This window comes from Myotis daubentonii, chromosome 9, assembly GCF_963259705.1.
Source record: "Myotis daubentonii chromosome 9, mMyoDau2.1, whole genome shotgun sequence".
NCBI classification, from domain to species: Eukaryota; Metazoa; Chordata; class Mammalia; order Chiroptera; family Vespertilionidae; genus Myotis; species Myotis daubentonii.
Genome location: NC_081848.1, coordinates 56,331,847 through 56,473,585, shown reverse-complemented (window position 1 = coordinate 56,473,585; position 141,739 = coordinate 56,331,847). Strand labels below are relative to the sequence as shown.

Genomic DNA, 141,739 nt, shown 5'->3' with positions numbered 1-141,739 from the left:
TTCCCTGTGTGAACACGAGTAACAGGGCTGTCGAGGAGTCTCTGAGAAGCCATACCCTCCCTTGAGATCTCCAGGTTAGGAGGGGAGGACAGAGCCCCCAGGAGCCAAAGGGGCCATCTGAGGCCAGGATGGAGACAGGAGGCTGAGCCAGTTAGGGGAACCAGGGCTACAGGCAGGACCAGAAAGGAACTGAGTACCAGGAAGTGCCAGGACCAGTAGCCAGGACCAGAGTGGTCACCCAGAGGTCCCCTCTCATGTGTGCTGCCACCAGTCACCCCTCCAGCCCCTGAGCAGGGATCCTAGAATGTGCCAAGCATCCCTCCGGCCTGGGCCAGGTGAGCCTGTATATAGGGTCCGTGTGCAATAGGGAGGGACGTCTTCTATTTTTTGCTGCCCCTTCCCCATCGCTGTCCCGGGCAGGGGGAGAAGGTATTTTTCAGACATAGCACAGGCACCACAAGTAAAAGTTGTGAAGTTGCCAAAAAAATAAAAAGAGCAGGCCGGCCGGCCAAACACCCCCTCTCTTCCCACCACCCTCTGCCCCCCTGGCCAGCCCTGCCCTTGATCAACCTGCCCCACCACAATAGGCCCACAGCCCCTCCCCGTGGCTGTCCACCCCTGATTGCACCCCCTCAACCCCAAGAGGGGGCAGGGATGGGCAGCCAACCTCCTGCAGCCTCTCCCCAGGCTGGCCCCAACCCTTATACCCCCACCCCAATAGGGGACAGGGCCAGCCAGCCAATCTCCTGCAGCCCCTCCCCTTGCCCAGCCCCACCCCAGGTTGCCCCCACCCCAATCAGGTGCAGGGCTGGTTGGCCAACCACCATGGCTCCTCCCCAGGCCACTGGCTCCGATCGCCATCCCCCACCCCAGCCCACCGACCACAGCCCCTCCCCATGGCCAGCCCCACCCCCAATCGGCCCCCCAACCCCAATCAGGCTGGCGAGGAGTGGCAGTTGGGAGCAATCAGGCTGGTTTCAGGGGGTAGTTGGGGGCAGACAGGCTGGGGGGGGGCAGGCCGACAGTTGGGGGAGATCAAGCTGGCAGACAGAGTGGTTAGGGGCAATCAGATAGGCAGGCAGGTGAGTGGTTAGGAACCAGCGGTCCCGAATTGTGAGAGGGATGTCCGACTGCTGGTACAGGATCAGGCCTAAACCAGCAGTCTGACATCCCCCAAGGAGTCCCAGATTGGAGAGGGTGCAGGCCAGGCTGAGGGAACCCCTCCCCCCCCCCCAGTGCACGAATTTCGTGCACCGGGCCTCTAGTCCTAGCTAATAAAGTGGGAATATGCATCCTCAGGGTCCCGGCTGGGGTGCTGCGAGGGCCCCGGCAGGTTCTGAGATGATTGAGACACAGGAAGACATCTACGTGGACTCCACTGAAACTGACCAGGGGGTACAGGAGCAGGTGCGTTTCTATGACACCCGCAGGCTCGGGATGAGGAGGAGCTGCTGCGGCACTGCTTCTCCTGCACCGACGGCTACGTCCTGGTCTACAGCACAGACAGCCGGGAGTCCTTTCAGCATGTGGAGCTGCTCAAGAAGGAAATCGACAAATCCAAGGACAAGAAGGAGGTCACCATCGTGGTCTTTGGCAATAAATGAGACCTGCAGGAGCAGCGGCGTGTGGACCCAGACGTGGCTCAGCATTGGGCCAAGTCGGAGAAGGTGAAGCTGTGGGAGGTGTCTGTGGCTGACCACCACTCCCTCCTGGAGCCCTTCGTCTACCTGGCCAGCAAGATGACCCAGCCCCAGAGCAAGTCCGCCTTCCCCCTCAGAGGTAAGAACAAGGGCAATGGCTCCTTGGATGGCTGAAGAGCTGCCATCCCTTCTTCACCTCCCCAACCCCAGGCCAGCTTCTGGGGCTTTGGAAGATGGGTTGAAGGGAAAGGAAAGTCCCACTAGGGCAGGCAGCTGGGCTGTTCCGGGCTCGGGCCACTTTGGCTCCCTCCAAACTCCGGGAAGTGCAAATAATCTAGGTTAGTGCCCCCAATCTCTCCCTCCACCCCAGCTTCCATCCTATCTGCCCCTCTGTGACCTGGGGCAGATGTGGGTCAGGGTCCCTCCCCCCTGCCCTGGTTGGGAAGCAGAGCTGCCCCACAGAAGTGCCACGTCTAGGGTCTGGTTCTGATCATGGGTCCCATACCTCTGGGCTTCTGCCACACACACACAAACACTTATGGCACCAGCCTGAATTCCAGGGGAAGGGCGTCCAGGTATCGTGTATGCGTGTGCATCCTGGTGTTAGGGGTGCCTCCTCACCCAGCACCCTGACCTTGTTCCCATCTGTACCGTGGCTGGAAGAAGCCAGCCTCCTAGGAAGTGTGATTTTCTACTTGACCTCCTGCCCTAATTGTTTCACTTCCTCTTCCTGCTTCATTGGTTGAGGTGGAATGGTATGATGACTGGGCTGATTCACCAAGGGGCTTTGTTACCCAGCAAGGCTTTTTCTTTCTGGGCTTTCGTTTCCTTATCTGTACAGTGACAGGAGTTACTTAGATGGCCTTCCAGATCCTTTCCAGCCCTATGACTTTATAATGCTCCTGGCTTCGGGCTAGCTCACTGTCCCTTTGTTTCTTCTCCCTCCTCAAGGTGCTATGCCTACCTTACCGGCCCTGGAGGCTGGGACTCTGCTCTCCGACAACCGCCAGGGGGCAGGAGTGCACTATCTACTCTAGTTGCCAGAATGGCTGCTTAGTGCCCACTGGGGAACTTCACACCCCTGGGGGCTGGTCTTCACTCCTTCCTGTGGTTGTTTTCAGCTATTAGCTGGACTTTATTTATAAATTACCTGTTATAAGTTAGTATGCTGCCATGGTGAAGGCTGGACAAGGTGCTCCTCTAGCCCTTCTTACCTCATGCCTCAGCAGAACAAGGCAAACAGTAGTAACTTCTCAGGAGCAGACAGATCTGTTGGGGCTCAGAAGGATGGTTACACTCTCAACATGCTGTAAGGTGAGCTCATGACCCACAACTTCCTGGGCCCGCTTCGTGCTTCTCTCTGGGCTTCTGATGGGCACCGCTACCATAGGTGAGCCCTATAGCCGGGCCACCTCCAGTGCATGCCCCTTCCCAAAACAGGGAGGTGAGCAAGGGCAGGCGGTCCCAGGCTGGGCAAGTCAAGTTAGGGCATATACAGGCTCAGGCTTAAAGTTCATTTATTGATGCATTGGACACAATAAAACCACAACTGTTATAAAAATAAAAATAAAAGTGGGAATATGCTAATTGACTCTCACGCCATCACAAAGATGGTGGCACCCACAGCCAATAAGGAGGGAATATGCTAATTGACTGTCCTGCCCTCAAAGATGGCGGTGCCCACTGCCACAAGATGGCTGGCAGAGGAGGGCAGTTGTGGGTGATCAGGCCAGTAGGGGAGGGAAGTTAGGGGTAACCGGACCAGCAGGGGAGGCCAGTCAGGGGCGAGCAGGCCAGCAAGGGAGGGCAGTTAGGAGTGACCAGGCCAGCAGGGGAGGGCAGTTTGGGGGGACCAGGCCAGTGGGGAGGGCAATTGGGGGGGGGGGACAAGGCCAGCAGGGGAGGACAGTGTAGGGCAACCATGCTGGCAGGGGAGGGCAATTTGGAATGACTGGGCCAGTGGGGGAGGGCAGTTGGGGACCACAGGGCCGGCAGGGGAGGGCAGTTGGAGGAGACCAGGCTGGCAGGTGAGGGCAATTGGGGGCGATAGGGCCGGCCGGGTAGTGGTAAGGAGATGATCAGGCAGGCAAGCAGAAGTGGTTAGGAGCAATCAGGCAGGCAGGCAGCCAACGGTTGGGAGTCAGCAGTCCCGGATTGTGAGAGGGATGTCCAACTGCTGGCAGTCAGACATCCCCTGAGGGGTCCCAGATTGGAGAGGGTGCAGGCTGGGCTGAGGGACACCGCCTCCCCCCCACCCCCCAGTGCACGAACTTCATGCACCAGGCCTCTAGTTGTTTCTAAAAGTACAAAGGTTGTTTAGAAAATGGTGACCAGTGTGCAAATAAGTTTCATTCCCTGTGACACCCCAAATATATGATCACTAGATGCCCGGTGCACAAATTTGTGCATGGGTGGCATCACCTCGGCCTGGCTGATGATCAAGGCCAGCCATAGGAGGTTGGCTATGGGAGTTCACTGACCACCAGGTGGCAGCTCCTGTATTGAAAGTCTGCCCCCTGGTGGTCAGTGTGCATCATAGCAACCTGCAGACCGGTCATTGGGTCGTTTAGGCTTTTCTATATATAGACTAGAGACCCAGTGCACAACATTTGTGCACTTGGGGCGGGGGGATGGGGGTTCCCTCAGCCCAGCCTGTGCCCTCTCGCAGTCTGGGACACCTCGGGAGATAATGACCTGCTGGCTTAGGCCTGCTCCTGGGTGGCAGAGGGCAGGCCCAATCCCTAGGTGCAGCCCCTGGTCTGGCTCAGAGCAGGGCCGATTGGGTGGTTGGGGTACCGCCCCCTGTCACACTCAAGGCAGGGTCGATGGGGAGGTTGCGGCGCCACCCCCTGTCATGCACAGAGCAGGGCCCATCAGGGGGTTGGGGCTCCATACCCTGTCACGCACAGAGCAGGGTCAATCAGGGGGTTGGGGTGCTGGCCCCTGTCATGCACAGAGCAGGGTCAATCAGGGGGTTGGGGGGCTGCTCTCTGTCACGCACCGAGCAGGGGCCATCAGGGGGCTTGGGGCTCTGTACCCTGTCACGCACAGAGCAGGGTCAATCAGGGGGTTGGGGAGCTCCCCCCGTCACGCACAGAGCAGGGAAGATAGGGGAGTTGGGGCACCGCCCCTGCCACACACAGCGCAGGGCGGATCAGAGGTTTGGGGCGCTGCCACTCTCACACTCAGGGCAGGGCCGATGGGGAGGTTATGGCTCTACCCCATCACACACAGAGCAGGGGCCATGGGGGGAATTGGGGCACTGCCCTCTATCACCCACAGAACAGGGCCCATCAGGGGTTTGGGGCACCGCCACTCTCACACTCAAGGCAGGGCCGGTGGGGAGGTTATGGCTCTACCCCATCGCACACAGAGCAGGGCCCATGGGGGTGGGGTTGCGCCGCACTCTGTCACACACAGAACAGGGCCGATCAGAGGGTTGGGGCACCGCATCCTGTCACACACAGAGCCACAGGGCAATCTGGGGGTTGGGGAGCTCCCCCATATCAGGCACAGAGCAGGGCTGATCAGGGGGTTGGGGCGCCTTCCCCTGTCAGGAACAGAGCAGGGCAGATAGGGAGGTTGTGGCCCCGCCCCCTGTCATACACAGCGCCGCAGGGCGATCAGGGGTTTGGGCGCTGCCCCCTGTCACGCTGATCCCGGTGCCTGGAGACCTCGCGGCTCCGCTGATCCTGGTGCTGGGAGGCATATTACCCTTTTACTATATAGGATAGAGGCCTGGTGCACGGGTGGGGGCCGGCTGGTTTGCCCTGAAGGGTGTCCTGGATCAGGGTGGGGGTCCCCACTGGGGTGCCTGGCCAGCCTGGGTGAGGAGATGATGGCTGTTTGCAGCTGGTCACACACCCTTCAGGGTGGGGGTCCCCACTGGGGTGCCTGGCCAGCCTGGGTGAGGGGCTGAGGGCTGTTTTCAGGCTGGCAGGTGACTGAAGCTCCCAACTGCTCCTTTTTTTCTTTTTTATTCTGGGCCAGCTTTAGCTCTGGCTCCAGCTCTGAGGCCTCTGCTGCTAAAAGCAGGTATCTGGTTTGTTTGGGTTCTACAATTGAAACACTGTATCAACTCCAGCTCTGAGATCCTGGCTGGCTGAAAGCAGGTTTCTGGGGTTTTGTTTAGCTTCTATATTTGTTAACAATGTTTCAAACTGCAAGCTCAGAAGCCGGCAAGGCAGGCGGGGAACGTTGGAGTCCTCCATCACTGAAGCAAGCAAGCCTCATGTTCGCTTCAAGCTGCCTGGCTGCTGGCCACCATCTTGGCTGGCAGTTAATTTGCATATCGCCCTGATTAGCCAATGGCAAGGGTAGCGGATGTATGGCTAATTACCATGTTTCTCTTTTATTAGATAGGATAGTTGCTAGATCTCTCTTAACACATTGTATGTGGGAAACGTATTTATACATTTTACGTTGACTGGTAGTAGTGCGGCGCAGGACACGTATTAATACATTTTTTACAGACGCGGTAGAATGCGGGTAACATATAAATACGTAAACTAAAGTTATCATAATTTTACTGAACGTTGCCATTTGCACAAAAAATTAGCAAAAATGGCCCGCGCCACCTGTTAGCGCACGATAAAAACTACCCGCAAACAATGTGTTAAAAAGGATCAGCCCAGCCCGTGTAGCTCTGTGTTTGGGTGTTGACCTATAAACCAGGAGGACACAGTTCAATTCCTGGTCTGGGCACATGCTCGGGTTGGAGTCTCAGTCCTCTATGGAGGCCATGCAGGAAGCAGCCAATCAATGATTCTCTCTCATCACTGATGTTTCTATTTCTCTCTCCCTCTCCTCTCCTCTCTCTGAAATCAATAAAAAAAAAAAAAATTTAATGGATCATTGGATGAAGTGCAGTGAGTAATGAGCCATGTCTCTTGTGGCCTTGAAGTGTCAGAAGTTGGCATAAGTTTTGCAAAGTGAGTTAGAGTCAACTCTACAATACTGTCAAGTCCAGACATCACCAGCAAGGCCACCCAAGCAGGACAAGCCAAAGAGGAAAGTCCTGCTCTCCTGACACTGACTCTAGGATATGTTCAACCCTACAGGGTCTGAAACCACATCTAGAAACAACAGGAGTTGGAACAAGGACAAGGGTTGGGGCAAGTGGGAAGCGAGAAACAAAAGAATGCACCCTCTTCTGGACGACAGTCTTTTTGCCTGCAAAGGGCCCCATGGGAGCAGGAGAGATGGTTCATCCTTCAATTAAACTCAATGTTTTATGCCTCATATAAAACTTCAACTCTAATTGTTTACAGCTTTGATATGGATGATGGCATAAGAGTTGGTAACCAGTTATCAGAAATCTCATATTTAAATTCTGCATGATATCTCCTACCTCTTTTGAAATGTAGTATCTATAGTATCTTGATATTTAGATATGAGCTGTTTTCACATCCTGTTATACATGTGCGAAAATAATGTGTATCAACTTCAGAAACTCTGAAGAGATCAGTGAGTGAAAGTTAGGCCTTTAGCTACAACTTCAAAATTTTATGTATTCATTTTTAAAGAGATATTGGAAGCAAATATGATAAAATTTAAAATATACTTAAATTTAATGGTGGTTGTGTGAATGCTTATTATATTATCTCATGGATTACATGCCTAGTTCACAATCTTCTTTCCAGCATAAACCTTGTTCTCATTCTTGGTAACCCCAATATGCATGTAGGTAGCAAATCCAACAAACTTCTCAATCTGATTAATTTTAGACCAACAAGTTGCAAAATTACTGCAGAGAGTTCCTGTCTGCCCATCACCCAGCCTCTGCCAATGGTGACATCTTACACAAATACAGAACATTTTCAAAACCAAGAAATTGACCTGGGTAGGATACAATTATTCGTACTACACATCTTACTCAGATCTCACCCAGTTTCACATGCACACATTTTTATTGTGCATAATTCTAGGACATTTTATCACACGTATAGATTCATGTAATGACAGCCACATTCAAGATTTGGAACTGTTTCTTTGTCACAAAAGAATCCTCTTGGGCAACTCTTTGTAGACACACCCAACCTGTGCCCCTTCCAAACTCTTGGCAACCACTGATCTCTTCTCCATCTCTATAATTTTGTCATTTCAAAAATGTTGTATAAATGGAATCATACAGTATTCAGCCTTTGAGTTTGACTTTTTTCATTCAGCACAATGACTTCAAGATCCATCCAAGTTGTTGCACGAATCAATAATTGTTCACTTTTAAAATTGCTGTGTCGTATTCTTTAGTATGGATGCATTACATTTTGTTTTACTATTCACAAGTGAAAGGACATTTGATTTGTTTCCAGTTTGATTATTATAAATAAAATTGCTATGAAATTCTGTATAGAGGTTTTCATGTGAACATAAGTTTACCATTCTCTAAAATAAATGCCAGGAATAATTACTGTTTTATATGGTGAGTATATGTACAAATTTGTAAGAAAATGCATAGTTTTTCGGCATGGTCATACCATTTTACTTTCCAACCAGCAATCTATGAGAGATCCAGTTTTCCTAAAGCTTTGTCAATATCTGAATGAATGGGTATTTTTTCATTTTAGCCATGCTAAGGAGTGTGTAATAGAATCTCATCGTGGTTTTAATTTTGTATTTCCCTAATGGCTAGGGGTACAAAACATATTTCATATATTTATTTGCCTTCCATGTATTTCCTTTGGTGAAGTGGCTATTCAAGTCTTTTGCCCTGGTTGAGTCCAACTCTCCATTAACTCCATACCTGTTTCCAGGGAGCTGAGTGTAACCAGAGAGCAACACAAAACCAATGGTTTCACTTTCAATCTATGCCTACAAACTACAAGTATCCACTTAGCTCTGCTGAGTCATCATGTACCTTTTCCATAACTACCCTCTCAATTTCCAAGGGAAACACTTCACTCCACCTCTCTCCTGAAACCCCCTCCTCACTCTTTTATCACTCTCAGATGCTGCCCTCCTGAGAATGTCCCCATCTCCCTACACCAAATCTGTCAGCCAAACTGCCTCTGTGCTCACTTCGCTGCCTTTCCTCTCAGGCCAGGGAAGAGCTCTGCATACTCCTACCCTAAACCATCCTTTCCACCTGCAGACAGGTTCCCACCCCTCTCCTCCACAGACACACTTATACAATTACTAGAGGCCCAGTGCATGAAATTCATGCAAGGGGAGGGAGGATGTCCCTCAGCCCGGCCTGCACCCTCTCCAATCTGGGACCCCTTGGGTGATGTCTTCTGCCAGTTTAGGCCCAATCCTTGTGTGATCGGGACTAAACCAGCAGTCAGACATCCCTCTCACAATCTGGGACTGATGGCTCCTAACCGTTTGTCTGCCTGCCTACCTGATCACCTCCTAACCCAGGGGTGGGCAAACTTTTTGACTTGAGGGCCACAATGGGTTCTTAAACTGGACCAGAGGGCCGGAACAAAAGCATGGATGGAGTGTTTGTGTGAACTAATATAAATTCAAAGTAAACGTCATTACATAAAAGGGTACGGTCTTTTTTTTTTTTTTTTAGTTTTATTCATTTCAAATGGGCTGGATCCAGCCCGCGGGCCGTAGTTTGCCCACGGCTCTCCTAACCACTCCCCTGCTGGCCCAATCGCCCCCAACTACCCTCCCCTGCTGACCCGATTGCCCCCAATTGCCCTCCCTTCCAGCCTGATTGCCCTCAACTGCCCTCCCCTGCCAGCCTGATGGCCCCCAACTGCCCTCCCCTGCTGACCTGGTCACCAACAACTGCCAAAAGTTTTAGTCTTTTATATTTCTGTGAGTAAAATATAACTCTATGTAATTTTAATTCTCATCTCTGTTATTATTACTTTGGTTTCTCTCCATATGTTTAAGAGCCATTTTTATTTTGAGAAGTTGTGAATTTATGACCTATAATCATTTTCTTATTGGCTTGTTAGATTTTGAATTATCATTTTACAGAAACTTTTACAAATAGAGGAATTAGTAATTTTTCTTTTATATGAGTTACCAATATTTCCCCAACTCATTTTTCATCTTTTGATTGTGATGGTTCATGCCATACCAAAAAAATTCTGTATGTTCTCATCCTTATTAATCTTTTCTTTAATGCTTTCTGAATTTTGTGCTACACTTTGAAAGCCTTTCCCAACACTGAGGGGAAAAAAAAACTTTCCTATGGTTTCTCCAGGTACTAATATAGTTTCATTATTTATTTTTAAGTATTTGGATTATATATGGATTTATCCTAATATCAGATGCCAAGTCAACTTTATTTATTTTACTTTGTAATATATTTCTATTGATTTCAGAGATAAAGGGAGAAAGAGAGAGATAGAAACATCAATGATGAGAGAGAATCATTGATTGGCTGCCTCCTGCATGCCCCACACTGAGGATCAAGCCCACAACCTGGGAATGTGCCCTGACTGAGAATCAAACATGACCTCCTGGTTCATAGGACAATGATCAAGCACTGAGCCACTCGGGCCAGGCCAACTTTAGTTTATTTTAGATGGCCACCAGTGATCCCAATTCCATTCACCAAATAGTTCACGTCACACCCACTACTTTAATATATTTTTTTTTGTCATATAATAAATTCTCATATGCATTTGGGTCTAATTCTGAGACTTTTGTTTCATTGATCAGTTTCCCTACATATGGTTTTCTGGATCCATCTCCTCCTCAACTTCTAATAAACAAACACCCCTTCAAACTTCTTCTCTTTTCAGTCTGAAGCTCAGTCAGACCTTTGAGGATAAGGTCCAAAAGGCTTGCTCCAGTTTATGGTTGTTAACACTGACATTCCATTGCCTGAAATAATGCTTAGGACACATGCCTAGGTCTATATTAGTTTGCTATGGCTGCCATAAAAAAGTACCACAGGCTGGGTGGCTTAAAAAACAGAAATTTATTTTCTCACAATTCTGAAGGCTAAAATTGGGAGGTTTGTCGGGTTCTGAGGCCTCTCTTCTTGGTTTATAGATGGCATCTTCTCTTTGTGTCCTCACATGTATCTGTGTCCTGACTTTCCCTTTTTATAAGGATGCCAGTCATGTTAGATAATTGCTTACTACAGTAAACTCATTTGAACTTAATTATCTCTCTAAAGACCCTAACTCCAACTAACCAGATAGCTTGAAATAGGACTTCAGCATATAAACTTTGGGGGACACAATTCAGTCTATAATTTTACAGAAGAGCAAAGAAATACAAGCACGCTTCCTAGAAAAAGGGAGGGACCCCATTTATTAACACTAGTGAACTCCGGGAATAACTTCCAAATCAGAGTGAAGTAACACGCAGAGGCTTCACTTTTTATAACCTTCTGGGGTCTTTGTCTTGAGGGAACTGGTCTTGCAAGGTGTGTCAGGCCATAAAAACTGTGAACAGCCAAAACCGGTTTGGCTCAGTGGATAGAGCCTCGGCCTGCGGACTGAAAGGTCCCAGGTTCGATTCCGGTCAAGGGCATATACCTTGTTTGCGGGCATATCCCCAGTAGGAGATGTGCAGGAGGCAGCTGATCGATGTTTCTCTCTCATCGATGTTTCTAAGTCTCAATCTCTCTCCCTTCCTCTCTGTAAAAAATCAATAAAATATATTTAAACAAACAAAAAACACAAAAAAACTGTGAACAATGCACTGCCCTGAGGTGGGGGGGAAGGTCATTATCGCTGGCCCCAGGACAGGTCATCAACACCTGGGGGCCTTCCTGTCAGCCCATGAAAGGGGGCGGAACCATATCTGCAAGACAAAGACCCCAGAAGGTTATAAAAAGGGAAGCTTCTGTGTGTTACTTCACACTGATTTGGAAATTATTCCCGGAGTCCACTAGTGTTAATAAACGGGGTCCCTCCCTTTCTCTAGGAAGCATGCTTGGTATTTCTTTGCTCTTCTGTAACATAATAAGATCTTTATTAAATACTAGAGGCCTGATGCACAAAATTCATGCAAGAGTAGGCCTTCCTTCTCCCAGCTGCCAGCACCAGCTCCCCTTCCAGCACTCAGACCCAGGCTTCCCTCAAAGCCCCAGCTTCAACCAGAAGGTCATCCAGAAGGGTGTCCAGTCTAATTAGCATATTATGCTTTTATTATTATAGATTTGCTGAATGAACCCATTAAAGAACTTTTCTGAGTATTTGAAATAGTTTCTAATCCAAATGACATTTTAAAAAATAACAAGTAACTCACCCTGGCCAGTGTGGCTCAGTTAGTTGGAGCATTGTCCCATATGCCAAAAGGTCTTGGGTTCAATTCTAGGTCAGGCCTCAACCTAGGTTGAGGGTTTGATCCCCAGTTGGGGTGTGTCCGAGAGGCAACCAATTGATGTTTCTCACATCGATGTTTCTCTGTCTCCCTTCATCTCTCTAAAAAAATCAATAAGCATAACTTCAGATGAGGATTTTAAAAGAGTACACGAGTAACTTAATTTGACTGTAGCATAGGCACATGAAAGGAAAACATAAGAGATAAGAGTTAAATTTTTAATATTTACACCAAATAAAAATATATTTTAAAGTTAGATAAAGTAGAAGAGGGAAGAAGAATGTTATGTGTGCTGAACTCCTTATGTTTAAAAGGGATGCCAATTGATCTACTTCTTAATGTTCATAAATTTAAAAAAATAACTTTAAGTTTATGGTTCAGAGCTAATAATAAAGGAAGTAAGAACAGGTTGAACTTCGAAGAATAGGATTCAGGGAGCCTGTCACCTTGTATATACTTCTCTATCATTTGGAGGGAAATTATACACAAGAATGCATATTGCTGTGATAATTAAAAAAAAAAAAAAAAAAAAAAAAACAAGAGAAGAGAGAAAACCAAGATGGCGGCATAGGTTAATGCCGGAGATTGCTGCCTCAAACAACCAATTCAAGGGTACACCTAAAAGACGGAATGGACATCATCCAGAACCACAGGAAGGCTGGCTGAGGGGAAATTCTACAACTAGAAGGAAAGAGAATATCATACCCATACTCAGAGGAGGCGCAGTGCTGAAGTGAAATACTCAGGTGCGGAGTGCATGCGGAACGGGCTGGAGGAGGAGGGCGCGGTTGTTGTTTTCAATCTGGAGGGAGTTTCAGACTCTGAGCTCCAGATCCGGGCGAGTCTCTAGGGACCCAGATTCAAACGGGAGAAGTGGGACTGTCTGGCTTCGGTCGGAATTCGAAGGCAGCTTTCTTTCCGAGGTTTGCAGCGGTTGCTGGGACTCTGTGAGGCAGAGCCCCTAGGGATGGAACTGAGAGCAGCCATAACTGCTTGCTCTGCCCGCCCTGTAGATCCCCGGGGACCCGCCCCGCCCAAGCCCTGCCCAGAGCCATTTGCCGGATAGCCTCAGGCAAACGCTAGATTAGCACCGCCCTAGAGATCCAGCACAGAAGCTCTCCCACTGCAGACACAGCTGACTCTCATAGCCACTTAGCCTGGAGGTCAAATCACCCCCGGTATTGCTGACCGACATCAAGGCTTAACTACAACAAGACTTCGAACAAAGACCACTAGGGGGTGCGCCAAGAAAAGATTAAAAAATGCGGAGACAAAGAAACAGGACGCAAATGTCAGAAATGGAAGATATAGAGCTCAAAACCACACTTTTAAGGTCTCTCAAGAACTGTCTAGAAGCTGCCAATAAACTTAGTAAGGCCCTCGAAAAGACTGGTGAGACCGCCGATAAATGTAGTGAGATCCTCAAGAAATCTAATGAGACCCTTGATATTGTGATAAAGAAACAACTAGAAATTAAGCATACACTGACTGAAATAAAGAATATTGTACAGACACCCAACAGCAGACCAGAGGAGCGTAAGAATCAAGTCAAAGATTCGAAATGCGAAGAAGCAAAAAACACCCAACTGGAAAAGCAAAATGAAAAAAGAATCCGAAAATACGAAGATAGTGTAAGGAGCCTCTGGGACAGCTTCAAGCGTACCAACATCAGAATTATAGGGGTGCCAGAAGATGAGAGAGACCAAGATATTGAAAACCTATTTGAAGAAATAATGACAGAGAACTTCCCCTACCTGGTGAAAGAAATAGACTTACAGGTCCAGGAAGCGCAGAGAACCCCATACAAAAGGAATCTAAAGAGGACCACACCAAGACACATCATAATTAAAATGCCAAGAGCAAAAGACAAAGAGAAAATCCTAAAAGCAGCAAGAGAAAGAAACTCAGTTACCTACAAGGGAGTACCCATACAACTGTCAGCTGATTTCTCAACAGAAACTTTGCAGGCCAGAAGGGAGTGGCAAGAAATATTCAAAGTGATGAATACCAAGAACCTACAACCAAGATTACTTTATCCAGCAAAGCTATCATTCAGAACTGAAGGTCAGATAAAGAGCTTCACAGATAAGGAAAAGCTAAAGGAGTTCATCACCACCAAACCAGTATTATATGAAATGCTGAACGGTATCCTTTAAGAAGAGGAAGAGGAAGAAAAAGGTAAAGATACAAATTATGAACAACAAACATGCATCTATCAACAAGTGAATCTAAGAATCAAGTGACCAAATAATCTGGTGATCATAATAGAATCAGGGACATAGAAAGGGAATGGACTGACTATTCTTGGGGGGGAAAGGGGTGTGGGAGATGCGGGAAGAGACTGGACAAAGATTGTGCACCTATGGATGAGGACAGTGGGTGGGGAGTGAGGGCGGAGGGTGGGGCGGGAACTGGGAGGAGGGGAGTTATGGGGGGGAAAAAGAGGAACAAATGTAATAATCTGAACAATAAAGATTTAATTTAAAAAAAAAAAAAAACAAGAAAAGTGGGTTTTGGCCATGGTGCACTTTCAATCGCTCTACGATATACTTTATTCTTTAGTTTTAAAGCCTCACAATGCAAACTCACATTGTTTGACATTGCTCCCCAGGCTCAGTCTTCAATTATAGGTTCCACAACAGCGATTACCAGGAGGATGACCGGATGGGGTAGGATGGGAGTGGCTGACATGTGAGTGGACATGGGGCAAATGATAAGAAACATCTCAGTAACTAATCATGCTCAAACAGCTCTGGTCTCTGACTTGCCCACAGTCCTTGCAAAGGAAATTGCAAGGTCTGTCCAATATCTTGATAAACCTTGCTTAGTCACCAGCTTTCAATCCAGCTCCTTCACACATCTCCTGATTTAGAGGACAGAGACGTGTCTCTGGCATCACTCAATCCCAGAAAGACTCTCCCCTTCAGCACAGGTCAGCTCTCCACCTCAGGCCAGAAGAATGGAAGAAAGGTAAGAATATATACCCAGAACTGACTTATGTCCAAAGCCAGTTATGGTTTTTGCTCTAAGTTCCCATCCCCATGGTTCCCAGGCTCTACATGCAGGGGTCCTGGTGCCTCCTTCAGGGAAAAGCAGGAGACATGAAGCTCTCCTCTAGTGTCTTTGGGTGCAACAACTCTGACTGTTGGAGATGCAAATGGGTCAACCAGAACCTTTCTCTCTTCTGATCCATCTCCCCATAGGCTCCCCTTCATTCCAACCATTCAAATCTGGTGTCATGGAGAGAACTCTGCCTCAAATATTAATTTATGGAGCAAAGTAAAATGTGAGCATTGCTTCCCAAGTTGGAACTGTTGTTAACCCAGATTTCACTTTTTTCCTTTTTTCCCTCTTCTCTTGTGGATATGGCAGAGTACCAGGAGTAAAAGCCCAAACTGGGGTAAATGGGGAGTGTTCCATGAGGGACTATTGAGCAGGTTTAAAGGAAGGTGACAATGCATGGTGAAGCACCCTTAGGTAAGCAATAGAGGGGCACTGTTTCCACCCCAAGGCTTAAAGGGACCCGGGAAAGAGCAAGGGCACAGATAGAGCAGAGCCATAATCATAGCAGCAGCAATAGGAAGGACCACCAGCCAGGAGGGGGAGCAGGCCCAGGCCAACACACTGCCCAGAGGGAGAGAGCCAGGAGATGAAAAGGCCAAACCTCTTTTTCCCTGCCCTCTAGTCTTCTGGTAGCTCCATTTAACCAGAAATCAGAAGGACAGGATCTCACTGATGAGATACCGTTACCAGGAAAACCCCTGGGTGGGCTCAGGCTGCCTGTCACTGTCCAATAACGAAAGCAGGGTTGAATTATATAAGGTGTATATTGAGAAGGCTAGCCAACCAAGAAGACAGGGTGCTTACAAGCATTCAAATCCTGTCTTACAGCAAGGTGCAGGGGACAGGATTATAAAGGGGAAAGGACCAGGGTGAGGCTGGGAATGGAATGCGGTTACGTGCATCCCTGGAGGTCTGCAGACATCAGCTATTGTCCTTTAGTCATCAGGAGATGAGATGGTGTTGATGAGCTGACATACTGAGCCACTTTGAGCCCAGTTCACGCAGCCATCCTCACACCTGCCCTAGCAAGAGATCACATTCCCTTCGTGTCCCTAAAGCATGGTCTTTCTCCTTGGTGGATGGGCCCGTTAGTCATGAGGGTGGACTGTGGTCATCTCTGCTCTTCCTAACTTTGTGCAGCTGAGGGGGAAACTCCAGCTCAGGACAGAACTAATACGTGGGTCCAGAGCCTCTCCTGGTCTCTCAGATTCTATCCCAGACATTGATCTCCTACTTCAGAACATTCTGGGGACATGACATCGCCTCCGGACAGTGAGTGGGAGCTGTGATGGGCGGGCATGGTGGGACTCCAGAATATCCCCATGTCAGCAGCAGGTTTGTGTAATGCAGTAGAGCAAGCCCAGGCTCTAGAGTCAGAGGGAGAACTGGGTTTGAATCCAGGTCCAGGACTCCAAGGCTGTGTGTCCTTCCATAAGTGTCTTAACCTCTGGACCCTCTGTAACACGGGACAGCAATAGCTCACAGCATGATGGCTCTGAGAATCATTGATAGTACCAGTGCCCAAGTCTTGTTTTCTTCCAGGGTCACCACTGCAGGGTTTGAGAGCACAAATATGACTGTCACAGCCTGGGGAACCCAGCTCACACCAACCAATGGAAGTGACCAGGCTCTTTCTAAATGTAACAAAGCCACCCTGACCCCAGCTGTGCTGGTCTTCACCGTGGCCCTGGTTGGACTGGCAGGGAATGGGGTGGTGCTCTGGCTGCTGGGCTTCCGCATGCGCAGGAACGCCTTCTCCGTCTACATCCTCAACCTGGCGGCGGCCGACTTCCTCTTCCTCTGCTGCCGGATTATATATTCCCTGTGGACATTCATCAGTAACTTCCATTCCAGGTGCATTTCCATCCCCTACATTTTCATCACTGTGTCAAACTTTGCCTACATCTCAGGCCTGAGCTTTCTCAGCGCCATCAGCACGGAGCGCTGCCTGTCTGTCCTGTGGCCATTCTGGTACCGCTCCCGCCGCCCCAGACACCTGTCACCCGTCACGTGTGCCCTGCTGTGGTCCCTGTCCCTGCTGCTGAGCATCCTGGAAGGGAACTACTGTGGCTTCCTGCTGAGGAAACGTGACCAAACTTGGTGCCAGGCGTTTGATTTCATCATAGCCGCGTGGCTGATTTTGTTGTTTGCGCTTCTCTCTGGGTCCAGCCTGGCCCTGCTGACCAGACTGTGTGGCTCCCAGCAGGTGCCCCTGACCAGGCTCTACGTGGTCATCCTGCTCACAGTGCTGGTCTTCCTCGTCTTCGGCCTACCCTATGGCTTCAAGTGGTTTCTGTGTTACTGGACTCAGACACTTTGCCGTAAAACGTTTTCCTATTTTCTTAGAAGGACTTGGCTCGTCCTGTCTAGTCTTAACAGCAGCGCCAACCCCATCATTTACTTTTTTGTCGGCTCCTTCAGGCAGCAGAGGCAGCTGCGGCAGACCCTCAAGTTGGTCCTGCAGAGGGCTTTGGAGGACATCACGGAGGTGAAGAAAAGTAGCAGAAGCCTTCCTCGGGAAACCAGGGACATTTCAGGGAGCAGTTTCACACAGTGATTCTCTACCAAGCAGGGTTCCATCAGAGAAGCAGTACTTATTATAGAGCTTTATATATTAACTAGAGGCCCAGTGCACGAAATTCGTGCATGGGGGGCGGGGCCCTCAGTCCCTCAGCCCAGCCTGCACCCTCTTGCAATCCGGGACCGCTTGCTCCTAACTGCTCGTCTGCCTGCCTGCCTGATCACCCCTAACCACTCTACCTGCTTGCCTGCCTGATCAGCCCTAACCACTCGCCTGCCTGCCTGATCACCCCTAACCAGTCTGCCTGCCTGCCTGATTGCCCCTTACCACTCACCTGCCTGCCAGATTGCCCCTAACCACCTCTGCCTCGGCCCCTGCCACTGCGCCTTTGTCCGGAAGGACATCCGGAATGACATCCAGAAGGTCCTTAGGCTGTCTGGTCTAATTAGCATATTATACTTTTATTATTATTGATAGTGTAAAATATAAACAGGGTGTCCCCAAAAATGTATACACACTTTAACAACTGATAGCTCAAATTTGAAAATGAAATGTATTTTAAGAAATGCTGCCTTTATAATTATTCAAAGCAGGTATATACATTGTGTATATAGTGATATATAGTATATAGATAATATATACATACACATGTATATGGTTAAACTGTCTCTATAAGGCTACTGTCTGTCTGATTCTAGAGCTTGAAGTATGCAGGGCGAACTAGAACCCAGGAGCCTGAGCAAAAACCCATGATAGCCGACCAGCATTCACATCAGTCTCTCCCAGTGCCCGCATTTTGATGATGTGAGAGTTCTGCAGGAGAAATTGGCTCCCTTCATCATGGAACTGAACACACACCTGGCCCGGGGTCAGAGACACTGAAGGCAGTTCCAAGGGAAGGTGAAACAGCTGCAGACTCAGCTGCTGCTGCCTCACACCAATGCGATGAGCGTGCATGAGCACCCTGGGGCCCTTGCACTGATCTTCCATGCATAGAAACAGTATGGCTGCTGCTTTATTTCCAATCACCAAATCTTCTGCAAATTGTCTCTTGATGCCTACCCTAACCGGAAACATACATGGAAGGAAAAAGAATTCTGGAAAACATAGTTAAGCCTAGCCAAGTTGTCACTTTCAAATCCATCACAGTCTACCCCTTGGCACCCATAAACACCCTATCAAACCATAATAAACTCAAAATAAAGCTAATAAAGGAAAGCCAACCTTCCTTTTAACATGATATACCTATTTCAGCCAGATGTGAAGTATACCAACCTTTCCCCTGAAAGAAGGTACATCTTTTCTTGTACTTCGGAACATTTGTGTATCTTTTTTTTTTTTTTTGAAGTGCCTGTTCAAGTCTGCTACCCACTTTTACTGGGTTGTCTATCTTTTTACATTGATTTGTTGGAGTCCTTTATATATTTTATATTAAATTCCTTTGTCAGATTTATGTGTTGCACATATTTTTTTTCCAAGTCTGGGATTTGCTTATTCATTTTTAAAGTATCTTTTGATAGGCAGAAGTTTTTGGTTCTTATGAAATCTAATTTATTAGTTTTCTTTTCTTTTATAATTAGTGCCTTATGCATTTTAAGAAATCTTTGCCTACTGCGAAGGAAACAAAGGTATTCTCCAATGTTTTCTTCTAACAGTATTATGACTTTTGCTCTTTATAAAAAAGTAAAATTACTTTTAGACGTATGAGACATTTCAAATCTCATTCATTTTTGTGCAGAGTGTGAGGTAGGGGTCAAGATTTATTTTTCCCCCCATACAGTTATCCAGTTGTTCGGCACATTGTTGAAAAGACATTTCCTCCTACTCCCCACCCCCATTAAATCATTTAGTCCTTGTGTCAGAAACTATGCTTATAAGCATGGGAATATTTCTGGACATTCTGATCTCTTCCATAAGTCTATTCCAGAAGTCAGCCTGTGGGCCAAATCCCACTAACTGCCTGCTTTTGTAAATAAAGTTTCATTGGAACATAGTCATGCCTGTTTGTTTATATTTTGTCTGTGACTGCTTTCATGCTACAACAGCAGGGTTGACGAGCTATAGTTTTGTGTTAAGTTTTAAAATCAGGTAGTGTATATCTTCTAACTTTGTTCTTCTTCTTCGGGATTTTTTAAGCTACCTCAGTCTTTTGCATTTGTATATAAATTTTAGAATAAACTTCTCAAACTGCTATAAAATTCCTGATGAGCCCTGGCAGGTGTGGCTCAATTGGTTGAGTGTTGTCCCGTGCACCAGGAGGTCACAGTTCAATTTCCAGTCTGGGCAAAGCCTGGGTTTCAGGCTCGATCTCCAGGAATGGGGGGTATGCAGGAAGCAGCTAATCAATGTTTCGCTCTGAAATTGGTATTTTTTTCTCTCTCTCCCTCTCCCCTCCTCTCTCTTTAAAAATCAATTTTTAAAAATCCTGATGAGCTCAGCCCTCATGGCTCAGTAGTTGAGCATCAACCTATGAACCAGAAGGTTCAATTCCTGGTCAGGGCACATGCTTGGGTTTTGGGCTCAATCCCCAGTGTGGGGCGTGGAGGAGGCAGCCAATCAATGATTCTCTCTCATCATTGATGTTTCTATCTCTTTCTCCCTCTCCCTTCTTCTCTGAAATCAATAAATATATATAGCCCTAACTGGTTTGGCTCAGTTGATAGAGCATTGGCCTGCGGACTGAAAGGTCCCAGGTTCGATTCCGGTCAAGGGCATGTACCTTGGCTGCGGGCACATCCCCAGTGGGGGGTGTGCAGAAGGCAGCCAATCGATGTTTCTCTCTCATCGATGTTTCTAACTCTCTATCCCTCTCCCTTCCTCTCTGTAAAAAATCAATAAAATATTTTTTTTTAAAAAATTTTTTAAGTATATATTTTTTAAATAGTAACGAAATTTTTACTGTGATTGTGTTGACTCTATTAATTAATTGGAGATAATAGACATCTTAGAATAAAGAGTCTTTGAATTCATAAACATTGTATATCTAGCTATGTATTTCAGTCTTCCTAAATTGTTCTCAGCAACTTTTTGTAGTTTCCATTTTCTAAGTCTTGCACACCTTTTGCCAAATTAGTATTTTATGTTTTCTGATGCTATTGTACACAATTCTTTTTTTTTTTTTTTTACTTTGCTTTCGGATTGTTCATTGCTAGAATATAGACATACAATTGAAAGCAAGATGGCTAGAGAGGAGGCTCCTGACTTCCCCTCCTCCCACAGAGGATTAATTCCTCAGTGAGGAATCCAGAAACAAGTTGAGTGGCTCCTATAGACCAGGCACCGTAAGCCAGGCACAAGGCTTAAAATTAAGACCAAGATTTCTGCCCCCTGGGGGCCTACTTCACATGTTATCCCCTCGGTATACATACAGCCCACCTAAAGACAGGCTTTTCCAGAAACATAAATTTCATTGGCCACAGCATTTTTTGTTTTGTATGCTTTGTAAACATAGATTTACAAAATGACTTGTATCTGGAACATAAAAGAACTCACAACTATTTAATAACAAAAACACATGCATATATCCACAACACATGGGCTCCGAAAATAAGGTGGTGAAGGCCTGGGGGTGGCAGGTAGGGACAGGCTAAGAAGGGGCCAATAGGGGGAGGAAGGGGACATATGTAATACTTTCAACAACAACAAAAAAGATTTTTTAAAAAACTTTTAAAAAACATTTTTAAAAAATGACTAAAAGATTTTTTTAAAGTTTTTTTCAATCACAGTTGACATTCAATATTATATTGAAGGCCATAGCATTTTTTTAAAGAGCCCCCTCGAGCAGATAGGAATAGCTCTCATAGTCCTGATCTCTGGAGATAAACCATTCTCCCCTGATCTTCCCTAGGCTCCCTGTGAAAAAGAAACTTCTCTGCTACCTCCAGTTTAAAAAAAAAAAAAATTCTGTGGAAGATGCGCATTGGTCCTGCTCCGGTCACGTGACACCCTGGACCAATGGCTAGAGACAGGGTCTGAGGCATTGTCAAAATCATTTACTCACAAACCATTATTCCTTTTCAGGAAAGTGGACTCTGTCACCAGCAAACGGGAAAGGCTTGTAGTTCTAAACATGGACAATGAAGGACTTGTGAGCCAGCCAGTCACACATCCTAGCGTCAAACGATGTTTTTTTTTTTTTTTTTTTTTTTTTTAATTAAATCTTTATTGTTCAGATTATTACATTTGTTCCTTTTTTTCCCCCCCCATAACTCCCCTCCTCCCAGTTCCCGCCCCACCCTCCGCCCTCACTCCCCACCCACTGTCCTCATCCATAGGTGCACGATTTTTGTCCAGTCGCTTCCCACATCTCCCACACCCCTTTCCCCCCCAAGAATAGTCAGTCCATTCCCTTTCTATGTCCCTGATTCTATTATAATCAACAGTTCATTCTGTTCATCAGATTATTTATTCACTTGATTCTTAGATTCACTTGTTGATAGATGCATATTTGTTGTTCATAATTTGTATCTTTACCTTTTTCTTCCTCTTCCTCTTCTTAAAGGATACCTTTCAGCATTTCATATAATCCTGGTTTGGTGGTGATGAACTCCTTTAGCTTTTCCTTATCTGTGAAGCTCTTTATCTGACCTTCAATTCTGAATGATAGCTTTGCTGGATAAAGTAATCTTGGTTGTAGGTTCTTGGTATTCATCACTTTGAATATTTCTTGCCACTCCCTTCTGGCCTGCAAAGTTTCTGTTGAGAAATCAGCTGACAGTCGTATGGGTATTCCCTTGTAGGTAACTGAGTTTCTTTCTCTTGCTGTTTTTAAGATTCTCTCTTTATCTTTTGCTCTTGGCATTTTAATTATGATGTGTCTTGGTGTGGTCCTCTTTGGATTCCTTTTGTTTGGGGTTCTCCGCGCTTCTTGGACCTGTAAGTCCATTTCTTTCACCAGGTGGGGGAAGTTTTCTGTCATTATTTCTTCAAATAGGTTTTCAATATCTTGCTCTCTCTCATCTTCTGGCACCCCTATAATTCTGATGTTGGTATGCTTGAAGCTGTCCCAGAGGCTCCTTACACTATCCTCGCATTTTTGGATTCTTTTTTCATTTTGCTTTTCCGGTTGGATGTTTTTTGCTTCCTCGCATTTCAAATCACTGACTTGATTCTTGCGCTCCTCTGGTCTGCTGTCGGGCGTCTGTATAATATTCGTTATTTCAGTCTGTGTGTGCTTAATTTCTAGTTGGTTCCCCAATATAAGATCGAGGGTCTTATTAGTTTTCGTGTAGATCTCATTAAGTTTATCGGCAGCTTCTAAACAGTTCTTGAGAGACCTTAAAAGTGTGGTTCTGAACTCTATTTCTTCCATTGACAATTTTGTCCTGTTTCTTTGTCTCCGCATTTTGTTATGCTTCCTTGGTGCACCCCCTAGTGGTCTTTGTTCGCAGTCTTATAGATAAATCTTGATTGTTGTAGCTAATTCCAGGGAGGGTTTGACCTCCAGGCCAAGTGGCTATGAGAATCAGCTGTGTCAGCAGTGAGAGAACTTCTGTCCTCTAGGGAGGTGCTAATCTAGCCTTTGCCTGAGGCTATCCGGCAAATGCCTTTGCCTGAGGCTATCCGGCTAATGCCTCTGTGCAGGGCTTGGGCGGGGCGGATCGCACAGGATCAACAGGGTGGGCCGGAGAGAGCAGTTATGGCGGCTCTCAGTCCTGTCCCAAGGGGCTCTGCCTCTCTGAGTCCCAGCACCCGCTGCAAACCTCGGAGAGAAAGCTGCACTCGCTCTGACCGAAGCCAGACAGTCCCGCTTCTCCCGCTTGAGTCTGGGTCCCTAAAGACTCGCCCGGATCTGGTGCTCAGAGTCTGCGACTCCCTCCCGATTGAAAACAACAACCGTGCCCTCCGCCGCCAGCCCGCTCCTCGCACTCCGCACCTCAGAATTTGACTTCAGCACTGTGCCTCCTCTGAGTGTCCGTATGTGTTTCTCTTTCCTCCTAGTTGTAGGACTTCCACTCAGCCAGCGTTCCTGTGGTTCTGGGTGATGTCCCTTCCGTTTTTTGGTTTCACTTTTGAAGTAGTTGTTCAAAGCAGCAAACTCCGGCGTTAACCTATGCCGCCATCTTGGTTCTCCGAAACACTCCAAACGATGTTTTTATTCAGACCTGTGCTGCCCTGTCGCTGGTTATTCCGAGCCTGTCTGGCATTTGCACTGATGCCACATGGCCCATTCTGCTGGATGGACAGCCATTTCTGTCCAGTCAGCAGCTGCTTACCCGAGGGTGTCAATATTGGTTAAGCTCTCTGAGAGAGGTTGGCTACCAATAGCTACCATCTCTGCACAGAGGGTGAGGTCGATTGGGGCTCTATGGGTTGGGGATGCAGACGTGGGCAGCTTCAGAAAGGTGTGGCATTTGAAAGCAGAAGCTCTTACCTTTATATAGCCCTCCATTTACAAAGCTAGGTCCTAACAGCTATTTTTCTTATCTTTTGATACTCATAACAATCCTAGAAGGTGCCGAGGTTTAAGACAAATTTTTCGACCCAAAGAGAAGGCAACAGGGAAAGCAGACACCGTATAACTTCCAGAAAGGCACAAAAACTACTTAGAAAGCATTGAACAATGCGGAGGTTTGCCGGGGTCCAGCCCCAGCAGGTCCAGGGGTCCCCATAGGTGTGGACGGAGTCGGCGAAGAAGGAATGACACAGGGACAGCATTCAGTTGATCAGCAGCCTAGCCAGGATCTCCAGCCAAGTTCTGGTCTCGATCTCCAGAGAGGTTCTGCTTAGGATCTCCAGCCAGGTTCTGTCCAGGCTCTCCAGTCAGGTTCAGTGTCCAGGTTCCAGTCAGGTTCTCCTGCCAATCTCTGTAGTCAGGTTCAGTCCAGGATTCCTTGCCATGTTCTCCCGCTAGGCTCTGTCTCTAGGCTCCGAGGCCAGTCCCTCTCCAGGATCCTCTGGCATGCTCTCTCCAGCGAAGTTCTTCTGCCTCTAGAGAACGTTCTGTGTAGGTTCTGTGCCTAGGCTCTGTCTCTCTTGGTCCTGTCTTCCAAGCCCTGTGTTCTGAGTTCTGTGTTCTGAGTTCTGTCTCTCTGTCTGGTTCTGTGTTCTGAGTTCTGTGTGTTTCTGAATTCTGTCTCCTGTATTCTGTGTCTTGCTGTCTTCTGAATTCTGTTCTAAGCTCTGTCTCTTTCTGTCTTGTTACAACTGTATTTATACCAGTTGATTCAATCCTATCAATCTCTATTACAAAGGTTAGGGCGTTTCTTATCTCCATTCCAGGGAGTAAAGATTATGTAGCTTAAGCATGATTGTTCGTAGTTAAAGTGATTAATTACCCGCCTGGCACTTAGTTGAGGGGTTTTATTCCCTCCCTAACTTCAGGGGAAAATCCCTACTTGGGGATTCAACCTTTCTCGGAGAGGTGACCTTGGTTAAAAAACAGCGCCAAGAAGGTGAACAAACATATTAAGAACCGTATGCCATATATGCCAGGTCCCTTGAAACAGCAAGGATGGACCGGCTCCCGGCAGAGGTTTCCTCTCTAGTAAACACCAGTTGGTTGGTAAAGGCTGTGGGGTGCTGTCTTCAGAGGAATTCTCCAGCTCCAGCCGCACTCAGTGCAGCAACGTCCTGGGATCCGTTACCCAGGTATGTGGGCATTCTCAGAGCAGCAGCCTAAAAGGGAACGGGTGCAATAGCTCCCTCTTGTGGGCATTTTGAGAACAGCACTCTACTAAAGAATTCTGCGAGTCTGAAAAGAAAGCCTTGTCCCACAGCCTCCTTAAGCTCTCCTCCTGTTTTTAATTGTTGTTTTTCCTTTTTAGTTCTCTTATTGTGTGATTTTCTCCTACCCTGTCTTCTCTTTCACTGATCCGATCCTCAGCTTCCCCTAATCTGCTGTGTGTTCCTTCCAGTGTTTTGTTTATTAGTGCTATGTCATTCTTTATTTCCAACTGTTCTTTTTTCATAGTTACTATATCTTTTTTTCATGCTGTTAGGCTCTTTAACATCACTATTCTGAACTCTGTATCAGATAAATTTCTTATCTCCATTTCAATTCTCTCTTTTTCTGTAGACTTCTCTTGTTCTTTCATTTGGGAGTTATTGTTTGGTCTCTACATTGGAATCACACTATTTTACACTTATTTGTAATATGCTTGTTCTCATTATCAGTATATACAAATTCAATTTTTAGTTCCAATTTGCTAGTAATCATTAATTGTGACTTCTCTCTGGGTCTCAGATACTTCATTTCTAAAATGAAGATGTTAGAAAAGATTATCTCTAAGATGCCTTCTATCTCTGACAACTTATGAATATATGCAACTTCTGATGCCTACATCTGTTCCTCTCTCTTCCCTCCTCTCATCCACAGGCAACCCCAGGACCACTGTACCTTGCTTGGGGAATGAAGACCTTGAACCAGCCTCCCTCAGATTCCACTTTCATGATCTAGAACAGCTGCCAGGGATAGGGCTCCTATCTGTCAGGGTGACGTTGCAGGCCTCGGTTGCTTTCGTTCTGATATACAAATCTCCTTAGTGCGCCGAGGCCCTGACAAATCATCGTTATAATCTTTTGTCAAATGAGACCAGCATTATTTGGAATGCTGGTCTGATGTGAACCTCTGATTTAAAAAAAAAAAACACATTGTTTCACCCAGGCAAAACGTAAACTCATAAAACATGACTGTTTTGTTCATAACTTCTGCACCTTATCACTTAGGAAGTCCCTAAGGTAGTAGGTACTCAATAAGTATTTAATCATTTGAATAAGTGACTCTAACCTTATCTATACCCTTTCCTAGTGTTCCCAAGGACCCTTGAAACATCTGCTTCTACATCTCCAACCACTGAGGCCTGACTGATTGCCTCTTAAAATAACCAATTCCATTGTTGCACTGAGGGACAGGTGTAATTGGAGGATGGCAGTGTCAAACTCAATATAACCTCTACCCCAGTGGTTTTCAACTGGCGTGCTGCAGAATAGTGGGCCATGAGATGAAAAGGGTTGAAAATCACTGTTCTACCCCAATTGCTAAGTCAAGAATGAGAGGCAAGAGGTGAATATGCCAAACGGGCAAAAATAGGCTCTGAGAGTGAAAATACAAGCTTAGAGACAATAACCTTCCCCTCTGGAGTCTGTACAGGACATTTATGCACATCTCTTTTATCCCATCTTGAGGGTTAGGCAGAGGCAGGATTTAAATTCAATGAGTAGTATTTGTTGAATGGCTAGATTCTTCTGCAATTTTTACATATGTCAGCAGGGGGCGCACTTGTTGCTTAACTCGTCCCTTCAATCAGGCCTGTGGCCAACAGTCTGAGAGCCATTCTGGACTTAAACAATAAATCACCATAGACTTTTAGGTCCTGTCACTGGCCCTTCCTACTACAAAGGAACGATGCTAAAAGTAATATTGCCTGTCAAAGCAGATACCCAGGGCACATTATATCTACTGAGAAGAGTGAATAGAAAGAAATCCTTTACCCCTGATTAAATGCCAAAGACCTATGGGGAAACATTATACCTTCGAGGTAAAAGGGTTCCAGGGCCTTCCCCACGTGGAAGGAGCATCGTAGAGACTTTACCTGTCAGTGCTACCTTATTCTCTAAATCTCTGGCAGTCCCCTTTTGAAATATTAGGGCTAAAAGGAACTACATTTGAGAGCACCCAAGCATTCCCTCTACACTTTTATTTTACAGACTAGAGGCCTGGTGCACAAAAATTTGTGCACTGGGGGGGGGGGGGGCTCAGCCCGGCCTGTGCCCTCTCGCAGTCTGGGGCCCCTTGGGAGATAACGACCTGCTGGCTTAGGCCTGCTCCCGGGGGGCAGATGGCAGGCCTAATCACTAGGTGCAGCCCCTGGTCGGGCTCAGAGCAGGGCCGATTGGAGAGTTGGGGCGCCGCCCCCTGTCATGCACAGAGCAGGACGGATTGGGAGGTTGCGATGCCACCCTCAGTCACGCTCAGGGTAGGGCTGATTGGGGGGTTGGGGCACCGCCCCCTGTCACACTCAAGGCAGGGTCCATAGGGAGGTTGTGGCGCCACCCCCTGTCACACACAGAGCAGGGCTGATCAGGGGGTTGGGGCGCTGACCCCTGTCACGCACAGAGAAGGGCCCATCAGGGTGGTTGGGGCTCCGTACCCTGTCACACACAGAGCAGGGCCCATCAGGGGGTTGGTGAGCTCCCCCATGTCATGCACAGAGCAGGGCCCATCAGGGGGTTGGGGCACTGCCCTCTATCACCCACAGAGCAGGGCCGATCAGGGAGTTGGGGCGCCGCCACTGTCACACTCAGGGAAGGGCCGATGGGGAGGTTATGGCTCTACCCCATCACACACAGAGCAGGGCCCGTGGGGTGTGGGGGTTGGGGTGCCGCCTTCTATCACCCACAGAGCAGGGCCAATCAGGGGGTTGGGGCGCCGCCACTCTCACACTCAGGGCAGGGCTGATGGGGAGGTTATGGCTCTACCCCGTCACACACAGAGCAGGGCCCGTGGGGTGGGGGGGTTGGGGCGCCGCCTTCTATCACCCACAGAGCAAGGCCGATCAGGGGGTTGGGGCACCGCCACTCTCACACTCAGGGCAGGACCGATGGGGAGGTTATGGCTCTACCCTGTCACACAGAGAGTAGGGCCTGTGGGGTGGGGGGGTGGGGGCGCCACACCCTGTCACACACAGAGCCACAGGGCGATCAGGGGGTTGGGGAGCTCCCCCCTATCAGGCACAGAGCAGGGCCGATCAAGGGGTTGGGGAGCTCCCCCCTATCAGGCACAGAGCAGGGCCCATCAGGGGGTTGGGGAGCTCCCCCCTGTCACGCACAGAGCAGGGCGGATCAGGGGGTTGGGGCTCTGCCCTCTATCACCCACAGAGCAGGGCCAATCAGGGGGTTGGGGCGCCGCCACTGTCACACTCAGGGCAGGGCCGATGGGGAGGTTATGGCTCTACCCTGACACACAGAGAGTAGGGCCTGTGGGGTGGGGGGGTTGGGGCGCCACACCCTGTCACACACAGAGCCACAGGGCGATCAGGGGGTTGGGGAGCTCCCCCCTATCAGGCACAGAGCAGGGCCGATCAAGGGGTTGGGGAGCTCCCCCCTATCAGGCACAGAGCAGGGCCCATCAGGGGGTTGGGGAGCTCCCCCCTGTCACGCACAGAGCAGGGCGGATCAGGGGGTTGGGGCTCTGCCCTCTATCACCCACAGAGCAGGGCCAATCAGGGGGTTGGGGCGCCACCACTGTCACACTCAGGGCAGGGCCGATGGGGAGGTTATGGCTCTACCCCATCACACACAGAGCAGGGCCCGTGGGGTGGGGGGGTTGTGGCCCCACCCACTGTCACACACAGAGCCGCAGGGCGATCAGGGGGTTTGGGCGCTGCCCCCTGTCACGCTGATCCCAGTGCCGGGAGGCCTCGCAGCTCCGCTGATCCCGGTGCTGGGAGGCATATTACCCTTTTACTATATAGAATAGAGGCCTGGTGCATGGGTGGGGGCTGGCTAGTTTGCCCTGAAGGGTGTCCTGGATTCGGGTGGGGGTCCCCACTGGGTGCCTGGCCAGCCTGGGTGAGGGGATGATGGCTGTTTGCAGCTGGTCACACACCCTTCAGGGTGGGGGTCCCCACTGGGGTGCCTGTCCAGTCTGGGTGAGGGGCTGAGGGCTGTTTTCAGGCTGGGACTGAAGCTCCCAACCGCTCCTTTTTTCTTTTTTCTTTTTTTTATTCTCGGCCAGCTTTAGCTCTGAGGCTTGGCTCCAGCTCTGAGGCCTCAGCTGCTGAAAACAGGTATCTGGTTTGTTTCGGTTCTATAATCGAAACTCTGTATCAACTCCAGCTCTGAGATCCCGGCCCTCACTGAAAGAAGGTTTCTGAGGTTTTGTTTAGCTTCTATATTTGTTACAATGTTCAAACTGCAGGCTCAGAGGCCAGCAAGGCAGGCGGGGAACATTGGAGTCCTCCGTCACTGAAGCTAGCAAGCCTCATGTTCAGTTTAAGCTGCCTGGCTGCCGGCCGCCATCTTGGCTGGCAGTTAATTTGCATATCTTGCTGATTAGCCAATGGGAAGGGTAGCGGTCGTATGCCAATTACCATGTTTCTCTTTTATTAGATAGGATGGGGAAACTGAGGCCCAGAGGAAAATAAGTTATTTGCCCAAGGTCAAATGCCTATCTAGTGGCAGAGCCAGGATTACCACCCAGGAGGTTGTTTCCCTGAGAATAGATTGGCTGATGGGGGGCAGGCTTCAGAAATAACCCTTTGGATTCAGGACAACCTAAACTCTATTGGAGATTAACACTGGTCATTTTAAAAGGGGTTATTGACTATAATACCTCTGCTTGAGAGAGAGAAAGAGAGAGAGAGAGAGAGAGAGAGAGAGAGAGAGAGAGAGAGAGAGAGAGGAAGGAAGAAGAGTTTTCTTATGGCCTTGTCTCCAAGCAGCCTCTGTTGCTGCTCTGTCTTCCTAGCAACTGCAGCTATGCTGCATTGTTTGAAATAATCTCTCTCTCTTTTTTTTTTTTTTTCCAAAATCAAAAGATGAAGGATAAACTCCCAAAACAAAAGGCATTTTTCTTCCAAGGGCTCAGATAAATCATAATTTGAGGACAAAAGCGTCAAGGGTGAGCAATCCCTCAGAAACCATCTGCAGAACAATTAAGTCTTGTCAATAGCACAGCTCATTTCTGAAGTGCAGACTCCCAGAGCCTTGGGAGCCAGAACTAGAAAGGGCCTTGGAATCACTGTATTCAAATACCACACTTCACACATGAGGGATGTGTGATTCACAGAGGGGAAGGACAGTGTCAAAACTCAAATGCTTTCACAGGCCAGGGAAATGAAGCCAACTGGGTCAGATAAGAGGTACTTTAGATGTTACAGGAAATATGACTTGCCCCTTTCAGAAACACAACAGGGCAAGCATCTTGACAAATGTCAGCTAACACTTGCCCTTGGTAATGGGGTAAGAGTAGAGACTGTGGCAAACTGGATATGCCCTGCCTCAGGGGAGAAACTGCTACCAGCTCCACTGGCCTACCACCTAGCTACCCAGCTCCATATGCCTACTATCATGTAGGCATATGAGCCTGGAGTTGCCAGATCTCCTGTCATTTTAATATGGATTTGTACTTGAAATGTCCTAGTTGCTTTTTAACAGTGGCAACTAATTTGAATTGGTTGTAGGCCAACCAGAGCCCTTCTGGAGTCTGATTTCCGCCACAAGTATCTGGTGTGGGTATTGCGGGATGCACTAGGCTACACAGCTTCTCAGGGTCCTTTGAGAGCAGAAGGGCTGAGATTCCCGGTGCTTCTATGCTGCTGCCACTCTCTAGGATCCCACATCAAGTCCAGATCTGATCACTTTTCCCACCTAGAAACCCCTCGTAGCTTCTAAGTACATTAGAATAAAACCCAACTCCTCCACAACCTTCAAGGCCCGTGCGGTCTGGCTCCTGCCTCCCTCTCCCACCTCCTCTCTCACGGTGGCCTTCCTGCTGTGCCTAGAAGGGAAAGCTCTGCCTGGGAGTTCTCTCCCTACTCTGCATAGCTGGTTCCTTCTAGTAATGCAAGGCCCTGTTCAAATATTCTCTCCTCGGGAGGCCGTCTTGGAACACCTACTCAAAAGTGACCCTTCCACCTTCACTCATCACCCCACCCTCTTTCCTCTTTCTTCACTACACTTACCACTGCCTGAAATTACCCTTTCACCCATTGTTTTAACCTGGTTCATCGGCAGTGCATCCCCACTAGAATATAAGTTCCGTGAGAGCGGAGACGCTGTCTTGCTCGCTAACGTGTATCCAGCTCCTGGAACAACGGCTACCTCAGAGTAGGCCCTTGATAGAATATCTGGTGAATGGCTCCCCTTTGCAGGAGCCCAGAGCAGCAACCACGGGTGAGCCTAACTTCTGACTCCCGCTCCTCCCGAGACAAGTATTTTGATGTTTCTTCCTGGGACCAGCAGCCAGGTGCCCTTGGCCTTCACCTTGAGCTGGCAGGCTGGTGTCTGTGGCCCCCAGAGGCGTGGTCCCAATCTGTGGCGAGCCGCTACAGCAAGATCACATCACACCCCCCACCCGCATACAGCCCAGCTATTGGTCTCAGCTCACATTCTCCCCTGACACACCTTGCTACCATCCTTGGCTCTCCACTCTCAGCCTCGCAGCCAGGAAATACGACTCCGGAGATGAACTCTCAGGAATGCAAGGATGTCCTCTTCCTTTAAATCAATAGTCTCACAGGAAAACTCTGCTTTTTATTTTCCCACCTCCATCCCCATAGCATCTGCTCCAAATCCCAAATCCCTTGGGAATGGTACTTGGACACTTTTCCTAGGACCTGCCTGCCACCACCCCCCCACCCCCCTCAAAGGATTACCTTTGCCAATTTAGGTGTGGGGAGGATGTCCAGATTTCCTTGAGACCCCACCAAAATCAGCTTCATGAATCCCACTGATATATCTGCTGAAACAATGAAAATAAGGTCATTGGCCTCAGGGACCCTAAGGGCCCACCCTCAGGAAACCCTCTTGGAAGACTTGCTCTGAAAGCTAAGTGCTAGAGCTGCCTCAAATTCTTTATGGAAACAAGAAGGTGAAAGAGAAAGAAAAGGAGAAAAGAAGGGTGAAGGGAAAGAAAATATGAGCTAGTAAATAGAACACAACCTACCTTGTCACTTTAGACAGATTTCCTGCTTCTTCCTCTCTGAAATAATCACTGAAGTGTTCAACAAAAGCTTATTGAGCACCTGTTATAAGAAGAGTGGTCAGGGTGGGTGTCATTAAGAAAGTGATACTTGAGCCAAGCCTTGAAGGAGGTGAGGGCATTATTTCTATGAAACTGACCACCACCACCCCCTTTTTTTTCACATCCAATAAGATCAGAACCAAATCTGAGGCTCAGTCCTCTAGAGGCCCCTGTGGTCTGCAAATGTGTCGTCTATTGTCCCTTGGAGAGGCAAGACAAGACAGTGGTTAAGGACACGGGTCCCAACACCAAACTGGACTTAAATACTGGCTCTACCATTTGCTACTTACATGACTTTGGGCATCATATTTAACCTCTCTGAGCCTCAATTCCCTGTATCTCAAAATGAAAATAATAATAGCACCTCCCTTACAGGGCTCTTCTAAATGAAATAATGTCCATACATTCCTGTGCACACAAGAACTCAGTAAAAATCGGCTGTAATTATTAAGCCTTGGTCTTATCTCTCAAAGTTTACTTACATTTTCCTTGGTCCTGATTCTCTATCCTTACTGACATTTTAACACTGTTTTATGGTTTCTGCTCTTGTGGTAAACTCCCTTAAATCCTTTGTGGCTTGGGGAGGGTTATAAATAAGCAAGTAAATAAATAAAAATCTAGATAGAGGAACATTTTCACTAAAATAAAACATTTCATTACAATAGAGTGAATTGTGAGGCCAAAAGTAAAAGAACTAGACCCTCTTTTCTAACCATCCATCAGAAACCACCAGCAAGACACTCTCTGGTGACCAGATCATCTTTCTCTTTCCCAAACCCCTCTTCCTCCCTCTATCGAGAGAGGAAATGAGTCACACGAAATGACCCCATAAGCCTAAAGCCTCCCAACCTCACAACGATTTCATTGCTGTGGGTTTCAGAGAACACTCCTTCTTCCCCATCAGAGGGGAGAAAGGAGCTAGATGGGGTTGCTTTCCATGGTGATGGGATTAGAGAAAATGGTGCTGGTGCAGAATCTCATTACTGCCATTAACTAGTGAGCGCAGTGGCCATGGGGAAGTCCCTGGGCCTCTCTGGGCCCCAGTTTTCTTGTCAGTAATAATAGTACCTCCCTCCTGACGTGCCTGTACAGATGAAGGAAAACAACATGGATAGCATATTGGTAAAGCCCTCAATACACGCTAGACTTTCCTTCCTTACCTGCACCCCAGGGCAACACACAACGGACTATGGGAATAGGATACCCTTCAATGAGAGGGTGGACAGGGCAGGCCCTGAGAAGACTAGTTTAAGAATAGCCCTATATGCTGGGAACTCCCTACAAGAAGGGGAAAGATCTTTTTTGAGCTCCTCCTACCTTCTAGGTATATCATCACGCTTCTTCCTCCCCGTAACCCTTGGAGAGGAGCATGGTTATCCACATCTGACAGCTGGAACTGGGCTTGACCCCAGAGCACGTGGCTAGGAATGCTGGGGAGGCAGCTCTGGCCTTCTGAAGCTGCCTTTATGCAGGGCAAGCACCAGCCCCCACTACAGGACCTCGCAGCCACCACGGATAGAAGCCTGTGAGGCCCAAGCCCTCGGGGGACCACCGCTGTGACTCTAGGACTGAATTCAGAGGCTTCCTAAGCCCCTCCCCTCCCCTCCATCAGCCCCCAGGGCCTCCCCAGTTAAGGCTTCCCTGCTCTATAAGCTTTGGTATTCATTCGATAGGTCTGAATTTGAAACACACGCCCCTCACCTATCAACAGGAGGACCTTGGTAAGTCACCTATTCCTTCTTGTTCTGCTTCCGAAAATGAAAACATTCAATGCCTACCTCCCAAGGTTGCCATGAAGATTAAATAAAGCGCTACCTTGAAAACACACAAAACAGTGCTTGGCGCCTAGTAAGCCCTCGTTGTGGTAGCTGCTATTGTTACACTGACGCCGTCAGCCTTATGCTGGCTGAGCCACAGAGATGATGCTCTCAAGGGAAGAATGTGTCATTGAGCACTTGCTGACATGCCTACCCACACTTCCATACAGGCTGAATGAGCACCATGGCCTGGTTATCTGACATTTGATCCTTCTCCTCACCACGCAGGAAACTACCTGGGAATAACAAGATTTAGCTGGACTCTGTGCCCCTTCCAAGAAAAAAAAAACTAATCAAGGCCCAGGCCAGGGCCTCCCATTCACTGCCCTTGATCCACAAACACGTACTGCTGGTCCCTCCTCTGGGAGAGAGAAGACGCAACCCTATCCTAGGAGTTCACAGTGCACTTGGGGGAAAGGGCAAGAAACCGCTGTGACGGCAAACAAAACGGCATGAGGCCGTGTCCCTGGGAAGAAGAGGAAGGCTCCACGAGAAGGAGGTATTTGAACTGGGCCTTAAAAATTAGGTGAGACATGGCAGGGGGAGGCATTCCAGGCTGAAAGCATAGCATGAACAAAGGTTAGACATGCGGGGCTTGTTTAGAGAACAGAGGGGTCTGATGAGGCAGGAGGACTGAGAGGCCAGAGCACAGAGTGGAAAGCTGGTAGTGAAGGGCCAGTGAGCCTGAGGGGTAGGGAACACACAATAAAAATCATGATTGCAATGGAGAAAATGCAGTGGGGAGGGGCCCTGCAATTTAAAATAGGATGATCTAGCCAAAACCGGTTTGGCTCAGTGGATAGAGCGTCGGCCTGCGGACTGAAAGGTCCCAGGTTCGATTCCGGTCAAGGGATGTACCTGGGTTGCGGGCATATCCCCAGTAGGAGATGTGCAGGAGGCAGCTGATCGATGTTTCTAACTATCTCTCCCTTCCTCTCTGTAAAAAATCAATAAAATATATTTTTTTAAAAAAATAGGATGGCCGAACCGGTTTGGCTCAGTGGATAGAGCGTCGGCCTGCGGACTCAAGGGTCCCGGGTTCGATTCCGGTCAAGGGCATGTACCCTGGTTGCAGGCACATCCCCAGTGGGGGGCGTGCAGGAGGCAGCTGATCGATCTCTCTCATCGATGTTTCTAACTCTCTATCCCTCTCCCTTCTTCTCTGTGGAAAATCAATAAAATATATTTTTAAAAAAATAGGATGATCTCAGAAAGCCTCTTTGAAGTGACATATTTAAGAGATTACAGAGCAAGCCATGTGACTACCTGGGGTAAGTTTTCAGGCAGAGAAAATAGCAGTACAAAGGTCCTGAGGCCACAAAGTGGTTGCCATGTTGGTAATGCATTAAAAAGGCCAGTGTGCCCGACCAGCATGGCTCAGACCTAAGAATTCCTGGTCAGGGCACATGGCTGGGTTGTGGGCTAGATCCCCAGTGTGGAACTTGGGGATCAATGATTATCTCTCATCACTGATATTTCTCTCTCTCCCTGCCGGGAGCCGGTCCATCCTTGCTGTTTCAAGGGACCTGGCATATATGGCATACGATTCTTAATATGTTTGCTCACCTTCTTGGCGCTGTGTTTTAACCAAGGTCACCTCTCCGAGAAAGGTTGAATCCCCAGGTAGGGATTTTCCCCTGAAGTTAGGGAGGGAATAAAACCCCTCAACTAAGTGCCAGGCGGGTAATTAATCCCTTTAACTACGAACAATCATGCTTAAACTACATAATCTTTTCGCCCTGGAATGGAGATAAGAAACGCCCTAACCTTTGTAATAGAGATTGATAGGATTGAATCAACTGGTATAAATACAGTTGTATAAATAAAGACAGAAAGACTCAGAACTTAGAACAGAATCAAGAAGACAGAACCTACACGGAGCCTAGAGACAGAAGAACTTTGCTGGAGAGAGCATGCCGGAGGATCCTGGAGAGGGACTGGCCTCGGAGCCTAGAGACAGAGCCTAGCGGGAGAACATGGCAAGGGATCCTGGACTGAACCTGACTGCAGAGTTTGGCAAGAGAGCCTGACTAGAACCTGGCTACTGAACCTGGCTAGAGGAACCTGGCTATGATGATCACCCGAATGCTGCCTCCGTGTCATGCCTTCTTCGCCGACTCCGTCCACACCTTTGGGGACCCCTGGACCCGCTGGGGTTGGACCCCGGCATCTCCCTCTCCCTTTCTCTCTCTAAAATAAATAAAAACTTAAAAAAAAAAAGACCAGTATGACTGAGCTGTTAAGATTAGAAAGTTAAAAGGAAGCCAGCTCATGAGAGGCCTTGCAGGCCGTTAATAGGAGCTCGAGCTTTCACTTGTATGATTTCTAGTAAAGGAGCAATGTGATCTGACTTATGTTTTAAAAGGATGGCTCTGACTGCTGTCTAGAGAATCAATGGCAAGGGGCCAAGGGTGGAAGCAGGGAAACCAGTAAGGAGGCTGTTGTGGACAACCAGGCCAAAGAGGATGGTGGTTTTTCCTCGTGTAAAAACGGAGCTTAGAATCCCCGAACTGTGCAGCCCAACGCTTAAAATCCTATATAATAAAAGCGTAATATGCTAAGTGTCCTACCATTCATTTGACCATTTGACCAGTCACTATGACACGCACTAACCCCAAGGGGGCAGATGCTCCGATCAGTAGGTTAGCTTGCTGCTGGGGTCCGGTGATCAGGACTGGATGAGACAGGCCAGACATGCCCTGGAGCCCTCCCCCAGTTCCTCCCTGGCCCTGATCATGCACCAGTGGGTCCCTCAATCATGCACCAGTGGGTCCCTCGGCCTGGCCTGTGCCCTCTCGAAATCTGGGACCCTTTGGGGGATGCCAGAAAGCCAGTTTCAGCCCAATCCCCACAGGCAAGGCTGAGGGACCCCACCAGTGCATGAATCCATGCACTGGGACTCTAGTAAAAAATAAAAAACAAAAAACATTGACCCTAGCTGGTTTGGCTCAGTGAGTAGAGCGTCAGCCTGTGGACTGAAGGGCCGGGGTTCTATTCTGGTCAAAGGCATCTACTTTGATTGCAGGTTCCCCAGCCCTGGTCGGAGTGCATGCACAAGGCAACCAACCAATGTGTCTCTCTCACATTGATGTTTCTCTCTGTCTCCCCCCCCCCCTCCCCCCCCCCGTCCCTTCCACTCTCTCTAAAAACCAATGGAAAAATATCCTCCGGTGAGGATTAACAAATAAATAAATAAAAATAAAAAACATTGGAACCTCCGGCCAATGGGGTGCCAGCCTGGGGGATGTGGGATTATGGGCAACTCCTTGCCTGCCCCTGGTGTCCAGGAGAAAGTCAATGCAGGTGTGCGTCCCGCAGCCCGTCAGGAGGGCTAGAACTGGAAGAGGGATGTCCTGCTCCCCAGAGACTGCACAGGGAAGGGTGGGGAGGAGGGTGCCACCTCCCAGCCCTGGAGCGCGTCCTGGGCACCGGCACTGTGTGCGCTCTGGTCTGCAACCTCTCCGCCTGTGCAGGTGTGGGCATCCTGTGAGCATCTGGTGGGGAGCCCACAGCACCCCTCCCCCAGCTCTGATCCCTTTGTCTCACTTTCCCCTATTCCCATCTGTCTGCCGGTCCGTTCCCCACAGGTTTCGGCGCACACGACCCCGCCGGGGTTCCTCTGGCGGTCGCCTTAGCGGCGCAGCCCAGGCCTGGGGCTCCCGAGAGGAGAAAATCATGAATGAAATGGATGCAGTGCTCCGGTCTCCCCGCCCTCCCGGTCCAGGCAACCTCAGCGCGGGGGCGGTGCCTGCGGGGACTCCGAGCCCAGTCGGGGAGAGAGGAAGCCCGGAGATGCGGATCAGGGATTGAGGGTCCGCGACCCGGCCCCGCGCGGGCCCAGGGCGCAGCCGGGCTCCCCGCCCCCAGCCGCCAGCCCCGCCGGCCCTGCGCCATTCCGGGCGCGGCGCGAGCCCTCCCGCCGGCGGGGCGGGGCGGAGCCGGGCTGGGCTGGAGGGTGCCGAACCCACCCGGCGGCTGCGCCCGCGACTCCGCAGCTGAGGCGCATTGGTGGGGCGGTCCGGCCCAGGAGCGCGCACGGAGAGCGGGACGGAGCGCCGGGCGCACAGAAGGACGGCCGGACGCCCCCGCACACGCAGACGCACACAGCTCGGCGCGGCTCCCGTCACACACACGCACACACATACACACTCGCGCAGACACTTACAGGGACACACGCAGATACACGCACCCTCGCGCGCGAACCTCCGCCCGCCCGCTCGCCGGCGCCTGGAGCCCGCTCTGGCCGGTAAGTGTGGCGTTTCCGTCGGCGCCTTTGTGTGGGGAGCCGGAAGGCGGAGGGTGCGCGGTCCCTCCCGGAGCGGCCTCGCCACTGACACCTCCTCCAGCCCCCCGGGGACCAAAGCTGGCGCCCGCCCCCGCCACGCCCCCACGGGGCTCCCAGCGCCCCCGGACGGGGGTGGGGTCCCCACCCAGGGGAGGAGGGCGGGCGCTGGAGAGTCGCGAAGGAGCAGCAACCATTCCCCGCGGAGCTCGGACCCAATTCCATGGAGGGATCGGGATAGGGGTCCGGGTCCCAGCCTCTGCGGCCGAGGCCAGTGCGCGGCTCTGGGCTGCGTCGCCTCTCCAGGTCTGCAGCTCCAGGGGGAGACTGGACGTCGCCGCCAGCCCGTTTGCTTGGAAACCGCGGCTTCCTCGCCTCGCTTCGCGACCCCAAACCCCACAGCTTCACCCACCCACTCCCCACCCACCGCCCAAATAAAAGCCCAGTGCGTTCCCCACCCCCAGCATGCCCCCTTTTCCTGCAAAGCCTGCAGATGGCCTGCGTCTGAGCCAGGAGGGGCTACCTCACCAAGGATCATGTCAGGACCAGTTGAACCTTTGGAACTCATTTAACCCCCTCCTTTTACAGGTGGGGAAACTGAGGCCCGGTGAGATGGCTTGACCAAGGTCACCGGAGAGTTAGCGGCAAAGCCTGCATTAGAATCTAGGGTCCCGGGCTTTCATACTCCTTTCCCCAATATACAATTCGCTCCTGTTCCCATTGAAGACCCAGAACGCCAAAATTCATCTTGGTGTATCAGGAAAGTCTTTGTAATTCCTACCTCGCCCCCACTTGGAGCGTCATGTGCCATTCATTTGCTACCATCCTTACTGAAAAAAAAAAAAAAAAAGAGGTTAGCGTTTAATTTGCCTCATTCTGCCCAGAGGAGGGCTTTCTTATGCAAGCACTCCAGGTTTGGGATTTAGTTTGGGATAATGAATCAGTCCTGAACGGGAAATCAGATACCACGGTGTTCATCCTGGCTCTCCCAGGAGTCCCTGAGCCTGTGTCCTCGATTGGACCAGGTGATGTAGCATCCAAGGAGCCATCCCTCCCCCCACTTTGACCTGCCTGCGTGCCTTCCCAGTCACTCTTCCCTCCTCTGTAAAGGCTAGGTCTTTAATCCCACCAGCCTCTTCCATCATCGCTTTGTGGAGGTCCCCCAGTCCTTCATGTCGGGCCACCTCTTCCTTCTTGATGTTTGTTGGGTGTTGCTGACAAAGCAGCTAGGGAAGCTTGAGTTACAGGCTCTGGTGGCAGCTCAGAGCAAGGCTTCCTCAAGGGCAGCCGGGTGTCCCCAGAGCTGGCACAGAGAAGGTGCCCCAGGAGGTAAGGTGAAGGAGTGCAAGCTGGATGGTGACTGGATAGTCATTCACCTTTGAAGAGACTCCGTTGGATGGGATAGTTGACAAGGAGAGCAGTAATCAGTGTCTAGGGGCCTGAGGCTCTAGTCCAGTGGTTCTCAACCTTCCTAATGCTGCGACCCTTTAATACAGTTCCTCATGTTGTGGTGACCCCCAATTTCATTGTTACAAATTGAACATAATTAAAGCATAGTGATTAATCACAAAAACAATATGTAATTATATATGTGTTTTCTGATGGTCTTAGGCAACCCCTGTGAAAGGGTCATTCGACCCCCAAAGGAGTCGCGACCCACAGTTTGAGAACCGATGCTCTAGTCTCAAGAGCTTCCTTCTTGCGTGGGATAAACAGCCTGGCATGGGGCAGAGCCACAGTGACCAGGTGATGTGATGCCAGGATCCACCATTCACATTGCAGGCCACCTAATGGCAGTGTGCTTTGGAAGAACCATTTGCACAGACTTCTTAAGGAGTAGTGGCCCTTGGGTTTTCGCAGGGCAGTAGCTCCCACCCTGAGAGCGAAAAGATTGGGGTTCCAGGCCCAGACTTCCTTACTGGCCGGACATGGGTCTCAGTTCCTCCATCCAAAAAAATAAGATAATTGGATTGAAGAGTTTCAGGAGATCTTTCAGGTCTGAACTCTTGGGGGGTGGAAGGCACTTTTTTTTTTTAAATATATTTTATTGATTTTTTACAGAGAGGAAGGGAGAGGGATAGAGAGTTGGAAACATCGATGAGAGAGAAACATTGATCAGCTGCCTCCTGCACACCCCCCACTGGGGATGTGCCTGCAACCAAGGTACATGCCCTTGACCGGAATCGAACCTGGGACTTTTCAGTCCGCAGGCCAATGCTCTATCCACTGAGCCAAACCGGTTAGGGAGGGAGGCACTTATTGATTTAACAGCTATGGGCTGATTGGATATGTGTGCTAGAGGGAGGAAGGAATTAGAAGTGATGGCTTTGATCTTGAGTGATTTTGGTTGTCCTTTTCTATTACTCTGTGAGGGAATAAGATGAGATGAGATCATGTAAGTAGGGTACTTAGCATGGGGTATAAAATAAGCTCAGGAATTGGTAGCTTTAGGGCAGTGGTTCTCAACCTTCCTAATGCCGCAACCCTTTAATACAATTCCTCATGTTGTGGTGACCCCCAATTTCATGGTTACAAATTGAACATAATTAAAGCATAGTGATTAATCACAAAAACAATATGTAATTATATATGTGTTTTCCGATGGTCTTAGGCGACCCCTGTGAAAGGGTCGTTCGACCCCCAAAGGGGTCTCGACCCACAGGTTGAGAACCGCTGCTTTAGGGCCTCAGCATTATGGTTATACCCTCCCCTTCTTCCTTTTTCAGATTGCCTAAGGACGTGAGACTTTAGGGCCTCAAAGTCCCTCTTCCTCAAAACCCTCTCCCCACTGACCTATTCCTAGAGTTAGGGCTCATGCAACCTCCCTGGGAGAAATTGCACTTTTGTTTACCAGGTATTTCACACCTAAGTGTGATTGCACTTATTAATTTATATAGTGTCAACACTCTTCTTACACTCTCTCACTTATAACTTAATCCTCATAGCACGCACATGAGATCAATAGTGTTACTGCTGCCATTTTGTAGATGGGGAAGTTAAGACTCAGTTTAACTTATCTACAGGGGTGTCCTGTGAAAGCCTCTGAGCCAGAGAGCTGTGCCTCCTGCTCAGGTATCTGACTCCAGATTCTGAACTCTTTCTTCTCTGTCATGTTGCCTGTCCTTTTCCAAAACCTCCCCTAAAAAAAGAGATTGGAAAAAGTTGAGAAGATGGAGGGGTTTTATTCTTCCGGGAGATCAGGAATGACTTCTTGGAGATGCCAGGTAGCGTTTGAGCTGGGTCTAAATGATTTGTACAGTAGAAGAAAGGAGGGGAAATATCACTAGTGGAAACAGCATGAGCAGAGAATAGGCCGTGGGGGGCTCTAGGGCATGTGTAGAAACTGGAAAGTGGTTCATTCCAACTGGTGCAAAAAGGTTAAAAGAGGAGCAGTGAGAAGGAAGTCTAGGTATGAGGGTGGAGACAGTGTCTGGGGGCATTGAGTGCTGAGCTAAGGGGTTGGTCTTTAGTTTTTTAGTTTGGGAGAGACATGATCAGACCTGGCCATTAGGAAACCCACCCTGACTCCCCTGTGGAGAACAGATTGGAGGGAGAAAACCTGCTGGCAGGGAGCCAGGTAGGAAACATTGGGGTGTCCAGATGAGAGATAAGGAGGGTTGGGGACTGGGAGTGGTTGTAAGAATGAAGAGAAAAAGGAGTTGATGCAGGAGACTGCAGTGGCAGCTGGTTGGATATGTGTGCTAGAGGGAGGAAGGAATGAGAAGTGATGACCAGGCTTTGATCTGGAGTGGCTAAGGATGCCATTCACAGAAAGAGTCCAACGGGGAAGAGTGGGGAGGCTTAGGAGTGGAGGCCATGGATCTGATAGGGAACCATAAAGAATCCTCCTACAAGGCTGGCTGACCGAGCATCCCAAACTGTTAAGCGCTGGCTTGTTCATTCACTCTTCCATTGTCCAAATACATTTAAACATCTGTCACATGCCAGGTTGTCCTAGGCCAGTGATGGCGAACCTTTTGAGCTCGGCATGTCAGCATTTTGAAAAACCCTAACTTAACTCTGGTGCCTTGTCACATATAGAAATTTTTTGATATTTGCAACCATAATAAAACAAAGATGTATATTTTTGATATTTATTTTATATATTTAAATGCCATTTAACAAGGAAAAATCAACCAAAAAAAATGAGTTGGCGTGTCACCTCTGACACGTGTGTCATAGGTTCGCCATCACTGTCCTAGGCTCTAGGGACACATCGCTGAAAAAGGTGAACTTCCTGCCCAACCTCTACCAAGGTAGACGGAAAATGAAATATCAGCAAATATATAACATTTCAAGGGGGTGGGCAGTGCTCTGAAGAAAATTATGCAGGGTGAGGAGTGACTGGGGGACAAGAGTGGAGGAAGAGATTTGCCTTTAAATAGAATTGTCTTTAAGAAGGTGATATTTGGCCCTCGCTGGTTTGGCTCAGTGAATAGAGCGTGAGCCTGCGGACTGAAGGGTCCTAGGTTCTATTTCAGTCAAGGACACATGCCTGGGTTGTGGGCTTGATCCCCAGTAGGGGATGTGCAGGAGGCAGCCAATCAATGATTCTCTCTCACATTGATGTTTCTATCTCTCTTTCCCTCAACCTTCTCCTCTGGAATCAATAAAGATATGTTTTTTAAAAAAAAAAGAAGGTGATATTTGGACAAAGACCTGAATGAAGTGAGGAGGAGACCTGGGAGAAGAAAAGTATTCTAGGAAGAGGAGACCACAAAAGTGGGCTTTATCTTTCCCCTGCGGCAGGCAGCTCCTGGTACTCCCATGTCCCAGAGGAAGAAACAGAGGCTCAGAGAGGTCAGGCCCTGGCCTGGGGCTGTGGGAGGAGGAGGTAGCAGAGCATAAGATTTCAGCCAGTTCTCTTTGCCTCCACATCCATCTTTTTCCTGAGGATCATGGTTGCCTTAGGGTGCATGACCTCAGAATTGTCAGCCTGTCGTGTTTTGAGGGCTTCTGCCCTTGATTAAAAACCTCTGTTGACAGCCCACCCTAGGGCCTGGTTCCCAACAGTCCACTGGCACAAGGCAGTGGGAGAATCAACCATCCTCGGCCCAGGCTCTATCCTGTCTTCTCCATCAGGCACCTGAGCAGGACCAGAGTGATCACTCACCTGCTCTCATGCCAGTCCCTAGCCCTTCTGAATGCCTGTTAGCTCCTGTACAAACTGGAGTTATGATGTCTTCTTCACACAAGGGTCTAGTGAAATAGATTGGGAAGTACATGGCACATAGTAGGTGTACAGCTGAGATTTACTCAATCTGAATTGAGACCCTTTTCAACCTTGACTCCTGGTCCCATCTGGCTTTGCTTTCTTTCCCATTCCATTTGACTTCCTGGCTCACACTCTTCTCTCTCCTGACAGAGGAGCCGCAGACCAGCTAATGCAGCCTCTGCTAGGCCCTGCGTCTGAATCAGTTTACCTGATTCTTCCACCAAACCCTAAAGTGCCAGGATCTTCCCAGCTTAGCTGAGCCCGAGCACAGAAGGGTTAAATCAGAGGCTGAGGGAGGGGCCCTGACAAAGGACTAGACCCTGCAGTGGGGTATGGCAGGAGCTAGGGGCCTACCTAGCTGCAGGTGGGGGCAAACCTGGCTCTGAACTCCAGCTTCCTCTCTGTGAGTGCTACAAGCTCCATGAGATGTGGCTTTGTAAGCAGTGAAGCTCCCAGCAGATGTCAAAAAGAATCATTCTGGGTGATCTGTCGTTAGGCACAGGTGGCCCTGGCAGTCCAGGCTTGGCATCAGGGACACCTAGAGCTGAAACCTAAGGCCGGTGGGGACCAGAACACAAAATCATTTGTGATCAGGGTGGGTGTGTAGCCAGTACAGGCTAGGCTGGCATTCTAGTTCCAGTGGAGGGGGGCCTCCATCCTGGAAGACAGATGAGCAAGACAGAGACTGTGCCTGCCAGGGCAGAAGGCAGAAGGCCAGGTGCTAGGACTGGGCCAGCTTCAGAGCCAGACAAGCAACCGTGAAACTGAGTGTTGTTAAAATTCTTAGCAGCGATAATATCAGTTAACATATAGTATACTCTATACAAGGCATTCTTCTAAGATTGTCCTGTTCACTCATCTCAACAATATTATGAGTTAGGTGCTATTGCTGGTCCATTTTACAGATGAGAAGACTGAGGCACAGAGAAGTAAAGTATCTTGCTCAAGATCTGGCAGCCAGTGAGAGAGCCTTGATTCATGCCCGAGCAGCCCAATCCCAAAGCCTGTGCTTTGTGGTGATTTTAATGAGCTCTTTATACATGCTCCAACTCTAGCCTGCTTTTCGTTTATTTTTCCAAGAAATATGTCTTGAATATGTACCCAGTGCCACATAGAGTATTAAGCATGGGAAACAGGAAAGTTCATATAACAGTCTGTAAACCTAATGGTTTACATAAAGGCTGGGCCTAGCGTGGCGGTAAACTCCGTTTGAAGCCTGCTTCTTCCACTTACCAACTGTATGACCTTGAGCAAGTGACTCAGTCTCTTCATGTCCCGATCTCCATACGTGTAGGAGGGGCTGATAACTGGGTTTAGCTCATAGGGTTATAGTGAGAAATGAATGATGTCATGCACAGTGCTTGGCACGGTACCCAGCACACAGTAAGTACTCGGCAATAAGAGGCCGCAAGGATTGGAACCCACAGTGTGAGGCGGGGGTACAGGAATCAATAGATGATTACCAAACGCAGAGGTGGAAACAGAAAAGAGAGTACCCAGATCTTCCTGAGGGAGTCGGGGAGGGTTCCGCTGAGGAGGCGACATTTGAGCGGGGTGTTGGAAGGGTCTTTAAGAGTTTTCCAAGCAGAGGAGGGAAGAGGGGGCCTTTCCAGGGAAGACAGTGCATTCCAAGGCATTATTGGTAAGAGCGAGTGTCAAACTAAATGGAAATACCAGAACGCCCCCACAAGAGGTGTGATCTCGCCTTCACGTTTGTGATCGCCTGTTTTCTCCTTGTAAATTAAACTGTATGCCTGGGGAATAGAGGGGATGTAGACAGACGGGGCAGAATGGAGTGTTTTCAGTCTAGGAGAGCAGAGTTAAACCAGATGAACGTTGAACTCTGAAATCCTGCTCTTACTTTGGGCTCCTGTCCACCAAAGGGTAAGACTATCCACAGCACAGGTAAGGCCTGTTCTCATCATTACAGCTGAATAGGCCTCCATCAATGACTGGCGTGGGTGGGGTCTGCCCTCCACACTTGGTGGGGCAGCTTTTGCCTAGGCTCCATGGCCCAAGGCCTGGTTTCCCTGGTACCCGGAGCGCCCCCTGCTGGTTTCCTGCCGCTCCACCACCATCTGCCTCATTAAACCATGACAGCCCCAGAACTGAAGCTTGACCTTAAAGAAAGGTCAGCCTGTAGCACCTCTGTAGGCTGGGCCTCTCCGGCACACTTCCATCTTCCCTTTCCTTGGGTCTCTGCCACACTCACACCCCCGTCTCCTAACAGCAGAGCAGGATGGAGGAGAAGTCATCATTTATCCGGGCACATCCCAAGCAGAGAACACTCAGACCCTGTGTTTGGGATGCAGAACACTCCAAGTTTGCAGTCTGCTCAGACGTGGGGACAGATGGCTGGACAGTGGACAGCTGGGCAGAGAGGGTAGGCAGCTTGGCAGGATAGAAATAGCAGTGAACTAAGCATTGGGAGTCCTGGGCTCAGCGCCTATCTCTCCACAAGTTTTGCTGCACGTATCAGTCTGGGTCCTTTGGTTGCCAGCAACAAAAACTGATCTTGGGAACTTAGGCAGAAGAGCTACTTATCAGAAAGCGTTGGGGTATGACACAGAATGACAGGTGGCTGACCCCTGGTCTTGGGCCCTTCCTATGACAAGGAACAGACAGGGCGCCAGAAGAAGAGAGAGAACTCCTGAAACAAAAATCAGGATTTTGTTAACCACCTGGAAATAACTGTTCGCACACCATGTGACCTGAGGCAAGTCACTCTTGCCTCCGTTTCCCTACCTGGATGTTCTAAAACTGGCCTCTCTCCTGCATTCCTGTTTCCAGTGTGCTTTTCGCTGAGAAAGCTCCCTGCCCTGGTTCCAGGTGGCACCTTCCTCACCTTGGGAATGAATGATGAGAGAGTGAGGAGAGGAATGATGAGAGAATGATGAGAGAAGAGCTACCCTGCAGCTCTTCCCGATAAGGAGGGCAAGCCCTCTCCTTGCGCATGCGTGCTCTGGGACCTGGGGCTCATTTGCATGAGGTCGTCAGCCTGACCCCTTGTTCTGGAACCAGCATGTCCTCTGCCCCTGCACACTGACCATGCTGATGAGATCTGGATGGCATGTGGGCTTTTCCTGGCTGTCGTTGGGAAGCTCCTAGCTAGAGTCTGCCGTTCCAGAGTCCCCGAAGCCACCAACCCCAAGACCCTGCCATGCCCTCCATTTGACCGTTTGTACATCTACAGACTCAAGCCTTGTGCTGAACACCTGGGTGCAGAGGTGGCTGAGGGTGTTGGGATGCTCCTAGTCACTGGAAGCCCAGTGAGGAGGCAGGTGCATAAACAGCTGCCTATAGCAGCAGACAAAGTAAGAGGCAGAGGGAAGTGTAAGATGGGGAGGGGTGGGGGGGCCTAGATGAGAGAGCTTGATTCTTCCCAGAGATCAGGGAGTGCTTTGTGGAAGAGGTAATGTTGGGGATGAGTAAGACTGGGCAGGAGGGGGAAAGGAAATTCTAGGCTGAGGGAACAGCATAAACAAAAGCCTAGAGGTGGGAGTAGACAGGTCTGATTCAGGGAATGGGGGAGTCTGCTGGGGTCAGAGCTTCAGGAGGGTAGTAGGAGCTCTGTGTTGACAGAAAGGGGTGTCTAGAGGGCCCCAGCAGCTTTGGAGTGTATAGCCCAAGGTAGAGGGCTTGTTAGTCTGGGGTTGGGACAGGAGATTCCTGGGGGCTCAGCCTCCCATCTAAGAATCCTGGTTTCAGCACCCCAGCTCCTCCTCTGCCTCCCTCCCCAAACCTGTCAGCTGTCTCTCTGCCTAAGCAGTTATTACTCTGCCTAAGTCATGAGCACCCCTGGCATCCACTACAGGATGCCTCTTAACTGCACCCACTCACCCCACATCCCACCCCCAGGTAGAAGTGAAGTGCTCCCGCCTAACCGGTTTGGCTCAGTGGATAGAGCGTCGGCCTGCGGACTGAAGGGTCCCGGGTTTGATTCCGGTCAAGGGCATGTACCTTGGTTGCGGGCACCTCCCCAGTAGGGAGTGTGCAGGAGGCAGCTGAATCGATGTTTCTCTCTCTCCCTCTCCCTTCCTCTCTGTAAAAAATCAAAATATATTTTTTTTTAAAAAGTGAAGTGCTCCCAACCCATCTTGGATGGACCTCTGATAGAATACATCATCCAGCCACAGCAGTTACCTATTCTGTCTCCCCAACCAGCCCCGATCTCTGAGAAGATGGGGCAGGCTGGGCCAGGGGTCTGCAGCACCCAGCACGGTGGAGTCGCTGTGTAGTGCACATTACCTTCACACATGTGAATGCACTGATGATGTGATGATATTGAAGCTGCAAGGGACTTAGAGTCTGACCACTTGCTTTATAGATGAGACCTCAGGGACCCAGGGTGAGAGGGAATTGCCCCAAGTCATAAGCATGTTGAGGACAGAATTTCAGTGAGGCTTTTGATGCACAGAGGCACCGTTCACAAGAGCCCAGAGGAGGAAACAATCCTGATGCCCATCGCCTGATGAACGGAAAAATAAAATATAGTACATTCTTTCAGTCAAATAGTCAGCCAGAAAAGGAATGAAGTACTGTTACAATTGCATGAACCTTGAAAACATTATGCTGAGCAAAAGAAGCCAGACACAAAAGACCTACATACTTTATATGATTCCATTTATATGAAATAATCAGAATAGGCAAACATATGGAAATATGAAGCTTAGTGGTTGCCAGGGCCTGGGAGAGGGGAGAATAGGTAATAACTCTTTCATGGGTATGGGGTTTCCTTTCGGGGTGATGAAAACGTCTGGAACTGGATAATGGTGTTGGTTGAACAGCATTGTGAATGTATTAAGTGCCATTGAATTGTATACCTTGAAATGGTTAAAATGATGAATTTTATGTTATGTGAATTTTGCTACAATAAAAAAAAAGGAGTTAGTTGGGGCCAGAACAGATGCCCTAAGCTGGGGCTAATGTCCGTTTCTTAGAGCTGCTGGCTCCACTTCCTGTTACTAACCTCCCCGGCCCAGGCCATGGGTGGAGGAGCCTGTGGCACCTCTCCGTGTGGGGAGCCCCATGGTCGGGCGGGAGAGGGCTGCCCACCCCAGGAGGCAGGATTCCCGGCAGCCAGGCCTGCTTCTTGCTCGTGTTCTTCTGCTGAGGCTTAGCCCCCATCGCTTCCTCATCCCATTGACCAACCTACTTCCAGTTAGCACCAAATGTTCCATACATCTCGCGCCCCCGGGCCTGGCTCTTGCTATGTGCACTAGAAAATGGAGGTCTTTCCCTTGTGATCCCTCCTCCACCTGGAAACATCCTTTAGGAACCAGTTGCTATCTTCCCCTTGGAGAAGACGTCCTCCTCCCCCCGCCCCCCGCCCCCTCACCACAAGCTGAGCTGAGCTCTTCCCAAGGTGTCACATGCATGTATCAGTGAAAGCAGACGTGGGTACATCATGTTTGCACATGTGTCTCCCCAGGAGGACTGGGAGCTGTGGAGGGAGGGGCCGGGCATGTCCGTCACTGTATTCCCGGGACAGCTCTGGTGCCTGCTCATAGGAGATGCTCAGCAACTGCTTGTTAAATAAGGCAAATGGCCTTGGTTCCCTCCCAGACATTCTCCATCACTGAGGGAGGGACAGGCGAGGTGATGTCCCTTTGTCTCCAGGGTTTTCTGGTTCGAAGAGCAACAGTGGGTGGCCACTCCAGCAAGTCGCTGCCTGTTGTCACGGTTTTCTGCTCCTTTGCCCACTGATAGAAGTGGAGAAGGAGCTAGAAGGAGCCTGCAGCAATCTTCTGCAAGCAGCTATTTCTGCTCTTGGCGAGGAGAAGGGAGGGCAGTGCCCAGAGACTGGGCTTCTCCATGTAGCCTGAATGGACCATCTTCTCTGGGAATCTAATTAAAACCCTCCCCTGAACAGCCTAGACATGTGGGTTTGGGCTGAGGGTACCTGGAGTCCTTCGACTGCAGGTTCTTATTCCATTTTCCTCTACAGACTCGAGGTGCTACTCTTTCTGCTTTTCTGATTATGAAATTAGTCATTTTCTAGGAAGCTTATTTATAGAGTCCTCTGCACGCATGCAGCACCAAGCTATTCTGAACACAGCTTGGGGCCTGGGAGGCTTAAGGTGTAAAAGCGTCTGTGAGTCACCCTTGGGGCCCCTTCCAGAGGTATCTGGATCCCTTGGTTACTTTTCTGCACCCAGCTAGGGGGCAGCCCTCAGGGACTGTCCTTAGGCGGGGGTGTTCTTTAGGATAAAGAAAAAGCTCTTTCTCAGAACGGGGAGGTTAGGGATAAGCGGGTGGGTTTTTTGTGGTTGTTTTTTTTGTTTTTATCCTCACCAGAGGATATTTTTCCATTGATTTTTAGGGAGAGTGGAAGGGAGGGGGAGAGACACAGAGAGAGAAACATCCATGTGAGATTGGTTGCCTCTCACACACACCTTGACCAGGGCTGGGAATCAAACCTGCAATCAAGGTACGTGCCCTTGACCAGAATCAAACCTGGGACCCTTCAGTCCGAGGGCTGATGCGCTATCCACTGAGCCAAACTGGCTAGGGCAAGGATAGGCATTCTTTTTTTTTTTTTTAATATATTTTATTGATTTTTTACAGAGAAGAAGGGAGAGGGATAGAGAGCCAGAAACATCGATGAGAGAGAAACATCAATCAGCTGCCTCCTGCACACCCCCGACTGGGGATGTGCCCACAACGAAGGTACATGCCCTTGACCGGAATTGAACCCGGGACCCTTGAGTCCGCAGGCCGACGCTCTATCCACTGAGCCAAACCGGTTAGGGCAGGATAGGCATTCTTGATCCCAATTTCCATGGTTGCGATGTATGGCCTGGGACAAGTCAGACCTCATTTTGTGCCTCAGTTTCCTCCTCTGCACAGTCACTGCTCCAGATGTGTGACTCTGTGACCGCTCTTGACAACAGCTCTGGAGGAGGGTTCCAAGTGGCTTAACAAAGACCTGCAAGCCAGGAAGCTCAGATGGTAACCATGTTGGAGGTTCCTGGTGGTTTTTCAAGATGGTCAGGGCAACATTCATTTACTCAGCAGGTATTTAGTGAACACTTACTATGAGCCAGCCAATGTGTGAGACTTTGAAAATAAAACAGAAATGGTGGTTCCTACCCTGTTGTAACTTCTGGTCTAATGGTTGAGGTAGATGTTAATCAAATAATGGCATAAATCAAAGTGAAATTTCAAATTGTGTCAAGTGCTATGAGTATAAAGTACTGAGAAGTAGAGATGGGGGAGCTTTCTGGGTAGAGAGGAAAGCGTGTACAAACTCATCCTGCATAGAAGAGCCTGACCAGAGTGCAGAGGTCAGGAGGGAAAGGGTCCTGAAATAAGGCTGGAGGGATAAACACGGGTCAGACCATGCAAGGTCAGGTAAACTTTGTTAAAGGATCTTTGTCTTTGTTCCAAGTGCAGTATGATGCCATCCGAGTCATTTTTTAAGGAAGGTTATGTGATAAATGTTGAGTTTGGAAAGAGTCGATTCTAGCTCAAGCCTGCCCCATTCAGTTGTACAGGTTGTAGAATGCACAACCTTTGCAGCCATATGTGTGCATTGGAGCATATGGAGAATGTTTTGGAGGTCAGCCTGAGTGGATGCCAGAGACCAGTTAAAAGATTGCCTCAATGCCCAGCCTGCATGGCTCAGAGGTTGAGCATCAATCTATGAACCAGGAGGTCGTGGTTCGATTCCCAGTCAGGGTACATGCCTGGGTTGTGGGCTCGATCCCTAGTGTGGGGCGTGTGGGAGGTAGCCAATCAGTGACGCTCTCTCATCACTGATATTTCTATCTCTCGCTCCCTTCCTCTCTGAAATCAATTAAAAATAAAAATAAAAAGATTGCCTCGGCAATCTAAGCATGAGATGCTTGGCTGGGACCGAGATAGAGGTGGTGGAGAGGGAGAAAGGTGGAAAGACTCAGGAGACATTTAAAGGGCCCTCTCTGCAGCAGAGCTCGGCTCTGAGATTTGGGATTCTCAGAGACAGTGCCAATTGCAATGAGGAAAGAATGGAATATAATGCAATGCCCGCTGCAAGCACCTTCACCCAGCCTGTCTGCCCTTTATTATTTCAGCCCAGCCTCAGGGCTGGTCCGAGAGGCAGGATTGCAGGACTGGTGGGCAGAGAGGCAGCTGTCCTCTTGGGCTTCTTGAAAGTAGTATGCTAGTGGGGCTGTATTAAAGGTCCTTTGGGTTGCCAATCTCAGAACTCCAACCCCACGAGCTGAAGCTAAAATGTTGGACGTTATTGAAAGGATTCTGCGGCATCTCATGGCCTCGGTGGACATGTTGCCCAATCAAGACTCAGGATGGGCCGGAATGCAGCAGCTCCGAGGCCCTCGGCAACAGATGTTTCAGGCCTTTTCTCCAGGGCACTGCAGCTGCCGTGATTCAACCCCAGAACCCCAGGCTGCAGGCCCTCCGAGTGTGTTAGAAAAGTGCAGGCAAGAGCATCTGATTGGCCCAGCCTGGTTGGTGTGCCCAGCCCCGGATCAGCCACCCACTGCCAGGAGTCAGAGGCATGAAGGGCAGGCGGGGCCCACTGGAGCCCACACCTGCATTTCCAGCCATTCCCACAGTCGGGAGCCCCTGTGAGCTGTGCCATTGCCCTTAGATGATGCCTGTCTAATAGACACTTCCAGGGGTCTGTCTGATCCACAGCAATCTTTTTCCAGCTTATTGGGTAAAGGGGGAAAGCTAGACGCCAGTGTAATCCTGGAAGGTGCCCTCATGGTCTAGAAAGAGGGTGTTCTGATTTCAGAAAGAAATAGAATGTTTAGAATATGCAATATATATGTATGGCTACTTCTAGCTATTTCTGGAGAAGCATTTTGCATACCACTGTCCACTGCCTGAGGCACAGGGCACTTGCAGTCCTTGGGGAGCTGGGCACAGACGGTGTTACTCAGACCCCTCTATTTGCTCACCAGTGCTTTCAACTTTTAAACCCTCAGTAACTAAGCAGCAGAACAGCACAGCAGTGAGCATGAGCCTGGAGTCCGAGATTGTCATTTCATACCAGCTCCCACCCAAATGATGTGTGTAACCTTGGGCAAGTTCTTGAACTTCTCTGAGCCTGTTTAATGATTCCTAATTCATGAGGTCACAATGAAGACTCTGTGATAAAAATTTGTAAAGTGCTTTGCCCATGGTAAGCCCATCTTGAAATCGAGAGATGATGATAAGGAGGAGGAGGAGGAGGAGGAGGAGGAGGAGGAGGAGGAGGAGGAGGAGGAGGAGGATGGTCGTCATAGCGATGCTACTGTTGCCGATGTCACATGGAAGATACCTGCAGAATTCTTCTGGCTCTGCAGCCTGACCCTTCTGTTGGTCTTTTCCTAAGGTCCCCCTGATGGAGTGGGGTGGAGTTATTCAAAGGGACACAGTACAAGAAAGGAAGGCTTTTGATCTTTGCTCAGGGTTGTCTTGATGCCAGCCTCATCTCCCGTTTTTTCATCCTGCTGCAGGAAGGAGAGAGAGAACCACACTGCTGATGACTCCGAGGGAGGGGCCCTGGACATGTGCTGCAGTGAGAGGCTGCCGGGTGAGTCTTCCGAGCACCCAGATGCCCCCCAGAGTTCCAGATGGAGGGAGAGAGCCTCAGATGACACTGGGGCTGGAGTAAAGCCTGGTTAGCTGGGAGCCTGCTTGAGAGGAGTGACTCAGCTGGTCCATAGATCTTCATTTAAATGGGAATTTGTTTTTCATCATTTGGAGCTGCTCTGGCTCCCACGGAGGGAAGAGGGGGTGGCTGAGGGTGTGCTGGGAGGGTAGAGAGCTGGGGAGTCTAGGGCTGGCCAGTACATGACCACTGACCAGTAGTGTGCTGTGCAGATTTCAAGAGGTAAGATTAGGAAACGCAGCCTGACTGTGGCATGAACCCAGGGTGGGGTGGATAATGTGGAGAAACTACCTGGCAGCCCTGTTGAGAAGCCTGGTTGTGAATGTCAGATTATGCTGCTTGAGTCTGGTTGACCACACCTGGGGGGAGCCTGGCTGTCGGAACCACGGGCCATGTCACCACAGAAATATCACCAAGGCACTCCTGCCCATGGGCAGATGTCCCAGTTGTAGACAAAATGCCCAAGTCATGAAAAGTGAAAGGAATAAAGGGAAGGAATGTGGGGGAAGATTTTAGTGTTGCTTTTCTTTTTAGAAACTTTGTAGTGGTTATTTTTCTTCTTATAACAAATATCCATTGTAGAAATATTAGAAAATAAAGACAAGGGGGAGAAATAAAAGAAAAATTACCATTTTCATTTCTTTCCTTCCACACCTTTTTGTTTAAAAACAACAACAAAAACAAAAAACAGCCCTAGCTGGTTTGGCTCAGTGGATAGAGCGTCAGCCTGAGGACTGAAGGGTTCTGGGTTCGATTCCAGTCAAGGGCACATGCCTGGGTTGCAGGCTCGACCCCCCAGTAGGGGGCGTGCAGGAGGCAGCCAATCAATGATTCTCTCTCATCATTAATGTTTCTGTCTCTTTCTCCCTCTCCCTTCTTCTCTCTGAAATCAATAAAATATATCTTTTTTTAAAAACAGCCATTTGAATTCTAATATTGAAATCCCAAACCTGTAGTTTTTCAGAAATCTCATGATTGACGAGGCACCTTAGAGTGGAATCTTCAGTGACACTCTTTAAGATAGACATTTAAAACAACTAGGTCTGCCTCTAAAGCAATGACTCTTTAAGATAAGCAGTTATTTCTCTGACCAGTGGCTCTGTTGGTTGGAATGTCGTCCTGTACACCAAAAGGTGGCAGGTTCGATTCCTGGTCAGGGCACATACATAGGTTGCTGATTCGATCCCCCTTCAGGGTGCATACAGAAAACAACCAATTGATGTGTCTCTCATATCAATGTTTCTCTCTCTAAAAATCAATAAAAATATATCCTTGGGTGTCAGTTTTAAAAAAATAACATAGGCAGTTATTTTATTCACACCATGAGCCAGGGTCCCAGCTACTGCTGAAGGTCCTCAGGTGAGCAGAGCCCATGGTGCAATTCACACTTTATCCAGTAGGCGGTACCCTTGCTCTGAACACTTTGGACTGCCTGATATCAGGGATGGTCTAGGTCTAGGACAGGAGCCACTCCACAGTTGTTGTGGGGACTAGAAACAACTAACTTGAAGGAAACAGTTCTCCAGAGGGATGTGAGCGCTGTCTGTGACTCTGAGAGACTGCCTTGTGAAGGGGCAGCTGCTGCATTCTGTGTGCCTCTTAGGAAGACGGCATAAGCTAATACATAGAAACTAAAAAGAGGCCCGTTGGCCCAAAAGATGCAGAACCTTCTTTCTGACTCTAAAAGTGCCCAGTTATAGAACTTGTTAATTGAAGAGGAAGAAAAAGAGTGTTCCATCATTGGAGGCATTCAAGTATGATCTGGATAGACATTGGAGAGGAAATTTCCACAATGGGTGGGAGGTCAAGATGACATCAAAAGTCCCTTTCAACTACTCAACAGTTCTGTGATTCAGATATGAGTCATAGAATTCGGAGATGATTCTACAACCAGGGACGGCCCTACTGGCTAGGAAAAAAAAATCCATTTTGGAAAATAGGACATGATGTATATTTGTCCAGAGAGTAGCAATGGTGGGGAGGAAAGAGCATGGGTTTTGGCCTTTGAGTCTGGCTGTTTTGTTTACAGGCTGTGTGTTAATGGACAAGTCACTTAACCTTGCTGAGCTTCTAGTTCCTAATTTGTAAGTGGAAACAACTTATTAATAAATGGTTATTTATCTTCACAAAGATTAAATAAATAAAATCACACATGCACTTCACTTATTCAACAAACATTTATTGAGCAACTACTGTGTGTCAGGTATTATACTAGGTGCTAGTGATAATAGTGGTGAAAAAAGCAGACATAGTCTCTGCTCTGCTTTGAGTTGCTTCTGGAAAACAGGACGAAGCCACAGCAGAAGGGTCACAGTAATAAGCATATTTAATCCCACCCTTCTCTCCCATTCCCTCCTGAAAGCCAGCAACCAAGGTACAATGGAAGAGGAGCATTGGTTATCTCCACTGGAGCTGGCACATTGCCTTTCTTGTGCTATGTGCACTGTTCCAAATGCCTTTACAGGTATATGTCATGTAATCCCCTCCACTAACCTAGGGAGTCTGCATCATTTGCTATCCCCATCCTATAGATGAGAGGACCAAGGCCCAGGCAGGTTAGGGAATCTGTCCAGGTCACCTAGCAAGTGTTTGGTAGAGTGAGAATTCACTCCGGGCCATCTCTTCAGAGCTCATGCTCCTGGCCACGACCGCATTGCGCTTCCGTTGTCACCATCGAGCCACCATCATCTTCTGGAATCCTATAGGTTAAGGTAGGAAGAGACAAGGGGTGTCTGTCCCCAAGGAGAATTTTGGAGGAGATGATAGATGTCACTGTGCATAGCCCCTTCTCTGTCCTTTCTCTGGAAAACCCTGCCATCCAGAAGCCAGGCATGTTGTGTGCTCCCCTAGACCCCACAATGCCATCTTTATATGATATTGAAGTAACTTTTGCCTGTTTCCTCAATGGGACCATGAACTCCTTGAAGGCAAGTACCTCTCTATTTCATCCTCCATGTCTAACATTCATCCACTCATTTCTTCATTCCTTCACTAGCTAGTCATTGAGCATCTGCATGTAAACACCGAAAATTCAACAGTGCACCAAACTGAGAAAATGTCCAACCCCATAGAACAGTATTGTTTACTGGTGAACAGCAGGGACCCTTGACAGGTGTGGCCCCCACCACTTACCATGGGATGATCATAGGCAAGCTACTTAACATCTCTGTGCATCCCATTTACAAAATGGCAAGAATAATATTCACTGCCAGGTTGAGTTGTTTGAGGATTAAATGAAATAATAGAGAAATTAGAACAGTGTTTGGTACATAGCAAGTGCTACACAGGCATTTTTTATTAAGAGAAAGATAAATAAAATAAGAAAAATATATAGCATGGTAGGTATGTGCTATGGGAAAAATTAAGGCCAAGAAGCCAGGGATGGGAAAAGGACTGGAGGTTGGTTCTGGAACTTGGTAAGGAGTAGATTTCCACAAATGTTCATCAGCTGAAACCACTCACCTGAATTGCAACTTGGACATAAAGGGAGATGGCAGGCTAGAGCTAGACCAAGAGAATTGGGGTGCTGGCCCTTTAGAATGAGCCCATGGGCACTGCAAGCAATTGGATAATGATAGTGTAAAAACACAGTCCTCGAGTAATCTCTCCCTCTCCCAGCTGTCTTCCCTGCTGGGCGAAACCAGAAGCGAGGCAGAGTGGGGGCCAGCCATGCCTGATGACTCACTTATTCCTACACGCACTGCACTGCCAGGCTGGGGCAACATCGCCAACACTCCCAGCCACAGCCACCTAGACCTGAGCCGAGCAGGTCATGCAGTCCTCCCTGCTTGAAATTTTCATGTGAAAATATCCTCAGGCATCACCAACACCTCAGGCAACCCATAGCTGCCCCAGGGACAGGCATGCTTGCTCACAGGGCACTCCACGCATGTGCTCACACACTCATATGGGTTCTCACTTGTCACAGCCTCATGCTCACATGCTCACGTGCACACACCCACACACAGCCACCCAGGCACGCACCCGGTCTCTCTGTCTCACAGAGCCCTGTGGAAGCACACCCCCACCTTCAAGTTCACACCCCTGCCCGTCTTCCTCTTGCAAACTCGGGCTGTCTTAGCTCCATGGCTCCATCATGCATCCCCTTCCACCCGACATGCTTTTAGAGATGGACAGACTTGCTTGCTCTCGCCTTCCCTCTTTAGGTCTCTTTCTCTCCCACATCCGTGCCCCTTCTCATGCACCCATACAGACAAGCAGGCATGCTCCTTCCCTCCCGTTCTGTGCCCTGTTCCCAGGCCCTCCATTGCCCACTGTTCCTAGGTACTGTAGCAGGCACTGGGTGTGTACCTGGTTGCCTCCTCCACTCCGTGTACACGCACACGTTTATTTTTCTTCTCCCCTCATGCACACAGTCTTTTTCACATGGTCACCCTTCTTTTCTTCTTTTTCATTCCTCCTTGCTTGCTCACTTATTTGCTCACAGTCACCCAAACACATTTATACATTCCAACTCACACTCCCCCTCTTCCGCGCGTAGGTGTTCACATTCGCAAGAAACCAGGCAACCCTGCTGGTGCTGGGGCCTCCGCGCTTTCCCCAGCCGGCACCGTTGTGGGCCTAGCTTGGGACCAGCAGCTTCTTCAGGGATACGGCGCAGAGGAGGGAGGTAGATAGGCGACAATAGGAACTAGTGATGGCATGACGTCACCAAGTATTGCTCTGTGTCTCCAGTGGGCACATGGGCAGGCCTGCTCCTAACATTTGCAGGGACCTAAGCCAGGCTTCAAATGGGGCCCCAAGTGGTACATCACCCACTGCTCAGTTCTACACTGCAAGGGCCCCTGTGTGCATGCATGTGGGCATGTCAGTCTGTGTGTCTAAGCGTGATCTACACCCCGCCCCAAGAGCTGTTCCTTGGTCACCCCTCAAACCTAAAGATCCCGAAGCAGGAGGCCATGTCCACCCTCGGAAGGATGGTCCTGCACCCAAGCTGGTTTCGGGCCCCTTGGTTAAGGAGCTCTGGAGTCCCAGTAGCCAGAGCATGGCCTGGAGAGGGGAGCATGGGCACATCCCCTATGCCCCGTGGACTGCTCATCCATGGGGAGTGGCACAGCCAGAGAAGAGGGAGCTAGGGCCCGGTCTGAGGACACATGCTCTTGGGAACAGGGTGTTTCCACAGCCCTCCTGTATGTATGTCACTGCCATGATGTATGTCACTGCCACCCTGAGATTTTAGGATGTCATAATTAGCTGGCTGTACACAAGGTTGTGAGTAGACACTGAGGTTTGAATAGGCCATTCATTGCGCATTTGATAGGAGCCGCTGGCCTTTTGGGCCAGTGGCTCCAATACCCACTCCCTACCTAAGTCCCAGGGCCTTGAAATCTACCCTCCGCCAGCCTTAGGCTCTGTATCATCATCGGAATCAAGTGGGGGTCTTCCCCTCTGAGGGGAAGAAGGTGGTTTCAGCAAGATGCCACTGCCCATCACGGGAGCCTTTTATAAAGTAAGGAGGCGGCCTGTACTCAGGAAACCTCTGCTGTCCTAACCTGGCAGCAACTCCCGCTGGCCATCAGGGAGGGTAGGTCATAGCTTTCATGGCCGTACCACCACAGCACGGATCAGCTCTTAGGCCAGAAGCCAACAAGGACCAATTGAAAAGGCAGCCTGGCCCTTTTATCGACTTGACAACTTTTTATTGAGCAGCTACTCTGTGCCCTATGCTCTGCCAAGCACTGATGATACAATGAAGAGCAAGACAGACTGGGTCCCTGCTCTCAGAGAGGGTAGGACTCCATGGAAGGGCACAACAGCAACATAACCCTATGTTGGGGGGTCATGGAAGGCTTCCTGTGACTAGAAGGATGAGTAGGGTCCTGGTTCATGTTCTTGTTAACCATCTGTCAAAGCATTTCAAGGAACAAGTTAACCTCATAATGACCAGTCCCCGTTCTCAAAAAGCCCCCAGTCTGGTGCCTAGTACTGGTTTAAACTGTGCTTCTGCCCTCCACCCAGCCCAGGGTCACCCTCTGCTAACCTGAGCTACCCACCCAGGTAATCTTGGCGCCTCACACCAGGGTTGACCCTCAGCCACACCCAGCCTCTCACGCCTGCCTCTCCTCCGTGTGAATCCTGGTCCATTGTGGAAGCCCTCATGAACCGAGGAAAGAATAAAACTATTTGTATCAGTTATATTTTGCTACAATATTTTGTGTTCAGATACTTTTTCTATTCTTTCTTTTTTTAATAATGTTTTTGTTTTTTTTGGTTGCAGTTAACATACAATATTCTATTAGTCCCAGATGTACAACATGGTAATTAGACATTTCTGTAACTTCAGAAGTTACATGTGCAAGTGTTTTCCTTTGTAAATACTGTGTTCTGTTAGCTTCATTCTTCTCACTCAGCGGTGTTTCTGAGGCCCTTCATGGTGCCATATGTACTGACCCTTTGCTCCTCAGGGCTGCATAGCATTCCCCGGTGTGTTCCTAGACCAGTGGTGGCGAACCTCTGACACACGAACTCATTTTTTTGGTTGATTTTTCTTAATGATTAAATGGCATTTAAATATATAAAATAAGTATCAAAAATATAAGTCTTTGTTTTACTACGGTTGCAAATATCAAAAAATTTCTATAGGTGACACGGCACCAGAGTTAAGTTAGGGTTTTTCAAGGGGAAGCCATTGAATTAAACTAACACTCAAGATATTTTTTTACGGCAGCCCTGGGTCTTTAGTACTGGAAGGTCCCTTAAGGCCCCATTGTTGTCCCCAGTTCCGAAGGCCCGTGAGGTCTAGGAAGCCACTGAGCTGCCACTTTGCCAACAGTGTGAGGTTTTGGGTGGTAGAGGCCATCTGAGGGTGGCAGCCTCTGGAGGATTGGGGTTTGTTGGCACTACTCTCCTGGGAATCTCAGGTTGCTCTTGCTCACCTCCTATCACCTAGACCAGCCGTGGGCAAACTACAGCCCGCGGGCCGGATCCAGCCCATTTGAAATGAATAAAACTATTGGGAAAAAAAGACCGTACCCTTTTATGTAATGATGTTTACTTTGAATTTGTATTAGTTCACACAAACACTCCATCCATGCTTTTGTTCCGGCCCTCCGGTCCAGTTTAAGAACCCATTGTGGCCCTCGAGTCAAAAAGTTTGCCCACCCCTGACCTAGACACTCCTAGACCTCCGAGGGCACTTACCGGGCCCAGCCTTCTGCTGCCATCGGGCCTCAGCCCTTCAGATCCCCACAGTGAAAATTCCCATGTTGACCACATGGGTGAGAACTGAACCAGAGGGTTAAAGACCTATGTGCCAATCCTGGTTCTTACTCTGTGGACCTCCATTTTCTCATCTGTGAAATGGAAGGATGGAAGATGCCCTCCCATGCATTTGTGCTCAAGTCTGGAGCACTTGAGACTTCTGGTACCCCATCGCCCCAGGACTTTTCTGTGGGTTCTTTTAGTTCTCAGTGTTGGGGGGGGAGGATGCTGCACCCTCAGAGTTTCATTGACCCTTTCACCCTTGTACTTCTGGGCCTCCACTCCAGAGAGGCACAAAGAATTGGGCCTTTGTGTGCAACAACAAAGCTGTTTGGTTCTTTTTCAGATAGAACCATTTTATTATATCCCATCCAAAGAGTACTTGAGTTGTGTTTTGTTTTGTTTTGAAAGCTTGTTAGCATTCTGGTTTTAAATAACTGGCAGAAACAAAGCTGCCCCACTTCTGCCACCCCCAGTCCGTACCCACTCCATCCACGGCTCCGTTGCCAGCCAGCAGCCTCAAAGCCCCTACCCACGTGGGGACAGGGGTCCATTGTCCTCCTGCAGGGCCCACCTGGCAGATGAAAGGGAGGTCCTTACTGCTGCCTCTGCCTCATCTCTCTTTTTCCTTCCCCTCTTTCCCCCTCCTTTCTCAATGATTGAGCTTTCACGTGGGCCAGGCACCAGGTTAAGCTCTTTGCAGGCTTTACTTTATGGTATTCTCAGAATCCAAGAAGCAAATTGTATATCTCTTGTCTGGAGCAGCGGTCACCAACTGATGGTCCGCGGAGAGATTACGTCACTTACCCAAGGTCACATAGTAAATGGCAAAGGCAGGCCTCAAACCTACATCTGTGTGACTCCAAAGCTTTCCCTGTGAGCCACTAGCAAAAGTTACCTCCCTGCCCTGGCCAGTGACTCAGCTGGTTGGAGCATTGTCCCATACCCCAACCCCAAAAGGTTGCAGGTTTGATCCCAGGTCAGGGCATGTACTGGAGGCAACTGATCGATGTTTCTCTCTCACATTGATATCTCTCCTCCCCCTCCTCCTCCTTCTCCTCCTCCTTCTCTCTCTAAAAAATCAGTAAACATATCCTAGGGTGAGGATTAAACAAACAAAAAATCTGCCCAGCTGGTGTGTCTCAGTGATTGAGCATTAACCCATGAACCGGGAGGTCATGGTTCAATTCAAGGTCAGGGCACATTCCTGGGTTGTGGACTCAATACCCAGTAGGGGGTGTGCAGGAGGCAGCAATCAATGATTCTTTCTCATCATTGATGTTTCTATCTCTCCCTCTCCATCTCACTAAAATCAATAAAAATATATTTTAAAAGTAGATAAATAAAATAAAAATATACCTCCCTAGAAGCAAAGCTAGAGTTAGTGTGGGGACAGGAAGAGCTGCAATACAGCCTGGAGGCTCAGGTACTAGAGATATTTCCTATGACTTGAAAGTCTACCTACCGAGAGCATCCACACACAAGGCCCATTCTTGCCTCTTGACCTGCCCCGTCCCTATTACAGCCTCTCGTGTATCTGCAAAGAGCGTTCAGCCCTCCTGACCTTCCAGACTACGCATCCAACACGCTTGGTTCCCAGGCCTCCCCATCATCTTGGTCCCAGTCTAGCTTTTCTCTGCCCCCGCCTGCCAGGGTGTGATAGATGGACTGTCCCCTCTGCCCTGGAATGGCTGGAGCTCCTTCTCAGACTGACTTCCCCCAACAAGGAGGAGGAAGAAGTGGCAGGGGCCCAGCCTGGGGCAGACAGCGTGGAGTCTGACTAAGAGGCCAGATCCTAGCCCTGGCCCAGTAGCTCAGTTGGTTAGAGCATCAGCCCACTACACCAAGGTTTCGGGTTCAATACCCAGTCAGGGCACATACAAGAATCAACCAATGAATGTATAAATAAGTGGAACAAGAAATAGAGGTTTCTCTCTCTCTCCCTCCCTCCCTCTCTCCCTCTCTATCTCTCTCTCACTTTCTCTAAAATCAATAAAGAAAAAATAAAAGGTGATGTGGAGTAGAGAGCAGAAAACCTGAGTTAGTCATCTAGTGTGTTGGTTATCAGTATGGGCTCTGGAGACAGACTATCTGAGTTCTGGTCTTAGTTTACCCATTTAGTAGCTGACGTTGGCCAAGTGACTCGACTTCCCTGTGCCTCAGTTTCATCATCTGTAAAATGGGAGTAAGGGTAGCACCCACCCTCTAAGATTGTTGCAAAGACTAAATGTGTTAGTATATATAAAGCACTTAGAGCAGCGCCCAGCACATGGGAAGCACTCATTATGTGTTAGCTAATAGTGGTCACGGTAGCGGCCAACATCCTGGCTCTGCCATTGGTTGGCTGTTGACCTTGAGTAGCCAATTCCCACCTCTGGGCTCAGTTTTCCCATCTAAGAAATGAGCAGACTAGCCCAGATGCCCCTCAGGGCCTGTCAGGCTCTGACGTCTTTGTTTCTAGAAGCCCAGGCAGGACTGAGCGTGATGTTCTGTTGGTCCAGGCCCCCTGAGACCTTGTGGTCATGGCTGGGAGGTCACCCTGCCATGTTCGGGAAGGGAAGAAAAGCTGAATGGGACAAAACCGGCCACCCTGCTCATGTAAACAGGGACAGGCTGAGCCAGCCTTCCGTTCCGGTGTTCCGGTGGGCTAGCAGCTGGCAGCGCCAAGGATGAGTCACTGACAGCAGCAGCCACGGGCGTTCCATCTCAGGCGGTGCCAGCCCCGGGCACTCGGTAGCTGCAGAGTTTGATGGTGGGACTCAGGTGCTGGGTGACGGGAGGGGATCATAGTACTCCCACATGACCCAGGTCAATCTGAAGGCCATTTGCCTGCAGACTTTACCCAGGCTCCCTAGAGCTTTGGCCTGGGACCTGGAGCTCCTGTCTTCCAGGATCTCTTCCCTCCATACTGTGTGGCCTTTGAAGAGCCAAGAAGAGCTGGGGATCAGGCGCACAAGCTGTACCTGGTTTCGGGGTTCCCCCAGATACAAGGACTCCATCCCTCTCTCCCTCCCAGCCTCTCACCAGCTCCCAGGCTTTGCTGCAATGACCCTTTCCTAAGAAGCAGTGTGGCAAAATGGAAAGATCACTTGGTATCAGGAAGCCCTGGGTTCGACTTCAGGTCTGCACGGACTTGAGCAGCCGCTTAACCTGGCTGAGCCTCGATTCCCACGCCTGGAAAATCCCCTGCACCCCGTGCAGGCGTGAGGAGCTAGTGCGCGCGCGACCTTAAATCACTGTCAGCAAGCTGCCTCTGAGTCAGAGTTTCGTGCGTGGCAAAGCAGCTACCTCGCTGTGAACTATTGAAAAGCCAGCCCTTGACAGAAGCAGCCGCCTCTCACCAACAAAACGGGGCTGATGATGCGAATATCTACCTCACAGAGCTGCCGAGAGAAGCAAATGCAACTGCGTGTGCAGATGCGCTTTGGGAACTGCATAGAGCCTGCCCAGCGATGGCGTTGTCGTTCCCAAAACTGGATAGTGAGCAGGGGAAAGAGAAGCACTGACGTTGCCTCTGGGCGTGGGCCCAGGACCACAGTGATCTGTGCAGGCAGGGACTGTTTGAGCCTCTCCGAGTTCTTGGCAAAGTATATCATTGGTGCTCAGGAAATGTGTATTGGGCTCACACATGACTGAGCAGAGACTGAAATCAGCCCGGTGCGCCCCCTCCCCACTTACATGATTTTCCGTCACCGACCTCTGCTCCCCCTGGCTGAGATCAGGGGTGCTTAACCCGGGGTCCGTGAATCCCCTCCAGAACTGTACACAGAATATAGTGTGTTTGACAGTGAATCTTCCTGAGTAAAGAAGTGTCAGAGTTCTGCCCAGAAAAGCTTTTAGGGGAACCCTGCTCTGAAAGATGGGCATCTGCCAGGTGCTCAGTGAGCACCCGCCCGTCGGATTCATTTGGCTCCCAGGACTGCCAGGTACCCTGTGGATTAAAAAGGAACAGCCTCCATCTTTGTCTCTGAGAGGTGCATGCAGGGCCCCACCAGCCTGCAGTTTTCTTTCCTGCAAGTTAGTTAACCTGCCATCTTTCAGATGCAAAAGCACTGATCATACATCATCAGGGGCCTGTCTTCTGAGTGGCTGTTCTACAGCTGGCTGGGTCTCAGACAGCCATGCACGATCTCCCATGTCCTACCAAAGGCATTTGTTTGTGTGTGTTTTTCTTTTTTGAGATTTTTAAAAAATTTAAAGATAGTTGGTGTACAACCTTTATTGGTTCTATTAGTTTCAGGTGCATATAATATAGTGATTCAACATTTTTATACTTTACAATGTGATCACTCAACTTAATCTAGTAATTATCTGTCACTGTACATACTTATCACATTACTAGAGGCACGAATTCATGCACCAGTGGGGTCTCTTGGCCTGGCCTGCGGGATCAGGCCGAAACTGGCTCTCCAACATCCCCCAAGGGGTCCTGGGTTGCAAGAAGGTGCAGGCCAGGCCAAGGGACCCCACTGGTGCATGGTCAGGCCGGGGAGAGATGCAGGGGGTTGGCTAGCTGGGGAGGGACTGCGGGAGGGCTCCAGGGTGTGTCTGGCCTGTCTCACTCAGTCCCCATCGGCCGGACCTCAGCAGCAAGCTAACCTACCGGTTGGAGCATCTGCCCCCTGGTGGTCAGTGCACATCATAGTGAGCTGTTGAGCAACCTTAGCATATCATTAGCATAGTATGCTTTAATTGGTTGAACAGGCAACAGAACGACCAGACACTTAGCATATTAGGCTTTTATTATATAGGATTATTGATTATATTCCCCTTCCTCTTTTCATCTATCTCCCCAACCCCCTCACTTCTGGTAACCATCTGTTTGGTCTGTGTTTCTATCCATTTGTTTATTTTTTTAAAATATATTTTTATTGATTTCAGAGAGGAAGGGAAAAGGATAGAGAGGTAGAAACATCAATGGTGAGAGAGAATCATTGATCAGCTGCCTCCTGTACTCCCCCTACTGTGGGGATCGAGCCCGAAACCTGGGAATGTGCCCTTGACCAGAATCGAACCTGGGACCCTTCAGTCTGTAGGCCGACGCTCTATCCACTGAGGCAAACCAGCTAGTGCTGTGTTTCTATCCATTTAGATGTGACCAGTGGGAGTCAGGGCCCTGACACAGGGCATATTAACTAGGCCTCATGGTATCTAATCTCAGAACTGTGATCTCTTTTTTAAAATATTTTTTCTCACTAAAAATAAATATATGTGTATATATACACATACATGTGTATATACTCATACACACATTTATTTATTGAAGAAAATCTGGAATATATAAACAATGAAAAAATCACCTATAATTTCACCCTCTTCCAAAGAACTGTCGTCAGCACCTGGCTTCTGTTCTTCCCACTAACCGTGTGCATTATGGAGCACTTACTGTGTGCCAGGCATCGACTGTGCTGCAGGCTCTGCAGGCACCATCTCATGTCAGCCCTTGTCTTACGTCTGGTATACTCCACCTTTCTACATGCACCTTTACACTTTCTTAGTTTTAAGGCCAAGGGGATCATACTGTTTTGTAACCTTGCCTTCCTCACTGCAATAGCATTGAAATTTCTTTCTGTGTTATTAAATATTCATCTACAGGATCATTTATAACATCGGCATAATGTTTTATTGCAGGCGAGTTCCATGCTTCTCAGACTGGGGTGCATGTACCCCTGAGGGCAAAGCCACAGGATAAATGTAGCACAGTCTCCTGAAGCATAAATTGGATTCGAAGCTTTGGGAGGGGAAAAAACCACATTATTGCCCTAACTGGTTTGGCTCAGTGGATAGAGCGTTGGCCTACAGACTGAAAGGTCCCAGGTTCGATTTCGGCCAAGGGCATGTACGTTGGTTGCGGGCACATCCCTGGTGGGAGGTGTGCAGGAGGCAGCTGATCGATGTTTCTCACCAATGTTTCTAACTCTCTATCCCTCTCCCTTCCTCTCTGTGAAAAATCAATAAAATATATTTAAAAACACACATTATTTTAATATTAAAACAAGTGTGTGTCTACCATAGTGTAAAAGAGCAACCATGAATTTTAAAACAGAGCAGCCACGTTCAAAATTGTTTGAGCTTGTGTTTTCCCAAGACCCAGCCCCCTGTCCTCCGGGTGGCAGGAACATCTGAGAAGCGCAGAGTTCTAGTTCAAGCCCCTCGTTTTACTGATAAGGCACCCGAGGCTCAGGGAGAAGGAGGGAGCTTGTGTGCCCCTCCCAGCCTTCCATACTTGGCAGCATCCCTCCACTGCTTTTTCAGAGGGTGTGGGTGGAGACCTTGCCACTTGAGTAATAAAACCTCTGCGTATCTATAGTGGAAACTCTTGGCTTCCTGCATGATCCATCTCTTAGCAGTAGTTTTGTTTTTCTTTTCGCCTTGCCGGCCAGGATCTGAGCTGTGCACTCCTGTGGTTCGTAACTGTAGTCTCTGTGGGCAAAGGTGGAGGCCCTCCCTCAGCCCCCATGGACTCCAGCAGCACTCAGATATGTCACTTAATGCACTGTATGAATCCACTGCTCTGTTTTACCCAGGAGACTGGGAGGCCTGTGTAATCATTATCATCATCTGACATGTATCAAGCACCTTCTAGATGCTTCCAGATAAAACACCATGCTGCATGTTTTATCTGAAGTCTTCATAACACCTTTTCAAAGCAGGTATGATTGTCCCCATTTATCAGTAAGAAAACTGAGCCAAAGATGATTACTTGTGCATCATCATTCACTGATAAGTATTTACGGCAGGATTACATGCCAGGACTTGTGTTAAACGCTGTGGACAATCATGATGAACAAAACTGATACCACTCCTGCCTTTATGGAACTTACAGTGGGGGAGATGATATTCAACAAATACGTGTTCTTAAATATGTTTTTTTTAATTGATTTCAGAGAGAGGAAAGGAGAAGAGAGGGATAGAAACATCAATGATGAGAGAGAATCAGCCAGCAGCTGCCTCCCGCACAACCCCCACTGGCGATCAAGCATGCAACTTGGTCATGTGCCCTGACCGGGAATCGAGCCAGGACCTTCCGGGTCATGGGTCGATGCTCAACCACTGAGCCACAATGGCCGGCTCAACAAATAATTGTACAAACTGTAGTGAGTGTAATGTGGCCCAGAGCCTGTCCAGCTGCCTCAGTTTAAACCCACCTCAGCCACTTATCAGCTAGCCTCATCTTGGTCTTCTGTAAAAAGAGGATAATAGTAGTATCCACTTTGTAGGAGTACTATCAAGCAAGTAAATCAGCAAAGGTAGAGCCCTCAGAGCAGGGCCTTGCACATTCCAGGGGTATTGCTGCTGCTGGGACGAAGGAGAGGGTGCCCGGCGCACATGATAGGGCAGGGCCTACGTCTGGTGACACTGACTGAGTTCTACAAGAGGAATGGGAGTTAACTTGGCAAAGTGGGGGGATGACAGGGGGTAGCGGGGTGCAGGGTGTTGGACGTATGTTCCAGGCAGAGGGAATCGCCTGTGCCAAGCACCGAGGGTGGACTCACCTGAGGAAATGCACGGAGTGTGGCTGGAACACAGCAGGTAGGGAGCCTTACAGGTCAGCATCTGCAAAGGAGGCGCCTGTGGTGGAAATGCAGCTGTTTCCGGGTCCTGCGCTCTGCACGGCACCGTTGGTCCAGGCCACGGGAGAGGCTTAGTCAACGTCCCGTGAGCGAGCGAGCGAGCACAAGGACAGACAGCTACGTTGGCCTCACGTGGTCTTGCTGTGGGAGTTCCATTGTCCCCCAACCAGAAGAGGAGTCCGTTGTCCCATATACACAGCGGTGTGTGGACAGTTCCATCCCCACAGTCGAGCATTACACAGCCCTGTTGCTGGTCCCTCCCTTCTTGGCAGTAGACTGAAACGTGTGGGTTTGGATGGGGATCTTCCACATCCGGGACTCAGCAAGGTGGCTGCTGCTGCTGGAATCCCTGCACTGCAGTCAGGGCCCCAGATCTAAGCCAGTGGTATTCAGACTCTCTCAGGAGTGGAAGCCTGTGTGGAAATGATCTTAAAGGAAACCCAGAAGGTGGCACGGGGACAAGCAGAGCTTCCGCAGGCAGAGGGACTCTGCGCTTGGTAATACCTGGTGCACCTGAGTGAATACTAGGGCTCCACAAAGCACAGTTAGAAATCCAAGGGCTGAGCCCAACTCGCACTGTCCAGGTGTGGAAACTGAGGCCCAGAGACGGGGTGACCCTCCCAAGGTCACACAACCAGGGCCAGACCCAGAACTGAATTCCAGACATTGGATAATCAATTTTATTACACCCAGATTTTCCTACCCACCACCCTGCCCGCCCACACACCTCTTCAGTTCGGGGGCGGGGGGCCGGGGGAGGGGGGGTCTCGAGGTTGGGGAAGGGCTGTAGCTAGGATCTTGTCACGTGTCCAGCCTCCAGCCCCAAGCCCCAGTCGGAGCCCAGGGCACAGGGCACGGGAGTCAAAAATCCGGAAGGCAGGCGTGGGCGGGTTATTCACGTGCACAACCTGGTTGTGCTGTGTCTTTTCTCTCTCTCTCTCTCTCTCTCTCTCTCTCTCTCTCTCTCTCTCTCTCTCTCTCTTTAATTGAGTTTGAGGTGGTTGTTTTTTGTTTCCTTAAGAAATGGAAAAGAATGAAGCTGCATAAACACAAGGATGTTAACTCCCTGAAAAACCTCCTGCCATTTTAACTCTGTTACTGGAGAAATAAAAGAGAAATAATTTGTCCACCCACACTTAGCTGTTTCTGACGAAGGTAGGTGAATATTGCTTTGCTAATCGAGGGTGACTGCTGGAAGTGGAGCCACGCTGACTGATCCCGGATTGAGAGGAAGGCACGGCAGCCCCAGGAGGAGCGGCCCGTGGGCCCACGGGCCCCGAGTCAGCGGCCGGCTGTCCTCCTTCCACAGGTCTCCCCCAGCCAGTAGTGATGGAGGCCCTGGACCAGGCCGAAGAGCTCACGGACTCGCGGAGAGAAATGCCACCGCCACCCCCTCCTTCATCGCCCTCTGAGCCAGCTCAGAAGCCGCCACCTCCGGGCACCTGGAGCCACTCCCTCACGGTCAAGAGCAGCCTGTGCCTGTTGGCTGCCTCCCAGTTCCTGGTAAGGACATCACAGGCCCCAGGAGGGATTGGAGAGGGTGCGGGTTGAGGGACAGCCCTCCACCTCCTCCCCAAGCTGGCCACCTGGGGATGCCGAGAGGTGAGGGCCCTTCTTAGTGCCCCTCGGGGACTCCCAGCCCTCGGCTGGAGTTCTGAGCTACCGCCTCCATAGCCAAGCCCCTCACACCCTGCCCTCCCTCACCAGGAGCAGGAACAGCCTCCGCCCAAGCCTCTGGCCCTGCAGGGGTCTCTCTGAGGACTTCCTGTCTCGGCGGCCCCTGGGAAGGGCTATCCCTTGACTCCTGTAGTCAGCTCTTCCCCAGAGAGAGTCCCGGGCCTTCTTTGGCACGCAGGGCCTGGGCCCTTCCCTCAGCTGTGCAGGCTGGACCTTGGGGCCAGGCTGGCGTGGGAAGGGGCGCACAGAGCCCAGGCCCCTAACTCAGTGCACTTGTCCAGCTTGCCTGCGGCATGCTCTGGCTCAGCGGCTATGGCCCCAGCTGGTTGCAGAATGCCACACTCCTGGAACAGCTGGGACCCAGGGTGAGTAAGCTCCGGGACCTCCAGGGCAGGGGCAGCGGTGGGGGGCCTCCCTTCGCACCAAGCCCTGCGCGGGGCCGTCTCTGAGTTCCGAAGGCAGCCCCACCCCCTGGAGCTCTTCTCCCTGCTCCCCACCCAGATCTGATCTGAAGTTTTCAGAGCCTTGGTTCTGTCCCTGTTGAAACAGATGAGAACTCTGCCCCCTCCCCACCCCCCACCCCCCAACCACCCAACCACCTTGACCTGTCTGTCTGGTGTCCCCAGGCCTGGCTGGGCGTTGGGACCTGGGAAGTCCCCAGTCTGCTGCTGGTCTCTCTGTCTGTGCTCCTCGTTACCAGCCTGGTAAGGTGCCTCCTAACCCTGAGGCCTGATCCCCACCAGCCCCCGTTAGACATTCTGGGTCGGTCTGAGGGGTGGGCTGTTTGTCTCTCTCCATCAGTGTGCCCCGCATGGGGTGAGAGCACCTTCAGAATTGTTCTACAGTGTTCTAGGCAGGGGAGTGGGGCCAAGGCAGGAAGAAGACAAGTAGGAGCCCCCACAGCCCACCAAGAAACCCTCAATCCACAAGAAGCTGAGAGGTCGAGGGAGGGAGGGAGGGAGGGGTCAGGGAGGACAAGGTGAGGGTGGAGCCTGCCATCCCTGTGAGGGGCAGTTCCGTGCAGATAGCTCCCAGGAGAGCAGGGCTGCTCTAGACATATTGAGGGGCAAGGGGCTTACTTCCATGCGCCGCCCACCAGCGAGGGGGCAGCAGCATGGTCCCAAGTCTGTGATGCTGTATCCCTCCAACCAGGTGTGGCACCTCCTGAGGGCTCCCCCAGAGCCACCCACACCACTGCCCCCCGAGGACAGGCGCCAGTCGGTAAGCCGCCAGCCCTCCTTCACCTACTCGGAGTGGATGGAAGAGAAGGTCGAAGATGACTTCCTGGACCTGGACCCCGTCCCCGAGACTCCTGTGTTTGACTGCACGATGGACATCAAGCCTGAGGCCGACCCCGCCTCGCTGACCGTCAAGTCCATGGGTCTGCAGGAGAGGTGGGAGGCGTGGAGGAGGGGTGGGCTCTCTGGGCCCTGGAGCTCTCAGCTCCCGGTCAGATGCTTGACTCTTAACTCCCAGTGCCCAAGACCGGGCTGACCTCGTAGCTTAGCCAGTGTAAACACATGCTCTTTAGGTCTGATCAGAATGCCCCAAGGTGAGTGCTGAGAAATACTGTACCTGCACACAAGCACATAGGCATGCACAGGGTATACATGAGCACACGCACCCATACATTCCTGTGTGCAAGTAAGTTTGGGTATGTTTCTTTACTGCAGGTCTTGTCAGGTCCTTTAACGTGCTCCTGTTCACTGTAAATCAGCAAGGGGGTGTATGTGACATTCCTCAAAGTCGCTTGACCACAGAACCTTTTATAGAGTGTGTCCCTGTGTTCCCCAGATCACACTTTAGGAGGTGTCGACACCCTCTTTTCAGATCACACTAGGTTGAGTTGCACACACGATGTCATGGACAGAGCGCGGATAAGTAGTCAGTACACCTAGCTTTTTGTTTCACCTCTGCTGCCCCCTTACTGCACGAGCTTGGACAATGCTTGTCCCCTCTCTGGGACTCGGTTTCCCTTTCCATGTAATGAGGGCCCTCCCTGTGCTGGGCCCTTGGACAGTGAACACAGAGGAGTCTGTCCAGGGAAGACCCCCTTGCTGCTGCCATGCTGCCCTCGGAACTCCCTCTTTCCCTGACAGCGAGGGTCCCGGCCCCTCCTCGATGAGATGACCTTGACTCGTTGGCCACCTCATCTCAGACTGCCGGGCCCAGGACTGTGCTACCAAGGGCCACGCCCTGCTTCTCTGATCTAGGCAGGTGCCCTCTCTCTGGGGGTTTCCTGGGGGCCACAGGGCTGGGTGCTGCCTCCAGGACTGACAGAGGAGAGCCCAGGGGCGGCCTGTGTTAAGGGGCCTCAGCTGGAACCTTTGGATCTGGGGCCCCCAACTCCTCACTCAGGCAGCTACTCTACTGCAGGAGGCGGCGAGGCAGGCCCACGCCTGGGGCTGAGACTTGTGCTCCTTGTCGCACCCCCACTCCTCTTCTTGGAGCCCACCCAGTTCCCAACCCCGCTCTCTCTGTCCCTCATCTTCCCACTCCAAGCCCCAGGCTGATGCCCCTCCCTGCCCCTGAGACTCACTCCCCCTTTCCCGGTCCTTCCAGGAGGGGCTCCAACGTCTCCCTGACCCTGGACATGTGCACACCCGGCTGCAACGAGGAGGGCTTCGGCTACCTCATGTCCCCCCGCGAGGAGTCATCCCGAGAGTACCTGCTCAGTGCCTCCCGCGTCCTGCGGGCCGAGGAGCTCCACGAGAAGGCCCTGGACCCCTTCCTGCTGCAGGCGGAATTCTTTGTGAGTCCCCTGAGCCCGCTACCCCTTGGTGGGCAGACCCCTCTACTCAGTCAGTTGCCTAACTAGCAGGGCACCGGAGTGGGGTGCCCAGCACTCAGCATCTGGTAGATGAACACCATTGTGTTTGTGTTATCAGTTCTCCTCATGTCTTGGGCAAGCTGCTTCCCCTTTGGGCCTCGGTTTCCTCATCTAGAAAATGGGGATGTTGCAAGGATTAAAGGGATCACTAAGGTGTGCCAAGCGGCCAGCCGGGTGATTGGTGTTCAGTGGCATTCCTGAGTCTTCAGGGCCCAGTCTTGTGCTTTTTTTTTTTTTTTTTTTTTTTTTTTTTTTTTTTTTTTTTTTAATTCTCACCTCAGGATATTTCTCCATTGATTTTTAGAGAAAGTGGAAGAGAGAAGGAAAGACAGAGAGAAATATCCATGTGAGAGAAACATATTGATTGGTTGCCTCCTGCTTGCGCCCTAACCAGGGCATGGGCCTGGGAGGAGCCTGCAACCAGTGTAGGTGCCCTTGACCAGAATCCAATCCAGAACCCTTTGGTCCGGAAGCCAAAGCTCTATCCACTGAGCCAGACAGGTTAGGGCTAGCCCTGTGCTTTGAAAGCTATAGAAAGCCCTCCCTCTGGCTGCTACTTTCCCACCCTCCTCCTGCCCGACAGCACCAAGCATTGTCCGTGCCCCTTTTGACATCTTCCCAGCTGTAGCTTAGGGAGGTCTAATCACCTCCTCTCTAGACTTGTGCTACAGCCTGAAGCTGCCTCCTGTTGGACTTCGCGGGGCCCAGTAAATGCCACCCCTGTTTTATCTGCCTGAATGCTCAACCAGTTAAGAGCTAAGTCCTAGGAGATCACAGTATCGTCTTTATTTTTGTTGGTAAAGATGAGGTTTAAAAAGGAGGCTTAAGTATGTAACAATAGTGAGCTTCCTAATACCCCCAGATTTAAATTTTCTACCCACCCCATGTGGTACTGGCATATCATGGGCTCCATGGGGCATCCCTATAATTCTTTCCTGGCAGGAGGGCCCAAGAGGAGGAGGAAGGAGGAGGCTGGGACCCAAAAGCCCATTCCTCAATCAAATGCACCTGTCAGGCTACTTGCCCACCTCTGTGGGCAGGATGGGCGAGAGGCTATGAGTGTTTGAGGAGAGTCTCTCCTGGGAGAAGCCAGGGGGATGGGGAACCGATGTGCCTCCCTCACAACTCCCCTCCCCCCACCCTCCAGCCCCTGTTCCCTGTATGGACACAATGGCTCTCTGAGAAGACCTCCATCACCTTGTGACCCACTGCTCCAAATTCTGCAGAGCTTGGCATGGCCTGCATTATCCGAGTTGGGCTAGCCTGGGACCCCTTTTCTAGCCTTATGTCCCCCAGCCCCTGCAGGGACTGTCCACCTCAAACTAGGCCAGCACCCCCCACCCCCATGTTTTTCTCCTCCAGGGCCTTTTTGCACATCATCTCCCACCCCTGATGCCTCTAGAAAGCCTTCCTGGACGATCCCACCCCAAGTTCCCACCACCATCACCTCCCCTTGAAGGGGACTTGTGTCCTCTCAGCACTTCTTGTTTGGTAGATCGTTGTCGATCTTGCCCAGAGAAAGGAACACAGCCTGCACACCCACCCCACGGCGCTTTCGCACATGTTTTTATTCTTTTGAGTCTCACAACAACCCTAGAAAGTGTTATGATCCTCATTTTACAAAGAGCTTACTTAGTGGGCCCAGACACAGTGAACGCTATAGGACCGTGTGTGGACGGATAAAAGGGGAGTGAAGAAGTGAGAAGCACTGGGGAGTCATCCCAGAGGACATGGGGGGAGGTGAGGCTAGAGGGGAGCCTGAAGGGTGGGAATGGTGTGGAGAACTGAAGAGGGGTGCTCCTTGCAAGTGGAATGCCACGAACTCAGACCTGGAGGAGAGATGGAGAATGGCATATTAGCAACAGGAAGGAACGGGCATAACTGAAGGACGGGAATCTTGAAAGCAGCTGGTGGTAAAGGAAGGCCAGACCCCCGAAGACCTCATATTCCAGGCAGAGAAGTCCAGACTTGGAGCTCTTGACACAGAATGATTGGGAGGTGCAAATACGGCCCTGGGAGCTCAGGAGGCTCCTCTCCTGCTAGAGAATCAGAGAGGCTTCTTGGAGGAAGTGGCGTTTATGATGGACAGGAAGGACATGAGAAGATGAGAATCGGGTGGGGCACAGAGTGAGCAGCACAACCCCAGGTCCTGAGGTGGGGATGTCCAGGGTGGGAACACAGATCAACAAAGCCACTCAGTTTGGCTGCAGCGCAGGGAGTGTGGGAGATGCTGGTGACTGGCCAGATTGCTTTTCAAACTCTTGGTCTTGTTTATTGACCATTTATTTAGTGTCTACTCTGTGTCAGACTGGCCCTCAGTAGACAGTAGTAATGATAACATTTTTTACGTACCCATTGCATGCCAGACAGTGTTCTAATTGCGTTTTGTATATTCACGAACTCATTTAATAGTAAATGTTGAATGAACGCATGCACTCAAGCCAGCCCCTGGACTAGAAGTTGGGGCACAGCAGCCCCTGGGTTCAAACATCTGTGAGAATCAGCCCAATGCCTGCTCACATCCCCATGTCCTTCCTCCTGCAGGAAATCCCCATGAACTTTGTGGATCCGAAAGAGTATGACATCCCTGGGCTGGTACGGAAGAACCGGTACAAAACCATCCTTCCCAGTGAGTACTCAGTGCCCTGGGGGGAGGGGGTTTGGGGGGGGAGGGCTCACCCTCCCCTGGGTGTCTCCTCACCCTGAGGGAGACCTGAACCCCAGAGCTGGGCCTCCAGGCGATGCCCAGTGAAGAGAAACACCCCTACTGAGGGCAGAGGTTAATTCATTCCTTCACATGCACTCTCGGGACCCTTCCCGTGGCCGGGTGTTGTGCTGGGCTCCGAGGAAACCCAGAAAGAGTGACGATAGCAGCAGCTCCGACACAGTGCGTGGTGTCAGCAGGGTGTTCTCGCATCCTTGGTCTCTTCGGAGTGGGCAGGTTTTAAGGAGAGGCGATTAAGGCTCGAGAGGTTCAGTGGCTCATCCACAGTCACACAGAACTGAGTTTCAAACCAGGTCCCTGTGACCCTGAATCGGGCCCTTTTGTCGACCCCGAGTGTGTTTTGTCCAGATTGTGCATCCTCTACCAGGAAGAGAGCCGCCTGTCGGGGAGTAAGTGCCCGTCAGGGAGGGTGTTCAAACAGTCCCCGGGCAGTCCCTGGAGGGTCTGAGAGGGGTTTTCCCTCCCTGGGGGTGGTTAGACCAGGTGGCCCAAGGTTTCTCTTTCAGCCCTGGGGTGTCATTTTCAGGTCTCTTTAATGGAGCCCCTGTCTGCGAGTCACCCTGCCCAGTTCTGGCCCCAGGCCCCGGGCCAGCTCGGAGGGGTGACTTGTTGAAAGTGAATCCCCACAAACCTACTCCACTCCGTTTATGGAGTGACAAGGCTTTAAAAAGGCAGCTTTGCCATCAGCATCTCCAACAACATGGAAGATGTCATGACTTATTTTTAACTTTTAAAATAGCGACTTGTGGTTGCTATGGTTACACAGCCTCTAGGTGGTTCCGGTTAAACAAAGCACCATGTAAGGCCAGGAGGCACTGCTCAGGGCTGCTCACCTCTTCCCCTGTCTTGCTCTCCCGCACCCACCTAGCCCCACCTGGAGGGAGGGGCTCGTGGACCCCAGAACCTAGGCCTTTGCTGGCCATGCAGAGTGGCCACTGGGGGAGGGCGGGACTCGGACCATCTCGCCACCTGGCCCTGGATTCCTGAGAGGCTTTGAGCCACGCTGAGCCTCCAGGCCTCCAAGCCCAAGAGAGAACGTTCTCTGTGGCCAGCAAGAACTGACCCCGTGCCCTCTGAGGCTGGGCTGAGGCTGAGGGGGTGGGGGCAGTGGCAGAGGGCAGGGCAGTGGCAGAGGTCCCCTCTCAGGTCCAGGACGCCCCGAGGTTTGTTCCCACACTCATTCTGCTGTATTTCCTGAGACCCTGCCCCCAGGGCTGAGAAATCAGACGTGAGTGAGACACAGACTGTGCGCTGGAGGCTCGCAAGCTGACGGGAGAGACAGGGCTGTGGACAGTGACAGTACAGAGTGGCCAGGAACCCAGCAGCAGCACTGAGAACAAGATGCAGGGGAGCAGTTTCTGTCCGTTCCGCCACTGTCTCCCAGGCACCAAGGGCGCCTGGCGCATGGTAGCCTCTGCACCTATCTGAGTGAATGAATGGGTGGGTGAGTGAGTGAGTGAGTGAGTGAGTGAGTAAGTGAATGGATGAGTGGATGTCTCAAATCTAGTGCCCCTTCTCCATCCTCACTGCCAAGTAACTTTTTAGGGGTGGGAGGTAGTTGCCCAGTTTCAGAGGGTGCCATGTACATCGACAGCATTGACAAGTAATGCTCCCTGGAGTTGTGCAGGGCAGGGCAGCCCTCTGACCCCAGACACGTCTCACTTGGAGCATTGCAGTCATCTTCTAACTGGTGTGACTCCCACATCCTACCCTCCTGTCCATCTTCCATCATTGTCGCCAAAATGACGCAAAACCAAAATCCAGTCGTCTTTCTCCTCCTTCAACACTGTCACGTCACCCTGTAATCCTCGGGGTTAGGTCCAGGCTGATCATCACGGCTTATAAGACCCTCAGTCAACAGATTCCCACACACACACTCATCTCTCAGCAGCCCCTCCCTGCCCCGGGCACTTGAATCAGACTGAATGGTGTGCCCTCCTCCTCCTCCTACTGGTCCCTCACACCTAGTCCAGGTGCCCCTGTTCCGGGAAACTAGGGCCACACACTGTGCTCACAGGCCACACACTGCTTGTCTGCCTGCCCAGCACTTAGGAGCAGGGACTGTGTCTTGTTTATCTTGGAGTTTCTACTCTCAAGCACAGTGCCAGGCACCATAGGGTTGAAAGGACCATTCCCCTCCCCACAGTGGTTCTTCAATACCAAGGACCCTGGTGTCTGGGCACCTAATCTGGGCAGCGCTGATGAGGGGAAGGGAGATGGCGCATGCAGCACACCCTGCTCCTCTGTCCTGCTGGCCAGCCAGACCCCCCTCCACTTATCCTTGCTCTTCTCCACCCCGACATCCTTCTACGCCTCTGTCCACAGAGCTGCCCCTCCCCCACCTGCTCCTACCCCCAAATCACCTGCCAAAGACTCGGGCACTGGGGCTGAGGCGTAACAGGCTGGAGAGCAGAGGCTCGTGCCGTTTCTCCTGCCACTTGGCATCCTTCTTTTTACCTGTTACCGATGGTAGCGCGTGTAAGGATGGCGATGATAATAGCAGCAACTTCTACTGCACAGTGTTGTCTGTGTGCTGGGCTCAGTCACTGGTCTGAGGACCCCTTTAACCTTTACAAGATTAGTAAGGCCGCGCTGAAAGGGATGTCCCCAGTTTACAGAGAAGGCACAGGGAGATGAAGTAAGTGGCCCACGTTGGCACAGCTAGTAAGTCAGAGCCAGGATTTGAACCCAGGTTGCCTGGCTCAGTGGTGCAGACTCTTAGCCGCTCCCCATGCTGTGCACACCTGAACTACCTTCGTCCCGGCCCCCTATACGGGAGAGAAACCGAGGCCCAGAGAAAAGACCGTGAGCTGGTGACAGAGCTAGACCACAGCCAGGACCCGGGGCCCCAGCCAGCTCCCTGCCCCCTACACACCGTCTCCACCTCAGACCCAGCCTCTGCAGGCTGACAGAGCTGTCAGTGCAGGGAGGCTCTAGCGGGAATAAAATAGATTCTACCCCAGGAAGAAGAGCAGGATGTTATGAGAGTCTTTTACCATGGGATTTGACATGTGAATGGATTGAAGAATAAAAACCCTTTGTGCACACGTGTCTGCTGCGGCAACTCTAGCCTCAGCTCAGGCGTGGAAGGTTTTACTCCTCTTATCCCAATGGTCTTCCTCAGCTTTCATCCCCCAAATCTTAACAGCCCTTTATAGCTATAAAGCACTTTACTTAGCACTTTCACAGCTGTTTTCTCATCTGTCTTCCCAACAATCCCAGGAAGTCGGTGTCTTTACCCCCCATATTACAGACAGGAAAACTGAGGCTTAGAAAGGCCATGTGCTTTCCAAGTGCACTCAGCACGTTGGTGAGAGTGTATATTCAAACTCTTGCTACCTCTGCTGTCCAGGATGTGTCCCCTGGATAACTCCTTTCTCTACTTAGCTTTCTTCTCCCTAGAACATTAGGCACAGTGAATCCAGGGCAGCTTAAGGGGCAGGCATTGATGCCACAGAGGGAGAGACCCAGGGCCTCACACTCAACCCGCCTCTTCAGCCTGGACCTCGCCTGCCTCAACAGGCCATGGGGAAGGGTGAATGTTTTGCTACCAGGCAGGGGAAGGAGGAACTTGGGGTCTCAGAAGAAATGTGGGTGCCCTGAATGGGCCAGGCAAGGTGGGCCCTGCCCCAGGAAGATTGCACACGTCGGATCCCAGCCTCACCTGTCTCCCCCACCCCAGACCCTCACAGCAGAGTGTGTCTGACTTCACCAGACCCTGACGACCCTCTGAGTTCCTACATCAACGCCAACTACATCCGGGTACGTAGCCCCATCCCAACACCCTCTCCCTGAAAAGGAGGCCCAAGCTGGTGGGATCCATCCTCCAGGCCTGTCCGTAAGCCAGTGCGGCGGCTGCCAGCCCCGGGAAGAGCCTGAGTGTGGGGACTGGGACCCAGGAACATTGCGTCTGACCCTGACAGCCTGGGCTTGGCTGGCCACAGGGCTACGGTGGGGAGGAGAAGGTGTACATTGCCACTCAAGGACCCATCGTCAGCACGGTTGGCGACTTCTGGCACATGGTGTGGCAGGAGCACACACCCATCATTGTCATGATCACCAACATCGAGGAGATGAACGAGGTAGGCACCCCTGCACCATTACCAGGTGTCTGCAGCTTCGCGCCCACCCTAAGCCTCTTGTTTCCGTGTCCTTACAACAATCCTGTGAGGTCGGTAGTGCTCACTCCACAGTCAAGGTGAGGAAGTAGGAGGCTCAGCAAGGTTAAGCCATTTGCTCAGGGCACATCAGTACTCAGAGGCAGAGCCTGGAGCTGGCCTCTCTACCTCCAGTGCCCAGGATCTTAAGCAGAATGCTCTGCTGCCTCCTAGGCTGCCAGGGCTGACACTGGCTATTTCCATACTCAAGATGGGTATTATTCCCATTTTCCAGATAAGGTAACTGAGGCTCAGAAAAGGGAGGTAACCTAAAGGTTACGAAGCTGAGTTTTGAACCCAGTACTCTCTAACTGCAAACCTATTGCCACATTATAGCTCTCCCGGCTGGCCCTGAAGGGGCACTGGAGAGAGTATGGTTGGGGAACTGGGAGTGTATCGCAGCCTGATCTTGGCCCTACAGAAGTGCACCGAGTATTGGCCGGAGGAGCAGGTGGTATATGATGGTGTCGAGATCACCGTGCGCAAAGTCATTCACACTGAGGATTACCGGCTGCGACTCATCTCCCTGAGGGTGAGGCCTGGGGCGGGGCTGTTAGGGCGCAAGGGCTTTATTGAGGATGCCACAGAAGAACAGGGTTCCAGAGTCCACTCTAGCTGAAATCAAGTCCCATGTCAGTGGTTCTCAACCTTCTGGCCCTTTAAATACAGTTCCTCATGTTGTGACCCAACCATAAAATTATTTTTGTTGCTACTTCATAACTGTAATGTTGCTACTGTTATGAATCTTAATGTAAATATCTGATATGCAGGATGGTCTTAGGCGACCCCTGTGAAAGGGTCGTTCGACCACCAAAGGGGCGCGACCCACAGGTTGAGAACCTCTGTCCTATGTCTTCCAGGAATTGCTGGTGAGCAAGGGATAAGGGAGGGCTGAGTGGACCGGGGACAGAAGCAGGACCAAACCTGTTGTATTTTATGCTGTTGGGCTCTCTGTGTGTCTACACAGTCATTCATAATGCCTTCCAGCTCTGCCTCAAATGCACCTAAACCCAGGACCGTCTGGATAAGGGGTCTCCCGCTGCCTCCAGCACTGTCCTTATAACTGAAAGACCATGGTGACTTCAAGATCCCTGCTAAAAGCATCCCCTTCACCTGGGATGCAGGCCTTCTGGCCTGTAGTACCCAATCTGTCCACCAGAGGGCAGACACTCCTTGCTGCATTTGGGTTGCAGGAGGAAGTTGTGATTACAAAAAAAAAGCGGGGGGGGGGGGGGGGGGGGCAGACACAAAATATGAGCAATAGGAAACAGCCCAGAAGAGTGGGGGAAGGTATCCTCCCACCCTGAAGTTGTGCTTCTTTCAGGAGCAGCCTAAGAGAGCGGGCTGTTCATTTGGAGTTGGGAGGATCAGTGGGTCCTCTCTTTAAGGAATGATACAGCCCTTCTAATAACCCCAAAGACTGGCAGGGGTGAGCCAGGCACCAGGAAGCTGATAGAGTGGGAAGTCCAGTGAAGCTGACAGTCACAAGGTCCAGTGCAAAGCCTGAGGTCTGTTCCTCTGAGCTGCCCCTCTCCACTGGAGAGGATGCCAGGGAGCACTCAGCTCCCAGCGGGCAGTGCCCACCTGACCAGCTCTGAAATACAAGCCTGGCTGGAGGGCAGAAAGGGCCAGGAAGGGGGTGGGGGGCAGAGGCTGTAGGAGCTTTCACAGCCAGATGACCCAGGGCCCCAGGAACCAGCTTCCTGTTTCCCCAGAAAGAGAGGTTGAAGGGGAGTCAGACCGAGCACAGCAAGGCAAGAGGAAGGTCCCTGAGCTCTGGTCATGTGGCTACGGGGGGACTGGGCTGTTTGTTAAAATAAGAAACCGGGAGGCAGGAATGAATTGGAGAGGGGACTCTTTGCCTCTCTTGGATGATGTGTGAAGACCAATGCCGATTCCACGGGCCAGCCGCCACGTCCAAGCTGGCTTTGGGTCTCGTCTGGTGCCACTGGGCAAGGTGGTGTCCATGGCAGAGGCCAGAGGCCCCACTCCCTGTGTCCTCCCGCCTGTGTTCTTCCTCCCCCCACCCCATCCCATCCCCATCTCTGTGCTGTGTGGGCTCACAGAGCTCACGTGTATCTGGGGTGGGTCTCTGTCTCCTGGACAGAGCGGGACTGAAGAGCGAGGCCTGAAGCATTACTGGTTTACGTCCTGGCCCGACCAGAAGACCCCAGACCGGGCCCCCCCTCTCCTGCACCTGGTGCAGGAGGTGGAGGAGGCTGCCCAGCAGGAGGGGCCGCACTGCGCCCCCATCATCGTCCACTGCAGGTGGGTCCTCCCAGCCACCCCCCAGGGCAGGGCAGCCACCCACCCCCGCTGCCCCGCCCCTCACCCCACCCATCCCCTCGGCCCTCAGCGCAGGGATTGGGAGGACTGGCTGCTTCATTGCCACCAGCATCTGCTGCCAGCAGCTGCGGCAGGAGGGTGTGGTGGACATCCTGAAGACCACGTGCCAGCTCCGGCAGGACAGGTCAGCCCACGGGCAGGGTGGGGCACATGGAGAGCGTGAGCCCTAGGGGCATAAGGGAGAGACTGACTGTGCTTGGGGTGAGGGGCCGGAGGGCACACTGGGTATGGACTGGCCGCTGGCTGACGGGGTAGGGAAGTCAGATGAGTGGAGGGGCTGGATCTGGACAGGCGGTGCTGGATGGAGAGGGAAGAAAAACAGCGGGCGGCCAGGACAGGCTGAGGGTGGCAGGAATGCCATCTCTGTCCCTGCTGTCTGCACCGGCACTGGGAGGGGCAGGGAGGAGCTGAGGAGATTGCCTGGCTAGGGCTGGCCTCTCCAGCCTCCACGTAAACAAGGCCTCTCATGAGTGACCCCTCCCTACCATGCATCTCTGCCGGGCAGGGGCGGCATGATCCAGACGTGCGAGCAGTACCAGTTTGTGCATCATGTCATGAGCCTGTATGAGAAGCAGCTGTCCCGCCAGTCCCCAGAGTGACCTCTCTGCTCCCCCCGAGGTCCTCCTGGCACCACCCAGCCTGAGTCTGGGCCCTTGCCCCAGCCACACCCCCAGGGCCCAGCCTCAGGTCCTGGCCTGCTCCCTTCCCTGCCCCTCCTGCTTCCTTCTCTCCAGCTGGCCCTTACCCCCAACATAGCAATTCCTACTGTATATATTGGGGAGTGGGGCAGGGTGGGGGAGGGACGTGCCAGGCCAGGCCTGGGGCTCCAGGACCCGACCCACACCACGCAGACCTGGGGCCTCAGTTTTAACGATGGTTCCATCGCTACTTGATCCAAAATGTTTGTGCTGCATTCCAAGTGTCCTGCCACAGCGTGTTCTGTCTGTCCATCCATCTCTGCTGTCTGTACCGGACACTGTGTCTCCTCAGCCTAGGATAGGGGTCATGAGCTCCAGGCCCTAAGCAGCCCAAGCAAAGGTACCTGGCTTGGCCCCCACCCCACTTCTCCCAACAGGCAGATTGCATTTTGCCCTCAGTTACTGGGATCAGGGTGGGGAGAAGGGCCGGTGGACCTGGAGGCCAGGCATGGGAATCTCCTGGGTGAGAAGAGAGATCTCATCTAGGGAGAGGTCTCTGGGGGGAGGGGGGCGGGGGAGAGTATCACAGCCTGGATGGCCTCTGGGTGTCACAGGTCCTCAGGAGGCAGTGGCCAGCCTGAGAGGCATTGGGGGGGAAGGGGACAGATGGGGGCTGTGCACCCAGAGGACCTGGGCCCTGGTGGGGATGGGAGGGAGAGGGGGAGCTCCGAGGGTGGGATGGGAAATCGCCCCAGATCTGTGGGAAACATTTTTCTGTGTCACCGTGGGAAGCCTTCCCAGGAGTCTTGCTGCGTGCAGCTCTGCGTGTGTTCCTGTGTCCACGCGTGTGTTGAGAGCCCATCAGCGGGGTATGCATGACTCTTTGGCAACATGTGTTATCTTGGAGCCACGTGTTTTTATTGCTGACTTTAAATATTTATTCCACGGCAGACAGAGACATTTGGTGTCTTTTTATAATTTGCTCGTGGTCATTGAATAGAGCAATAAACAGAGCATTTTGAGCAAAACTGGCCTCCTGGGTCTGTGATTGCCTCTCCCGTCCACTCCCTGCCTCCTAGTACTGCTTGTCGTCTCTCCTCCTCCTCTTCCTCCTCCTCCTCCTCCTCCTCCTCCTCCTCCTCCTCCTCCTCCTCCTCCTCCTCCGTGTGTGTGTGTGTGTGTGTGTGTGTGTGTGTGTGTCCATCTCCCCTAACACCCCCTTGTGGAGATTGGGAGTATGGAGAGAATCCAGATCTGCAAAGCCAAAGAAGTCCATGGGACAGACCCTCACACCCCCTCACCCCAATCCAGCCAGAAGCCCTGGGACAGGGCAAGCCTCAGGAACAGGTGTGGCAGGCTTCTACCGAAGGCAACGCGGCTGGCCGGGCACCAGTTCCGGCAGATGGGCCGGAGAAGCCAAGGCTAGGCAGGGGGACATTCAGGTCACCACCCCCGGCCCCTCCCTGTTGGCCAGCACACTTATCCCATGCAAACCCTACAGGTCCCAACAGCAGCTGCAACCCAGTAATTTCCCTTTTAAGGCCTGGACGGAGAGTAACCCCTCCCAGTGGGCCTGGGGAGTCTGCCCAGGCGCTCAGGTTCTGGACGCTCCACTCCTGCTCTATTCTTGCCCCTGCCCCCAGGGATGCAGCAAAACTAGCAATGATGCCACGGCTGGCAAGCGGGGGTCATTTCCAGACAGGAGGCGGCCCAGGGCAAGGCTGCTGATCAGCCAACAGGTCCTTCCAGGTGCCAGAACCTTGTGGGGCTGGTCGCCGGTCTAACCATGCAGGTAGACTACAGTCAGGAAAGAATAAGGAGAGGCTTAAACAGCTGGGATGGAGGTCAGGGGTAGGGGCATGGTGTCCAGCCACCCTCCCTCAGGGGGTGGACCTCCTGCCCTTCTACCCAGGCTGGGGGATTGGGCTGCAGGAGTGGGAAGGGGGAGGAAGACTAACAGGCTGTGCAGGCACCATACATACATGAATGGTACCCCCTGGACTTGTGCAAAATAACAGACCACCTTGAACTTCCCATTGGACTGTGCATGTGTGCGTGCTACACACACACACACACACACACACACACACACACACACACAACCCTGAGCCCCTCAGCTCAAAGCGTTCCCAACCGGCAGCAGTGAGAAGCAAAACCTCTGCCACGAAGGAACAGGTAAAGTACCTCTGGACCACCATCCTCAGCCCCCTGCCCGCCCATGCCCAGCATTTCCTCCAGGCTTGGCTCCAGCCCCACGTCTGCCCACCCTCTGCCCCTCCCCTCCCCCAAAGCAGTGTGTCAGATAGCCGGGGCAGCTGCGGAGCCTGAGTAAGAGGTTGCCCCCAGGGGGCCAGACATTTAAGGAACCGGTGACTCCTGGCGGCCTCACTATTAAGGCAAAGGAAGAAGGAGACTGGCCATTCTACGACCCGGGCACTAGCTGCTCCTCCAAAGCCGTGGACACAGCGTTTGAGGGTTAGGAGGGACTGGTCATACGAAGGTAAGACTTCCCTCATCCCTCAAGAAGGGGCAGAGCCTACTACCTTCTGAGCCCAGAGAGGGACCGCAGGAGCTGGGACGGAGGTGGTCTCAGAAGCTAGAAAGAGAAAGGACAGGCTGAGAGAGATCATGGTGGGGGTGGGCGAGGGGATAAAGTTTAGCCTCGAACTGCCTGGCTCAGAACAGGGCTTTGGGATCCCCTGGAAGGGCACTGGGCTGGGAGTCGGGAGGCCAGGATTCCAGTCTGAGTGACCTTGCACAGGTTCTGACTCTCAGACATCAGTTTCCTCCTCTACAAAGCAGGGGTTTAGAAACTGCCCTGCTGGTTCGATGAAATTCCGTGTGGCTATTAACAAGAATGAGGACACTATGAACTGATATGGAGAGACCTCCAAGATGTATGAAATGAAAAAGGAAGGGGCTGAATCGTGTGTATAATAGGCTACCGTACATGTAAAAAAGGGGGGGGGGGCGCAGGGGACAAGGACGAAGACATTCATATTTTCATGAAGGAGCCCAGAGACCACCAGTGCTTACCTGTCGGGGGAGGGTTGGGAGATGGGGGCTCGAGATGGAAGGGAGCCTCTTCGTAAAGATGTTCATATTGTTTTATTTTTCAACGATGTGATTGAAGTACCAATATTTTTTTAAAGTGTATGAAATCAACTCTGTCTTCACTCCATCACAAACGAAAGAGCTGGAAAAAATGAGCTGTCATCTGTCTTGGCATTCCACCAGGGCCCGGGGCCCCAAGGCCCAGGAGAACATGCACAGCTTCCTTCCAAGGCCGCTCCAGTGTGGCTTAGTCAGGCAGTTCCTTCTTAGATCTGACTTCATTCCTCCCGATGAAACCTCCAGCCCTGCCTCCCTCGTTCCATGTAGCTGTCCATAGGTATCCTCCTGGTTTGCAGGATAAACCTAAGCCCTATATCCTCTCCTCCCAGAACTTGGAATGGTTTGGGATTACTCAGTGGGGGACAAGCCCATTGGTCCTTGTAGCCAGGCTAGGAAAGTGAGATACAAAGGGGAGAAGATAGAGGCCAGACAGAAAAGGTGTATTGCCTCTCACCTGACCTCTCACCCCCCATGTCCACCTGCCCCTCTACACACACACACACACACACACACACACACACACACACACACCATCTCTGAATCTCCCTCCTACTCCCTTGTCCTTCATGGCCTCATCATCCTCTGCCTGTCCTCCCAGGTGAGTGCCCACGCCTGCTGTCACCATGACAACCATTCACCACAACCAGATGATGCAGGAGCACGTGTCCATGGAGTTCTCCAGCTCCTCCACCCACGTGCAGACCTTCTCCAAGACAACCAAGATCGTGGGAGGCAAGTAGAATGGGGGCAGGGGGGATTGGGAAGGGGCAGCCTTTCTTCCTCCACATCCACCCGCTGGCTGGGTGGCCTCAGTATTTGCGGTACCAAGAGCAACCCTCTCCCAACCTGTGCTTCTAATCTGTGCCTTGATAAAGCTTCAGCCAGTCTTATGTTCACCCACAGATCAGCTCCCCAGGAAAACAGCTTACAGAAAATCAATCACACGGCTGTGTGTGAGTGACTGATGAACTCTTAATTACTTGAGATCAGGGCCATAGGCAAACACATGCATCCCTGATGGTAGAATGTCAGCACGGAGCGAGTTAGGGGGGCAGCCACCTTATCTACATATGAGTAATGCTGACCCTGCTCCACTTAAGAGAGAGACTTTGAGCTGCCAGCCAAGAGAGGATGAACAGCTAAACAAGTGACCTCAGCTTCCAGGCTCTCAGCCCTTGGGGACCAGACCTGGGGAGGACAGATCCAAGGAAAAGCTGAGAAATGGCCTCAGACCAAAACAGTCATGTCTCAGTCATGTCTCTAGAGAAAAGTGATTAACAAATGGCCAGGGGCCAGGATATTGAATCCCCATCCTCTCAGCCATTGCCCCTCCCTCAAAGTCCTGGACAGGCTGTCCTTCAGAGTCCTCTGTGCACAGAGGTCAAAGCCAGATAAACATGCTACACCACCCCCTCCTGGTCAGTGACGCAGAGCAAAGAGGAGACCGGGGACCTGAGGGCAGAAGTTGCAAGTTCAAGTGATGATAGCAGGGATTATCAGCACCGGCTGGAGTTAGAGTCATCCTAGTGTGGGCGCGAGAGGGAGAGGAGTAAAAAACATAGCCATACCTGAGCCTCACCCAACTGTTAAACCAGGTGTTTGTTTTTAAAACTCTCAGAGATTCTAATATGTGGCCAGAGTTTAAAGCCACTGACCCTCAGGGTCCAGGCAGGGAACATAAATGCATGAAAGAGACTGAGGTGAACTCGAGAGGACATACCCCATCTAAAGGGGCAGCCATATTCACCTCCCACTAGTTGTTACCATATGGAAATACAAGAATCCAGAAATCTGAACTTTTATGTGAAATCTCACAATTTTTAGACGTAGGGCTACTTTTTGTTTAAACGTTGTGCAGGTCAAATAAGACATGTACGGGCTGGGTGCGGCCTGCACACAGCTTGTTTGAGACCTCTGACACTAGTTAACAGCAGGCACAGGGCTTCTTAACACGTTTTTCTCTCCTCAGTCGTTCAGGTTGGTGGGAATAATACAGGCACCTCCTTCACCGAGTCACTGTGAGGATTAAATAAAATAATCTCTGCTTAGCACAGTTCCTGACAAGGAAAGGGCACCGTGATTCAGAGCAATTGTGATTAACTCACTAAGCCAACAAGATTTTGTGTAGTTTATATTGAAAAAATAACTTTTTGTTTCCCAAATATAAAACTACAGAGGCCCAATGCATGAAATTCATGCAAGATTAGGCCTTCCTTCCCCCGGCTGCTGGCACTGGCTTCCCTCTGGCACTCGGGACCCAGGCTTCCCTTGCAGCCCCAGCTTAGTCCAGAAGGTTGTCCGGAAGGACGTCTGCTCTAATTAGCATATTGCTCTTTTATAATTATAGATATTACCACATTGGATATGCTCTTTCAGATGATGAGATTCCCATATGTAGTCCCACTGGACTGGGAATGTCTCCTGTCCCTCAGTCAGGAATCACTACTCCATGGCAATGAATGCTGAACCACAGGAGGGCAGGGGGAAGGCCACAGCAGAGCTCAGCTAAGCTATCAGGCCTCCCAAGCAGGAGCAAGCCCAGCCCCTCCTCATGCTACTGGGGGATCGGGACCTCCAGGAGACAAGCACAAGAGATTAAGAAATTCCCAAAAGAGAAGTCTCCTTTAAAAAAATATATAATATATACTCAGGGCGGTGGTCCAAAAAGGGTGATTGACCATTGAAGGGTTGGGAGAGAAATCGGCTCCCCCTGGTGGTTGAAATGTGCCATAACACAATGACTCCAGGCTCTAAGGGCCTCCTTTCTTGGTCAAAGCTGGTCCGCTGGCCTAAAGTATTCCACACCATCCCCTCAAGAAAAGGCCAGTGCTCTAGTACCAGCCCGAGCTCTGCCTGGAGCTCACTCTGACCTCTCTTCTGCTACCACAGAGGAAGTCATGACTAAGTCGTCGTCGTCGAGCACTGTCGAGTTCTTCAGTTTGGTGACTCACAGTTCCAACATCCCTGAGGGCGAGAGTGTCCCTGAGTTCGTGGAGAAGCCTCAGCCGGTCACCGCGTCTGAGGGTACATTGACCCCATCGCATGTCTCCCCAGGCTCCTGGGCACTTCCCTTTCCTTCCCATAACCCCAGCCATCCCACCGCCACCATCACCACCACAGTCTCCAATAAGCAAACACTGTCAGAGCCAGGCCAAGGTTCCTTCTCCTGCCTGGGCTGGGGCGAGATCCATGGGAAGAGGCAGGGAGCAGGCAGCAGGTGCAGCCTGAAGGCTACCAGGTGAACATGCGTCCTGTGCCCACTGCAGGGGAGAAAGCTGTGTTCCGAGCCCAGGTGCAGGGGAACCCCAAACCGAACATCTCCTGGAAGAGGGAAAGTGGCATCCCCATCAAGGAGTCTGCCAAGATGTTCTACGACAGCGTTAACAAGGAGCACGTGCTGAAGGTGCGGGGCCCAGCCTGAGATCCAGTTACCCAGGAGGCCAGAGGGAGGGACCCTACCCTGGAGAGCCACGGGTCCTCTCGCCCACAAGACAGTCACAGGGAGACCCCAGAATTGGGAGAAGGGAAAAGAGGCTGTCATTACCCTAGAGGAGGAGCAGGATAAGAGAGGCTAGTCAGGAGCTGGAGCCTTCCCAGAGTGAGCAGGGGACCAAACTGTAGGGGCAGGGCAAGGCAGAGCCAGAACAAAGGCAGAGCCAGGAGGGGGCCAGCACAAATGGAAAAGAAGGAGTGTTCCAAAAGGTGCGTGAGCCTAAAGGAACAGGAGACCAACCTTTACCGGTGTCACCAGAAAGGGGCAGGACCATAGTGAGTAGATGAAAGCTGAGTTGAGGGATGGAGGGAGGGCCTGGTCATAGAGTGGGAGTGCGGGTAGGGTTCCTGGGCTTTTCAGGAGAGTCTTCCAGAAGAGTCTTGCCAGAGGCTGATAATTCTTAGGTTTAACCAGCTTCTGCAACCTCTAGTCTGGAGAGATGGATTCCTAGGAGACCTAGGCCTATAATTACTCCTGTCCCAACTGGTCCTGCCCCCAACTTCCATTGTAAAAAGCAATGAGCCCCCCTGCTCTCCCAGAAACCAAAGTTGGTTCCTTCTCCTCACAAAGACCCAGAGTCCCCTCTTCGCCAACCCTTGCACAAACTCATTCACTCAGCAAACCCTTTCTGAGAGCCCACTAGGCTGTAAATACCAAGCTATAGGCCCAAGACAGTCTTATTCACCACTATTTCCCCAGGGGCTCAGCCCCATGGTACAGAGGAGTAATTATGTGTTAAAGAAAGGAGTACTTAGCCCATTGCCAGAAGCTGCAGATAGAATTACAACCCAGAGGAAGTCCCTGTGTTCCAGGAGCTCACCACCAAGAGGGAGAGTCCATGCGGAATCAGGCTATAAACACTGACTGCTACCTCCAAATCAAGGAGGCTGTTCAATCCTCCGCACATACACCCCCAACACTCAGCTCCTTCCCCAGCCCCCCAAATATGCCTTTCTTTCTTACAGAAAGTCTCCCTATGGTCCCCTCCCCTGTCCCTTACTAATGGCCTGATTCTGATCCAGCTAGAGCCACTGACCTCGGATGACTCTGACAACTACAAGTGCATTGCAAGCAATGACCATGCAGATGCCATCTATACCGTGTCCTTGCTGGTGACAGAAGGTAAGCCAGCCCCCTCCTCCTGGCCTCTCTCCTGAAGAACCAAATTCCCCTGTCTGACCCTGTCCCTCTCTCTGTCCTCAGGTCAAGAAAAAATGGACTTCAAAAAGATGTTGAAGAAGAGGTGAGACTGGAAGGTTCCTCTGCCCAGGATACTGTCCCCCCATTCTCCAGGCTAGAGCTTCTTGAAGGCCTTTCAACAGGGTTTTGATTTAATGACCCTTGCTGCAAGAATCCATGGAGTGGGGAGGGGTATCTCAAGGTTAGGAGAAGCTCCCTCTGTCTTCCGAGGGAGTTGCTGAGTCCAAACTTGGTCCCCCACCTCCTCCCAGGGCTCCCCCTGCTCCCAAGAAGCCGCCGAAGAAAGTGACAGATGAGAAAGAGATGCTGGAGATTTTGGCCAACGTGCCCAAGAAGGACTTTGAGAAGGTCTGCATGGAGCACGGATTCACTGACTTCCGGGGACTGCTCAAGAAGCTCAAAGGGATGAAAAAAGTAGAGGTGGAGGTCAGTGCCTATTGGGGGGCATGGGTCTGCAGGCTGGGCCTGGGTCTCACCAAAAGGGCTAGCACCTTTGTGTCTCCTGGCCTGCACACACATACTCAAAAGCATACTCTACAGCAGGCGTCCTAAAACTTTTTAAACGGGGCCAGTTCACTGTCCCTCAGACCGTTGGAGGGCTGGACTATAGTTAAAAAAAAAAACTATGAACAAATTCCTATGCACACAGCGGCGGCAAAAACACCCAGCGGGCCGGATAAATGTTTTTGGCGGGCCGCACGTGGCCCGCGGGCCGTAGTTTGAGGATCCCTGCTCTACAGCAAAAGCAGGAAGGGAACTCAAGTCACTTCCCTTCTACCTCTCCTCTCTTCACTCCCTAATATACTTGCATGGACTTGGAGTCAGACAGACCTAGGTTCAAATCCCAGTTCTACTGCCTTTTTAACTGAACATGGGCATCTCTCTGAACCTCAGTTTCCTCATCTACCAAATGAAAACTATATTTTTGCTTCCATTTGTTTTTGTGTTATTTTCCTTCATTTACTCAACCAATTTGTCATTATTACTCACCTACAATGGAATTAGAAAATCTATGTAATGGGTCCAGGTCCACAGTAACTGTCCTGCAAATGGTGCTCACCTGCTTTACATTGTACTTGCTTTTCTCATCCTCTAGCTTATCTGTCTCCCCCTAAATCCTCCAGTTGATCAGTGGCAGGAGTTAGGGGGAAGCAAGCTATCTAATCAGTCTAGTCATTTCTCCCCAGACCTTGGGGAGCTCCTCCAGGATTGGGGACACAAACTGGGCAGGCTTCAGGCACCCTCAACACGGCCATTTTGTTATCCCAATCTCTCAGGCCATCCGGATCCTAAAGCCCCTGGAAGACATAGAGACCAAGATTGACACCACGGTGGTCTTTGAGTGCATCATGGAGCTGAAGGACCCCAATACCAAGATGACATGGGTCAAGGTGGGGAGCACCTAGTCAGGGCCCACCCTGCAATATCATTTCCTCTCTGCACCCCCTCCCTTCGCAGACCCTCTCATTTTCCATCAGCCATGTCCTTTCTTCCATCCCATCAAGAGGATGCCGCCTGATGTGGTAAAAACTGGCTGGGAGCTGGGCTCTATTCTTAGCTGTTCTACCACTTTGCTGTTTAATTTGAGACATTGACTTTCCTCTATGCCTCAGTCTACCCATCTGAAAAGACGGGATGAGAGGGTCCTGAAGGTCTCTGTGCCTCTAAGAGAAAGCATCAAATGAACTCATGCATAGTAAGAGTTCAGGCCTTAGGGAAGGCAGGGACCCTGGATCCCAATGAGCCAGAGGATGAGGCTAGAGAGATCTTATCGGCCTCTGGGTGTGTTTTAGGTTCCTAAGGAGGTAGACATGGCAGTCTTCCAGTTCAGACTGGCCTTGGGAAATGGGGACCTCCGAAAGTCTCCTAAACCGCTTCATCAGCTTTCCTACCTGTTTCATGTGGCAGGGTACTGAACCACTGAGGATCCAGTACTCCCTGGGCAAGTATGATGTGAAGCAGGTGGGCACCAAGTACATGCTGGTTATTACCAACGTGAATATGAACGACGCAGGCATCTACAGCCTGTCTGTGTGTGACAAGCGGATGACTGCAGAGCTCAGAGTGCTGGGTATGAGTGTGGGCATTGGGGCACAAGGAGGACATGGTCGGGGTCAGGGAGAGAAATAGCCATGGATGGGGTCCATGGGGATATGGAAGAGAGGACTGTGGGGCTATGCAAGGAAGGACTGCATGGGAATGGGAGTTCATGGAGCAGGGAGACAAGTGGTGTAAGGGAGAGGACTATGCAATAGTAAGTGCCATGGGCCAGTGTAGTATAGTGGTTAAGAGTACAATCTCTGGAATTAGACTATTGGGGTTTAAATCCCAGATTCTGTCATTTATGAGCTGTGTGATTTGGGGCAAGTTATTTAACTTCTCTTTGCTTCCATTTCCCCATCTGTAAGAAGGGGAATAATAGTAGAATCTACTTGTGTGGGAATTGGATGCATTACTATATGCACATTGGCTAGAAGAGTTCCTGGCACATATCTAAAACTACACAAGTGCTTTTTAAAATTGCCATTAAGATCCCTGGGGAGGAGATCAGATAAACACCATTAGAGGATTTGCGAGCAGAATGAAAGGAAGGATACTTTCCCCAACTATGGGCTACAGGAGGCCAATGACACCTGAGTCTCTATGCTCCCTTCACCATCCCACTGCTCAGGGGAGACCAGGGCTGCAGTCCAGTGACTGCCCTCCTACTTTTTGCTGCAGATGAGCCGCTGACGTTCTTGGGAGAGATGAAGCCAGTGAAGGTGACAGAGCGCCAGACAGCCGTATTTGAGATCCGTCTCTCCAAGAAAGTGCCTGACTTTGTGTGGAAGTTCAATGGGAAGGAGCTGAAGAGGGATGAAAAGTATGAAATCTCAGTGTCTGAGGATGGTCTGACCCATACGCTTAAGATTAAGGATGCCAGACTCAATGACAGCGGCGAGTTCTCTGCCCAGGTCGGGGACCTGGTACAGAAGGCCCAGCTCACTATTGACCGTGAGTGACTGGGCCAGAACTTGAGGGGTGGGCTTTATGCCATAGCAACTTCCATATGGGCAGTCATCCATCCACCCATTCAACCATCCATCCATTCATTCATCTATCCACCCACCCATCTACCCATCTCCTCTTTGCAAGGCCCTTTGATGGGTACTAGAAACAGAGAGGGTTTGCCTCTCCACTAACTCCTAGTGTAGTGGGAGAGGCACGTGTGGAAATGGAATTAGAACAGAAGTTTTCAAGCAAGAAGTCAAGATATATGAGGGTCTTATTGTCAGCTGGAAAATCATGGGCCAAGAAATTATTATATCACCTATTACATATATTACAGCACATCACTCTTGACTAGTCACATTCTTGTAACTAGTTTGGAGGATTGTACCTGATGATGAGGGTACACCAAGAAACATGTCGCACATGGAAACCACACTTGACACATGCAACATGGAATGATCATTACTGTGATGGAGGGAGACACAGAAGCTGTAGGAGCACAAAGAAGAGGCACCGCCTGGCAATGTCAGAAAGAATGTGATGAGGTGATGGCCAAGCTTTACCAAGAAGAACAAAAAAGTAGTTCAGCTTTCAGAGAAGGAGGGAGAGGAGGGGTCATTCTCAGAAGAGGGAATACATGTGTAAAGACCCAGACACCAGAGAGACAATGACGTTATGTTTGGGGCTACAGGGGGGCATTTATCCCATTTTACATATGAGGAAACTGAGACTCAGAGGATGAGTGCATTGCAGTCAGCTAGCAAGTAAACACGCTCTACGTCACAAGTCCCTGTGCTTTCTGGGGCCAAAAAGATGAACAGGGCAGCAAGTAGCTGCAGAAGAGGACGTAGGTGGTTGGGGGCCAAGCATTTCTCTGTCCGCAGGCATCCCCATCAAGTTTGTGAGCACCCTCAAGAATGTACGTGTGAAGGAGAGGAGCCGTGCATGTCTTGAGTGTGAGCTGACATCCAAGGACGTGACACTGCGCTGGAAGAAGGATGGGCAGCTGCTGGAGCGCAGCACCAAGTACAGCATGAACCATGAGGGCAAGCGAGCAGAGCTGATCATTGAGGATGCACAGCTCAGTGACGGTGGCGAGTACACCGTGGTCGCAATGCAGGATGGGGACCCCACTGAATACTACAGTACTGCCACAGTCACCGTGGAGGGTACACACCCTGTCAGTCTGGATGTGGACCAGCCCCCTATGACTCCAACCCTCCCCCAGACCATGATCAGTTTCTACCTCCCCAACTCTGACCACCCCCATCTCCCACATTCTGACCTCCCAGGCTCTGAACATCTCTACCTCCTAGACCCTGATCATCCCCCATCTCTTGAACTCTATCCAAAATCCCTTTACTTCATCCATCCTTTACTTCTAGCCTCCGACTAGCCCCAGCAACCATGATCATCCCACACCCCTTGATCCTGACCAGACCCCACTCACTAGCCCAGACCATTGCCCACTGATCCTTACCACCCTCAATTCCCAATGACCCTGGGCATCCCACAGACCGGCAACACCACAACTAATCATCCCAACTCCACCAACCACCTGCATCCCCACCATCTAATGTCCTTCTTTGACCGAGCATCATAAGTCCCACTGACCATTCTCGAACGATTGGCTACTCCCACCCCAACCCCATTAGTCATCTCCTCGTCTTCCTGGTGGCCATTTCCCAGTGCCACTAACCTTTCCCCAACCCCTCACCTAACTTGTTCCAGTTCCCACACTGACCTTTTCCCAATCGCCCATTGACCACTTCCAAACCTCCTGCTCGTCATAAATGATTTTAAAAGATACAGTACACCTGCCCCTTCCCAAAGCCTCCGCTCCCTTTCTCCCTAGAGCGTCTGGCCAGCGTGAAGAGTGGGATGTCCGATGTGCATGCGGCCACAGGCAGTCCGGCTGAGCTGTGCGTAGTGCTGAACGATGAGAAGGTGGAGGGCGTGTGGCTGAAGGATGGCAAGGAGGTTGGAGCAGGGGCCAGGGAAGGGACCATGGAGGAAGGGGGTCAGCGGGCACACACACTCACACCCACTTATTGCCCCCCAGATCACGGATTTGCCAGGCGTGCAGATCGTGAAGCAGGGTGCGGTGCACAAGCTTATCTTCCCCAATATGGGCCCAGAGCATGAGGGCAAGTACACATTCCGGGCCAAGGGCGCCGAGAGTGAAGCCTCAGTATTCATCGCAGGTAAGGTCCCACTGTCCCACTGTAGACAAACCTCAACCACGCCTGCCACACCCACATGCTCTTCCTCCACCCCCTCAACTCCTCCCCTATCCTTACTGGGTGAGTCTTCCCCACCATCCTGGCCCTGCAGATCCTCCTACTATCGACCCCACCCTACTGGAGGCACTAGCAGCGCATCCAGTGACTGTGAAGGTGGGCCACACTGCGAACATCAAGGTGCCCTTCCGGGCAAAGCCACTTCCCAAAGTGATATGGTACAAGGATGGTGTGGAGGTGACAGAGGAGGAACGCGTGTCCATGGAGCGCAGGGAAGACCAGGCACTGCTCACCATTTCCAACTGCGTGCGTGAGGACAGTGGCCTTATCCTGCTCAAGCTCAAGAATGACCATGGCTCAGCCACAGCCACTCTGCACCTCAACGTGCTGGGTGAGGGCAGGACCCTGGGTGGGCTGGGCTGAGGGCACCTGCGTCCAGTGCTCAGGGTAGGAGGCAGACTGGAGACAGAGTTGGATTTTGGGTTAAGAATGGTAATAGAGTTCTGGCTTTGTAGCCAGAAGCCCCACTTCCTAATTAGATGGCCTTGGGCAAGTCATTTAACCTTCCTAAGCCTCAGTTTCTCTGTGGAAGAGGGTGATTTGTTTAAAGTATCTACTTCAAGTGAATAAAGCACAGCAGCATAGTGCGTAGCATATAATAGACCTTCAAATGTTACTTAAGTATTGTTATTGACTTGGAGATGAGGACATGGTTGGGAGTATGGTGTCAATGAGGTAAAAGAGGTGGGATTTTAGGGATGGAAGTGAGGTTGGTTGGGGAGAGTACTGGAGTTGAGAGTGGGGTTGAGGATAAAATGAGATTGGAGAAAAACTTGGAATAAGAGTGAGAATGGGATTTGAGATGGGTCGGAGCATAAGGTTGAGTAAAGAGATGAGAAGCTGACCTTAGTGAACTCATATTCCACTTGCAACACACACATACCATCTCCACCTCCTCCTCCTGCATCGCCATCAAGCGGTGGGGTGGGAAGGTTTGGGTTTCGGTTCAATCCAGTAGCAAAACTTAGCACCTCCTTTGTGTTCCTAGTCCTGAGGACACAAGAGGTGAAGTATCCCCAGCAGTCCCTCAACCCAGAAGGGACAGAGACTTGTAGACATGTAGTTCTAACATGTCTAATTCCAGAGAACACTGGACTTCTGGAAGCTCAGAAGAGGGGGAGATCTTGTCTGGAAGGGGACAAGATGAGGGTCTGACAGGCCCCTCAGGGCTTTAGCCTACCCACTCCGAGACAGACAGGAGACGCGGGGGCAAGGATCAAATCTTTAGACAGGTCTTAGAAGGAGGGGCAGTGGACAGAGGGAAGGGTTGGGGGTGGGGGGGGGGGTCCAGAAAGTTCAGAATCTAACTATGTTTTAGTCTGGCTGGGCCGCTGGCAAGTGGGATGAATCCCTGTGACCCTTTGCTCCAAAGCCCCATTCTGACGGCATCTTCTGTCCTCAGACCGTCCCAAGCCTCCCCAGGGCAGAGTGGAGTTCCTGGAGCTCTCGGGTAATTGTGTGCACATGAAGTGGAAGGCCCCAAAGGACAACGGTGGGCGGCCTGTGACACAGTTCATAGTGGAACGGAGGGCAGTCGGCAAGAAGTCCTGGATTAAAATAGGCGAAGTGGACAGCAAAGTCACCCAGTTCTCCACCAACAAAGTGGAAGAGGGAAAAGCCTACCAGTTTCGCATCCTGGCCGTCAATTCGGAAGGAGTGAGCGACCCTCTGGAGACAGATGAAGTGTTTGCAGGAAATCCTATCGGTCAGTGAGATAGCCCACAGCTCAGTGGCAAACTCAGGGTTCAGGATGGGGGCCTTGAGCCAGTGAGGAATGCTGGACTGTGGGGAATTTCACAGGGTCATTTCTCTAGCCACCCATGAGACAGATGATTCCAGAGTAAGAGCCAAACATCCTGTGGGGCAGGAATTCTTAACTTCCCCCAGTCAGAGCACATGCATAACATACGCCTGCGTATATTTCCAAAACTGTGCACAATTCCAGGGACCTGACTCCACTTCAGAAATCATCCCAAACCCAAGTGAGAGATGTTACTTTAGGGATAACCTTAATCCATGCTAAGATTTTTTCCAAAGAAAACCCTTGATAACATCAATATTTTAATTAAGATTACTACTTAATTACTTGCTATACTCCTTCCAACTGATCCCATGTCCCAACGTGTCAAGACAGTACCTTAAGAACTGGAGCAACCTGGCTGGGTAGCTCAGTTGGTTAGAGTGTCATTCCAATATGTCAAGGTGTGGGTTAAATCCCCGGTCAGGGCACATACAGAAGTCAACCAATAAATGCATAAATAAGTGTAACAGCCTCTCTCTCTCTCTCTCTCTCTCTCTCTCTCTCTCTCTCACACACACACACACACACACACACACACACACACACTAAATAAATTTTTAAAAAACAGGGGCATTGGGGGTGACACATGTTGGAAGGTTTAAGTGGGTGATTCTCAATCTTGGCTACACATTAGAATCACCAGAAGTCTTTTTAAAAATGCTGGTGCCTGGCCTCCACCCCAAGCCAATTAAATTAAACTATCTGGAGGTAGGACCTAAACACTAATTATTGGTGGTGTGTTTTTTGTTCCTTTTTTCTTCCCACTTCATATTAATGTGCAACCAGAGTTAAGAATCATGGGTTTAAGTTGTGTGTATGTTTTTCAGGAGGCAGCCAGAGGTCAGCACGGGGTGGGCAACTGCCTATGTGCTCCCTCTCCTAACCTCTGCCCTCTCTCCATCCCCTATAGAGCCCCCTGGTCTTGCCTCCCAGCCTCAAGTGACTGATGTGACCAAAGAGACCGTGACCATCACGTGGAATGCCCCCACCCAGGATGGGGGAGCCCCAGTGCTCGGCTACATTGTAGAACGAAGGAAGAAAGGCAGTAACCTGTGGGTGCCATTCAACAAGGACCCCATCCAGGGTGAGTGCCTGGAGACAGAAGCCCAGAAGGGACTAAGAGAGGCTTTGCCGGGTGGACCATGACCCCTGCTGATCTGAACATACTCCCTTCCCCAATTCCTTTGGGGATTTTAATAGCATCCACGACCCTCTCTTCCTTGCCCTCTTACTACATGGACCTCCTGGCCTCATGACCACTCAAATTCCCATTTCAGGCACCGAGTGCACAGTGGATGGTCTCCTGGAGGATACAGAATATGAATTCCGAGTTATAGCTGTGAATAAGGCAGGCCCTGGACATCCCAGTATACCATCCAACTCAGTGGTGGCCAGAGACCCTGTCAGTGAGTTAGGGGCTGCCAGGCCCCAACACATAGTGGAATTAGCCCACTCACCGTAGAAAGAGGACTGCTTCTATGGGAAAGTGTAATGGGCTGGGAGGGGGCAGTATCAAAGGTGTTATCAAGGGTTTTCTTTGGAAAAAATCTTAGCATGGATTAAGGTTATCCCTAAAGTAACTTTCTGGGAGCTTCCAGCCTACCACAAATTCAGACAGAATTCAGACACATAAGAAAGCCAACAAATAAAGATTGAGACCAGAGACAGTGAGGAGGCAGGTTGGGAAAAAAATTTTTTTATTAAACTCTGAGTATTTCTAGTATTAAGTGAAGTAGTAGAAGCATGGTTGAGGATGGAGTAGTGGTGTTAGGTAGATGGTAGGAGAGTGTTGAGTTTAGGAGTTGAGGTGGCGATACTGTATATGAATGGATGTGGTGGAGATAGGTGGATTAAAGGTTGGGGGGTTGCATATAGAGGGGTTGAATGTGTATAATATGTTGAATTTGGAGGATACTGACTTCAAGGGTGAAAGTGTTGAGTCAGTAAGAGAATTGAACTTGGAGATCGTTGAGTGTGCAAGGTCAGGTATTGAAGGTATTAACTGTGAGAGTGGAGATAGAAGTTGTGAAGTTAGCTTTCAGGGCTATTGAATGTGGGAACTGGCACAGGATTGAGTGAAAATGAGTTTGGGGGCTGACTTGATGCGTGTTGTGCCCCAGAACCCCCAGGCCTGGTGCAGGGCCTGCACGTATCTGATTCCTCCAACTCCAGTATCTCCCTGGCCTGGCGGGAGCCTGCAGAGGGAGACCCACCCTCTGGCTACATCCTGGAGATGAGAGCTGAAGACTCCAAAGAGTGGTCCAAGTGCACAAAGATCCCCATCTCAGGCACCTGCTACACGGTGGGAGGCCTCACTGAGAGGCAGAAATACTTCTTCCGAATCCGGGCTGTGAATGAGGCTGGGGTTGGGGAGCCCGTGGAGCTGGACGAGGGGGTTCGTGCCATGCCACCACCAGGTGAGAGCACAGAGGGCCAGGGGTTAATCCTAGCCTCCAAACCTTCCTCTCTCGGACCTCGTTCCACAGAGGAAAATTGGGTCTTACTGTGATCAAGAAAAAGTCATCCATACTTGTTGTGCCTGGACAGAGCCAGGGGTGATCCTAGGGGCTGCCCCACCAAAAAACCAAAAAACACCTCATTATGTGCCAAATAGTATCTACTGTGTGCCAAAGGAGATGAGAGGGATAATGAAACAAATAAGGCACTCGGCCTGTCCTCAAGGGTTTTTCATATTAGAGGAAGACAGATGAGGAAACAAATAAATGCTTCACAGTGATGCAGGGCTGTTAGATGTCTGTATGGCCTATGATGAGGGCATGAAGGAGAGGCTGGGAAAGGCTTTGGAGGGGAGGCTTAAACTGAGTCTTCTGGAAAGAGAGAAGGATGCCCCAATCTCTGTCTCCTCCATCTCAGCTGCCCCCAAATTTGACCTCAGCGCCCGGCTGAAGAGTCACATGGTCGTTCGTGCTGGGACAGCCCTCTGCATCCATGCTGCCTTCTCTGTGAGTCATTCCTGACCCTGGCCCCAGTGTCCACCACCTAACCAAGATAGCTGCTGTAGCTCTCGTAGTCTCTGCCTCTGCTCCTCACCAGGCGCTGACACGAGAGCCTGGCAGGAGACTCCTCAACATTGGGGGAGAACCTGCCGCCCAAATACCACCTGGGTGACCCCTGGTGCCATCTCTTGTCACCACCAGGGCTCACCACCTCCCAATGTGATCTGGCAGAAAGATGGCATCCCCACCAAAGGCAGGGAAACTATCACCAAGGGCAAAAACCACTCCCAGTTCCTCATCAACAGCACCAAGCGCTCCGACTCGGGGGTGTACCGCATCTTGCTCCAGAATGAGTTTGGAGAGGCACACTACGACATCCATGTACGCGTGGCAGGTATGGCAGTAGCAGAGGCCTCGGGGAGCATCCCTGCACAGTCTCCAAAATATAGCTCCCTCTGGGCTTGCTTTCCTACCACTGTAAAATCATGCCTTCAGGGAGTGAAGGCTTCTTTGGTGCCACAAAGACTTTATCTGCCTTTGCCTTAATGGGGAGGGCTGTTGCCACTTTTTCTCTGTCCTGAAGCTCCAAGGGCACTGAACTAGGACCAAGCCCTCGTTTCAGCTTCTGCTGCCCTATCTGGTGAGCTTCAGGACATATGTAGAGTAGGTTCAGAAAAACAGAATAGAGAATGGGTGACAGAGGAAGATAATCCATTAAAAACTGGGGTGGCCCTGGCCAGTGCGGCCCAGTTGGTTTAGTCTTTAGTGTCATCCCATGCACTGAGGGGTCACCAGGTCATTTCGGGTCAGGGCACATGCCCAGGGTGCGGGCTGGGTCCCCAGTAGGGAGAGTGCAGGAGGCAGTCAATCAATGGTTCTCTCTCATCATTGATGTTTCTCTCTCTCTCCCTTTCTCTCTCTAAAATCAATAAAAACATTTTTTTTAAAAAAGACTCAATTTGTAAGACAAGTCAGTTATTTTAAAAATAAAATTTTAGAGAGTGCTGGAAGCTTAAATAAAGCCTTAAACCCCTATGGGCTGATGGACCCGCTGACTATTCCAGATTTTCCACGGCCACCCACAAACCTACAGCTGTTTGAGGAGGTTCCCAACACCGTGACTCTGAACTGGAACCACAGCCCTGATGTGCAGGAGGACGGTGAGGCTCACTATGTCATCTTGAAACGGGATGCAAGCACCGCCACCTGGTTCACAGCCGCAGAGCGTGTCTTCAGCAACAAGTACACCGTGACCGGGTTGCTCCCTGGCAGGAAGTACTACTTCCGAGTGTTGGCTCGGAACGAAATCGGTGACAGTGATCCACTGGACTCCAAGGACACTTGGCTCGTCAACAAGGACAAGAGTGAGTCAGGGTGTTTGGGGGGTCAGGTTATGTCTGAGATCCCTGATGCAAGAGGGTATCAAGGATTTAAGGTAAAATCAGAGAACCACTGAGGTGGGAGTGGGAACATTGGGAAGCTGGGCAGAGCAATAAAGGTCAGGAAGCCTAGGGGAGAAGCCACCTTTGGGGTACACTGAGGAGTGAGACTAAGGTGGAGGTGGGGAGGTACCCTTGGGGAGGGGGGACAGTATTGGGCCAGAGAGAGGGGCGGGGTGTAGTGCTGAGAGTGGTCCTGAGCCCAGGGGATGAAGGCGGTGAGGACTGGGAAGGGTCTCCAAGGAGAAGGGAGTGGGCATGAAGTTCAGCAACTGTGGAGGGAAGGGGTTAAGGGCGGGGACGGTGTCAGGAAATGTGAAATGCAGGGCTATATAGGAGAGAACTGAGACCATGGAGGCTGGGAGGACATTGAGGAAAGCTTGGAGGGGGAATTAAAAGCAGGATAACACCTCAGTTCTGGGAAGCCGGTGGCTAGAAAGAAGACTAGGACTCCAGCGTCTGGAAAGTATAAAACCCTGCAGACCTGGCTTATGTCATGGAACCCTGAAGTGGTAAGGTGGGTAGGAGGGTGGTGGTAGAATCTTAGGAAGCAATAAAAAGTCAGTCCCAAGTTGGTGGCATCTGGGAATCTAACCCAGGTCATCAAAATTCCACGTGATGGGTCTCAAGGGCACCTTCCAAGCTGGTAGGGACCTGGAGATGCTCACAGCCTCTGCATTCCATCCTCGCAGTCGAAGACCTGAGCGCCAAGCTAAAGCCGTATGAGAAGAAGGACTGGCGCCACGCGCCACGCTTCCTGACTCCGCTCAAGCCCCACACGGTGCTGCGTGGCCAGGACTGCACCATGACCTGTGCCTTCCTTGGGAACCCGCGGCCCACTGTGACCCTCTACAAGGGTGACATTAACATCACAGCCAACTCCAAGTTCTGGTACAACTCCACCAGCGGGGTATGCACAATTGTCATCCCTACCTGCACGCTCAAGGACAGCGGCGAGTACAGCGTGCTGGTGGAGAACGAGCTGGGCAAGGACCGCAGCAGCTGCACACTCACCGTCTATGGTAAGAGTGCTGCGGGAAGAGCCTGGGGTGGGGTGGGCATGGGAAACGGGTTGTTTCCCATCTGGGGCAGAGGCACAAAATGGCAGTCCTGGGAGTTGTGGACTCTCTTCATATGGCTGGCAACGTTTTGTATTTAATCTGCCATCAGGTGGTTAAACATTGGCCCTATTTGGTACCACTCTCCACCCTCAATGTCATTTGTTATGTGCCTGGCCCCTGCAGATGTGAGAGTTGGCAAACCCTCAGCAGACTGTAGTTTGCAATCATTGGTAGGCCTAGACTTGCCTTGAAAAAGACACTGAACCAGACTCCCCAATCACAATCTCTCTGGCAGAGTCATGGAAAGGTTCTTTAGGTTACAAATTTTTGCAAGTGATTCAAGATTAAAAACAACTGGTCTCGGATAAGGGGGAAATGGGAGGCACAAATGAGGAGAGGGCTAAAGGGAACCTAGTGGATGCCCACACTCTGCATGTGTGTGCCACATTTCTGCTTGTGTGTGCACATGTAGGGGAAATATGTGATGCCTTCCTACACCGTCTACTGTCTTCACAGCTACACAGCTAGTAACATGAACTAATTGCAAAGATGACTTTCCTTGTTCCCTCCTGCTTAACTTCCTAGCCTTCCCATGATCCTCTCAATAAAGTCCCAACCAACAAGGGTCCACCCCGCCCACAACTACCTCTCCAAGCTTCATCCACTGCCACTCCCTGAACTCCCCTTGACATTCCATTGGTGTCCATGGTCTCCCTAGTTATAGACCTGTTTCATCCTGTTATAGATGCCTTTTCTTGGGGAAAGGACCTTGTCCTGTTGCTCTGTCTCTCAAGTCAGCTAAATGCCTGCCACACTGAGGTGATGCCTTCAGAGTGGCTGCTGAACTACGTGACAGAACTAGACCAGGGAAGGCACTGTGGGAGATATCTAGCTTTCATTCCACAGCTGGAGAAAGATCCCTGACCACTCAATTCTGGTTGTTAAACACATGGGCCAGGGCCCTGGCCCCACCACTGACCAGACGTGTGACCTTGGCAAGCCATTCTACGCCTATTTTCTCATCTACTTCTTAGGGATGAGTGAGGTAGTGCATGGAAGTGCCTGGCAAATATTAAGTGCTGAATAACTGGCAGCTCTTGGCTACACACACTCAGCTGACCTTGGGAGACTAGAACTGGGGCCCAGCCCCAGGGAAGAATTGAGGGTCCCAGGCAGTTCCTGCATAGTAACCAGCTATGTGGAGTTTCCCTTACCCCTGGCATCACTAAACTAACAAACACTTGCCTTGCTGTTTCAGACAAAGATGACAAGACAATTCTAGCATCAGTCACCGAGAGCCTGCAGAAGAAATCAAAGCACCTTATGTGAGCTCCATCCCAGTCCCCGCATCAGGATGTTGTGATGTGGGTCCTCTTGGCCTGTCCTCTGTATGGCCCCAGTGAGGGAAACCCAGTTTGCTCTCTGGTGCTTGTCAATGTAAACATTCAGTGAAGGGATGGGACAATAAACTGAGCAAGCTCACCCTTTCCTGTCTCTGAGGGTGGTATACAGTTGATGTACAGCAGGGACCAAGGAGATGGAAGTGGAAGAGGAAAGGGGATTCACACAACCCAGGCTGCTGAGAGCTTAGTCCAAACCCACCCACGCAGACAGTGACCAGACCCCGTTTGACTGGGCCTTTGCCTTCCCCTCCTCCGTAGCCACACTGCACACTCCCCTCCTCTCCTGGCAGGGGTGGGCAAGTCTTGCCTGATTCATCCTTCTCCCCATCCTGTTCCCTCCCATTTCTTTACCATCATGTAGGTCTGTCATCAAAGTTCTGGGGTTTGAAGGGCCTCGGGACCTTGCCTCTTTAGTGCCCAGGGTTCCCAACGTTTGAGAACTAGAGCATCTCAGAGCTAGAAAGGATTAGTCATCCAGCTCTAGGTTTTAAACTTGTTTTTGCAGTGGAATCATTCCCTTTAAAAAAAAAAGGGGGGGGGGAGGATAGGGGTCTGTGAGCCTCCCTCCTTTACTTATTCTTTTGCTATCTCCTATCAGAGATTTCTGTAAAAACCCTTTTTTGAAAATCACTGATTCATTCAATACCCACAAGGGACCTGCATTGCCTTTTGTCATATCCCCATAACTATACAACCCCTCTACTATTCAAAACCACCCAAGGCTTCCCTTTCAAATTCTGGGTCAGAGCACTGCCCATTAAGATGCAAATGTCCCTGGAGTAGGGGAGAAACATAATTCTACCAGGGCTTCACATCAAAAGTATGAATCACCCAGTCTACTCCCATTCCTCCAAGCTGTTCAACTGAGCCCTGGGTCTAAGAAGAGAGAAGATGGCTGAAGGGAATCTGGATTGTTTGGAGCAGGCAGCAGGTCTGGGGTGAGGCAGGGAGGAGGTGGGCAGCAGGAGGACACAGAGTAACTAAGAACCACCAAAGGTGCTGGGCACCCATGCACAGGCAAGTGCCTCAGGACAAATTTGGACAGTGGCAAATTCTACCCATCCCCCATCCTCCTGAACTACATTCTCACCCACACATGTGACCAGGGACGTGAGACCCACTCCAACCAGCAGTGTTACCAGAGCCAGGGAACCAGCCTGGCGCCAAGATGCACTGGCCAGTACTGTGACCCAGACTATGAGGACATCCAGGGCCCCTGGCTCCATGCCCCCACACCCTCCTCCAGGATAGGCAAGCACCACACAGACAGACAAGCAGGGCAGCCAGCGGCCCTTGGTTTTTATTTTTATTTTTTCATATGAACAGTAAAGGATGGAGTTGCCCCATCCTTGCTCACCTTGCATTGAATGTGCCTTGGGTCTTATGACCCTAGAGTGTCATTGGAGCCCCCCCTCCTCTTGCTCCCAGTGCAGGAGTGGTAGGAAGAAAGAACTTGGGGGGGCGGGGGGGGGTGTTTTGGGCAATCCCAGCTCTCCAAGCCAGGCCCAGTATCCCTTCAGCAGCTCCCTGAGGCCTCTCCCTATAAGACTTTGACAGACAGCAGGACAGAGACAGATGGCAGAGAAAGACACAGGCTGGGAGACAGATTGCACACACATAGACACACACAGGCTGGCCCCTTCCTTTGGCATGGTTCACCTCGCCCTGGGGATAGGGTCTGAGGGTGGTGATGTGGGGCCTGAGCTCTGGGCTGGCCTTTGAGAGAGATGGGACCAACTTGAATCCTTGATACCCCAAGCTCCCAGGCCAAAGAACTCCCCTCTCTTACCTACTTGGTCAGACACTTTCCTACCCACCACACAGAGATTGCAATTGTTCAAGTAACAAGGATAGGTGAGGGAAAGGGAGACTCCACTCCATCCAATCTGCCCAACTAGGGGCCTTTGAAAGGGGCTTCAAGCCTTAGCACAGATTTCTCCCCTCCCCCTCAACTCTACATAGATCAGAGAGAGTGAGAGTGGGTGAGCCAGACTCTTCCATCTAGTAGAAGCGCGGGGAGGTCAAGAAGCTGAGCACCATCACCCTCCAGAGGGGTTTTGACAATCCCAATGGGGTAGAGGTGGGGAGATGTCTACTTCTGGCTCCAGCAAGGAATATTAGTCTGACTCTCTTTAGCTCTCAGCATTGCCCTAGACCACCAGCTTCACTAGAGGTCCTTTCCTGCTCACCCCATCAAACTTGTACATTTTCCAGGTGGTACCTGCTGCCTCAGTCTGAAACTGCAGCCATCCTGAACCAACTCTTGCAGGTTCCCAGGTTCTGGACCCCAGTCCCAGGAGAGGGCAGGTGACCAGACCCTAGCCCTTGGGGTATCAGTTGGCCTTGCTCAGTCTGTAGTCTTCCACTGGCTCCCGGTTCTCAACAGCTGACAGGGCAATGAGCATCTGGGCAGCATAGTAGGTGGACATGATGAGTGCCCGCGAGTAGGGCACGGGAAAGCAGAACTTGTTGACAGCGATGGTCACGTCAGAGATGATAAAGAGCACTGCACCACTGCCAGCCGCCAGCTCAGTCCAGCGCCAGGCCGCCCCAACCAGCCGTAGCCCTGCTATGGCCCGCCAGCCCATGAAGCTGATAAGAGCCACATAGGCCCCCACCAAGTAGGTGAAGGGACCTGAGAGGCCCGGGTAGAGGAAGGCATAGAACAGGACCGACAGCACTGCCATCACCAGACCTGTCCGAAGAGCCAATGGCCGCATACCAAAGGCTGAGGCGTAGAGCATGTGGGTCACAGCAAACATCAGTAGACCTGGGAGTGAGAGAATGAGGCGCTGCTGAGGGCAGGCTTAGGTGAGTGATGAGTACAGGGGCTGGGGTGGGAATGGAACATTTGGGATAACCCAGGAGCTTTGTTTTGGGGGGAACAGGGGTGGGAAGAAATCCACAAAGGTAAAGACCCCCAACTCCCCTGAGGAACTCCAGAACTGACCACCAGATCACCAGCAAGGTCATCCTCCAACAGGGGCCCCACAGTTATGGGTCTCAAAACCCCTCAGATTCCCAATATTCTTGTTCCAAAGCTCCCAAATCCTTAGCCCTCTAGGACTCTCTAGCCCCCAACCCCAGGATTCCTCCCAGGTAGCTACTGCAGCAACTGACCGTGTACAAAGTAGCCCTGGTCCTGCCAGATGAGGAAGGCATCACCTAGGGTGGAGAAGATGAGCCCTACAAAGATGCGTGTGGCACTGGGGTGGGCCAGCAGGAATCCTAGGCCATGGGCCAGAAGGAAGAGCCAGAGGCAGAAGACGGGCAGGCACTTGATGAGGGCGCTGACCCACGACGGGCTCGACGAGGGCAGCCAGAGCACAAAATACACGCAGGTGGCCTTGAAGAAGGGCACCAGCTTGGGCCCCTCACTCTTCACCTGGAGGACATAGGACAAGGGCAGCACTCAGAGCTCGGGAGCTCAGAGCCAGCCCAGACATTCACCCCAGAGACAGGCCCACCTCCCTGTTCGGAGGATTGACACACAGAAACCAGTTTGGCCTGCCCCAACCAGCCAGCAGAATGTGAACAAGCCCATCACTGCCCTGAGGCTTCATTCATTAGGAAGGGGAAGGGGCTCCACTATTCCTGCTGGCCATATCCATTGCTGACCCTGGGGCAGGACCAGAATGGTCACTCACTGGGCAGAAAACAGATCTTGGGATAATGTCCTCTCTCTCCTGCAGCCCAAACGCTTCACCCTTCCTGCCCCCCTCCTTGTCCCTCCCCAAGGCCCCTTTAGCTTCTCTCTGCCAGCATCAACCCTCAGCTGTCTGGAGTGCAGTCAGCAGAAAACCACAGAGACACCTGGCCAACTCATGATCCTCAGCAGTGGGGCCGGGGCACAGGCTTAGGGCCCTGGCAACACCAGGTGAGTGCCAGGAATGCGTGAGGTGGTACACTGCCAACCACCCCAGGCCCCACCGGCTCTCTCCTCAGCGAGTCTGCTACTCAGCCTCCACTCCAGCTGCTCCAGCGTAAAGGCAACCATCATGGGCAAGGCGAGGAGCTAGGGATGCTGGCTAGAGAAATGGACCCAGGAGTTGGGAGCAAAACTGCCCCTGAAACACCTGCCATTTCAGGGACCTGGAGGTTGGAGGGAGAGGGGGTGTCAGTCTCATTTCCCAGAGAACAAGCACAATTCAAGGCACCTCAGAAAGAGAGACAGGAGGGGGTGGGGGTTCTCTGTCCAGCTTTTGATCTGAAGCCAGCAGACCGGCTGGGAGGAGATGGGGAACTATGAGGGGGAAGTCAGAGCAGCTGACTCGGGCTCAGCTGGCCTGGGGAGGGAGGGCAGCTAAAGAAAGATTGTGTCCAAGGTCACTGCAGCTCGTTCCAAAGCTCCAACATCCTTGGGAGGAGATGGGGAACAAGCTCCGAGATATTCTGAACATGTGATCCCCTGAAACTCCTTTCCTTGGGCTTCTGGTACAAGGTCTCTAAGAGCTAGTCAGAGCAGCTGAGCTGCCCTGTATACCCACGCTCTGCCCAAAGTGACGGTGCCTCTGTCTGGGTGAGCTGTCCAGCACAGGGCTCAGGGGACACACTCAGTTTCCTGATCACCAGTTACCTGGGGACTGATCAGACTGATGCAGGAGGATGGGAAGAGCAAGATGGGTGGTCCAGGGTCTAAGACTGCCCTTACTCTGCCAGGGTGAGAACAGGAAGAAAAGATGACTAAGTCCCTTCCCCTGGAGATCCCCCCATCCAGGCTGGGCAGGGCAGGGCACGGGCAGAGGAGGAGACTGAAGGAGACAGATGAACAGCCCCCACGGAACCCAGATCTCCCCAGCCCCCACCAGCCAGCCCCTGGGAACAGCAACCTCTGCTCCAAACCCCTCCCCAGCCCCCTATTTTCTAGAAGAAATAGCCAGTAGTAGCGGGGGAGACTTTGACAGTCCTAAAGAACCCAGCATTAGAGGAAATATGGGGAAAGGGTCAGAGTTGAGAAAGTCGGAACAATAAGAGGTGTCAATAGATAACGACCCCTCTTCCTGCTGCGTCTTATCTCCGAAGCTTTGACTCGGGTGCGTCCCCTCCCCGACCCAGACTTGTTGATAAAATGGGGAAGGGGAGGAAACAAATGCTGGGGCAGGGTTTCGGAGGACCCAGGCACCCTCCCGCCCTCCCTCGCCCTCTCCCACGCCTCCCCGTCGGCTGCCCACGCAGAACCCGGCAGCAGGCACCCGCACCCTTCCCGTCCCGGCAGCTCTCCCGCCGACCCGCGCCAGACGCGCAGAAATCAACAGAGTCACGCTTCCGAGTCACGTGCCCACGGTGCCCCTCCCCGACGCGGAGGGGCGGGGGGCGCGCGGAGGGAGGGCGCCGGGGGCCTGGGAAGCCGGGAGGCCCCGACCGCGGCCGCCTCCAGCCGGGGAGACCGCCGCTGCGGGGCCCCTCCCCGTCCTCGGCCCCCAGGGGCTCGGCCCGCCGCAGTGCAGTCCCCGGGCCGGTGGGCTCGGGCCGCGCAGGACGCTGGCTCGCTCGCTGGCTCGTTCACTCACCACGGTGACCGGGGACACCATGGCGGAGGCGGCGGCTGCCGGCACCGGCTCCGGGCTGCGGGGATAAAGACGCGCTGGGGCCAGGTGAGGAAGCGACGGGGGGCGGACAAGACCTCCCGCGCTCCGGGCGCCGGGGGTTCTGTCTGCGATCCCCGCGACGTCACCGCGGACTGAGCCAATGGGGTGGCCGGAGTGGGGGGGCGGGGCTAGGCTGCGAATAAATCCCCCCTCTCACCCCCGCCCCAGGCCCCACGGGCTTTTGCTCCCGGGACGCGGCGCGGGGGGAGGCCAGGCCTCCAGGGAAAGCAATGCCAAAGCATCCCTGAACTAGACGTAACCCCAGTTCTTGGGGGAGGACCGAGCTTGTGTGAGACACAAACATTCCTGTCCTGGACACACGGCTACAAACATTTTCTCATAATCCGGGGATAAAAGAAAAAGACAGGTTCCCTTCAGCCTTGCAACATGCAGTCCACGTGGACACAGTTAAACCCACATCCTTTACTGTGTGCAAACACACATCCAGATCGACATGCAGTGGTCACCAGACATGCAGCTTTCAACATGAAAAGAGGCACATAAATAGGTACACAGCAGCCCATGGACCCCTAATCCTAACATATACACCAGCAACTATAGAATCACAATTGCCCTTAGGCACCAAGCAATCACATAGACACAAAACCAACAACCGCAGGTTGACACACATCCTTCATCTTAAAACAGACACATATAGGCTGCACACAGCTGTAATACAACTGTAATACACATAAGATCACATCAGAAATGACGGCTGGACAGGCAAAGCTGAGCATACTTATGGACCCAAAGGAATGGGAACTGACTTTGCCAAAAATACAACTTAAGCAGATTTTCTGTTGATATTACACAGACCACAGGTACACAGGCACATTTGAAACTGTGTTCAGAATCGGGAATTACATGGGTGACTTGATAGGCAGTCACGTAGACGGATCTAGTCCCAGTTTTGTCACTTCATCTGCGTGATTGGGTGAATCATTTCCTCTCTCATTCCTTGATTTCCTCATATGTGAGTGGATGATCTCTACGGCTCCTTCCAAGCCCAGCATGTGTAGGAAAGTGTAAGGGTTCAGAGAGGCCTCTTTGGCATGTGGATTATTTTGAGCTGAGGGCAATAAAGACCCTGCAGGCTCATGAGAAACTTTAACCTCTCCCTTAATGAATGTAAATTAGGGGCCTTGCCCATATAAGAGTTATTGCCAGAAATACCTTTTTATGATCTACCTATAGGGCAGGGCAAACTTTTAATTTCTAAACATCTGCTCTTCTTATCATCCTGTAATGACCACTTGAAGCCCTCAAGACACCTTGCCTCAACCTTAGCTCAGAATGTCATATATACCTCAATTAACTTTGTCCCTGAACCTCTCATGTATGTGGACTCTTTGAGCCTCCTCCTCAAGCTAAAATAAAACTAAGTACCTAGAGGAAAAGATGCAAATTGGGGAGATGTACTAGTAGTTAGACAGATAGATCAATCAATGATGTTACTTAAGTTATGGTTTTGAGGGTAGTTGTTCTTATCTTACAAATCTTTGCAAAACTAGATATACAGCTGTAGAAGCACTTCATAGCCCACCTACATTTATCATCCCCTGTTCCTAAGGCTGAAGGGGGGAAAAGAAAGCCAAAAGGGTTGTGGGGTGTTTTTTGTTGTTGTTGCTATTTGCACAAATGGCTCCTCTGACCCCAAGGACAAATACAAATAAATTTTAATAGTTTTCTCCACAAAAACTAATAAGAAAAAGCTTTTGCCATCAAAGTAGATAAATTTAATTTATTCCATGTGCCAGAAGCAGTTTGGATGCAATTTTTACAGTCTTTTACATTATCGTACATTATCATATTATGGTAGTAATTTTAGAAATTATGAAATGTTTTCATAAATTTGTCAATCTAAAATAATACTTATGTAACAGACAGTTCACAGTTGCTTACTTCTTAGTTTTCACTAGAAATTAAGGATTTTAAAGGTTAAGAATTGTATGTGAAAGTACAAAGTACAATAGACTTCAGCAGTCTTAATTGAGTGCCAAGAATAATGCAGAAAAGGACGATAGTTGATGAACTTTATAGGATTCTAATGTAGAAAGACGATGCTGATTTCTTGGGTATATTCAGTCTAACTCTAAGCTTAGAAGAAAAGTTCATCATTAAGCACCTTTACCTTCATGGATAAGCTTCAACTTGCTCTTGCCAAGAGAAGAGTGCTTGAGTTATAGAAGGCATTATTACTTTGGAAGAATTCAGCATTTTTGTAAACTTCCAGATATCAAATAGATTTTGATATATAAATGAATTTTCTGAAATGACACTGCCTCTACTTCTATAACCATTTCATCTGGACTTTCTAATCAGTACTATGAATGTGTTTCTAAATGTGTTTATTGAACACATATATAGCTGCCTTATGACAATAAGTACATGTTATTGAAGGAGGAAAAAAATACTAGATTTTGAATTGAGAGTGTAGGCTCCCTCTCATTATAGTGTTTCTTTTTCCACACTAGTCAATGATTTTAACCTAAATTGTAAATTTTTTTAAAGTGTTCATTGTTTACATCAAACTTGTATTAAATAATTCCATCCATTTATGGAAGAGGAAGATATAGAAGATCTGGGTACTAGTTCATATACCTATGAGTCAGTAAAGACTGAAATAATGTCCCATGTTGAGTTGGTTATTTTGAAATATGATTTTAAAAAATTAAAATTAAGCTAAAACAATTTTATTAACTAGATGATTGCAGAATATGATTCCATCATATTTTTCAGTACAGATAGTTTTTACTGTGGGGTGAAATTACACCATATGGCAGTTGCATTTAGGTTCTAAGGAAAAGAATCTGCAGAGATATCAGTGCAGTATATAATTTGTCCAGATTCATTTTTATTTGGGGAAAGAAGTTCTAAAATATCCCCAAAGCAGTTTACTAATTTATTGAAAGTCCTCCAAAAAACAGAGCTATTGGGAAACCATGGTATGTGGGGTGAAAAAGAAAAGCTCCCTCCGTTTTTTGGAGGGAATAACTTTAAAAATACTTAAATGACTAAGTTTACTTGGTGCCATTAAGAATTAAATTTGTTGATTTTAACATTGCTATTACATCTGAAATAAACTTGTTTAATGTTCTGGTAGTTCAAGAAAATTTTAAGAATTTTAATATATGTAATTAAAGCTACAAAAATCAATGATAATAGGAAAAACAACTATATATACCAAAAAATTAAGATATGTTTTGGCTTGAAAAAAAAAAAAAGGTATGAGATATAGAGATGTGTTTCATTAGGGAAATACAGTGATTTTTATCCTGAGTATTTCTGAATTGGGTAAGAGAACAAGAGACCAACTAAAAGAGACACAGAAAGTTGTAGAAAGTTTATGAAAAGGAATCTTGAGAGAGGAAATTTTATATGTGATCAAGTTGGATAAGATTGAATAAATTTATTAGAAGTTTTTTAAAATTAAGCTTTAATATCAATAGTGTACTAAAACTTCTGGAAAGTGAAACGTCTCAAGTTTTAGAGGAGGGATTTAGAACAGGCCACCCCAGAATTTGCCACTTTGGCATGTGAATTATTTTGAGCTGAAGGCAATCAACACCCTGTAGGCTCACCAAAAACATGTACTCTCTCTCATAAAGGACTTAAATTAGGAACCTTCCTAGACAGTGTGGCTCAGTTGGTTGAGCGTCATCCCATACACTGAGGTTACATACACCAAGAAGTTACATACACCAGGAAGTTGCATACACCAAAAGGTTGCCAGTTTGATTTCAGTCAGGGCACATGACCTGGTTGCAGGCTTAATCCCCAGTGTAAGCCTAAGAAGCTTCCTGGTCAGGGCACATGTCTGAGCTGTGGGCTTGATCCTCAATATGGGGTGTGCAGAAGGCAGCCCATCAGTGATTCGCTCTTATCATTGACTAGAAGCCCAATGCACAAAATTCATGCACGGGTAGGGTCCCTAGGCCTGGCCAGCGATCAGGGCCGATTGGGGCCTTCCAGCTGCTGGCTGGGGCCTTCCTTCATTCCGTGCCACCCCCTGGTGGTCAGCACACATCAGAGCAAACGGTTGAACTTCCAGTCGGCCAAACTCCTGAGGAGACAATTTGCATATTAGCCTTTTATTATATAGGATGTTTCTAGCTCTCCCTCTCTCTGCCTCTCTGAAATGAATAAAAATATATTTTAACTGATCTTTAGACCACTTCACAACAGATATTCCCTTTCGCTTAAACCACATTCCTCTTGCTAAGACCATTATCTCTCCCCTCCAGACTTTCCCAGAATCCCAACCCACCCAGAGAGCTCTCCACCCAGAAAAAGCCTGCCTAGAGTCCTTTAAAGTATCTGACTCTGCATCTCTGACTGAAGGTCACCCACAGCCTTCCCCTGTCCCTCCAGGCCCTTTCTGCATAGAGCCCCACTGGCCAATGCACTCTGCCTGCCTGCTCTGTTTTCTTTCCAATCGGAGGCTGTGGGGAGACCCACCTTACCAGAACAGGAGATTAGATCACTAGAATTGTTGCCCACAGGGTTCATTCGTTCTCTCTCTCTCTCTCTCTCTCTCTCTCTCTCTCTCTCACACACACACACACACACACACACACACACACACACACCTTCCTGCAAAGTGTGCTGCCTGGAAGAATGCTGGATTGAGAGTTAAAAATACTGGTCTTAGTGCTAGCCCCTCCTTCTCTGTGACTTACTATATAACTAACTCACTACCTGACTGTATGACTTATAATACTAAGTGGGACCATCACTCCATTTTAGCAGTCTGTTTCCTCATCATTAAAATGGGAGAACGAACTGGGCTCTGTGATAAGTGCAAACCTGTTACTTTTCTAGCCAAACACTTTAATGTCACCTAAAAATGGCATTTTTCCATTACTCTGGACCTTAATTTCATTCTCTAAAACATGAGAGAATGGGACTATAAAAGTGATTTTCAAAAAGCAAAGACTATCTGCCCTGGCTGGTAGCTCAGTTGCTTAGAGTGTCGTCCCCATCCGCCAAGGTTGCAGGCATGATCCCTGGTCAGGACACATACCCGAAGCAACCAATGATTACATAAATAAGTGGAACAACAAATCAATGTTTCTTTTCTCTCTCTCTCTCTTTCTCCCTCTCTCTCATCAATAAGTACAATTATTTTTAAAAAGCGAAGACCATCAAAATTACTTGGAAAGCTTTTTAAAAACATAGGTACCCACCCAGACCCACTAATAAAGCAGCGCATATTTCAATATGCTTGGACACACAAATGCCTAAATATACAAAACATGAGACATAAAATTGTCATCCGCAAGGCTCAAATTAATGTTTACCCAAAAGGCAATGATCATACACTCAGATCGCCTGCAGAGATCGCCTGTGCTGATCGTTCTCTGTTTGCTCTCCTAACACTCAGATCCATTCTCAGCCCCTCTCCACCCTGGAGTCTGACCTCTATGAACTATCACCAGGGCTCGCTTGCTCTCTGGCTTCTGATTGAGCTCAGCTAAGGAGAGCTGGAGGCAGATTTTGATTGTGGGAAAAGAGCGTGGTTGGGGTTCCCCTATCACCAGCTTGTTGGGTCAAGCTGAGGAACTGACAGTGGCTGAGCTTCTCATTGAGCTCCAGTCTCCCACCCTAGACCTCAGGCTTAGATGTGGCAACAGCCTCCAGCTGTTGCAAGTTTTTAAGTGCCTCTTCAGCCCTGACTGGTTTCCTCAACCCTGCCCACATCTCTGCCAGCAGTTACTACATTCTCTTCAGTTACATTCTTCACTTTGCCAGCACCCTAACTGATAGTCACAAACAAAACAAGGCACTGCCCCCTTCCCAAAAAGAAAGGGCTTATCTGATTTCATTCCTATGGATAAGATATCTTGTTTGTCTCAAAAATAAAATTTTATTTTACTGTTTGGTGTTTTTATATTGAATTGCATAATGCAAGGGGGAGAAAGTGGGGTACAAATGCCTGAAATGAGGCATTCCTTCCTCTCTGTACCCAAGTTTCCAGTCTGGTAGCAATCATCTCAGGTAGAAACTATAGTTTAACTTTAACCCTGCTGTTTGGCTTCTGTACTTATTTGCTTTGTTCAATAATAGAAAAGTTATTTTAATTTTCTGAATTATATAAATCACCCCATTCGATTAAATACCCTATTGATTGTAATGTGGATATCCCATTGGTTGTGGTCATAGCGGTCTTAGAGAGCACATTTTCCCTTACCTGGGAAGGACAGCACAATTATCCCAAGGTCAGAGGGCTCCAGTTAACGTGTCCCTGTTGACTCAGTGTTCTGGAGACCCAAAACTGTGGTTTAGATAATATGCTGCTTCTGCTTCTGTAAACTGCTTTTTTGCAAACCAGGTTCCTCATTCCAAACCTTGGGATGTAATCAATACCTTTGTGATCTTTGCCTATATAAGTCTGGTTTTGCAGCCATCTTATCACTATGAGATTTGGGGAATGGCCCCTCATAGTCCCAGATTGCAATAAATGTGACCCTTTAATTCAACTTCTTGAGGCATCCTTCTGTGATTCGAGGGGTACATTACAACAAGTTGACCTATTAGCATGGCCCTTTTCACACAGCTTTGAAATTTTCTCTTTGCTTGCTTGTCTCCCCTATGAGAATGTGAGCCCATTAATCTGTTCATTTATTCACCCAAGAAATGTTTAGGGTGCACCAAGTATATGCTAGCCAGTATGTTTGGTTCTGGGGTTTATTTTTTAAAATATAATTTTGTTGACTTCAAATAGAAATAGGAAAGGAGAGAGAGAGAGAAACATCAATGATGAGAGAGAATCATTGATTGACTGCCTCCTGCACACCCCACACCGGGAATCGAGCCTGCAACCCGGGCATGTGCCCTGACGGGGAATCGAACCATGACCTCCTGGTTCATAGTTCAACGCTCAGCCACTGAGCCGTGCCAACCAGGCAGGTGCTGGGGTTTAAACAGTCAGTAAGATGTAGGCTCTGTCCTCATGGAGTACACAGTTCAGTTCAGGCACGCAGATAAACAATTATTACACAATGTGGCAATGAAATAATTGGGGTGAGAAGGTTTGCCTCAGGTGACATTAGAATTACTCACTGTGTCTGAAGGAGTTGAGAAATCTGGGGCTCATCTACAAGGGTGAGTTGGTCTTCACTGAGTAGACACCAATGGCAATGATACTCTAGGCAGAGGGAATTGTGCATGTACATAGAGTCACAGAAGTCACACCGAATTCGGGAAAATGCCTGTAGTACTGGGGTGAGCTGAGGAGTGACAAAGGTGAACCTGGAGAAGTAAGCATGAACCAGGTCGGAAAGGATCTGAATGTTCTGCTACGGAGTAGATGACAGTCTGCTAGTTTTCTTCTGTTCCTTAGCTTCTCTGATTGTTCCTGACTCTCACACACCAGATGCATGAGCGATGCTTAGAAATGGTGACCAACCATTATTCTAGCTTTGCCTCACTTCCTCCTGTGGGGCTTCTTCTCATCCAGTAGCCTCCTCCAGCTCTGATCCCTGTGGTTTTGTCACAGGATATTTTCTCCTCACATGCTTTGCTCTACTTGGCATTGAAATCCACCTCTAAACTGTTTACCTTACTCTTGACCTGCTATTGTAGTGGTTGGCAAACTGTGGCTCGGCAAACCGTGGCTCGAGAGCCACATGAGGCTCTTTGGCCCCTTGAGGGTGGCCCTTCCACAAAATACCGGCTCTTCCACAAAATACCAACTTTTGAGCATGGGCCACAAAGTTTCTTTTTTTTTTTTTACTATGCAAAATTATTTATTTTGTATATTCTCATAAAATTCTGCTATTTAAATATCCTTGACTCTAGAAAATATTTTTTTTCCTTTTTCTAAAAAAAAAATTCTTTATTAGTTAAGGTATTACAAATGTGTCCTTATCCCCCCCATTAATCCCCATCCTCCCCCCGGGCCACGAAGTTTCAATCGTACTGTACGTGCACGCCCCGCACGTGGTATTTTGTGGAAGAGCCACACTCAAGGGGCCAAAGAGCCGCATGTGGCTCGCAAGCCCTGGTTTGCCGACCACGGTGCTATTGGATCTCAGATAATTTCTCTGTTTGTTCCAGATCCCCAGAACACTTCAAACCAACTCTCAGTCACCCCCGCCTCACCCTACCCCTGCCCCATCTACATATCTGAGGAGGAAAATCAGACACCACTGAAGAAATGTTAAGAAGTGGGACAAGGTCAGATGTCCCAATAGCAGTATGGAGGAGTGAACTGATAAATTCATACAAGTGAGTTGAATGTGTGTCAGCCAAGTGTAGGTATTTGGGAGGAGCTCATTGCAAAGCTGGAGCTCAGAACTGAATTAAAGACCAGTCCATATATTTGGAAGCCATGGCAATACTGAAAGGTATATGGCATGTGGTTAGCCAGGGAGGGATCTTGAGGGAGTAGAGAAGACTGACCAGATCCAGCCCCAGGGGGGGAAGAAAGGGAAGTCCAGGAAGGAGATAAACACAGATATGAAGTAAACAGATATGCTGAGGCTATATAGCTCACAGGGAGATAGGCAGACTCAGCCAGAAGGACAGTGACCCATCTCCATTCCTGCCTGCTTGCTCCATCAGCTCATGGTCTATGTGAGGCTCTATTCCTCCAACTCCAGTCCAGGGCATTCCTACAGGTCTCTCCTGCCCATACTGCTTACAGGAGTCAACCTAGAAATACCGAATTGCAGTATCACCCAACTTCTGAAGACATTCATTTCAGAATGCCTTTGTTGTACTGGAGCCTACTTGGGTCAAGTAGGCGAGTCCTGGAGTGGCTAAATGTAACCCAAGATATAGAGTCAGCTCCTGGAGGCCTTTAGGAAAAAGCGAAGACTTGAGCAAAACTCATATTTCTAGACCCTCAGTTAGGACTAAATTGTAATTCTGTCTTGAGATAATACCTAGGTAAGTGTCATTCTGAACACTGACATTCTGGGATGTTTGTTTGGCTTCTGGGGCCAGACACGCCTGGATTTTTACCCCTCTTTCCTTTCCTTTGTTAACGAGGGCATCATCAGATCTTGAAGCATGAGTGGATTTCTCTAACTGTAAAGCTGCCAAACAAAGGTTCTTCTAATGGGGTTCAATACTAGGGGTGTCCCAGGAGGAATCCCTAATTGTGGTGGGTTTGTGGGATGAGATGGCCTCCAACACCCAAGCTTCTAGAGCTCCAGTCTCTGTGAAGTCCCAGTGTTTTTTGGAAAGTCCTTGCATTGGGGTCATCCAAGTCCAATCATCTCGCCAATCCCAGTCCTCCTCCAACTTCTCCCTTTCCGCAGACTCTAAGAACTCTAGGTTGTGCTTTGGGTTGCTCCTTCTTCAGTATTGAGAAGTTTGTATGAGGAAGTGGAAATAAGAAAGGAGAAGTATCTGGAGGTTGGGCAAGAGGATGGCTTTTGAGAAAAAAAAATACCTAGAAGATCATATCATCAAGCACCAGGATATTGAGTAATTCATTCCTCAACATTAGTGCCTGAGGACCTAATAGTCTTGAGATAGATCAGAGCAGACCCTTCTGCCTAACCTCCCACTCCTCAGATTTCCCAAGACCAGAAAATTGGGCAGGGAAGAGAGAGGTCTGGCTGGGCCTGGCCAAGCCTAGCTGGATCTTCCAGGAGATTTTCTCCAACCCGACAGGAAGTGGAGCAAAGCCCGTGAGGCCGAGGCACCCTGTGCATGGGTCAGCAGAGCTATTTGTGTAACCTCAGCCCTCTTCAAACCCTTTCATATTCCAACTCAGCTTCCTGCCTCCTATCCTGAGAAGTTCAGGCTTCAGAGGAGTGTAATACTTATGTATTACAATGGGGTTTGAACTGCCAAGAAAAAGAGCTGGAATTGTGGTCATACTCCTCTCCCTGCCCCCAGCCCTGATGGCTCCCTCCCTGGCCAGGCTCAGAAAGGGAGGAAGGGAAGGCAGCAATCAAATGGGGATGCTGAGCAGCTCCCCTGTCCCTGAAAAGTTTGTCCATTCTTCTACATCACACACACACACACACACACACACACACACACACACACACACACACGCGCGCGCTACTTCCTTGTACTGGGAAGTGTTGTGAGTGATTTCCACTTGCTGCAGGGAGAGCCAAGGAAACAGGCTCATACTGTAAAAAGGGGCTTGTGTTTGAATCAGCAGTAACCACATTTGGGATTTACAGAACTAGTCTAATTTTTTTTTAATTGGACCCCAACTCTTCAATATGGCAGTCAAGACTCTCCCCACTATTTTTACGTTACTCTCTCACTTTCATGGGCTTTAGACTCAGGAGAGAGGTCTGAGTATATAGGGAGTCACTGGCATATAGAAGGGGCTGGAAAAAAATGGAAATATAAAATCAATGAAAGAGAAAGAAGAAGAGCCAAAGATAGACTTTTAAGTAACATGAACATTTGGAGGGTAGCTAGAGTCAAAGGCGTTCATGGGGAAAATCATGACTGACATGCCTTAAAACTGTATCAAAACAGAAGAGAAATAGTTTCATAAATTACAATAAAGTATCAAATAGCCATTAACAAAGATATTTCAACAAAATCTTCATGACATGGGAAGTACTCGGGATATAATAGCAAATGAAAAAGTAAAATTCCTGTATTTGTCATTCCTCCTCTCAACTCTTGTATTAGCATGGGGTTAAGAGTAGGTGGGATGGAAGTAGGTTTTGGTAGAATAAATAGACAAAAATATCTATGTTGTTCTCTTTGCTTAGATATATTTTTCAAATTCTGTACAATAAGCATGTTTTCTTTAATAATTAAAGTTTAAAAACATTGGACCCCAAACCAGAGTTACCTATTTTTTTATTTTACCAAGACATTAAAAAAAGAGAGGGGGACCACTTTGTAAAGTACTATGCTGTACATCTGAAACTAATACAGAATAATATTGAATGTAAACTGAAATTTAAAAATAAAATTTAAAAAAATGGAGAAACAATCAACTGCCATCACCATCATTTTGTAAAAGAAAAGACATTTTGCCCAGCCAGCATGGCTCCTAAATATAACTCACCCAGTACTTAATAGGTGCTTCATAAATAGTGTCTTCCTTACTTTGAGGAAGCAAATGCAGAGTGGGCTTTTATCTGCCTGGAACGGCGTAAGCACAGTCTTTTCTGAAAATAAGTGGGACTTCTCAACAATCCCAAACTTCGGAGTGCGTCACAATCACTTGGGAAGCTTGTTAAACATACCGGTGACTGAACTTCAATAGTTTTAGGGTGGGGCCCCAGCATCTGTATTTTTACAAGTTCCTCAAGTGATTCATATGCACACTGAAGTTTGAGGATCTCTGTACTAGATAACTCATTCACCCATTCATTCAGTAAGCATGTGGCATGTGCTGGGCCAGAGGCAAAGAAGAAAACATATTTTTAGAAAGGCCAATGCCTAGCCCCGGTCCTGGCACATAGAAAGCACTTGTTAAATAGTTATCAACTAGCCTTCACCTGGCCAATGTGGCTTAGTGGTTGAGTGTCGATCCATGAACCAAGAAGTCCCTAGTTCAATTCCTAGTCAGGACACATGCCTGGGTTGCATCTCTATCGCCAGAAGGGGGCGTGCAGGAGGCCACCGATCAATGTTTCTCGTGGATGTTTCTATCTCTCTATCCCTCTCCCTTCCTCTATCTCTAAAAATCAATTTTTTAAAAATGATAGCCTTCCGCCCTGGCCAGTGTTGCTCAGTGGGTTGGAGCATCATCCTGTTCACCAAAAAGGTTGCTAATTCCAGTCCCAGTCAGGGTACACACCTAAGTTGTAAGTTTGATCCCCAGTTGGGGCACATATAGGAGGCAACAGATCCATGTTTCTCTCTCACCTCTCTGTCTCTCTGTCTGTCTGTCTGTCTGTCTGTCTCACTCTTTCTCCCATCCCCTCTCCTCTAAAATCAGTAAAACATATCCTTGGATGAAGTAAAAAAAAAAAAAAAAATTTGATAGCCTTCAAGGGAGTGTATTGGAGGTGCATTCAGTTGGGTACATGGGCATAGAAACCACTAAATAGCCACAAGGACTTGAACGAAAGTGGGCACCAAAGAAAGGGTAGCCAAAGGGTAATAAGTGATGCCAGCGGAGGGCTATGTCAAAACAAACTTCTAGGGAGGAGTCATCTGCCAGCTTGAAGGATAGGATGGGTTTACAAGCCCGAGTAGTGTATGTGTGGTAGACATGAACAGAGCAAGGACGATGGGCCAAGTACAGAAAGTCACCAGGGCAGAAAGTCCTAGGTGGGTACCTAACAAAGGACAATTGTAGGGTGGGACCTTGCCCCCAGGGTGACCTTTCCTCCCCTAGCATATCACTGGTCATGAGGTTTGGACCCCCTGATCTTTCCTCCTCAGAGATAACATCGAGGCTCCAGGCGCAGAAAAGCAACAAAACCAGACAAGCAACACCACCACTGACGGACCTCAGGACCAGCTGCTTCGGATAATGACCCTCTGTCCTGGCACCAACCAATCAGTGGGGACCTAGACCCTGAAAGGACATACCTGAAAAGCTGCCAAATATTCTATTGAGACCTTCCCCTAAAATCTCCACCCTTAAACCTTAGGACAGAGGACTCTCCCTCCAGAGAGCAGCCCTCTCCTTTCCCTTCCCCCCCCCTCCCCAGGCGGGCTACCATTACCTTCCTCACTCCCGAGTTCCAAGGGCCCTTCCTTTACCTCTATAACTCCTAAGCCCATTTCTTCTACAAATTACTTCTATCCTGTGATTTCCCTAATAAATGTTCTCTTATAGTTTCAGTCTTGCCTCTGAATTCTTTCTTTGCCAGAACTCAAATACCAAGGTTATTAAACCCAGGTCCAGTCTGATCCCATGGGTCTAACACCTGTAGGTGCAGTTCTGCCTACAACAGATGTCTGCAAAGACATAAAGGTATGACAGTGTGACTAAATGTGTTTGGATCATAGGGCACTTGGGAGAGGGAGAGGAAGTGAAGCAGGAAGAGGTGTGTGTTTCAGAACTAGTTGGTGATTGACCTGCTCTGCTAAGGAGTTTCAACTTTATGACAAAGTCCTTGGGAATCATGAGGATTTGTAGGTAGCAGGTAAACAGCTTTTCACTATAGATAGCTCATTTTAGCAGCAGCCTGCATGAAGAATGGGACGGTAAGCCCTAGCCGGTTTGACTCAGTGGATAGAGTGTTGGTCTACGGACTGAAGAGTCCCAGGTTCGATTCCAGTCAAGGGCACATGCCCGCATTGCAGACTCATCCCCAGTAGGGGGTGTGCTGGAGGCAGCTGATCAATGAGTCTCTCTCATCATTGATGTTTCTATCTCTCTCTCCCTCTCCCTTCCTCTCTGAAATCAATAAATTTTTTTTAATGGGATGGTAAAGTCAATACTGGAAGCAAGGAAAGCAATTAGGAAGTTGTTCCAATAGTCCATGAGGAGGTTGGGAAAGATCCAACTGGAGTAGCGGTGAGAGGATTTTTATGTAGTTCCTTCACATATGCGTGGGGAATTCTTTCATATGCATGGTCTTTTACAAAGCCTAGCCAAAAAAAAAAAAAAAAAAAATGTGTACATGAGGCTATTAAAAATAACCTTTTCTCAACTGTGAAAGTAATGTATTTATTGTGGAAAATTTGGAAAAAACAGAAAAGCATAAATAATATAATAGAAATCCCCTATAATGCCACAGTCCAGAGATACTCACCTTTGAATATTTTAATATACTTCCTTCCAATTGTTTTACATGCATATTTCAAATTTTTCAAAGTGAAAATTCACCATAATTTATTTTTTCCCCATACTGTTGAATATGTAAATTTTTTCTATTTTAAATAACGCTACACTAAACATACTCTACCTAAATCTTTGCCCACATCTTTAATTATTTTCTCAGGAAAAATTCTAAAAAGTAGGATGATTAAACCAAAGGGAATTATTATATTTATGATTCAAAAATTGCTCTCCAGCCCTAGCCGGTTTGGTTCAGTGGATAGAGCTTCTGCCTGCAGACCAAAGGTTCTGGGGTTCGATTCTGGTCAAGGGCATGTACCTTGATTGCAGGCTCCTCCCTGGCCTGGGCCATGGTGAGGGTGCGTGCAGGAGGCAACCAATCAATATGTTTCTCTCACATGGATGTTTCTCTCTGTCTTCCCCCTCTCTCTTCCACTCTAAAAGACCAATGGAAAAATATCCTTGGGTGAGGATTAACAAAAACAAAACAAAACAAAAAACTGCTCTCCAGATAAATTGCCAAATTACCTTCCAAATAAAGTCTCTGTTTTTGTGACAGCTATGAAGAATATGAGGTTCACCTGGTAAATAGACATATAAACTCTTTACTTAAGCATGATGTAAAGATCGCACTTCGCTGAAACCGGTTTGGCTCAGTGGATAGAGCGTCGGCCTGCGGACTGAAAGGTCCCAGGTTCGATTCCGGTCAAGGGCATGTACCTGGGTTGCAGGCACTTCCCCAGTAGGAGATGTGCAGGAGGCAGCTGATCGATGTTTCTCTCTCATCGATGTTTCTAACTCTCTATCTCTCTCCCTTCCTCTCTGTAAAAAATCAATAAAATAGATTAAAAAAAAAAAAAAGATCGCACTTCTATTTTTCTAAAGGCTCCACTCTCTGTATTAGTAATAAATGTTTTCTGGTGTTTGTTATGCTGGGTAGCATTCGGGGTGTTCTACCAACAGGGTGGGGCAAAAGTAGGTCTACAGTTGTTTGTATGAAAATAATACAATAATTACTAAACAATAGCCCTGTGGGTGTGGCTAAGTTGGTTGGAATGTTGTCCCAGATACTGAAATGTTGCCGCCAGTCAGGGCACATACTCATTTTAGTAGCAACCTGGGTTCGATCCCTGGTTGGGATGCATGTGGAAGGCAACTGATAAATACTTCTGTCTCACATCAATGTTTCTCTCTTTCACTCGCCCTTCCTCTCTCCCTAAAATCAATAATAATCTAAAAATACATTAAAAAATAATACAAGAATGGCCCTAGATGGTTAGCTCAGTGGATAGAGCGTCTGAGGGTTCCGGGTTGGATTCCGGTCAAGGGCATATGCCTGGGTTGCAGGTTGGATCCCCAGTAGGGGGCGTGCAGGAGGCAGCTGATCAATGATTCTCTCTGATTGATGTTTCTATCTCTCTCTCCCTTCCTCTCTGAAATCAATAAAACTATTTTTAAATAAAAAAGTAATATAAATTACTTGGACTAAGACTGCAATAAAATTTGGGACTTGTTGGGCCCACATCCCCAGGGGTCTGCCCACCAGGGAAAGCACCAAAGCCTATACCGCTGGAGACCCACCGACACAAGGCAGTCCCAGGGAAAGCAAGCATCGAGGCTTATGTCCAGGGAGGACATAAACTTTACTGGGTAGGATAATCTCCTTCATTCACTTCCTTGTAGCTTATCAGTAGAGCAGTGACCTTGGAATAGCCCTTATAATGGAACACAGAGATTAACCTAGACAAGATTAAAATCAACAGAACTAGATAGAGACAGGATTTTTGGCAAAGGTCAGATAAGAAACTATGGATATGAAACAAGGAACTGTAGAACCTCACCCAAAACATACCATGATGTGATTATAGAGGCATGCTTATAGGATCAAATGGTATAAATACAGATGTAACAGGACAATAAAGAGAGAACATGGCTAGGCTGCTGATCAACTGAACGCTGCCTCAGTGTCATTCCTTCTTCGCTGACTCCGTCCACACCTTTGGGAACCCCTGGACCTGCTGGGGCTGGACCCCAACAATTGGCGCCCATTTTTAAATAAAAAAATAATGTAAGAATAAACTCTGTGTTTTCGATACTCACAACTGTAAATCTACTTTTGCCCACACTCTTTTTTTTTTAATTCTTGCAATACCTTTATGATATGGGCACTAATATTGTCTCCATTATACAGATGAGCAACTTGAGGCTCAGAGAGGCTAAGGGACTTGACCTAGGTCACATGTGAGGAAACAGAAAATTATAATACCCCCAAATTCTTTAATAAGCCTTGGCTAAAAATCATATCTGAAGCCAAGGACCACAAGCTTTAGTTTCCCATTTGATGAGGAATCTTGAAAAGAATAAGATAACTGTTGACACAGGTACTTGGAGATATTTTGTTCAGCTGGCCTCACACCTCTGATAGCTCATGAAAAGAATCGAGAATAATTACATGTCAGTACCATCAAATTTTTGTTAAACCTATAAGTACTTATATCCTGTCATTATAAAGGTGAATTTCTAAGTTTGTTTACTAAGAATGACAAAGGACTTCCTTGTAATATGACAGGTTGGTTTTAATGGTTTCAAGGATTGCTGACTAACAACTTTGAGCTCTTGGCAGCAAAAGGGCACCAGGTGTTAGACTAGTGAAGTCATACCAGACCTAGGTTCAGCAACTTTGGTACTTGAGTTCTGGCTAAGAAAGATTTCAGAGCCAAGACTCAAACTAGAAGAGAAAGTTTATTTAGAAAGTCACAGAAGTAGTAGAAGTGAGTCAGCTGGGCTGTATAGGCTCAGGAAATAAGCTACAGAGGCAAAGGAAGGGCCCTTGGAGCTTAGGAGAGAGAAGGGCAAAGGTAACCGGCTTGTGGGGGAAGAAGAGGAGGAAGAGAAAGGCACAGGCATGCTCTAGGGAGGGAGAGTGCCCACTAGGTCTGTCTTGAGGATTTTATTTTTAAAGTGTTTTTTTTTTTTATTGATTTCAGAGAGGTAGGGAGAGGGAGAGAGATAGAAACAGCAATAATAGAAACATCAGTGATAAGAGACAATTATTACTCAGCTGCCTCCCACACGCCCCCTACTGGGGATCCAACCCGAAACCTGGGCATGTGCCCTGACTGGGAATCAAACCTTGATCTCTTCATTCTTAGGTCAACACTCAACCACATAGCCACACTGGCAGGGCTGTCTTGGGGGGAGGGAGGGGTGTTAAAGGCTGGGAGTTTAGAGAATATCTTAGGGGAAAATCTCAATAGAAAATTCATGAGCTTTATACTGATGTACCAAAATGAGATTTATTCTCTTAACTTCATCTGTCCTTGAGGGTTGTTGGCAAATGGCACTAATTGGATTTCTGCTGTCTGTCTCCATGAGTAGGGTGATTTAAGCTATTTACCCTGTGGCTGGGGAGGAAAAGTGTAAACCATTTAAACTGATTTGAGGGAGAGAGAAAACATGAATTTGTTGTTCCACTTATTTATGCATTCATTGGTTGATTCTTGTAAGTGCCTTAACCCAGGATGTTACTGTAACTGGCAAGATGATGAGACCTCAATTCTTGTCTTTTTTTAAAATATATTTTATTGATTTTTTTACAGAGAGGAAGGGAGAAAGATAGTCAGAAACATCAATGAGAGAGAAACATCGCTCAGCTGCCTCCTGCACACCTCCCACTGGGGATGTGCCTGCAACCAAGGTACATGCTCTTGACAGGAATCAAACCTGGGACCTTTCAGTCCGCAGGCCGATGCTCTATCCACTGAGCCAAACCAGTTAGGGCAATTCTTGTCTTTTTGAAAAAAATATTTTTTATTGATTTTAGAGAGGAAGGGAGAGGGAGAGAGAATCATTGATCAGCTGCCTCCTGCACACTCACTACTAGGGATCGGTCCCGCAACTGAGACATGTACCCTTGAGTGGAATCAAACCCAGGACCCTTCAGTCCTCAGGCCACGCTCTATCCACTGAGCCAAACCAGCTAGGGCAAATCTTGTCTTCTTGAAGGAAAGATTTCAGTCAAGAGACAAAGTGCAACAAGGCAAGAATTTATTGGCTGCATCAGTAACACTCAGGACAGTGAAGCAAGGAAGGGCAGAGAAAGCAATAGGGGAGCCTACGCCCAGCCTAGGCTGGGCTGCTTTGGCTCCCTGGGAATTCAGAGAAAAGGAGGCAATGGAGAGGTTCAGGGAGTTAGACCCGGAGGAGCTGCCGCTGCCAAGTGATTCCCTGGTTGCAGCTCTCCTGAAGTCCCTTGGAGGGAAGAAGGGGCCAGAGAGGAATGACGAGGGTGTGCTCCCCTGGAGGAGAGCTCTGAGTCCTTTGCATTGAGGGTATTTCTCTGCTGCAGGTGGAATCTTAGGGGAGGTCTCAGGGTGTGGTGGGCAGTTGGATACACATGAGCAGAGCAAGGAGGAGGAGCCAGGTACAGAAGGCCACCAGGGTGGAAAACCCTTGGTGCCGAGCACATGACAATTGTAGTGTGGGACCTGGGGGTGACCTTTCCTCCCCTAGCACATCACTGATCATGGGGTTTGGACCCCCCTGACATTTCCTCCCTAGAGATAACATCTAGGCCTCGGTTGTATTTCAGCTCCAGGCCCAGAAAAGCAGCAAAACGCCCCACACTGGGGATTGAACCCACAACTCAGGCACATGCCCTGACCAGGAATTGAACTGTGACCTCCTGGTTCATAAGTTGACGCTCAACCACTGAACCACACCGGCCAGATAATACTCTTAGGTCCTTGGTTAGAGAAGATAGAATTTGCAATGTATTAGATGGCTGTAAACTGACGGGCCGTTTAACTATCTGCCTCAGTTTTCCTATTCCACTTGTCCTGGCTTACTAGCCTGTCTCAAACCTAGTCACATCTCCTTCCATCACCATTTATCCCCGCTTCGTTCTCTCCTACCTACCCCCACCGCCCTAATAGTTGGTATTTTTAATCTTTTTATTTTTGCCAACCTGAGAGGCGGAAAATAATCTAATTTTAAGTTTCTTCATTTAATTATGAAAGCGGTTGTGTTTCTCTTTGTGTTTATTAGTCATGTGTAAACTGTTTTTTCTGTGAACTGCCAGTTCTTTCTTTTGTGCTTTGAGATTCTCTCCATCACAAAGCCCTTTCCCACACCTGCTCTCTCCGGACCCATAGCCCCACCCCTTGCCCTGCTCAGTCCTCTACCGCCACCTAGCGAGAAGGCTGGGATTTACCACAGGCCCTCACTGACACTAATTGCCTGGGCCTCACCAGAGCTAAACTCCCTGCTGGAATCATGCCCTTGGTTCCTAGGTACTTGGTTTAGCAAATAAAAGTGCAGAACCTCCATTTAGATATGGATTTCCAATAAGTAACTTTTTAGTTAGGATATACAATACTAAAAAATCATTCATGGGTTATCTGCAATTCAGAAGTAACTGGGTGTCTGTAATTTATTCTGCAATCCTATTTCCAGGCTTCCATTCCCATTAAGACCAGGTCCCAAAAGCAGGTTGAGAAGCTATTTCATGTCCAGGGCAGCTTTGCTCATAGTGCTCATAACTTCATAAACCACATTATTTGAGAAGCTGCAAAGTCAACTTGCATAATCAGTTTTACTCCATAAAATTATAGCTCTAATGTTTGCATATAAGGAAAATAGTTATTATGTTAGTAATACCTCTAACAGTATAAGCCCCACCCCCAAATTAGCCAGTAATCTTGTAGGAAGGTACTGTATGATCAAATGGTTAATCATAAATACAATGTAAATGTATCACTGAGCACTGTTTTCTAGTGTATCAAAATTTTTATTTCATCATTTCCTTCACTGTGCTATTGTTATGATGTGCTTAACCGAGAACGTGGCTAGTGAAAGGAGGATAAACCTGGATGTTACTGTAAAACTTAGTTTAACAAATATTTAAAGAATTTGAATTTTATCTGCCTCTTGTAATTTGGATCTCCTCTTATGTACATAGTGCTAATATGACGACCTTTCTCTGCACTATATGCAAACAGGGTAACTAAACAAAGCCACTTTCAGTCCTTGAAGGTATATCCAGGTTTATGACAGTAATTGTGTTTACATTTTATGGTGCCTAGTATTGACAAAATGTTTTAAAAAATTAAAAAAAAAAAGACCAGGTCCCCACCCTGACTATCCCTTACCTCCTCTACTCTTAGCAAGTTCTATTGTGCCACATTCCATCCCAGTGGTTTTCACAATGGTGGTTGCAGGTGATAATGAATCATTGTAGTTAAGACCTTGGCTCTGCATTTTTTTTTTTTTACTTTCCCCCCCAGTATAATTTGTCTTAGTTCTCAGCCTCTTTTTAAAAATATTTTTATTGATTTTTAGAGAGAGAAGGACAGAAAGATAGAAACATTGATGAGAGAGGAACATCATCATCGTCATCATCGATCAGCTGCCTCCTGCACACCCCCTAGTGGGGATCAAGCCTGCAATCCAGGCATGTTCCCTGACTGGGAATTGAACCGGCGACATCTGGGTTCCTGGGTTTTGAGCCACACTGAGCCACATTGGCTGGGCTGGCTCTGCATTTGAATCCTAGCTCTCACGGTGTGAAATCTCTTGAAAGTAACATCCTCTCTTGTGTCGGTCTCTCTTTCCTCATCAGGAGAGTAAGAATAATACGTTCCTCTCTGATTGTAATGATGATTTCTAACATTAAGGCTACCATTTACTGAGCACCAAGTATTTAACATGTGTCAGTTCCTGTGGTTGTTACTATTAGAATAAAAGATCATAGAACATGAGGGTGATCTTTCACCCCATTTATTGGCAGAGTTGATTCAGTTGATATGGCTGCTAGGCAGGTGTCCCCTTCCTCCCTCACCGGTCCTCCCCAAAGCTGGGAACTTGGTTGAAGAGGACGACCTATCCCGCTCCACCCAGAGGAGAGGACTGGTCTTCAGTCAAGGGTATACGAGTAGCTATGCTCCCTGCTAGAACCTCCAAACAAGCTCTCAAGGCCCGTTTTTAGGAGAACATCGGGTAGTCAAGCTTCCAAGACTCCGTATATATCCAAATGAGGCACTGCATGTGGCAGACTGCCTTTCTTTAAAAATAAAATAAAATAAAATAAATGTTTTTAAAAAGAACACAGCAAATAGAAAGATATGTTTTAGGCATATAAAAAATAAATACTGAGGAGGCATCAAGAAGAGTTGAGGGCAGTTACTATTAGGAAGACATCTGAGGTATATGGAGAGGAATGGAACAAAAGACTATTCTTTTAGAATAAATTTCCTGCTTAACCTTTAAAACCGAAGTCAGCCCTGGCTGGGTAGTTCAGTAGTTTATAGCATTGTCCCCATACACCAAGGTTTGGGGTTCCATACAACAATCAACCAATAAATGTATAAACAACAAAAATTGAAGTTTCTCTCTCTCTCTTTAATCAATAAGTAAAAGTTAAAAACAAAAATTGAAGTTAGCATGTTCTGATTGAAGTTGTCTGTGATCTTAATTCTGTTCTCTTTAGTGTGTCTGTCAGCTTCCCTTTTAACAAAAAAAAGTAGCTGCAGCCATTCCAGGCCTCATATTAGCACATCTAACCATCTGGAGCAGCCTTCTTTCCCTCCCATTACTCTAAAGGCCTGGACCTAGAGAATGCCAGGGCCTGATTACAGGGTCACATTATGACTTTCATTGGCCCTAGATACTTCCTCCATAAAAATAAAAAATTTAAATGAAATTATATTTTATGACTGCACTGGTGATAAAGATGAATATATTAATACTATCTATTGCATGTGTGTTCAGGAAGCCATAAGAAAATACCACAGAGCTGTTTAAACAACAGACATTTATTTTCTCACAGTTCTAGAGGCTAGAAGTGAAGGTGCCTCAAGGATTGGTGTCTGGTGAGGCCTCCCTTCCTGTTTTTTTAAATTTGTTTTGTTTTGTTTTGTTTTTAATTGATTTTTTACAGAGAAAAAGGGAGAGGGATAGGGAGTTAGAAACATCAATCAGCTGCCTCCCCCCCTACTGGGGATGTGCTGGCAACCAAGGTACATGCCCTTGACCGGAATCAAACCTGGGACCCTTCAGTCTGCAGGCTGACACTCTCTCCACTGAGCCAAACCGGTTAGGGCTCTTCCTGGCTTGTAGTTGGCCATTGCTAGCTGTGTCCTCATGTGGCCTTTCTTATATGTGGACATGGAGAGAAACTCCTTGGTATATCTTCCTCTCCTTGTGAGGACACTGTGAAACAAAAATTTAACTTCCAGAGCTGAAAAATCTTTTTGGAAAGAAAGGGTTTATTAGGTCATTGGTGCAAGAAAAAGACGACCAGGTCCTGGCGCAGTGCTGAGTGGAAAAGGCAAGCATGTCTGCCAGCCTGGAGTTGGGAGTATGTTTTTAAAATATATTTTTATTGATTTCAGAGAGGAAGAGAAGGAGAGAGATAGAAACATCAATGATGAAAGAGAATCATTGATCGGCTGCTTCCTGCAGGCCCCTCATGCCTACAACCCGGGCATGTGCCCTGACTGGGAATTGAACTGTGACCTCCTGGTTCATAGGTGCACACTCAACCACTGAGCCACGCCAGCTGGCTGGGAGCATTTTTTATACATCAAGCAGGGGGGAGAAAGTGGTAAACCACTCTGAAAGAATTTACATTAGCTATAGAAAAAGGGGATGGGAGAAGGTGAATCTGGACAGTTCTGGGATAGGTGCAGAATCCGAATAAGAAGGAAAAGATGTTCCTTCCTGTGGATTGTCTACAGGCAACAGATTGGAAAATTTGTGTATAAACAAGAAACGGAGGCTCCAGGGGTCCGACGGCACCTGCTAGTCTCTCTTTTGGATAATCTCAGAAATAGCCACCTGAAATTTAATCTGAAATTCTAACAGACATAAAGAAATTCCAACAGTCTTTTGTCAGCTGGCCTGCAGTTGTTAACGGCTGTAATTTAATTTAGGACTTCTCAGAACTTTCTCCTTGTCAACACCATCATATGGGATTAAGGCTCCACTCTTTATTTTTTTTTAATGTTTTTATTTATCTTTTAGAGAGAGAGGATGAGAGCGATAGAAAGATAGAAACATCGATGAGAGAGAGAATCATTGATCGGCCGCCTCCCAAATGCTCATCCCGCTACTAGGGGCCTAGCCCCCAACCCGGGCTTGTACCCTGACTGAATGGAACCAGGAACCCCTTGGTTTGAACCACACTGCAGGGCAAGACTCCACTCTTAAAACCTCATTTCACCTTAATTGCCTTAAAACCTCATTTAACCTTAAAGCCCTAGCCTCAAATACAGTCACATTGGGAATTAGGATTCAATATAGGGATCTGGGAGGGGACACAGTTCAAGCCATAATATATGAAAGTATCTTCTTTAATATAAAAGTTCAGCCGAAACCGGTTTGGCTCAGTGGATAGAGCGTCGGCCTGCGGACTGAAAGGTCCCGAGTTCGATTCCGGTCAAGGGCATGTACCTGGGTTGCGGGCACGTCCCCAGTGGGGGATGTGCAGGAAGCAGCTGATCGATGTTCCTCTCTCATCAATGTTTCTGGCTCTCTATCTCTCTCCTTTCCTCTCTGTGGAAAATCAATAAAATATATTTTAAAAAAATAAATAAATAAATAAAAGTTCACTTTTTTCCTTTTGATTTTATTTAAAAATTAAGGCATTTTCATGTGCCCTTAAAAAGACTTTGTGCTCTAGGCCAGCGGTTCTCAACCTGTGGGTCGCGACCCCTTTGGCGGTCGAACGACCCTTTCACAGGGGTCGCCTAAGACCATCCTGCTTATCAGATATTTACATTACGATTCATAACAGTAGCAACATTACAGTTATGAAGTAGCAACAAAAATAATTTTATGGTTGGGTCACAACATGAGGAACTGTATTTAAAGGGCCAGCAGGTTGAGAACCACTGCTCTAGGCACTGTGCTTACTATGCCTGAGGAATGCTCCTTCTTGTTTGATTGGTTTACAACCACACCCACTGGAAGGCCTGGGTGAGGTTATGCTGATGGGGTTATGGCACTCACTAGAGCTGGGAGGAGGGTCTATCCCACCCAGAGGGGATTTCCAATATACAATGGCACAGGGAGTGGGGTGGATACCAGCAAAATAATAAAAATATCTGTTGCAGATGGGAACAATTTACAAAAGAAAAAGAACAACGAATTACAATTACCACATGAAAAGTGGCTAATAATTGATGCTGGCTAGTAATTAAGGATAGGAAAAATAAGACAACAATAAGGTATTTTTCACCAATCAAATTGACAAAAATTTAAGTTTGATTAATATCCAGAGCCATTGTATAGAGAAAAGCATGCACCGGTATATTGGTGGTGGGAATCTAAACTGGTACACCCGTTTGGGAGGACAGTTAAGAAGTAGCTATCAAAATTTTAATTTTGAATACTCTTTATCCCAGCAATCCAATTTCTAGGTATCTAAATACCTAGTGTAAGCAAACATGAGGACTATTTGCACAAAGAAGCATTTATAAGGCTATTCATTGCTGAATTGTCCATGATAGCAAAAAATTGTAAGAAGCCTCACAATTCATTAGCAGTGGTGTGGTTAAATAATCTATGCTAAATACATACAATGGAATACAATGCAGCAGCTGTATAAAATGAAGTAGGCCCAGCTGGCATGCCTTAGTGGTTGAGCGTCAACCTATGAACCAGGAGGTCACGGTTCAATTCCCGTCAGGGCACATGCCCAGATTGCAAGCTCGATCCCCAATAGGAAGCAGCCGATCAGTGATTCTCTCTCATCACTGATGTCTCTATCGCTCTCTCCTTCTCCTTTCCTCTCTGAAATCAATAAAAATATATTTAAAAATAAAATAAAGTAGGTCAATATGTACTGAAATGTAAAGAGCTCCAAGACATATTTTAAACTGAAAAAAATCCATATACATACATATACATATATAGAATTATCTCATTTCTGTAAACAAAGTTATGTTTCCAAATATAAATATTCTAAATTCGCATTGATATGCAAATATTTACATATGCTACTTTATGTAAATACATATAATGCACCTTTATATATGTATATTACATGTATATGGTATATTAGATGTAATTGTGCATAATAAAACATCTCAGAAGAACACACAGCCATCTGATATGGTAGTTTTCCTCTGGTGAAGCTGCCCAAATGACATTCCTATAATGTCTGGCCTTCCCTTTGCTCCTTTTCTATCTTTTATAATAAAAAACTAATATGCAAATTGACTGAACAGCTGAATGACCAGTCACTATGACGTGTACTGGCCACCAGGGGGCAGACACTCAGTGCAGGAGCACAGGGGGATCGCTGCTCAGCCAGAAGCCCTGAGCTGGGCTCACAGCTGGCAAGTGCAGCAGAGGTGGCAAGAGCCTCTCCCGCCTCCACAGCAGCGCTGAGGACCTCTCAGGGGATGTCTGCCTGCCAGCTTAGCTCCCCTTGGGGAGTGAGCCTAAGCCAGCAGGCGGACATCCCCCAAGGGATCCCAGACTGTGGGAGGGCACAGGCCAGGCTGAGGGACCCCTCTGCCCAGTGCACAAATCTCATGCACCAGGCCTCTAGTTATTCATAACTAGCTAATTACAACAGTTTCAAGAGGAGTGAAATTGAGTGAAACTTTTGTGTTATTTCTAGTCCTTGCAAATTTTTTTCATCAAGCATTGTATTAAAATGCTGTGCAATACATACATTAAAAAATAACCAAAGCCCTAACTGGTTTGGCTCAGTGGATAGAGCATCAGCCTGTGGACTGAAGGGTCCTGGGTTCGATTCTGGTCGAGGGCATGTACCTTGGTTGTGGGCTCGATCCCCAGTAGGGGGCGTGCAGGAGGCAGCTGATTGATGTTTCTCTCTCATTGATGTTTCTAACTCTCTATCCCTTTCCCTTCTTCTCTGTAAAAATCAATAAAATATATATATTTTAAAAATAACCAAAAAGTAACTTGCCTAGGAACACATAACTCTTCCACAGCAGAGCTAAGATGAAAGCCTAGACCGTGGTCAGCAAAGACGCAGGGTCATTTCATTACTCCCCGTCCACACAACCTCCCTGAGTTTGCCTTTCTCCCAATAGCTCCCACCCCCCACCCTCATCACTGTGTGTCTCTCACTTTTTCTTCATCACGAAATCTCATCAAATACCATAGTCACCCATCTTTCCTCCCACCCCGTTAGCCTCTAGTGCAGTGGCTCTCAACCTTGGCTGCACATTAGAATCACCTGGGAATCTTTTTAAAATCCTGATTTCTGGGCCTGACTTCTTTGTTATGGGGTGAGGCCCCAACATTAGTAACAAAGAAACAGAATTTCCGGAGGATGAGGCCCAGATATCAGGATTTTCAAAAGATTCTCAGGTGATTCTAATGTGCAGCCAAGGTGGAGAACCACCGCTCTAGTGGCTCTGTTCTCCCTACATCCCATTACTGAAATTGCTTACAGAGCCCTGCCAGCAGGTTTGGGTTGTTTAATTACTGCAGGAAGTCTGAGTGCTGAGATAGCTAAACACTGGAGCCTGCCCTGCCCAGGCCGCTGCCTCTCGCCGAGGATAATAAAAACGCCACTGCAGCAGCTCTGACACTCCAGAGAGTCCATTCCAGACTGAGATCTCTGATACTAGTAGAGTACTTCATGTCTGTACAGTGACTCCCCAGAAAGGGGTACATAAGGTTTTCCTGGAAACTGTTGGAAGATCAAAGTAATGCATGCCCGTGAGTGCACATTTATAAAGGGAAAGCTCTATGTGACTGTTGGCCGTCACAATTTCTTTTTTTTAAACCTAAAAAAAAAAATTGGTTTGTTTTGAAAAGGCAGTACATGCACAAGGGAAAACAAATAGCACCAAAGAAAATGCAGTGAAAAGTAACCCTTCCTTTCACAGGTGACAGCTCTCTCCTCCACAGAGGCAACCATTTCCTAGATCATCAGTTCTCAACCTGTGGGCCACGACCCCTTTGGCGGTCGAACGACCCTTTCACAGGGGTCGCCTAAGACCACCCTGCGTATCAGATATTTACATGACGATTCATAACAGTAGCAACATTACAGTTATGAAGTAGCAACGAAAATAATTTTATGGTTGGGTCACAACATGAGGAACTGTATTTAAAGGGCCAGAAGGTTGAGAACCACTGTCCTAGATCATCTTTTTGGCACCCACCCTTTCAGAAATCACCTTTATATATACAAGCACATATGTGTGTATATACTTCTATATTCACCTTTTCTTTTTACCCCAGTAGTAGCATACATTGTTCTGCGTCTTGCTTTTTACCACTTAATATATTTTAGAGATTATTCCATAATATACATTCTTTTCATAGTTTTCTACCCTAAAGCTGTACCAAAATGTATTTAATTCATTTCCTACTAATGGACATTCAGATGGTTTTTCAAACCATGCTACAATGAATAACTCCGTTAAGTTGTCTTTTCACACATGTGGAATAGTCTGGTTGAACATATTCCTAGAAAGGGAGTTTCTGTGTCAGAGGAGTTGGATTTTAATCCTCACCTGAGCACATGTTTATTGACTTTAGAGAATGGGGAAGGGAGAGAGAAACACTGTTGTCTCTCGTATGTGCCCCCACTGGGGATCAAACCCCCAACGTAGATATGTGCCCTGACTGGGAATCGAACCCATGGCCTTTCAGTGCAGGGGATGATGTTACAACCAACTAAGCAATACCAGCCAGGGCCAGAGGAGTTGGATTTTAGGCTTTGACGGATGAGGCCAGTGCATGATAGTATAACACAGCCGGGAGCTAAGTGCTGACTCAGCCACTTATTAGTTGCGTGAACTTGGACAAATCACTCTATGTCACAGGTTCCCCATCCCTCACAGGGTTGCTGGGAAAATTCAATGCGTTAATACAGAAAAACTGCTTAGAGTACCTGGTATGTAATAAACACATAGCATTAGCCTTTATTATATCAATTTATTATTTTGTCAAGTTACTTTTATTTAAAAGTAACCTTGCCAACATTGCTTATTTTCCAACTTTTTTAACTTTGTCAATCTGATGGGTGAGAAGGGTATCTCATTGTGATTTTAATTTTCCTATAATATACTCATTACTGAATAATTCAGTGACCTTATTCCTACTGACCCTCCTTGCAGCATTTGACATTTGAAGTCTAGATCTTTTAAGTTGTCCCCTCCTCCTTGGCAAGTCTTCTCTATTGCCTCCTGGAATACTACACTATACTCCTTTGGTTCTCTTCCTTTCTGGTCTTTTAATGGTTCCTCTCCCTCCTTTCCTCCTGCCCTGATTCTTAAGCTCTTCTCAGCATGGCTTCACCCACTTTTCTAACCTTATTTCCTGTCCTTATTTCTGACATTATTGTCTTCTAAATACATACACTACTTGTTCTCTGGTCCCATTTGTATGCTTTCCTGCCTCTGTCTTTGCTCATGTTCTAACTGGAATTCCATCTCTTCTAGGATTGACAGATAAAATACAGGACAACCATTAAATCTAAATTTTTAGTGTTTTTATCTGAAATTAAAGTTTAACTGGATATTTTATTTTAGTTGCTAAATCTAGCAACCCTCCCTCTAAGACACTGTGCCCCCTAATGCTTGTGTTACATCATTGTTACTTGTGTTCATACAAGAATAAAAGCCTTGCCGAAACCGGTTTGGCTCAGTGGATAGAGCGTCGGCCTGCGGACTGAAGGGTCCCAGGTTCGATTCCGGTCAAGGGCATGTACGTTGGTTGCGGGCACATCCCCAGTAGGAGATGTGCAGGAGGCAGCTGATCGATGTTTCTCTCTCATCGATGTTTCTAACTCTCTATCTCTCTCCCTTCCTCTCTGTAAAAAATCAATAAAATATATTAAAAAAAAAAAAGAATAAAAGCCTTAACCAGGCAAGAGCTGGGTCTTTCCTTTCTTTGTATTGTATATACAGCTGTGCATACCATAGTTTCTCAGGAAGTATTTGCTGAATTCAGTGATATAAATTTTCTGTTATATGGTTACAGGGAAATTTCTTTCCCCGTCATTCCTTTCCTCATTCCCACCTCCAGCAGTTCTTGTTGATTTTGAGTAATTGCTTAATCCAAGCCCACTTAAATTATTTATAATTTAATGTGCATGTGTTTATACCAATTCAAATGGATTAGTTAATCTATGGTAGCTAATCTTTCAAAGATTTGTCTTGGCTCTCCCATTGACTAGCTGTACAATATTAGTCCAGTTATTTTACCTCTTCAAGCCTTGATTTTTGTTTTTGTTTTTTTAATAGGGTGTAACACTTTATTTTTTAAAATTGATTTGAGAGAGAAAGAGAGAGACCAGTTGCCTCCTGCACGTGCCCCAATTGAGGATTAAGCCCGCAACCTACGTATGTGCCCTGACCTGGAATCAAACTGCCACCTTCTGGTATATGGGACGATGCTTCAACCAACTGAGCCACACTAGCCAGGTCAAGCCTTGGTTTTCTTAACCTATACAATAGTAACAAGTGCATTACTATAGACACCTATGATTAAAGCAGGTGATCCATGTCAAGCACTTAATATACATTAAGGGCTCAATATATGTTAGCTGTTGTATCTGTGAAAGGCTCTATGAAGGAAAATATACTGGGGGCTGTAAGAATTTACACAGGGAGTCCTGAGCTAGATCAGAGAGCGCTTCCTTGAGAAATAATACCTGATTTTATTGAGTTCTCACCATACGCCAGTGTATTAGATTGCTAGGGCTACCATAATAAAGCACCACAGACTGGGTGGCTTAACAGAAATTTGTTTTCTCACAATTGGAGATTGAAGTGTTGGCAGGGTTGGTTTCTTCTGAGGCCTTTATCCTTGGCTTATAGGTAACCATTTTCTTGCTGTGTCTTCACATGGTCTTCCCTCTGTACCTGTCTGTCTCCATATGTCCTCTTCTTAGAAGGATACCCTAATTGAATTAAGACCCGCTCTAATGACCTCATTTTACCTTAATTATCTTTTTAAAGACCCTATCTCCAAATATGGTCACACTCTGAGGTCCTGGGGGTTAGGACTTCAGCATATGAGTTTTGGAGGCACACAACTCAGCCCCTAACAGTTAAGCACTAATCTGTAGTCCTTACATGCATTATTTTACATCAACTCTATCACTGCTATTTTAATCTTACAAACTGAGGTGTAGAGAGAGGTTAAGCATTTTCCAAATTATACAATACCTAGGAACCAATAGTGCTCAGGCCTGAATCTAGATAACCACCCACTGAAGGTTTATGAAATACTGAAGGATGAGTTGGAGCTGGCCCACCAAAGATTAGAGGGAGCATACCAGGTAGAGGGGAGTATATTGAAAGGCCCTGGAGTGGAAGAGAGCTTGGCACGTATGAGGGGATGAACGAGTCAAGGTGATGATGTTAAAGAAGTGGACCAGAGAAAATCACAGCAGTCCTTACAGGCCATGGCTAGGATTAAGATTTTGGTCTTTATCCTAAGAATAATGGGAAACCATTGAAGGATGACTTTACCCACTGAATAATAAACCACTTGAAAGAAACACAAAAATCCTAGTTTTAATTTTTTACAGATGAGGAACCAAGATCTGCTAGATTTTTCAATGTATTGCACCTAAGCTTCCATATAACTCAATCATGAGGGTGAAATATTTGTAAAGTTGGCTTCTTACTACTTAACACAGGTGGGTGCCCTGGCCAGTGTGGCTCATTTGGGTGGGCATCCTTTCGTGTACCAAAAGATGGCTGGTTCCATTTCCCGGTCAGGGCACATGCCCGGGTAGGGGCTTAATACTTGGTAGGTGGCGTGCAGGAGGCAGCCCATCAATGTTTCTTTTTCATTGATGTTTCTCTCTCTCCCTTCCTCTCTCTCTAAAAATCAATAAAAATATTAAAACAAACAAAAACAGGTGGGTATGTATCTAAAAGCAATGTATGGTGTAGGTGGCCTATAAGCTATGCTGGGTTCCCCAGATGGGAATGAGAAAATTGAGAGTTCTAGCCATCAAACTAATTTAATCTTGGTCTGATGTATTGGCCGCCTTAAATGTAGAAATGTCGTGAGGGCCACCACTCAGCATTAAAACTCGGAAGAATAAGACCAAGTAGCTTTTCCTAATTTGTTGTTGTTAATCCTCACCTGAGGATACTTTTCGATTGATTTTTAGGGAGAGTGGAAGAGAGAAGGAAAGACAGAGAGAAACAACTATGTGAGAGAAACACATGGATTGATTGCCTCCTGCACTCCCCCAACCAGGACCTGGGCAGGGAGGAGCCTGCAACCAAGGTACATGCCCTTGAGCCTAATTGAACCCGGGACCCTTCAATCTGCAGGCCCACGCTCTATCCACTCAGCCAAACCAGCTAAGGGCGCTTTGCTTAATATTTTTAAACAGCTTTATGTAGCTACAATTTACATACTGCAAAACTCACCTATTTTAAGTGTACAATAATTTTTAGTAAATCTACAGGACAACCACCACCGCAATCCAGTTGTGGAATATTTCCATGACACTGAAAAGATTCTTACTGTCCATTTACAATTAACGCCGGCCTGTTCCAAATGTGGACGAAAGGGGCCACATGCTGACCTGACAAGCTCAGGAGAGGCCTGCATAGGCAGTCTTGCAGACTCAGAGACCTAAAGTAACCACAAAGGATGGTCTGAAATTAAACTTTAACTAAAAGCAGTTATGGTGGGCAGTTATGTCCTAGGCCAGTATCTTCACTGATAAGGGCACAGCCAGGTGTGCTGGGCCCAGGACAGATATCACAAATTCCTTCATCATCATGTTAATTGTTCCTGCACCCACCTAAGTATGTGTCCATCATTTTACTTTTTATCCTATCCCAGAGGTTTCCCCACTTCGCTTAATCCCACCTCCTTAAATCTGTCACCAATGAATTTCATGTAACCCACCTATGTTCCTCCTCCTTTGATTGCAATGTATAAATACGGATGTAACCCTGCCATTCTCCGGAGCACTATCTCAATTCGTTGAGGTTCTGCTTCCCGGCATATGTCGACAGTTTGGCTCAAATAAACTCACAAAAATTCTTTACAGGTTTCAATGGTTTTTTTTTTTACGTTAACACAAATCAGCCTAAGTGTATTTTACAGAGTTGAGATGACCTTACAGACCTCAGACAAGCCCTAAAAGGAACCCAGGATTGGACTCCCAATGACTATGAATATAGGGTATATATGTATGTTTTTTCAGCGTGCCAACTATGTCCAGGCTCGATCTGTATGTGAGGAATTCATTCTTCCACTGACCAAAACACAGTTAGCTTCCCTTACGTGTTTAAAATGGTGCAAAAGCGGTAAGCGGGTGCCTCTAAACGCGCAATGCGCATCGGTGTAGGAGATGAGCACCATGTGCTGAGTGATAACGTGTATCCAAAGCAGGGCCAGTCCGTGTCGTGTGCGCCTGCGCGGCTCCGTGAGCGCCTAGAAACCAGTAACTAAAATCCCCTGCCCGCCATCTGCCGGTCCTGCTGCTGGGGCACTGCCGTCTCAGACCTGAGCGT

At 49.0% G+C, this 141,739-nt stretch overlaps 4 protein-coding genes, 1 long non-coding RNA gene and 1 pseudogene across 5 annotated transcripts; 5 read left to right on the top strand and 1 right to left on the bottom strand.

Moving 5' to 3' along the window:
• Positions 1–1,338: 1,338 nt before the first annotated feature.
• LOC132241051 (NF-kappa-B inhibitor-interacting Ras-like protein 2) lies at positions 1,339–3,201 on the top strand (annotated as a pseudogene).
• An 11,525-nt stretch (positions 3,202–14,726) lies between these two features.
• On the top strand, positions 14,727–17,880 carry LOC132241050 (mas-related G-protein coupled receptor member X2-like). Its single transcript, XM_059709118.1, has 2 exons — positions 14,727–14,849; positions 16,485–17,880. The coding sequence occupies exons 1-2, from the start codon at positions 14,839–14,841 to the stop codon at positions 17,497–17,499; spliced, it is 1,026 nt and encodes a 341-aa protein (XP_059565101.1). The 5' UTR covers positions 14,727–14,838; the 3' UTR covers positions 17,500–17,880.
• A 19,340-nt stretch (positions 17,881–37,220) lies between these two features.
• PTPN5 (protein tyrosine phosphatase non-receptor type 5) lies at positions 37,221–83,260 on the top strand. The gene is made up of 16 exons (XM_059710858.1): positions 37,221–37,269; positions 37,554–37,614; positions 37,661–38,212; positions 52,910–52,986; positions 69,169–69,362; positions 69,818–69,901; positions 70,163–70,240; positions 70,689–70,930; positions 72,099–72,288; positions 74,911–74,995; positions 78,774–78,853; positions 79,036–79,173; positions 79,670–79,780; positions 81,356–81,516; positions 81,605–81,718; positions 82,100–83,260. Exons 1-16 carry the CDS (start codon positions 37,221–37,223, stop codon positions 82,191–82,193), a joined length of 2,310 nt encoding a protein of 769 aa, XP_059566841.1. The 3' UTR covers positions 82,194–83,260.
• A 2,020-nt stretch (positions 83,261–85,280) lies between these two features.
• IGSF22 (immunoglobulin superfamily member 22) lies at positions 85,281–104,070 on the top strand. The gene is made up of 22 exons (XM_059709117.1): positions 85,281–86,078; positions 88,236–88,370; positions 88,613–88,749; positions 89,862–89,961; positions 90,043–90,082; positions 90,291–90,465; positions 91,317–91,430; positions 91,948–92,110; positions 92,761–93,033; positions 93,915–94,199; positions 94,886–95,010; positions 95,093–95,234; positions 95,365–95,661; positions 96,733–97,035; positions 98,042–98,215; positions 98,409–98,537; positions 99,252–99,548; positions 100,006–100,094; positions 100,290–100,482; positions 101,153–101,452; positions 102,220–102,549; positions 103,847–104,070. The coding sequence occupies exons 1-22, from the start codon at positions 85,970–85,972 to the stop codon at positions 103,915–103,917; spliced, it is 3,981 nt and encodes a 1,326-aa protein (XP_059565100.1). The 5' UTR covers positions 85,281–85,969; the 3' UTR covers positions 103,918–104,070.
• A 1,190-nt stretch (positions 104,071–105,260) lies between these two features.
• On the bottom strand, positions 105,261–109,630 carry TMEM86A (transmembrane protein 86A). The gene is made up of 3 exons (XM_059709112.1): positions 109,502–109,630; positions 107,112–107,376; positions 105,261–106,761 (listed from the first exon to the last, which is right to left on the bottom strand). The coding sequence occupies exons 1-3, from the start codon at positions 109,520–109,522 to the stop codon at positions 106,325–106,327; spliced, it is 723 nt and encodes a 240-aa protein (XP_059565095.1). The 5' UTR covers positions 109,523–109,630; the 3' UTR covers positions 105,261–106,324.
• On the top strand, positions 109,459–122,482 carry LOC132241048 (uncharacterized). The gene is made up of 4 exons (XR_009454450.1): positions 109,459–109,585; positions 117,638–117,757; positions 118,846–119,014; positions 121,907–122,482. It is a non-coding gene; the product is annotated as an uncharacterized LOC132241048 (long non-coding RNA).
• Positions 122,483–141,739: the final 19,257 nt, after the last annotated feature.

Excerpts from the sequence above, each read along its gene's own strand:
- PTPN5 (XM_059710858.1), top strand. The coding sequence starts at position 37,221 with ATGGGCAACTCCTTGCCTGCCCCTGGTGTCCAGGAGAAAGTCAATGCA. Across the intron at positions 79,174-79,669 it reads ACATCGAGGAGATGAACGAG|AAGTGCACCGAGTATTGGCC; the intron begins GTAGGCACCCCT and ends TTGGCCCTACAG. Across the intron at positions 79,781-81,355 it reads TGCGACTCATCTCCCTGAGG|AGCGGGACTGAAGAGCGAGG; the intron begins GTGAGGCCTGGG and ends TCTCCTGGACAG.
- IGSF22 (XM_059709117.1), top strand. The coding sequence starts at position 85,970 with ATGACAACCATTCACCACAACCAGATGATGCAGGAGCACGTGTCCATG. Across the intron at positions 92,111-92,760 it reads TGCAGAGCTCAGAGTGCTGG|ATGAGCCGCTGACGTTCTTG; the intron begins GTATGAGTGTGG and ends TTTTTGCTGCAG. Across the intron at positions 95,235-95,364 it reads AGCCTCAGTATTCATCGCAG|ATCCTCCTACTATCGACCCC; the intron begins GTAAGGTCCCAC and ends CTGGCCCTGCAG.
- TMEM86A (XM_059709112.1), bottom strand. The coding sequence starts at position 109,522 with ATGGTGTCCCCGGTCACCGTG. Across the intron at positions 107,377-109,501 it reads TGGTGTCCCCGGTCACCGTG|GTGAAGAGTGAGGGGCCCAA; the intron begins GTGAGTGAACGA and ends TATGTCCTCCAG. Across the intron at positions 106,762-107,111 it reads CCAGGGCTACTTTGTACACG|GTCTACTGATGTTTGCTGTG; the intron begins GTCAGTTGCTGC and ends TCTCACTCCCAG.